Consider the following 126,522-nt stretch of genomic DNA (forward strand, 5'->3'; position numbering starts at 1 on the left):
GACAAAATGCGATAGCAGCTGGGCCTGGTCTGCCAATTTATAAAGAGTAATAGTAATGGCGTTTTTTTGTAGGCACTAACTCCGCTATGGCTCGTTGGCCAAAGCCTATATGGGGAAATTGAGTTTTTGTATGGTTTTGGGATAAATGCCGAAAATAAGGTCTGTGGAACATCCAGGCTTAGGAGATCTTATGATTTGTTCTATGAGATCATCTTCGTCAGCTAACGTCATTTAAAAAAATATTTTAAGCATGTATGTTATAAAAAAGAGCACATAAAGGCTTCAGAATTGATAAAGGTCATGTTTCAGGGATTGCGATTGAAAATTAGCCGGCTGGCTAAAACTGGCACTTTTACTGAAACGTTGATTAATGTACACTGTCCCTGTAAAAATAAACTCAACTGACTGATATTATCTCATAGAACAACACGTAGGCTAAGCCTGTGTTAACATCAGACCGTATTCTCTGTGGTTATCCCAAAACGCTATTCTTTCCCCATAGGAATGGCTGAACAAACTAATTTCCGGTTTTTAGTACTATATGCTGGCGAACTCTATTTGACTGTATATGAACCAGAAAAAATGAGGGAGTGGGATGTCCCGCTTCCTCTTGCGTCTCTGTTCTAAAATCGTTTTTTACTAGTGTTATACAGCTACGACCGGAAGTTACTTTTTCGTGGCAGGTTAGGAAAATTTACGCAGCATGTTAGGATAATTAACGTTGCAGGTTAGGAGAATTAGGTTAAAGTTAGGAAAAGGGTTAGGGTTAGTTAAAATGTTCTCCTAACCTGCTAGCAAAAGTCACTTACGGTCGTAGCAGTACTCTATCTAGTCACAACCAAAGATTAGCTCTTATATTGACAAGACAGTTGAGTGACGCTCGAACAATGGAAATAAATGTCCTCAACGAGGGAAGGCAGACGAGATCAGGTGGGACCATTCTAGCCAATGAGAGGGCAGATACGCATGCGAACGATAGGCACAACTAGATAGTTTTTCTCAAAGTTGCCGGTGTGGTGATACTGATGGTTTGTCGAGATTGATTTTAGCTAAGCCTAACCCAGCTATGGACAGAAGTGACTTTATGTAGCAGGTTAGACCTAACACACCAGGCTAGGATAATTAACAAACAGGTTAGGAGAATGAGGTTAAGGTTAGGAAAAGGGTTCCGCTTCGATCATACCGACAGCGTCATTGCATTTTGGTACACCAAAATGACACTCATTTCCAGTGAAGCGCTGCGTTTGCCTTGCAGCATTGCTTGCAGATGCAGTTGCACTGCGTTCGGTGTGGTGCATATGTTGGATTTATCGAACGTATGCCTCAAACTGTATACATAGCCCGCTTGACAGAAATGGTAGCAGAAGGTGAATGTTGAATTTTTGTTGCATACATATCCAGATGATGCTGCATACTATTTTGCGCAATGACACTGTCGGTGGGATCGAAGTGTTACGGTTAGGTTTAGCTAAAACGCTACAGTTGTCAATAACTGTTATCCAAATCAAATACAATTTTATTGGTCACACACACATGGTTAGCAGATGTTATTGCGAGTGTAGCGAAATGCTTGTGCTTCTAGTTACGACAGTGCAGCAATATCAACAAGTAATCTAAGAATTCCACAACAACTACCTAATACACACAAATCTAAGTAAAGGGATGGAATAAGAATATGTACATATAAATATATGGATGAGCAATGACCGAGTGGCATAGGCAAGATGCAAAAGATAGTATAAAATACAGTATATACATATGGGATGAGTAATGCAAGATATGTAAACAACATTAATAAAGTGACTAGTGATATAGAGTGGCCTATAATGTGAATAAAGAGTTACTTGTCTAACAGAACACAGAGGGTGTTCTTTAATGGAAGTCTATCAAATATAATCCAGTTAGAATCAGGAATTCCCCAGAGTAGCTGTTTAGGTTGAAAAAATTGCTTTTTTAAATTTTTACTAACGACATGCCGATAACTGAGTAAAGCCAGAGTTTCTATGTATGCGGATGACTCAACACTATACACGTCAGCTACTACAGCGACTGAAATGACTGCAACACTCAACAAAGAGCTGCAGTTAGTTTCAGAGTGGGTGGAAAGGAATAAGTTAGCCCTAAATATTTCTAAAACTAAAACCATTGCATTTGGAACAAAACACTCACTAAATCCTAAACTTCAACTAAATCTTTAAAAAAATAATGTGGAAATTGAGCAAGTTGAGATGACTAAACTGCTTGGAGTAACACTAGATTGTAAACTGTCATGGTCAAAACATATTGATGCAGTAGTAGCTAAGTTGGGGAGAAGACTGTCTATAATAAAGCGATGCTCTGCCTTCTTAACAATACTATCAACAAGGCAGGTCCTACAGGCCCTAGTTTTGACTCACCTTGACTACTGTTCAGTCGTGTGGTCAGGTGTCACAAAAAAGGACTTAGGAAAATTGCAATTGGCTCAGAACAGGGCAGCCCGGCTGGCCCTTGGAACTCTATTCCACATCAAGTAACTGACGTAAAATTTGATTTAAAAAACAGATTAAAAAACACCTTATGGACAGCGGGGACTGTGAAGCAACACAAACATTGACACACACACACACACACACACACACACACACACACACACACACACACACACACACACAAACACGATAACATACGCACTATACATACACATAGATTTAGTATTGTAGATATGTGGTGGAGTAGGGGCCTGAGGGCACACAGTGTGTTGTGAAATCTGTGAATGTATTGTAATGTTTTAAAATTGTATAAACTGCCTTAATTTTGCTGGACCCCAGGAAGAGTAGCTGCTGCATTAGCAGCAGCTAATGGGGATCCATAATAAATATAAATACAAATGATTTCAAGTCTGTATGTAGGTAGCAGCCTCTCTGTGTTAGTGATGGCTGTTTAACAGTCTGATAGCCTTGAGATAGAAGCTATTTTTCAGTCTCTCGGTCACAGCTTTGATGCACCTGTACTGACCTTGCCTTCTGGATGGTAGCGGGGTGAACAGGCAGTGGCTCAGGTGGTTGTTGTCCTTGATGATCTTTGTGGCCTTCCTGTAACATCAGGTGCTGTAGGTGTCCTGGAGGGCAGGTAGTATGCCCCCAGTGATGCATTGTGCAGACCGCACCACCCTCTGGGAGGGCCCTGCGGTTGTGGGTGGTGCAGTTGCCGTACCATGCGGTGATACAGCCTGATAGGATGCTCTCGATTGTGCATCTGTAAAAGTTTGTTAGGGTTTTAGGTGACAAGCCTCCTGAGGTTGAAGAGGCGCTGTTGCTCCTTCTTCACCACGCTGTCTGTGTGGGTTGACCATTTCAGTTGGTCTATGATGTGCACGCAGATGAACTTAAAACTTTCCACCTTGTCCACTGCTGTCCCGATGTGGATGGGGGGGTGCTCCCTCTGCTGTTTCCTGAAGTCCATGATCATCTCTTTTGTTTTGTTGACGTTGAGTGAGAGATTGTTTTCCTGACACCACACTCCGAGTGCCCTCACCTCCTCCCTATAGGCTGTCTCGTCGTTGTTGGTGATCAAGCCTACTACTGTTGTGTCGTCTGCAAACTTGATGATCGAGTTGGAGGCGTGCATGGCCATGCCATGCTTGATCAACAACGACGAGACAGCCTATAGGGAGGAGGTGAGGGCACCCGGAGTGTGGTGTCAGGAAAACAATCTCTCACTCAACGTCAACAAAACAAAAGAGATGATCATGGACTTCAGGAAACAGCAGAGGGAGCACCCCCCCATCCACATCGGGACAGGGCAGACGAGTGCAGACGAAAATTCCAAAAAGTATCCGTAATGTTCGTAGAAACATGTCAAACGTTTTTTATAATCAATCCTCAGGTTGTTTTTAACATACATAATCGATAATATTTCAACCGGACGGTAAACTATTCAATACTATAGAGAAAGAAAATGTCGAGCTACAACTCTCGGGCGCATGAACTAATCTAAGGACACCTGACGCGTTTTGATAAATCTCGCTCATATTTCAAAATAAAAGCTTGAAACTATGTCTAAAGCCTGGTCACAGCCTGAGGAAGCCATTGGGAAATGAATCTGGTTGATACCCCTTTAAATGGAGGATGGGCAGCCAATGGAACAGGGATTTCTCCAAATAAAAGGCATTCCCGGGTTGGATTTCCTCAGGTTTTCGCCTGCAAAATCAGTTCTGTTATACTCACAGACAATATTTTGACAGTTTTTTTAAACTTTAGAGTGTTTTCTATCCTAATCTGTCAATTATATGCATATTCTAGCATCTGGGCCTGAGAAATAGTCTGTTTACCTTGGGAACGTTATTTTTCCAAACATAAAAATAGTGCCCCCTAGCTGAAAGAGGTTAAAGAAAAACGAACAGGTCTGTGAGAGACGGAATTCTTACTTGTTGGTAGGTGATCAAATACTTATGTCATGCAATAAAATGCTAATTAATTACTTAAAAATCATACAATGTGATTTTCTGGATTTTTGTTTTAGATTCCGTCTCTCACAGTTGAAGTGTACCTATGATAAAAAATTACAGACCTCTACATGCTTTGTAAGTAGGAAAACCTGCAAAATCGGCAGTGTATCAAATACTTGTTCTCCCCACTGATGATTTTGTATTTTGAGTAGTGATGAGCAGAGTTTTGGGACATGCCTACTGGTGAATACACATTTCGCATTACTACACAATTCCAGCTTAATGACTGTGTTTTTATTGTGCTTCAGTGCAGGATGCAGCATTGTGTCTTTCCCCCTTCATGTGTCTTTTCACCCATGCTCGCAATGTCAAAGTGTGACGCATTATTTGCACCTTTCATGGTGTGGGTTGGATGCATTGGTCCAGTGATGTCGTGGTAAAAAAAGATGGATAAACTATATTGAACAAAAATATAATACACAACAAGTAAAATGTTTCATGAGAGATCCCAGAAGGCCGGATTGAATCTACATTTGCCCGGTATTTTAGCTATCAGCAGACGCTGAGTTGCGTCTGCTGCCAACTCTGTGTAACGCAGTTTCTTACACTCGTAGGCCTCTTCAACAGAGTTTTCCCACGGGACTGTGAGCTCTATGATGTACACAGCCTTTCGTGAAGGGGACCAGAGTACCATGTCTGGCCTAAGGTTGGTAGAAGCAATCTCAGGTGGAAAAATGAGTTGCTGGCCAATATCGACAAGCATCTTCCAGTCCCGGGCCATGGCTAGAAGTTTCTGGCTTCGTAGGAGGATGCTTGGGCCTTTTCTGTCCCTCCCGGATGAATGTTGTTGTTTTGACGGGATTGCTTGTTTTTGGAGGTAATGAATTGGTTGCACTCCTCTTGGTCTCAAGTGCTGTAGCCAGGCTCTTGAGGACCTGATTGTGCCTCCAGGTGTAGCGGCCTTGTGAGAGGCTGGTCTTGCAACCTGTCATTATATGCCTGAGAGTCGCTGGAGCTGGGCAGAGGGGGCAGGTCGGGTCCTCGCCATACCATTGATGTAGGTTTTTTGGTGATGGAAGCACATCATAAACAGCTCTTATGATGAAGCTGATGTTGCTTGCCTCCATTTGCCAAAGCTCACTCCAGTTGATCTTTCTCCTCTCCAGGCCTTCCCACCGTGTCCATTGCCCTTGTTTAGCAAGAGAGACAGCCTTTGCACTTCTTGCAGTCTCCTCCTGTCTGCGCACCTCCTCGATCACCAGCTTCCTGCGTTCAGATGTTGTTGCCTTATGGAACGTTGGTTTGCTTGCTGCCAGGCCAAAGCCTCCTCTTCCATGCTGGATATTCCCCACAATGTCTTGGTGTCTCAGGGCTGATGTTGCTTGCTGCACGGCCTTGGATGATGTCCATTTCCATCCAGTTTGTAGGGGAGGTGCAGCCTTGCTAATGGTCTGGTCTTTGGAGTCCTTCAATGTCATCTGAAGTCTTACTTTAGAGCACTTGTACTCCTCCGTTAGACTTGTAAGAGGTAGTTCAAGGACCCCTTTGCCATAGAGACCGATGTTACTCAGGCATCGTGGGACACCCAGCCATTTCTTCACGTATGAGGTAATGGTTCGCTCCATCTTCTCCACTGTTGTTATTGGGACCTCATAGACGGTGAGTGGCCACATTACCCGGGGGAGAAGTCCAAACTGTGCTCGGATAGGTGGGAGACGGAGCCCTTCCTTAGTTCTCTCACCGCCGACCACCCATCTCGATGTCCTGATGATGACTTCCATTGCCATAGTGAAGGCCAGAGGTGAAATTGTACAGCCTGCCTAATCAAAATTACAGATTGTCAGTGTCTAATCAAAATAATAGATTTTTGTCTAATCAAAATTACAGATTGCCTCTTACCTGCTCATCGTCCCATTATGCCATAGTTTGTACGTTTCAATTGTCAGTAGAAACCACATTTGTTTCAGCAAGTCAGCCATATCAGCTAAGTTTTTTTAAAAGGCAGTAAATGAGGGTGAATGAACTGTTTCGCTGACAGACAAGGCTCCGCTGATTGCCAGGTGTAGCGGTGGTAAGAATTCCCTCCTTGGTGCTGAAAAGAAAGCTCTGCTGTTGGGACAGCTTTATGTAGACCCTAACAGTTTGTGGGCACCGTTTGTCACCGTTATAGTGCAATACATGTATTGTTTAGTATTGTGGCTTTGCTGGCATGCACCTAAACATTTTTGAGGGAGTTTGCCCCAAGATTTACATGCTAAAACTGCCACTGAGCCTACTTGAATTTCAGAGTGCCAAGTTCAAGTACTTAAGCACCTCAGTATGGCCGACCAGTAGCTTCAAAGCCTCTGACTAGCATGAGCAATCCAGGGTTTATATATACACACACATACACACATCATTGTTCACAACCCCAAAAGTCTTTCGGTGTTAAGATTACTTCCGGGAGGTTTTGAGTCATTCATAACTTTAATCGAATGACATTTTCCAGCGCTGAATGATTGAACAACATAGGGTGCACTAGAGACAGAATAGATTTTTCATTACTCTCCATGGTCCTGATCCTCCGAATCTGCTGCGGGATCAGTTTTAGGGATGTGAAGGAAAAACATAGAGATCCTATTAAATTACATATGAAGTATTCTAATTCCTAATTCTGTGAAGGAAACAATGGAAATCACTCAACAAAAAATATTGTACCAGCCTAGATAACCCAGGAGCAGTACCAGTAGTAGACTATTTCTTCATCAACAAAAGACAGCTAATTGTCAGAATGGTATAGCCTATATTTCATTACATCTGTACAGGAATGCATTGTAAATACATTTTACATCTAGCTCATTGTTTGCATGGTAAGACGACAAAATCGTTCAAAAAAAGAAATGAAGACAACATATCATGTGCAGACTACAAGTCTATCTTTTTAATATTTAGCATAAATGCACTATAGTATAAGGATTCAACTTATCCTGTAGCATATATGCAATTGGATTATAAGAAAATAATGTATAGTAAACAATGTATTACATACAGTATCATATTACAAATTCAATTAAAAATTCAGACCCGTTCAGTTTTCCGTGGCATTATTTTTGCATCTGAGCTAACATTCACTCCTTTGCACTCTTCAGCTGCTGTAGATGCTGAATCAGTTCCTGGGGCAGACCCAGTTCAGACACCATGTCCATGCAACACTGTAGAAGTTGCTCAAGACTTTCCCCTGTAATGGTAAAGGGGTCTGTGAGCAGTGTGAAGCTCAAACGGGGCTTTTGTGGCAAGATGGGACCAATGTCCATATCACTGTCTTTCCTACAGCAGTCTGAGCCCTTGCTGCATCCCCCGCCTCCACAGCAGCTCGACTCAACCTCTCCAACCCCCAGATCCTCCATGTTCTCCGAGACGTCACTGACGCTGGGTACGGGGTTCTCCAAAGCCGTCTTCATTGCCTCCATGAGAGAGTCCTCATGCTTTACAACCCGCTGTAGGAGGTCAGTCACTGAGGCAGGGGTGGGGGTGTCTGGTCTCTGGAGCTGGCACCAGCACTGTATAGCACTGTGTAGAGAGATACAAAGGGCCAACAGAATCAGAGACAATGGGAGAGAGAACAGAGTGGGACAGGCATGGGTCATGCACAACAAAGAGGACAGCAATAACGTAGCCAGCACAAATAGTCATATGGTCACATCACGGAAAGAAAGCTACCTTAATATTCCTTTTAGCTGCCCAATGGCCATGGTGCTTGCAGCTCCTTCCCTGTATCCCATGTTGAAACCAAGCTGGAGTGATGCTTCTTTTCCATGGTCGATGCCATCCACATAGCCGTCCTGACAGAGAACCACAGAACAGCATAACGTTCGTTACATTGTTTCTAGAGAGGGTGCTGTGGGTTACAATGCAGCCAGTTTGTATTTACATTAGCTGCCTACAATGCCCACATTGTGTGCTGGGTGAAGCTAGAAGCAGAGCGAAACACGCATTCTCCTGGTTTCCCATGTCTGAATTACCCTTATTAGAAGGAGAGGACCATGAAAACGAGAAATGTTTCGCCCCTAGAGGTCTGACATTGAACAGCCCTGTGCTACAGAGAAGTGAACATTCTAGCTATAACTGGCTGATTAACCAAATAATTGCGAACAAGTCCAATAAACCAACGCAATATGTAAAATATTAGGAAAAAAATACGAAAAATGAACATGTAGCTAGCTATGACAGCAGGCTAGGTGGAAACATGATTGCTAAACATTATCCATGCATTTACCTTCACACGTTTCTTCATATTGTACTTCCATTCTTTGTCCTGTAAATTAATATCATCCGCATCCTCGTCAAATACATCCTCTCCACTGTACTGTACAGACTTAACCCAAGACATCGTGGACTTTAAAAATGAATGTTAGCTTCTTCAAGCTTGAACGTTTAATAACATAGTTTGACTGCAAGTCACGTGGGCCAGAAAAGTTAACGACGTCATCACAATGCGCGTTGAGGTTTTTTCTTCTTTGGATGGCAATGTATACCTAAAGAGACTAGTGCTTACATTCTGCCATCTACTGCGGTGAAGTAAAATTACACACTCGTCTCCAGATCAGGTTTTATTTAGACTGTAGATGGCGCTAAACCCATACAGGTCTACAGAGCTGCTAAAAAATATGAAGGCCTACTGTACCACTGTTTGTCATCTACATTTGTTTACTCTATCCCACATTTTTTAACAAGTAAAACTAATTATATGAAAACATTAATGAGGATGTAGTTCATAAATATCCAAGGTGTAGGTCTATTTCAAAGGCAAGATAGCCTACACAGAAATGCAAATGAGCCTTTACTGTAGCCTACATCAAAATTATTTGCATCATAGATAGTATTTTATGCATTTTAATGATTGGTATTATCAATAACCTTTCCATCTACTACCCATCCCAAATAAAATGCGCACTATTCATATCTGGGAAATAAATATCTGATGACCTTGTTCTAGTCACTAGTGAAAATAGAAATACAGAGTATTCTCTTTAAAGCCTCTGTGGACACTGACAGTCTCTTATTCTTTCCTCTAGCACTTCAGCCCATCTCTTTGGGATCTTTGCCTGACTGCGGACAGTCCTAATTCATTAAAGCTCCTTGAAACTGAGAGAGGGATGTTAATATTTAATCATTAAATTACTGGCACAATGGAAGAACGCCAGAACAAAAAGAATGGCAATACCAGACTATTTTGTGTGCAAGAAATGTTTCTGTCTATTTACAGAGTTTTGGTGCCCAGATATTTATCCATTAAGAGAGTTGCAAAATGTCCTTTGGGAGCTGGTGTACACGCAGAGTAAACATCTTTTGAAAATGGACTACTCTCTCCCATAGCATTTCATTCATGATGCCGGAAATGTTAATACTTTTACTTTGGCAGCTACAGTACCTAACCCACATCCTTGATCATTCTAGTAAAATTTGTTTTAGGAATTATGATTGATTGCTTTGTGTAATTGAGTAGTGACCAAATGAATGTTTATTTTCAATAAGTCTTCACATTTTGTTCAAGTAAATGTCACAGGGCTGAGATTGAATATCAAATGTAGACCGTCTTGTTGTGGTATTAGAGGTCTGTACCGTATGATCTATTTACACAATACATCCTCAAACATCTTTTGTCCAGCTTGACTGCATCTGTCGTTGATGTCACTGCTCAGACGCTCTTTGCTATCTCCTGTTAAAGTTTCAAAGAGGAAAATATGTTATTTGTGATGACAAACACATTACTTGCTCATCAATATTGCATTTCCCCCTTCTTGCTGTTGAGAGAAGAAAAAAGTCCCTGCTTTATTTTAAGATTTCTCATTCTTCGTGCCATGCTTTATGGAAAACACAGGAGAGATAGAATGTGGTGGACAAATGCATTTCACCTAGGTAAGAATGCATTTGCAGGAGCTGGACAACAATGGCCTTGAGAATACTCAGAGGCCACGGTGGGTTTGTCTTTACTTTGGAAATGGAGTCAGTCCGTGGGCCTCATTCACAGCAGCAGCCACACCTTCAGTCCCTCTGCACAGAAAGCAGAACAACCAGCCAGGGCAATCGCCTGACACATTTCCATCCAATTTCCACTGCAGAATGTGTTCATTTTCGGCCTAATGGCATGTCATTTTGCTGGAGCCTTTGGTCAAGAATTAATCCTGGAATCAAAACAGATTTTCCGGAGAGCAATCTTCCATCAAGTATTGATTTTTTTACACTCACGGAGCCTGTACTCCCTAATTTAACCTGACAGCCGGCAGCACAATGGACTGGGAGCACCTTGGCATCTCACAGAGGGAACTCTCCACCTCCTCTCTCTCGTTCTCGCTCTCTTTCTCTCTCCCCCCTCCTTCTTTATCTCCGTCTCCCTCTTTCAAAAAGTGAAAGAAAGGTTGGGAAAAAAGAATCAGGGGATGTAAAGCTTCCTTCTCCATGTTTTTACCTCTAATTATGTTTTCAAGTATAGTGCAACTCTGCAAGGTATAAGGCTGAGAGAGAAAAGGGGAGAGAGTCTTCTGGGGCCATCAGGTATCATTATGGGCCTGTTGACATCTCTCTGTTTTTGAGTGATTCTCATCTGTGATTTCCCCCGGCCATTTTCCTGAGATGTGCGTGGAGGGTCTCATCATGGCCCCATAAAGAAGGCCAAAGTGTCCTCACTGGGCCCCCACTAATAAGACAGCAAAGATGCAGCCAACCATACCACTCACTCCTCTATCCATATCTCCTCTCTCACTCACTGCCTTTTGCTTTGTGTTCTCTGTCTCTTTGTCTCAAAGTACACTATAGGTGGTTCAGGGAGAGAGTGAGAGGCGGATGAAGAGGTGGATGTTGTCCATACAAACATCTCATCAGAGGAACAGTTATCTTCCAGACTACCAAACATCCGAAAGAAGGGATCTCTGACCCTTCAAGACTCCTGTGATCCATGTACAAAAATATATAGCACTCTCTCAGATGGTACCACTCCACTTAGAATAAAACCCAGTCGTCTTGTTTTGACCTTTTTTGGATTATATAAATCTGAAAGAAATGGACAGCACAACGATTTTCCACAATGATCAGGATAGCTATGCTGTGTGTATAATTAAATATAGCAGTGACTATGGCTAGAGATCCGGTTTGGGTCCATTCATTTCAACTCATTAATTGAAAGTCAATCCATGGGAAATCCTCCTATTTATAAAGCCAATTCCTTATTGAGTTAACTTGAGGTGGAATTGACCCTGGAAGAGATAATCAGACCTATAGATTTTCACCCTGACAACAATAATTAGGTAAAGCGGATGGTGTTTGCCCTTTGATTTTTACATAATGTTCTGAACATTACAGTAATGTAAATATCTCTGTTGAATTCATTCAAAATGATTGCATTTATCATTTCCACAACACCAAGAATGGTAGAGAAAAAACTGAAGTCAAATCAACTCCCTTGGAGAAGTGGGACACATGAAACACTGGGCGTAACCCTGAGTCCTGATGGAAAACTGAAGGCATCATAAAGTGAGAAGATGCATTCACACAGTCAGTGTAGACAAGACAGTGTGGAAAGTGTAATGGGCTGTGGGCAATGCAATCTGCTGCTCCAGTCAGGGTGCCAGCCATCTCCATAAAAACCTCGGCTATTAAGTCTTCAACCTTCAAATGCCTCAAATTGTGTCATGGCTAATAATGGTGGAAAAACCTCCAGAACAACACCAAAAGCAACAAGGGATCATATGCATGGACAACTTGGATTGCATGAGGATTGGTAATTGTACCCCCAGAGGCATCCTGGTGTGCAGAGCAGAGCAGCATAGTGGGAGACTCCTCAGCGGCTTGTGGGATGAGCAGTGAGAGGAGCAACATCTCAACCTTGAGGAGGAAGTGAAAACAAGGAAGCGGAGAGCTGCCGGTAGTGAGGGATACACCGACAGTTCGTTTACTGAGAACATCAGCCCAGTGCACATTGTCGGAAAGATAAGGAAAGTGAATGCCTCATGCCTGATGGAAAACAAAGGGGGCAATTTAAAACCATCTGCATCCAACACATGCACCCTCCTCCTCCACCTTTATCTTTCTGTGTCCTGACTGATATTGAAACATAATCCATTTGGACTGCCGACATGTCATAATATTTTCTTCTAACCCTCTTTCCCTTCCAGGACAATTTCAGTTGGTGTCTAGTTGAACAGGAATGTGCTATAAGTCAGTCGGTTGACTTTTGCAGAGAGATTATTATTTTTTTCTATTCAGACTGTCATAGATCAACCCAGAGAGATGTATTTCTCTCTTGTTTGAAAGACTATATATAAGTTCTGTAGCCAAAATCCAAATAGAATTTTCTAATTTGCCAACATCACATAAAGAAGTGATAAATGTACCCCTCTGATTTAATTGAGATAGGGCACTTGTTCTTGTCTATAACTGTTCTGTACTTTGTCATGCATTTGTACGTTTTCTATGGAACCCAGGAAGAGTATCTGCTGCATGTGCAGAAGCTAATGGTGATCCTAATAAACTAAACTAAACTGCAAAGAACACTGACGTGTTTCTGATTATTATTAGGGGTCATGGATATTGTTTAAAATCCAGGGTCAAACAGCTTCAGTATTGACAGTATTGATTAAAGATACTTTACCAGCAACCTTATCCCACCCATATAAATACAATTAATAGAACAGAATATTCTATACTGAACAAAAATATAAATGCGAAATTGAAAGTGTTGGTCCCATGTTTCATGAGCTGAAATAAAAGATCCCAGAAATGTTCCATAGGCACAAAAAAGCGTATTTCTCTCTTGTGTACACAAATTTGTTTACATCCCTGTTAGTGAGCATTTCTCCTTTGCCAAGATAATTCATCCACCTGACAGGTGTTGCATGTCAAGAAGCTGATTAAACAGCATGACCATTACAAAGGTGGTGGGGACAATAAAAGGCCACTCTAAAATGTGCAGTTTTGTGACACAGCACAATGCCACAGATGTCTCAAGTTTTGAGGGAACGGGCAATTGCATGCTGACTGCAGGAATGTCCAACAGAGCTTTCTCTACAATAAGCCGAGGCTTTAGAGAATTTGGCAGTACGTCCAACCAGCCTCACACCCGCAGACCATGTGTAACCTGGCCAGGTCAGGATCTCCACATCCGGCTTTACCTGTGGGATCGTCTGAGGAGAGGGGTGCTGCTGAGGAGTATTTCTGTCTGTAATAAAGCACTTTTGTCTGGAAAAACTCATTGGCTGGGCCTGGCTCCCCATTGGCTGGGCTTGGCTCCCCATTGGCTGGGCCTGGCTCCCCATTGGCTGGGCCAGGCTCCCCATTGGCTGAGCCTGGCTCCCATATGCCTAATGAATTTATTTCAATTAACTGATTTCCTTCTATGAACTTTAACTCAGTCAAATCTTTTAAGTTGTTGCATGTTTACGTCTATATTTTTGTTGATTATAATTCTAAACAATGTTCCATGATATGTGGACCAAAATATCAGCATATCAACTGTACCATTTTGAACATTTGAGTGTGATTCTGCATCAGTATGGCATTGTCCAGAGGCAAATGGGTGAACTGAAAAATCATGTGGACTTTAAGAATGTTTGTCTACTCTATTCAATTTCTATGATTCCCCCTCACATATCGGGTTTACACCTCTCCTTACAAGAGTAGTGTGTTGTTTATATGTTGAGAGTGAGATCTGTTGTTTTTGTGCACTGGTCACTCACTTATTGACACTAACTTTTCAAGTTGAAGTTTACTTTTCCATCAACAAACTATAAACATTTTAAGATATTGAAAAAATATGAGTCGGAATAGCTGTCTCTGCACAATGATATTATACATAGAAAAATAAAGAAACTGGAATAAATACAAAACAAAAGACTATCACATAGCCCAAGTTATACCTCAACCATCGCCACTTAAAAATACATCTAGTATTTCGAAACGAAGAGGGGAAAAAACTGAAAGGATGACAAAAAACATCTTCAACATCAGTTTTCAGCCTAATGTAAATAATTTATGTTGTCTGTGATTTTTTTATTATTATTATTTATTTACTACTTTCTATTCACCAGACAGTCAGTTTTCAAAGGCTTCATGGACAAGAAAGCTATTTCAAACTTTGGAGTTTAGTTTCAAAAGGCTTTCACCCAAGAATGTGTTTTCCCCCTCATACACTTGTCTCGGTATTGTTTTCTGCTAAGGCAAAGAAATGAAACATTGATGTGAAATAACCCTGACATGTATTCCTTTCTATTGACCCTATGGAAATCTAAATGAATTGCTACTGACCCCAGAGGTTTGCAGCCTGTCCGTTTGCTTTTAGGTGCAAACTCTCTGTATTGAAAGGTGGTTCATTGGTGGAAAAGCCTTTGTGGACAGATCTCTCTCAATCATGGCACAGTGGAAGTGCAAGAAAGAAAAAAAAACTCTAAACTGATAGCCAAGGGGGTGGGGTGGGGGGATACGGAGCAGCACACAGAAGTCTGAGTTAACTTTATGCTCCAACTATACATGTACGTGTACACTGTGTCTGGGTTTTAATGGAATTGAGATGCACTTGCGTTGACAGCAAAGTACGCATTGGTAAAATAGGATAGGAAAATATGTCAAAATCTTGTGAGACTGGAGAACAGTGAATTCAAAAAGCAGATTTTCCGCAATCCATCCCTTATTACTCCAACTGCAGTGTTTACAATGTCTGTTGGTACACTCTTAGAACCCCGACGAACACTTTTTTCCTAAGAGTCTATATTGTTAGGAATGTGGTGCATTATTGCTTTCTTCATCATAATATGCAGCTCTTAGCAGAGAACTTCTCTGAAATGTCCCTAAACATAGATTTTAGATTCGGATGATTTTTTCTACATTTCATAAGAAACAAGACAGTCCATTCATGTCAAACAATTGTTTATTATTAATTATGGTACAAATAAATGTGACAGACTTGAAGAATTTTTAGAGATACACAAAGTGCTGCATAACTGACCAAACAGATATTGCTCTATAGATTAAGTTCAGTCTATAAAATTTGAAGCAACCCTTGCAGATTCATTAGCTTTGGTTTCAAGGTTGTTCTTGAGTTCTAACAATATTTCAAAACCAGTTGGTGTGTGAGTCTGTGTGGATATCGTTTGAAAACATTTACTTAAATTATGAATCTTTTTATTTTATTTTTATTTTTTACATAATTGGGTGCGATTATAAAGCCTTCTTTGCCCCTTATGAAACAGGGCACACCTTGAAGACTGTAACTGAGCAGTGCATGTAACAAAGTCACAGAGAGAGAGGAAAAAACAAAAAACAAGTAACAACAAAGTTTAGAAAGTCCTGTACATGTGACCCTGGAAACCACTTGACAAAAATAAAACACATGTCATACAGAATCTCAGTTCAGACACCCCCCCCCCCCCATGAGAAGTGAACACTACTTACAAACATTTTACAGGAGCCATTTTTCTGTATTTTCTTCTGTCGTGGCGTTTGCATGGCATTGCTCAGTGTACGAGGACAGTGCTGAGGTAAAATGTCAATGAACTACAACTTATCTAATCATCGACTCTCTTCGTATTTCAAGATTGTCAGCGACATGAACCCATTTCTCTGTACAATGTGCATATAACTATAGAGCTTTGGTGCAGCATCGAAAGGTTGAGCGAAGGTATAAATTCGTTCGCTGTCTTTGTTTTTGGTTACAGCTTCATTGTTAAGCCTCAGTACTACATGCCCATACTATACATCAGCCGCAGCATCATCACTTCTCTTACGTGTTGGGACGAGGTGGGGTGAGACAGGGAGGGAACACACAAAAATCTTTGGATTGATTTAAATCACATATGACTTAAAGTATATTATGATTGACCACTATTTAGTAATACTGACTTTAAATATCTAAAAAGGTGTAGTATGACACTGTTTAACACTACTTCCTGTAAAGGTATATAATAAATAATACATGTAATGAACTCGTCAGGGAGCTTGTATGTATAGTACCTCTTAAACCTCAGCCTACTGGAACATACAGTCCAGACTACAATATCAATGAATGTCTATTTCCTTATGCGTTTGTAAGTGTTATCAAGTGCACTTTACGTTGCTAGGCAACAACAGTGCACAGGGGGACTAACAGACATTGAACAAAACACACCAATACGAAAACATCGCAGAAAATCTAAGTTCACTCAGCCTGTCATGTAACACTCGCCATTCTCCCTTCACCTTATTTAAGTGTTTTATATGAGTCAAATAAGAACATTTCACATCAATGTGAAATCTTAAGAGTTCTGAGAAGTGGTTTTACACATATGTACTAGTTTGCAATATTCAGTGGAGAAGTTCAACACATTGGCAGTATAGGTTATTGACACATCAACGGTGTAACAATATTGATTCCTTGAATCCTCCATGTGGGTCCTGGTAATATTGAAGTACACCTATGGGGGGTGAGCTCGACGTTATGATGAGACTCTGTTTAGATCTGTATAGTAACAGCTACACAGCGACAACACCCTATGATTTGTTAGTTGAAGTGAATATGGATTATGTCTGGCGGACGGCCTATTGGGTTGTTTTGCATTTCACACAACTTTTTCCAATACATTTTTTTTTTTTTTTAATTAGGCTACACTGTCTGTTAAGGCTTCGCTGTAGAATCACTCAAAGCAAAAGACAATGGAAACAAACACAAAACAACAGCGTGACATTTTGCCAACAGTATTTGACCTCTGAAGACAACGATTCAGAGATGAGAAAACCTTCCGATTTGATTCGATTAGAATGAGTTGCTGAATGCTTAAAGGAAGTAATCCATATTTTGCTCTAAGGGCAGAAAAATGTGAGATAATTGCTAAATCCTTTACATGTGTAATTTGTTCTCTGTGACAGTGTACTCTGAAGAATGTACTTAATGATTTGAAGCTTGGGCTACCTTTTGTGTTTTGTTGTCTTGTTTTCAGATTCCTGTAACCCAAACCTTGTTATCGGAAGCATGCGGGAGCAATTCTGTTATGCTATGCTACAGCAAATAGAACAAACTAGACACACACTTCAGAAAGGGATGGGCCGAAAGGTCCTCACAGTCCAACACATTTTCTATATTGCAATATAAGAGGGTTGTCAATTAACAAAGAGTTCTCTTTTGAAAGTAAACATTTTATTTGGCATTCCGTTGGCCTTTGTGTAAAGTAGTTGAACTCAGTGTATGAAAGAAACCCCACAGAAAAAAAGAACGAAAGGGAACTTACAAGCACATCAAAATAACTAAAACATGTAATCGGCCAAGGTAAAAATCTCCCCAAGTCCTTGAGCTGAAGTAATGTGTTCTTTGGCTATCAGGCTTTGGCAACAGAATGACTTACAGCAGCACTTGACACAGTATAACATTGAGGGAAGTTCTCCCTGACACAACACTAGGCCTGAAATAACAGAATTGACGGCATGATTCTGTATGTATAAAAAAAAGTCACAGTTGTCACAAAAGGAAAATAAGGTTGAAAAGACGTTGTCTTCCGTAGTGGATGACATATATATTTTGGTGAACAGAGACAGAACCTTTATGGTTAGGTACTGAGTATACCCACACTGTTTGGACAGCCTTGAGTTTATTGTCCTTCATCAACAAAACATAGACAATCTCATAAAATCATTGATAAATACCTGTAAAAGTTGTTACCTGTAAAAACACTGTGACTTAAAATAGCTGCAGATGAGAAGGAATCTGAGACAAACAACATAATGTCATTGTTTCACAGCAAAAATGCATTTACACGACAAATCTTTCAAAGAGAACTTTGACATTGTGATTTCAATCTGAAGACGGTATTTAGTAGATATTTACATATAAGCCCAGGAAATAAAATTAAGTGAAATAAAGATATAATGTACACCCAACCTCACACATATATCGTAGATTTTTTGCCAGTACAAATGTAAAAATTTAGAACACATTTACACTTAAAAAATTATTCTTAGTATTCTGATGCAACAGACTTTGGTAAGTAGTTAGTGTTTTTGTCTTTGATTTTGGTATGATCTCTTTACTAAAATCTCCCTAATGGGAACCCAAATTTGGACAATGTTCTGGTCTATGAGGCCAGAATTCGATTGCTTTGAAACAGCACACTGTAGGTTTGTAATTTTCTCTCTCAAATGTGAACATATTTTTTCTTATATTTGGTTTTTGCCAAAATATTTAAATAACTGTGGTAATCACACTGACAACACTTATTTTTGTTTGCAAACTTTCATAACTGTCCTTTCAGTTGCCTTTATAAAGGGAGAGGAATGTTCTTTCAGTCTTCATCCTACTTTGGGTCATGATCCACCATGTTGTTAAGACTTTCCTCTTTACCTCTAGTTTGGTCGTTCATTTTGGGAGCTCTTCCAGAGAATCAGAGAGAGGGTCCATGGGCGCGGTCGGGCCGAGGTCCAGGTCCAGGTCCAGGTCACCGGGCTGTTTCAACCGCTTTATTGTGTTTTTCAACGCTTGCCTCTTGTTGCAGAACCAGACGCGGACCACCTCACGGTCATAGTTCAGTTTCTCAGCTATCTCGGTCATTTCCTGTCCAGAGGGGTGCGTGTTCTTCTCAAAGTGGCTGTTGAGGATCTCCAGCGCTTGTGGGGTGAAAGAGGTCCTCCGCTTGCGTTTTTTGGAGGGCTCACTGCCGATAAACTCGGTCAGGTTCTGCATGCCGGACCGGTGGCGGGCCTCGGCCTCGGCCATCCAGCGTTCCAGAACCGGCTTAATCTTCTGGGCGCTTTTTGGGGTGATGTCCAACTTCTCAAACCTGGCAGGATATAAAAGGCCAGGGTTCAGTTTGCCTGTCAGACTGCTACCTATAGGGTTCTCTTGGGCTTCCTGTGGTAGGAAAAAGTGGCTTCTCAGGATGGTGTGTCTGGGGAGAATTGAGAGAGAAGAATCTTACTTAGGTGCCCTGCTGGGCCAAGGGATAACCTGCCTGCCTCAGTGAACTGGGCCTCCTCTCCCAAGCAGCTGCCACTGGGACAGAGACACCCACCAGCCTTGGTTACATCCATGACAGTTTGTAGCCAAAGTTATAGCAGTTGAAAGTGAACGTTACATGTGGTGCCATTTTGTTTTCGCTTTGTTCGCTTGTCTTTTGTTTGGTTGGCTGTGGCTGTAGTTCTCTGACCCAGATAGGCAGTGTTGAGGTGAGGAGACCCTGCCAATGGCTAAAAAAATACTTCAGATGGACCAATAAAACTGCCCGAGCACCTGACTATAATGATCAAACACTGAGCTTTAGCTATGGAGACTACACTAGTATCCATTGATACACAATACCATCTACCTATCATATCATCAATCAGAAAAAGGTAAAAAGGGGTTAACCAAACAATGCAATTCTTCCCATACCTTCCCTTCAAGTGATAAAAGTCAAGGTTTTTCAATCATATGGTCAAACAGGCAGCAGTGCAAGCACTTAAGCACAGAACTATCATTTATAAAAGCAGTTTGAATTATTCATCAAAATGCACATTTTTAATACATTTTTCGAACTTTTCTCCCTCCTCAAGTGCTCATTGTATATTTAAAAAGAATACATTTCCACTTTTCAGTCTTGAATATACTTGCAAGTTTATGAATGCACGAAGCATAAGTAAATATTCGAATTTAGTGTATTGTGTACTTTAGTGCCTTTGAAATGAACCCTCAATAGCTCAAAACTAAAGTTCAAAAGTTTTGAAAAAGTTCCTAAGTCATGAACAGTAGCTAAATTATGGCTTGCTGATCAGTATGATCTCACCAAATAGTGGATATATACTATTGTACTATTAGAACATTGTAAGGGGTATCTGTACTGTAACTCAGTGTATTTTGACCCTGTCAGCTGCAGTGTTCTGTGAGACAAGCACAGAGATGGCGTTTGGCTTGGACGTGCTGAAGGATGATGGACCTAGGCTAAAGTTGCTGGGTTTCTCACATGCCGTGTAATAATGGAATCAGTGTCAGAGTGTGGTTTAAGCTGCCTGCCCTCTATTGAGAGTCCAGACATCTGTCTAGGTGTTCAGGGGCGAGCGGCTGAGAGAAAAAAGTAATACGCCTTTAAAACAAAAGCGGAACACGTCTAGGCCTCTTCTATGACCTCGACCTATCATGGATGCCTTTGATATAATCTTCCTGGAAGGCAGGTGAGGAGATGCCTCAGAGCTGGGAGAAAGGAACCCCTCTCACAGGACCAAAATGAAAGACATTTCTTAGTGGAGAGTCGACTTGTTATACAGAACGATAGCGAATAATGCCCTGTCTGTTTCTCCGCTTTCCAACTCTGTTTTTACATTTCTGCTTGTCGACGGGCAGTATTATTTATAAGCCACTCTTAAACAGTGGAAAGAGGACGGTTCCACCCTGCAAGGAATACATTAGCCAGTAAATATAAGGAGTGGGTAGAAACAGGACATTTCATGGATCAACAGGGACCAAATGCACTCAAATGAGTGGAAAGCTGCTCGGCTACTCCTCAGTGAGGAGCCACTCCTACGAGTTGAGAACCACCAGTGGGAAATGAATACATTCTGTATATCTACCTTTTTTACCCCCCTTCCTCCCTCTCTCTCTCAACGGTCTTAAAAGTACCTTTTTCAGGCCATGCATAAACATCTGCTAAGTGCTAATGCTTACAGTGCTGTTTGTGTTTAACCCTTTAACAATATCGTGAGGCCATGTGTAAGAATGGGTATTTGACTAAGTGGAAGGTCCATTACTTACAGAATACAGGGGACATATCCGATGTATTAAATCAGTATTCCGAGCTTGCAGATATGAATCCAACATGCCAGGTATAGGTGGAGAAAGAAGTGGATGCGATGCAATATAAGTAGGGTGGATGTGAAGGCACATTTCTGCTTAATTTGATGTGTAAGTTTGAGTGTAAATGAATGTTGTAAATGCATGCAGCTTAAACATGGAAACATAATTCCCCTTCAGGAATTACACCAGAAACGAGTAGTTAAGACAACATTGTGCACCGATGCATTCTGAGCGGTATTCACATTAACAGCACTGTGAATCTTTGGACGTGTAGTTGCATTGAGGAGGCGGTGGATTTAAACTTAATGCATATTTTTCCGCAAGAAAAATGTGTCATCCATTTGTGAAAGCATGCCATCAATCATAATTTCCAACGTTATCCAAAAAGCATTTGGGCAATATCATTATTTTAGTTTAACCCTACATGACAGATTGTATTTGCTGCTTGTACAAAGCACTCTATGATAAGACAATATTCAAACCCATCGGTCTGATGATGTCCTTATGGGATGTTTGTGGCCCTGTGATAAGCTAATAAAGCTTTTTAACAAAGTGAGCAATGGAATCCGACAAGACGGAACTCTGTGTCACTGTCTGTTCCAGTGATATATGACAACAGCAAGCCCCTAAGCTAGCATGCGGTCCCCTCGTCTCCTCCAACTTCCATGTCTCTGTTGATGTTAACTAAACTAAAGCATGTGAAGACTATCTACTTAAAACGTCATACCAACAAAAAAACGACGGTCTTACCGACATACATAAACCCACAAGGACACATTACCTGTTTTTTTTTTTTTTTTGTTTTTTTAAGCTAATGGCTTTTAATGTACCTTCTAAATGTCTGAATTATGCATGCTTGTAAATATTTCATGGGCAATTTTTTTTAAGACTTGAAACATTAGTTTGAAATGGCTGTTGCTCATAAGAACCCTGCTCCCCCAGTTTCAGATTATACCGGCCATTTGATGTTGATGTGATGAACATTTTAAGAGCGCATGGTAGCAGTGTGTCACATACTGTAGGCAGGACAGGTCATCAGCAGAGCGCATGCAGTTCAGAAGCGCATTACAAATGAATACAGGAATAAGAAGGGGCACAGTGATGATAACTGTTGACAGTGATGCATGCTACTACAGTAAAGCACAATACTATGGGTGGGTAGAGTACAAAGAAAAGGCAAAATGACATTAGCCACAGGTCACTGCCAAATGTCAGAACTTAATTAGATGTGATTACGATATTTAAACTATTGATTTCATAAATTTGGTGAGAAAAATAAAATAGAACAGAAATAATTGTACTTTTAGATCATGTGAAACTTAAGAATGAAGGAGTTTGAATGCTGTGATGTAATATAATGGTTATAGATGTGCACTTCTAAGGGGTTTAGTTAATTTGGTGCTGAAGTTAAAGGAGGAAAGGCTTAAAAAGGACGAGACATTACCTGGTAACACTAAATGTCTGATTATCTAATGAATAGATAATGCGGCGTTTAAAGCGCACGTCCTTACGGGACTGTAGAACATGACAATCTTATTAACAGACGGGTTCTTGTCAGGTTCTCTTAAGCCCAATGTAGAGTGAACAGCAATAGGCCTAAGTAATTATTAAATGCTTTAAGTGCTTCGTGTAATACTCTAGGTAATGTATTTTGCATAAGTAAGTCATGTCAGAGGAGAGAGAAAAAAAGAGAGGAGGACAAAGAATTGACACGAGACCTTCATTTGACTGGATGGTCTTCAATTATGTATTCATTTTAATATCTTAATGATGTCTGCTTAAATATGAGATGAAATATGGATGTGAGTCGTCATGGACACCAGAAAACGATGTGCAGTCTCAAAGACAGCGCTCCTGAGCACCTTTGTCTACTGTGGCGACTACTACACCGACAGGAGAGCGCAGCACGAGGAACAGTTGATCTACGGAGAAGTGACCGTACATCATTCAGATATAAAACGGTTTCAGATCTTCCTACACGAGGTTCTACATATTTATTTGAATAAAACATATTTATTTGAATAAAACATCCATTTGCCCTTTTAGTACCACAACGAGTAAGTCAACTTAACTTCTGCACTGCAGTCAAGAAAAAAACTTTTATCACTTGATGGGAAGGATGGGAATATTCCAGGAGACACCATAATCAACAGATCTATGCCAGAAAATACCATGCTTTGCTGTGAATCATTCGGCACCCCAAGTCCTCCTTACCTGCAGATGGCAGACTGACTATAGGCCGGGCCCTCGGCCGCGCTGAGTGCCTGACCCACCTGCGTCTGGGTCAGGCCCAGGGACAAGCGGCGGATTTTGAACGCTTTGGCGAACTCCCGAATCTCCTCCAGGTTGACCCCGTCCACTTCGCTGGCGGCCGTCTGGGGGTCTACGATACAACACAGATAGAGGGGGGTCAAAAAACAAGAAGGACCAAGGCACTCTTCGTATAGTTAAAATGCCTTTAAAAAACGATTTGTCAGGGAGTACAGATGGAGGCAGAGGGAGGGGGGTTAGCACCATTAAACACACCGAAATCAAAGAATATAGCTAATTCACATACATTCCACTATAATGTGACATTTCTGGTCTCTGTTGACGAACAACAGGAGTAGCTTTAGAAATACATTATGAATTGATTTAGCAGTGATTGCCATTCTGGTGCTTCTCTGCCCTCTAGTTGATAATAGCGGTCTCTGTACAATATGTACTGTAATGGTATCGAGAGTGAAAGGCGGGCTTTGTGTTTAACGCTACATTGAAAATGTTCCTCATTTAATCTTCAACATAAAAGCTCATAGACACATAATGGACACAGCAGCATAGAGACATGTCCATTCAATAGGTTAGTCCACCGTGGTGCATTTGCCGTTCTCGGCATTCCTCCTGCTTCATTATGAACAACACGCAGACTGAAAGCCAACAGTTTTAGAGCCCAAACTCTGTGCTTTTATCATGAAAAAGAAGCCTGTGGAATGTTTATTAGAGGATCGTTCCAATCATCTGTCCCTCCTTTGGGGAAGTCAATTGACACCTCCGCAGAAAGACTGTGCTGCTGTGTGTGCTGCACTACTCAATTGTTCAAAGGTGACATCCAACTCTACTCTAAAGAAGACATTGTATTGTATAAATGTTGTTTGTAAATTGCTGCTTTGCGGACCCACATTTAAGTGACTTTGGGGACCTATTTTCCCTGAAGCATTTTGAAGAGTTTCATAGCTAATAAAAAGTGATTTCACATTGTACATCAATGTCAGGTGCCCTGGCATCCTGCTTACTAAAGCAAAGTTTGTGCCAGTGAATTATTCATCTTGGTCATTATCAATGAATTATTAAAAGGAATCTTCCAAGCGTATTTAAGAAAAAAAATATATCGGGCTGCCATCTTGCCGTGAGGCCTCATAAGAGACGCAGCGATTCTGAGCTTCTACGGCGGCAGAGCTCTAGACGTGCGGACATTTGGAGGCATGGGACCAAGTCGTCCCAAATGGCACCCTATTCCTAATGTAGTGCACTACTTTGACCAGGTCCTATATATATATATATTTTTGGACTGAATGGAGGGTTCGTCTAGTCAAATGTAGGGCACTATATACGGAATAAGCTGCCATTTGGGATGCAGGCCCTGTATATCTTAAAAGGATGGGAGGATGGGCACTAGCTGCATCCTCAGTCCTCATCAGTTCCACCTTGATGAGCATCTGATTATCCCCAATGGCGAGCCATTGAAGTGTGTTTCTATATGACATGATTAGTCCTCTCTGTAAGTGGTGCCCACACTGTCTGTCCACTGTGATCCATCACCGGTCTCCTTCCTACATGACTGTCTTCAAGGCTTTACAAATAATACACATTCCATATGATGGCGTTGGATTTCATTTACATTGGGTTTCAAATTCCTATGTACCCTGTGTAGGGATTTGTGATCTAAAAAGAAAAATACCATCCACTCGTTTAGACTAAAAATGCTGGTCATACTTTATTATAGTATGGATACTATCAACAAACTATCTGTTGATAAGCAACTGCTTGCTAAGGTTACGGTTAGGGTTAGGTTTAGAATAAGGGTAAGGGTTCAGGTTAGGGTTAAGTTTAGGGTTAGGATAAGGGTTAGGATAAGGGTTAAGGTTAGTAGATAGTTAGGTTAAATGTTAATGATGGTTTGTGGATGTTAAATGTTAATGATGGTTTGTGGATGTTAAATGTTAATGATGGTTTGTGGATAGTCTGTAGAGCATCTACAGATGGACTGTCCACATAAAGTGTTACCCTTGGACCTTGCAAATACAATGAGCTGGACCAGGGCAGTATATTGGCAAGAGGAATGTAGAATAAAAAACTGTATTACGTATGATTCGACACAGAAATAATGCTCCATGACCACGTACGGGATATTCACCGAGGGGCTATGCATTCTTGAATGACGTGGAAGGTGTGCTCCACGATGCATTGACGGAGAACCCCGACTTGACTATCCCTTTCATACCATGGCGATCATTTCTATGTGTTCATTTGACAGTAGAAATGTGTTCAACATCCACTGAAGTAGCTAGAACGTTTACTAGGTAGCTACGGTAGTTGCCTTGGTAACCAAACAAACAGACTTGCTAGTTTAGCTAACCAAACCATCAGTCCTAGCGTGCTGTTATGAACATTGAATTCAACAATGACAATAATGTTTTCAATTCGACTGTTGCTTTCAAAAGCAGCTGAAACATAGAACATGTAAGAATGAACTATAGCCATTGAATTTTACCGTGCCGATATACCATGCGTTACAGGGAAATAATGCACGCTCTAGAATGGCCTTCAAGCCAATCAGAAACAAGTATTATCAACAATGCCATGGTGTAATTAAGCAATACGGCCAGAGGAGGTGTGGTATATGGCCAATATACCACGGCTAAGGGCTGTTCTTAGGCACAGCCCTTAGCCGAGGAGTCTTATTGCTATTATAAACTGGTTACCAATTTAGTAAAACGAAATGTTTTGTCATACCCGTGGTGTATGGTCTGATATACCATGGCTTTCAGTCAATCAGAATTCAGGGCTCAAACCACCCAGTACATAAAACAAGTTGATCAATGGCAACTTCTTTATATTGAATGCAGAACTCAGCCGCAGATGCCTTCAAAATGAGGGAATTTAGGTGAATAGCCTGTGACAAATTAAATGTATTTATATTTATCTGACTAAAACTGACTTTTTAAGGCAACGGGTTGCATGCTGACAGCCTTAGGCTCTATGATTTATTAAGGGTCCACAGAGGGCTAAGCATTTGGAAACTGAGGCCGGTGTTCATTACACACAGTGTTTTTGATAGTCTAATAAACAGAATATTAAATAAATCCTTCAAAAAGAGGAAGGAGAAAAATCTAAAGTTTCTGGACAAACAGAAATCCAGTGCTCTTGAAATAGAAGGTTCACCATACCAAAGACTGCGGTCAATTACAAAATTCTGTAGACTCGTATGTTCTCTTAATATGTGTGTGTGTGTGTGTGCGCGCGCGTGCGCGCGCGTGTGCGCGCGTGTGTGAGTGTGTCACCGGGTACTCACTGCTGACCAGCTGACCCACGCTGAGGGCGGAGGAGGAAGATGAGGACGAGGAGGAGGAAGAGGCCTGGCGGAGAGGACTCTGGCTGTGGGGCATGTGGAGCAGGTTGGGCTGAGACGACACTGGGCCTGTCTGAACATGCTGAGCCTGAGGCAGCTGAGGACACACAGAAATGAAATATTGACTTAAAACAACAATACAACCCCTATAACGTTGCACCAATAGCACTACAAGCGATCTTCATAACCAACCACAGCAGTTATGGTGACTCTCCGGCACCTGTACATTGCTGTGACACTGCAGCAATTATATTTGACATTAACAGCTGAACATAATATGATTAGGTTTGTGTAAAGAGGTTATATGATCATTACAGTGTATGCTAACAACTATTCAGAATGATAACACACAATGCAGTATCAATAGTCGGGTCAATAGAGTAAACTAGTCAGGGCTAGATTTCTATTGAAACAGACAGTGTTACATTTGTATAGAAACAGACAGTGGGGTTTGATAGGAGATGACTGGTGTCTCTGCTGTTTGTATCTCTCTCTCTCTCTCTCGCTCTCTCTCTCTCTCTCGCTCTCGCTCTCTCTCTCGCTCTCTCTTCCACTCTCTCTTCCGCTCTCTCTCCCACTCTCTCTTCCGCTCTCTCTCCCACTCTCTCTTCCACTCTCTCTCTCTCTCTCTCTCTCTCTCTCTCTCTCTGCCATACAGGAGTGTAGAGAACACGATGACAATAGTGTTTTTCTCCAGTCGTCAGACACAAGGGAATTGCTAATGAAGGCAGGTCTGTGCAGGAAAAGACACGTGGACACCGCCGCTCCCGTATCAAACATAATTTAGGATTTACAGGCAATGTGCTTCGGCTCTATGAAAACGATGTATTTTCATGTTTGTGAGCAAATGAATTGCTCTTACAAGATCAAGCTGCTATGTCTTCACTCTAAAGTGAAGGCCGTCTCCTCCGTAAACTAGGTTGGCTTTCCCACTCCTCTCTCTTGCTGTTAATTATTTTCCCCTCTGTATGTGTTTGTTTGGAAAGTGTGGTGGATGTCAACAGAGATGCACATACTGTCAAGACAGTTGACAGGCAGAGAGAATTATCTAGCTTCACTGGAAATATTCCGCACTGCCGGCGCTGACAGCCGTAAATTACACCTGTGGAACTGTCGGTGTCGTGTGTCTTTGAAGTGAGGACAAAAACCATAAACATTATTACAAATGCATTCATTCGATCACGAGCGTGATCCGGTGAAGTCACATTTAAGGCCATCGTCTGAGTTAGTCCACCCTATCAGATTGAACTATTGTCCTTGCCATTTACATATCATGTTTCACTTTTTTAACCTGCTTTTTTTATGGCTGAAAGCCTGGTCGATATTAGGTAGACTTAAAGCTGTGTAATTTATTTGGTTTCTTTAGTAGGTGTGCGTCTGACACCTACCATGTATGTACAAGTCCAAAAGAAGGAAGCTATTTACTTTGTACATAACTTTTGCACTAGGTGGGATTTAAGCTCACTCCTACAAATAGCACTAAAGAACTCATGTTCTTCTGAGTACAAGAGAGCCTTCTGTCCCTTTTAGAGGTTCAGTCTGGTCTTGTATTGTTTTGCTAGCTAGAGACACATGATTATCCCTTTAAATGTTTGATTATTAAGGAGAATTACAACATGCTCCGGTCACAGAGGTCAAATAGGTGTAGGGGGGAGTATTTTAGTTTTAAGTGGGATGATGAAAAGCATTGCTTTTTGTTTGGCTCTGCAGGGGCTCTGCATACTTCTTGAGATGGAGTCTAAGAGGATGCCTGACAGGTGCTTTACACACACGCACACGCACACACACTACCGCTTGACAGAATTTTTTTCTGTCTGTAGCATTTCTATAATCTTTACTGCCCTAGTCAAAAGAGTCAATTTGAATGGTTTTATCGAAAGCAACTTCTTCCAAACACTGGGACCAATGAAATGTTACAGTTGGGAGTTATGTTTTTGTGAAGGAAAACCTTTTCAAGTTGTGTTTAGACAGAAGATGAGACGACTTGATAGCTGAAAAAAACATCAGACTTGACTCGTTTTGTAAGGGTTACTTTTCTCAAGAGTAAACAGAAAAAAAGTTCAATCCACACAGATAAAGATTTTTCTCCTCATCCATTTTTATAGTGTGTATCTATGTGTTCCTATAACCAGGTTTCCATCCAACCTTTTTATGCCTAAAAAATGTCACGACAGGCCTGACGGAAAGAGCAAATGTGTCAGCAAACTTTCCAAATGTCGACAAAAAACATACGCTAGACAAGGTGGGATCTTTTTGTGATGGTAAAGTTAATTATGCGATAATTGGTGGTGGAAAAGCTTTTATGCGCAAATATTGATACTTTTTTTTCTTTTACTTTTATTTAACTAGGCAGGTCAGTTAAGAAATAAATATTATTTACAATGACAGCCTAGGAACAGTGGGTTAACTGCCTTGTTCAGGGGCAGAACGACAGATTTTTACCTTGTCACCTCGGGGATTCGGCCAATGCTCTAACCACTAGGCTACCTGCCGCTCTAACCATCATGCGATGACATGTTGTGTGGTCCTCCCACTACGACTCGGGAAAGCATGCAGTTGATTAGGCTACAGATTAAATAAGTTATGGTGAACTTCACAGGGTGGTGAAATTGCACGGTGATGAGTTTGATGCTCCTTTCCTATAAATATAGAGGGTCTTATTCTGGTGACATGATGTTGGTTGACGTTTGACAAATTTAAATAATCTTGCTCTTTTGTCCATAATAATCTCATCATGTAGGCTATACCCGCACTGTATCTGCAAGCTGTTGGCTAGCGCGCACGTACCAATACCAGAGTGGACACATTCGCTATATAATTGTTTTTGTGACCAAACCATCAGTAGAGTTGAACATGCTTTTTTATTCGTACATGGGAATTTAACCACAAAAGTAATTTTTCTAAGCACTACATCATCACGCACAGCCTTTTATCCGCAACGAGTCAATTTGATGGAAACATCTCTGGTGGGAAAATGAGCATCATTTGCTTATGTGGAATTTAGAATAGTCGCATGAAAATCTGTCGCCAATTGGATGGAAAATGTTTTTGGTCTGCAAATGTACTGTCATTAGAAACACATCTTCATGTGTCTGCTGTGTGTGTGTGTGTGTGTGTGTGTGTGTGTGTGTGTGTGTGTGTGCGCACACATGTTTGTATCTGTGCATGTGTGTGTGTGCACTGTACGTCTGTGTGTGTGGTTACCTGCTGTCCGGGCTTGATTGGTGACAGTGTGATTCCCTGGGTGTTGATGACAGGCAGGATTTGATTGCCGATCACCGTGGCGATGATCTGGCCCTGGGCGTTGGTCAGAAGCTGGGGTGTAATTGGCTGGACCTGCAGTGCTGGGTTTACGCCCCCTGATTGGCTCGAGGGCCCCCCAGAGTTGGGCATAAGTGGGATCGTTCCAATTATCTACGAAGGAGGGGTGAGAGGAGAAGGGAAGAAATCAGATGGGTCGTTCCAGTGATCTACAGTACACGGATAAGTGTAGGAGGGTGAAAGTCATCAGAACATATTGTTCGTATGATCTACTGGACAGAAGTATGGAGCGATGTTCATGTTCTGTATGAAATCCCACAGCAAGTAAAACATAAAGTACTGTGCACGTCAATTCATGTATATCAGTGAGCGCACAAACCATTAGAATGACAGTATCAAGCCCGAGCGCAGAGCACTTGATGGTTGAGTAAGTGTATGAGGGAACGCACAGACAGATTCTCTGATCATCTGTCACAGAGGAGCTTTTATAGGCCAAGGCAAGCAAAGGCAGAGCACCCAGCTGGGAGCACACTGCAAAGGTCAGCTCTGAGTACCTGTGTGTGTGCTGGTGCAGACCACTGACTGTGTTATCCATCACCAGGCCGGGAGAGGGGCGTGTGTGTGTGAGTCATGTGTGTATATGCGTCTTTGTCTGTTTCTGTCAAGGGGGGTTGGTAATGTGGCTGTGCTGAGAGATCTCCCTCCCTTCCCCTTCCCTCAACGCACACACACACGACCAAACAGCTCCCAGGGTCCCTGGGGTACTTCATCCCCTACTCCCCTCTTCCACCCCCCCCCCCCCCCCCTCCAGCTCTCCTCTGCTCTCCTCCATGCCTGTAATCAGGAAGTGCAGATCAAAAGGGGCGGCAGAGTGTCACCGCAGCGTTTTAGCTCTCAGAGCTGCCAGAGTGCGGCCAAGAGTAGCGCTTTAGGGGGGGACTTAGCGCCTCTTCCCGATGATGAAGGTTAGTGTCATCTGGGGACTGGTCCTGGACAGACAACTTCAGTCTCTCTGCCTGCTCTCTCCACTGACAGAACAACAGCACCCAGACTCATTATGCCAGAGGAGAGTGAACATGGTTGGGGTTGCCATTATTTTAAAAAACCTTGTCGTTTGGACCAGGCTGGAAGATTTGGGCTGGCACGTTCGTATTTTTTATAGATATGTAAACAGTCACAGGCAAAATTCAAAGCAAAATAAATGGACACGAGGACAATGAATGTTTTGGTAGCTCATGCTGCTCAGGGTTTCGACCTACTTCAAGCATCGTGTATAAACGAGACGCCAACATAATTGAATCTAGGCAGGGATTCAATTATTACACATGCACCTGTCACTTTATATGATTTCACAGCGAGATGCAAACAGATCCCTTCATACTGTAGTCCAGCATCTCACCACTGCTCCCGGTGCTAATCTAATTCTTCCTGCCATGCCTCCCTCTGCCTGGTCCCCCTCCCCTCTCTCCCCATTCTCTGTTTGATATAATGTGGAGGGATCAGTGGTAGAATTGTAGGCCGGCAATCTGTAATTCATCCCCTCCACGGCTCATTTGCTTACGTTGCTTCGCATTAAGCGACAGATAATTTATCTCACTCTCCGCGCCCCGCGTCCCCTGCTCTGATTCCACCCTGTAATGCTCTCCTCTCCTGCCACTTAGCATATTTTATTGCGCCGCTTGACGCTCATGCCTCCCGACGCCTGGCTTCGCGTGCCTCCGTGGCGGTTGACTTGTTCCGCTCAATTATTCATCCTTATTGGACTAAGTGGTTGTTCTATAAACGTAATAACACAGGCAGGGAACTGACAGCTTAGCTCTCGTCCCCGGATGCACCTCTACATCTCTCCCTCAGACTTCCTGGGTGTTGCATAGTAGTGCTCAAATGGCGTTTCTCAAGGCAGTCGATTGTGACACTGATTATGTAAAACATAATACATTTAGAGGGAAGACCTGGTGGACGGCAGGTAGCCTCGAGTTTAGAGCGTTGGGCCAGTGACCGAAAGGTTGCTGGCTTGAATACCGGAGCCGACAAGGTGAAAAATCTGCCGCTGTACCCTTGAGCAAGGCACTACACCCTAATTGCTGGCCAATGGCAACCTTTACTGTGACCCCACTCCCTGTGTGTGTCTCAGGGGGAGTTGGGATATGCAAGAAACACATTTCCATCACGCATTTGTGTATAACAGAACAAATATAAGCACCCACAAATTGATTATTATTTTACCTGTAGATTCACAGAGAGGTCCATGGAGAAGACATGCTTTGGTCTCAGACTACAGCCAGTTATGGCATTTTTTAACAACATACGCTGTGGCACCTTCTCAGCTTTGTCCAACCAGCATTCTTAATGTTTCTCTTTCCTTTTTGTCTTTTTCCTCCTCTTGTATTTTTGTTTCCAATCGTGAGGCGTGTCAGGAATGGTCAGGACCTGGGTCCTCTGTCTCTCTCTCTCAGCAGAACTCATTAAGATTATGCTGCTCTTCTCTCGTTTCCACAGAAATGTCATGTCATCTCCTCAGCCAGGCCAATCGGTGGTGTTAGCCATGGTGGCCAGACAATATCTTTAGCCATTTTCCCCTCCTTCTCTCTCCGTGAAGGAAATAGAGGCCCATGTTGGGAAATCCCGACTTTCTTCATTTGAGCTCCAAGACACCAAGCATATCAATTTTATAAGGGACGTGGTATGTCAATTGCTTTATACAGCTCCCGAATCCTCTTGATTGTCTGGCTCTAAAATGGAATACTGGTGTAGGTAATGTTGGGTACAGTACAATCTTCCACAAACATGCAAACCTGCACAGCAGCTAGCATTCACCTGGCTTAATTTGTCCTGCTGTTATCGTTAAAGCAGGTGTTCAAAAGTTAAAATGGCAATGCCAGAATGTTTTTTCTACCTCTGAGGACTTCCACGAGCGGGAGTGATTTGTATTCCAATGGAGCTCCTCCCTGGTTGTGTGCATGCAGGTTAAAACAGTGCATGTGTGTGTTCCTACCTGGTGTAGTGTGCATTAGTAACAGCAGTGTCTGCCCTGTGGGCTGTAGCCTTCATCAAAGCCCATTGAAGGGGATGGATGGCTCATGGGGGTTTCACCAGGAAACACAAAGACCAGCCACCAGGGTTAACAGGGCTGGGAGTTCCCCCATCACAGACCGTTTTGGGGCTAGCTACTTTTCAGGTCATATATCTTCCCATTGCTCTCTTTGTCAAAATATTATAGGTTTCTCTATGGAGCCATGGAAGGTATGGCACAGAATGTGTGGTAAAATTGTGCATAGTACAAGGGAATACGTAGTCCTATGACAGAAACATTTGTGAGGAAATGTTTCCTCTAGTATGGGCCTCAATCTTCTCATTCACATTTTGATACTGAGGAACTACGGTAAAATGGTGCAGTGCTTTCCTTAGGCAGACTGTTTACTGATTTGAAATTCACTATTGAATGAACTCTTTCTTTCACTACAGCCTCAATCACAAAGACGGGACTGAAGAATGGCTTCGTTGATTACTGGACACATATACTCCATAATCAGGTTGACACATGTTAAAGCCACATTATTAAATCCAACGCTTTTCAAGGCCCCTATCGGGAACCTACTCTAACAAGAAATCCAGGGTGTAACTTTCACTGGGGACGGGGGACATGTCCCCCCCCCCCCCACATTCTGAAATTGCATTTTCATCATTGGAATGTGATACAAACAACGGGGTGCGGGGTGCTTTAGGACCATGCGGATGCCTATGAGCAGTCGGGTAGGCTGTTTGGAGTGTTTATCTGACAAAAAATTTAATATATATATTATGTCCCCCCCACGTATAAAACCAAAGTTGCGCCCCTGAAGAAATCCAATGGGCATTAGTGATAGGGTGAATGACTGTAACCCCTACTGTACTGTGTTCCGCTCTCTTCAAAATACCAAAATTGTTCATTTAGATTAAAAGACCTCTCTTAGGGGAAGAAAGGACTCAAAATCAATGCAGGGCATTGGGATGGGATTTTCACACAGATACCTTTTATCAAAGTACTTGTGCTTTAGTACAGTTACAACGCTGTCACAATGTTGTCTTACCTAGCTAGAGAATTCATATTCAAGAAGTGTACATGTATTCGAGCTATTCTCGTTCCTCTATCATTCTCCCAGCAAAATAAACACCAAAGTCTGATAAAAGCTATTCTTTTGTTTCCTGTTTGAGAATCTACATACCGACACCATTTCTGCTTTTACGGTGGGCAGCTTCTGAGGCAGTGTTTGTCGGTCTCCCAGTCAAGATCCAAGCATGCATTTAGTCTCTGTAATGTTCCCTTCCCAGTATAAGAGGGGTGGTGGTGTGTACGTGCGCGCGTGTGCGTGTGCGGTGGGGGGACCCTGGCTACGTTAGTAGTGTGGTGCACGTTTCAGAGTGCTCAGACTGAATAATGCTCTGAAATAATGAGGTGGGGAGCAAAGGACTGTAGCCCAGGGCTTTGACCGTCTCAGTGACCTGATTATGTCAGCCAATGTCAGTCGCCGATACACTACAAAAGCACAGAGCATCCCATCAAATCCATCTCCATGGCAATCTGTCCCTGCGGCCCCGGCACCTTTTCCCAGACCAGGGAAACCCATACTGTCTCATTAGCCGCATTTAGCATCAAGGGCTAACACAGACTCACACAAGCCGTTTACAGTTGAAGTCGGAAGTTAACATACACCTTAGCCAAATACATTTAAACTCAGTTTTTCACAATTCCTGACATTTACTCCTAGTAAAAATTCCCTGTCTTCGGTCAGTTAGGATCACCACTTTATTTTAAGAATGTGAAATGTCAGAATAATAGTAGAGAGAATGATTTATTTCAGCTTTTATTTCTTTCATCGCGTTCCCAGTGGGTCAGAAGTTTACATACACTCAATTAGTATTTGGTAGCATTGCCTTTAAATTGTTTATCTTGGGTCAAACGTTTTGGGGAGCCTTCCACAAGCTTCCCACAATAAGTTGGGTGAATTTTGGCCCATTCCTCCTGACAGAGCTGGTGTAACTGAGTCAGGTTTGTAGGCCTCCTTGCTCACACAGGCTTTTTCAGTTCTGCCCACAAATTGTCTATAGGATTGAGGTCAGGGCTTTGTGATGGCCACCCCAATACCTTGACTTTGTTGTCCTTAAGCCATTTTGCCACAACATTGGAAGTATGCTTGGGGTCATTGTCCATTTGGTAGACCCATTTGCAACCAAGCTTTAACTTCCTGACTGATGTCTTGAGATGTTGCTTCAATATATCCACATATCCAATATTTCCTACCTCATGATGCCATCTATTTTGTGAAGTGCACCAGTCCCTCCTGCAGCAAAGCACCCCCACAACATGATGCAGCCACCCCCGTGCTTCACGGTTGGGATGGTGTTCTTTGGCTTGCAAGCCTCCCCCTTTTTCCTCCAAACATAACGATGGTCATTATGGCCAAACAGTAAAAAAATTGTTTCATCAGACCAGAGGACATTTCTCCAAAAAGTACAATCTTTGTCCCTATGTGTAGTTGCAAACCATAGTCTGGCTTTTTTAGAGCAGTGGCTTCTTTTTGGAGCAGTGGCTTCTTCCTTGCTGAGCGGCCTTTCAGATTATGTCGATATAGCACTCGTTTTACTGTGGATATAGATACTTTTGTACCTGTTTCCTCCAGCATCTTAACAAGGTCCATTGCCGTTGTTCTGGGATTGATTTGCACTTTTCGCACCAAAGTACGTTCATCTCAAGGAGACAGAACGCGTCTCCTTCCTGAGCGGTGTGACGGCTGCGTGGTCCCATGGTGTTTATACTTGCGTACTATTGTTTGTACAGATGAACGTGGTACCTTCAGGCATTTGGAAATTGCTCCCAAGGATGAACCAGACTTGTGGAGGTCTACAACTTTTTTTCTGAGGTCTTGGCTGATTTCTTTTGATTGTCCCATGATGTCAAGCAAAGAGGCACTGAGTTTGAAGGTAGGCCTTGAAATACATCCACAGGTACCCCTCCAATTGACTCAAATGATGTCAATTAGCCTATCAGAGGCTTCTAAAGCCATGCCATAATTTTCTGGAATTTTCCTAGCTGTTTAAAGGCACAGTCAACTTAGTGTATGTAAACCTCTGACCCACTGGAATTGCGATACAGTGAATTATAAGTGAAATAATCTGTCTGTAAACAATTGTTGGAAAAATTACTTGTGTCATGCACACAGTAGATGTCCTAACCGACTTGCCAAAACTATAGTTTGTTAACAAGAAATTTGTGGAGTGGTTGAAAAACTAATTGTAATGACTCCAACCTAAGTGTAGGTAAACTTCCGACTTCAACTGTATGTGCATTGCTCTGTCATGAGCATGTTGACAAAATCTTCCATGTACAGCAATTCTTACTCCTTACAGACTTCCTACACAAACAAGCATGGAATTAGGTCCGTCTTATCATAAAGCCACAAAAGATATTCGTCGGGCCGTAGTTTTAATTGAGTGATAAACAGGATAGCGGGAGGAGGGCGGAGAGCGAGGGATGAAATAGGGGTTAAGGTAAATAACTGGCTGGCGTGAAAGGGCACATTGTCCATGCGATCTTCCTTTAATATGCGCCGTGTGCACCTGCGATAAGATGATTCATTAGATAGGGCCCCACTCTGACAAGCGTCATCGTTCAAGCCTCTGGCTACTGATGGAACAATTCTGCAGCCACCCTGTAAATATGACAAGGTCAGCGTTTTACTGCGACGGGCGCATGCGGATAAGAGGAGGAAGGGCTTTGTTTATTCCCAAATAGCTTAACATATGGCAGGATGGCTGCCGCGGAGCAACGCCACATAACACACAGCTAAAAAAGAAAGAAATAAACCCCCAAACAAGATTACTACATAGGAAAATGAAATATTGAGACCATCCAGTCTTTGGAATTGTGTTTGTGTGTATTTAGTTAGTGGAAAGTGTTTTCTAAGACTGGTATAGTGTAACATTGACTGAAGAACATGGAAAATATAGTGAAACCATCATTATGTGATGTGTTCTTCCCCCACTATAACTTTTGCATTTCATTTACAAGTAGTTCTAGTCAGGTCTAATGAACACTGTGAAACCTATAGGATACCTCTATTGATATTACGACTGGTAAAGATCACTAACCTGTCCTTGTGCATTAGTGACCAGTTGCCCCGTGACTCCAGCTTGCAGGTTGGAGAGGGTGTTGCCAAAGACCTGGGATCCGGCCATAGAGCCCATAGCTGCTGCTGCTGCTGCCGCCACCGCAGCCTGGCTGGCCAGAGGGTTCAACTACAGGGACAGAATCATACAGGTAATGACTGTTACTGTTTGATTATAAATTACAACGGTGATCAGTGTTCTCCAAGTGTTACTGTAAGTAAACAAACATGGGAGACAGTGGAGGATGAGGAAAGTGAAGTAGCTTGACAGAATATAGTGCTGATGCTTTGTTACTAAAGACAGTAGTACTGTGAGGTGTATGACCAGTAGTCCATCATCCAGCCCTTAGAAGTGTGTTCCCAGAAGAGAGCCGGGGTGGGGTCCGGGAGGGCAGGGGGAGGGGGAGGGGTCCGGGAGGGCAGGGACAGGGGGTGGGGTCCGGGAGGGCAAAAAGAGGGGGTGGGCCGGTGAATAAGTGCCCATTCTACCAGTCTAAGGGGTTCCTGTGGCCCTCGGGGCTCCCCCAGGGCCCTGCAGCATCTCTGCAGAGGCCGGACAGCCCCAGACCATGTCGGTTTAACAACAGAAGGAGCCATGGTATTTATGCATCATTGTATCCTCAACACACTCCCACTCTGAATCAACCTGCCACCATACCGCGCCACCACACTGCTCCTTTCCAGGGTTAAAAAAAAATGACAGCGTTTACCCTGGCTGTAATGGACTCATCTGGAACTGGTGGACAGGCCAAGTGATTGTAAAGGACGTCTCCCGTGTGGGCAGAGCCTGTGGAGCTCCAGCCTCGTAGGAGCATGAGATCACCCAGATAAATCAAGCTAACCACTTATTAGAGGGTGAAAATGCACTGCTGATTTGGTTGTAGTGCAGCAGAGCAGAGCCTTATTAGGTTGAGTAAGTGGAAAAAAATAGCAGGCCGGCAGAGGAGACCGTCCAATGACTCGAGAATAGAGAAATAATATAAATATTGTTTAGGCTGTGAATAACTATTCCTGGTTGGCAATAATGTTGTGCAGAGGGCTAATACATATTCAAAGATGGTTGGAGAAAATATTGAACAGCCTAATAACACCTTAAAGGGAAAATCTGGAATTCAAACAAAAACAAAGCCATCACCACACCACTTTTTGGTAAACAGCTGAGGGATGGGGGCGGGAGAAATGTAATCACTCAAATTCATATATAGCCTTTATATATCACGCCGAGTAGACAATATTACAGTCATGTGAAAACAATATTGATACGTAGATAGATAACTTAGAGAGTAATGGAAATATATTATCATTCAGATAGTTCTGGACAATATCAAAAACTACTCCAGCAAAGGCATAAATCCCACTAATTTTTCTCTCCACACAATCGCTCTATGGGGATTTGATCTTTGTTAAACTGAGACCATTCAGTTGCCATTCATCTTTTATTGTTCCCCATCACCATGTGTTATTACGCTTTCTGAAATCAAATGATGAAAAAAAATGCCACAGAACAATCAATACTTTTTCATTGACAGTAAAGGTTAAGCACATTAAGAATGACACTGCATTTGTCTCATGAAATCATATTTCATGTTGGTGGCCTCAAATTGGCCATGATTGATATTGCGTCCCCTAGTCTGAAAGTCATCCATTGTTTTTTCTCTTCAGATAATCACAGGATTTTCTTTCTTATGTGCCCATGCCACGTTCGTCCTTCGGAGCAACCTCAGTAGAAAACGTTAAGAAGAAATGTCTTTCCACATTAGTTGTTTACCTTTCACAGCGCATTTGAGAGTTCATTCAAGCTTTTACTCGTCATTGGCTACTTGACATCTATCATCATCTCCAAATGAAAAAACATTTGCACATAATTTCCATATATCTTTGGAGGGTTATAACCTTTGACAATTTGATTTGTTCTTCCATGATCTTGTTCCAATCAGAGGCTCATAATTTACAATTAATTTCCTCTACTGAGGGTAGTAAAGGCCAGAGGAACAAAACAGAGGAGGAAGCATGTATTTCATTACTTGACATTCAGTAATCGTTTTGAAAACATGTCACTCTACAGTGAAATGGATGCCCTGAAGGACTCGTGTCATTTTGGATCTCCATTTTTGCGATGATATCTACCGACTTCTAACCTTCTAAACTTATCTCATTCATTTTTGATCATATTGAAGCTCATGTCAATGGAGATAGCAATAGTTTGTTGATTTTTACATCTCATGGAATCAGCGGGAGTTCAAGATAAACAGGATCAAAATAACCTGGCTACCCCATGGAGTGGCAAGATGCCTTCGTGCCAAAACGTCTTTGGAGTGGGATTGGTACCTAGACAGACTGATAGTGTGTCTAGATTCCTTTTTTATGATAAAGTATGCAGTGTCACTTAGCCTTTTTAGTATGACATTGTCAAATCAAATCAAAGTTTATTTGTCACGTGCGCCAAATACAACAGGTGTAGTAAGCATTTCACCTCACAGTGAAATGCTTACTTACAGGCTCTAACCAATAGTGCAAAAAAGGTATTAGGTGAATAGTAATAGTGAGAGTGAGATATACAGTAGATATAAGGGTTGTCTTCCTTGCAATTCACATGCAAGTTCACACAATGACCTGTATTTTTGGCATATTTTCATAGTATCAGAAAAACTGAAACAGTTCCAGGAGAGTGTGACCAGACCCCCATACTGCGTCCCAAATGGCACCCTATTCCCTAGTGCACTTCTTTTGACCAGGGCCCATAGGGAATCCCTTGGATGAAATCCAGATATGTAGTGGGGGAATGGAGAGAGTCAGCCAGAACCCTATATCCTGCTTCCTGCTGGAGGAACAGAGCTGGATTTGAGGAGGGCTTATCTGGGCCAAATCTTCAAATGACTACATGTATCGGTGAGAAAGTGGTGGGAAAGGGTCGCCTGGGGATATCAGTTAGTCAGTCAGGGATTGCATTAAGAGATAATCCTCCCTTCATTTCTGAGTGGAGCCGCTCTCTCTCCTCTGCTGAGGGGGGAGTGAGAGGTGATACAATGGCCAAGCCCAGGTGAGACAGAGAGGATTTGGTTATGTGATCGTTGTGATCGTTTAAATATCAGGCCCTTAGGCGTTTTGGTTATGCTGGTCTGATAAAGAGGATTTCCTCATGTAACTGGGTTGATGATGTGTATTTGGTAATCCCATGGGGTGATGTGCTAGCCTGATAGAGGCACAGTGGAGAGGAGGATATAGAGAGGGGTGTCTACACAACAGCAGAGCAGAGCCAGGCTCCATGTGGAGGCGGAGAGGTCTAGATCAGTAAACAGACAACGGTATCAGCTCTGACAGAGTCACTTGACTTCCTGATGTAGTTGGCGTCCAATCAAAATCAAATCAAATCAATAATGTATTGGTCACGTTGTAACGTTTTTCTTCCATAGTTGAAGGAGAGGACCAAAGTGCAGCGCGGCTAGTGTTCAACATGTTTAATAAAGAACAAGTGAAACACTACAAACAACATACAAAATAACAAATGTGAAAAAACCGAGACAGACCTATCTGGTGCAGACAAACACAGAGACAGGAAACAAACACCCACAAAATCCCAACACAAAACAAGCCTCCTATATATGATTCTCAATCAGGGACAACGATTACCATCTGCCTCTGATTGAGAACCATATTAGGCTGGACATAGAAACAGACAAACTAGACACACAACATAGAATTCCCACCCAGCTCACGTCCTGACCAACACTAAACAAGCAAAACACATAATAACTCTGGTCAGGACGTTACACACGTACACATACAGTGGGGAGAACAAGTATTTGATACACTGCCGATTTTGCCGATTTTCCTACTTACAAAGCATGTAGAGGTCTGTAATTTTTATCATAGGTACACTTCAACTGTGAGAGACGGAATCTAAAACAAAAATCCAGAAAATCACATTGTATGATTTTTAAGTAATTCATTTGCATTTTATTGCATGACATAAGTATTTGATCACCTACCAACCAGTAAGAATTCCGGCTCTCACAGATCTGTTAGTTTTTCTTTAAGAAGCCCTGCTGTTCTCCACTCATTACCTGTATTAACTGCACCTGTTTGAACTCGTTACCTGTATAAAAGACACCTGTCCACACACTCAATCAAACAGACTCCAACCTCTCCACAATGGCCAAGACCAGAGAGCTGTGTAAGGACATCAGGGATAAAATTGTAGACCTGCACAAGGCTGGGATGGGCTACAGGACAATAGGCAAGCAGCTTGGTGAGAAGGCAACAACTGTTGGCGCAATTATTAGAAAATAGAAGAAAATAGAAGAAGTTCAAGATGATGGTCAATCACCCTCGGTCTGGGGCTCCATGCAAGATCTCACCTCGTGGGGCATCAATGATCATGAGGAAGGTGAGGGATCAGCCCAGAACTACACGGCAGGACCTGGTCAATGACCTGAAGAGAGCTGGGACCACAGTCTCAAAGAAAACCATTAGTAACACACTACGCCGTCATGGATTAAAATCCTGCAGCGCACACAAGGTCCCCCTGCTCAAGCAGGCGCATGTCCAGGCCCGTCTGAAGTTTGCCAATGACCATCTGGATGATCCAGAGGAGGAATGGGAGAAGGTCATGTGGTCTGATGATTCAAAAATAGAGCTTTTTGGTCTAAACTCCACTCGCCGTGTTTGGAGGAAGAAGAAGGATGAGTACAACCCCAAGAACACCATCCCAACCGTGAAGCATGGAGGTGGAAACATCATTCTTTGGGGATGCTTTTCTGCAAAGGGGACAGGACGACTGCACCGTATTAAGGGGAGGATGGATGGGGCCATGTATTGCGAGATCTTAGCCAACAACCTCCTTCCCTCAGTAAGAGCATTGATGATGGGTCGTGGCTGGGTCTTCCAGCATGACAACGACCCGAAACACACAGCCAGGGCAACTAAGGAGTGGCTCCGTAAGAAGTATCTCAAGGTCCTGGAGTGGCCTAGCCAGTCTCCAGACCTGAACCCAATAGAAAATCTTTGGAGGGAGCTGAAAGTCCGTATTGCCCAGCGACAGCCCCGAAACCTGAAGGATCTGGAGAAGGTCTGTATGGAGGAGTGGGCCAAAATCCCTGCTGCAGTGTGTGCAAACCTGGTCAAGAACTACAGGAAACGTATGATCTCTGTAATTGCAAACAAAGGATTCTGTACCAAATATTAAGTTCTGCTTTTCTGATGTATCAAATACTTATGTCATGCAATAAAATGCTAATTAATTACTTAAAAATCATACAATGTGATTTTCGGGATTTTTGTTTTAGATTCCGTCTCTCACAGTTGAAGTGTACCTATGATAAAAATTACAGACCTCTACATGCTTTGTAAGTAGGAAAATCTGCAAAATCGGCAGTGTATCAAATACTTGTTCTCCCCACTGTATTTTGCAGATACTGTCGCGGGTGCAGCGAAATGCTTATGCTCCTAGCTCCAGCAGTGCAGTGCAACTTAACAATACAAAACAATACACGCAAATCCCCCCCCAAAATAAAAAGAAAGGAATGAACAAATATAGAAATATTAGAACCAGCAATGTCAGAATCCGGAATATAATATGATGGTGTGTACAGACAGTATGGACAGTATACGAATAGAAAAGGTGTGTACAGAAGTAGTTATATAGGATGAGCCTTGACTTGAATACAGTGTATACATATAAAGTGTGTAAAACAGTATGTAAACATTATTAAAGTGACCAGTGCTCAATGACAATGTAGATAGGACATCAGTCTCTAAGGTGCAAGGTAGAGTACCAGGTGGTAGCCGGCTAGAACAGTAACTAAGGTTCAGGGCAGGGTACTGAGTGTAGGTGATAGAAGCTGTTTTTCAGTCTCTCGGTCCCAGCTTTGATGCACCTGTACTGTCTCCGCCTTCTAGATGGTAGCGGGTGAACTGGCCTTGGCTCGGGTGGCTGAGGTTCTTGAGAATTGTCTTGGCCTTCCTGTGATACTGGGTGCTGTAGATGTCATGGAGGGCAGGCAGTGTGCACCCGTTGATGCGTTGGGCTGACCGCACCACCCTCTGGGGAGCCCTGCGGTTGTGGACGGTGCAGTTGCCGTACCAGGTGGTGATACAGCCCGACAGGATGCTCTCAATGTTGCATTTGTAGAAATTCGTGACGGTCTTAGGGGCCAAGCGAAGGTTCTTCAGCCTCCTGAGGTTGAAGAGGCACTATTTGGCTTTGTTTAACACACTGTCTGCGTGGATGTACCATTTCAGCTCATCAGTGATGTGCACGCTGAGGAACTTGAAGCTTTTCACCCTCTCCACTGCAGCCCCGTCGATGTGGATGGGGGCGTGCTCCCTGTGCTGTCTCCTGTAATCCACGATCAGCTACTTCATTTTGCTGATGTTGAGGGAGAGATTATTTTCCTGGCACCACTCCGTCAGGGCCCTCACCTCCTCCCTGTAGGCTGTCTCGTCGTTTTTGGTAACCAGTCCTACCACTGCTGTATTCGTCTGCAAACTTGATGATTAAGTTGGAGACGTGCGTGGCCATGCAGTCATTCATGAACAGGGAGTACAGGAGGGGGCTGAGCACGCACCCTTGTGGGGCCCCAGTGTTGAGGATCAGTGTTGTTTCCTACCTTCACCACCTGGGGTCAGCCCGTCAGGAAGTCCAGAACCCAGTTGCACAGGCTGAGGCTGAGGGCCCCGAGCCGTGTCGTTGTCAGTGTGTGTTGTGTGAGTAAATTTCCCACCCGGTGTGTGTGTGTTTGTGTGTGTGTGTGTGTGTGTGTGATACTATTGTGCTTTGAAACTATGCTGCTATGTCCTGTGTAGCTACAGTGTATAAGTGGGCAGCTGAACAACTGTTTGTGGTGGTATTATTGTGTTTGATATCCCTCTGCTATTCAGAGGCTGTTATTCTAGTAAATCCAGGTAAAACGAGAGCGCCGACTGGGCTGTAGCCTAGGATCTTGTATTGGGTAATATGGCTAGCAGTTTGAGGGAGAGCCAGGCATAAGGAGGGGGGATAGCGGTGTTTGACACCTAAACAGGTGATTTTCCGCCACAGTGCTTCCTCTCAACAGCACAACAGGAGGCAGAAAATGACAGACCTGGCCCAGCATTTGTGTTGATTGCGTGTGTTGCAGGAGATAAATAGTGATCTTCCTGTTTGCAGTGCCGCCATGTAAACCATTGTGTTCCAGACTTTTCATTCTCCCGTCAATAGGTTGGTGAATCGTGTGGTTATGGAGTCTCAGTGTTATGGATCTCACTAGTCGCTCACCGTGGCTGAATCGGGCCAATAACACACCAACAGGAGCCCCAGGAGCCTGATAATGACACTAAATAATTGCATAAATACATATTCTGGGGTCACCAGGGAGTATTGCGTCTTCTGATGCTGTATAATGTAAAGTCAGGTTCACTGTAGGACCAAACACCAGTTTGAGACACACAGCAGGTTATCATCACTGGACCACCAGCCACAGATGTTTCCAGTCACTACTACTTGCCATCAGTCTCTATAAGCCTTATTCATCACCCTAACGGTATACATACTGTACAGTACATGGAGTATGGGTCAATATATACCTTGATTCAAGGTAGGTCATTCTTTGATAAAACAGTCACGTTGTTAAAAATACATGTTTTTCACCATGGGCAAAAGTTGAGGAGTATTACTATTATGCTCTATTATGCTCACTGTTGCCTGTGCTGTTGCCATTTGACCATGAGGGTCACCCGGGGGCAGTAACCCGTGTAATCTCTGGAATAGGAGAGAAAATAGGCTCTCTGTGAGCGTGGAGAAACCCCCTGGAAACTAAAGTGTCTGACACAAACTAACTGGAGTTTACTCTGGTCTGGCTCTTCTTATGTGCCTGTTTTTTCCGGGGGACACAACGGAACAGAACACAGCAGAAGTAATGGGTATCAACCGGGGCCAGACAACAAAAAGGAAGCAACTCATGGGACTTTAGTTTTGATAGGCTTGATGCATGCACCGCTCAAACCTTTTGACGTTTAGCTCCCCCAAAAAACTCACAATAATTTGGCAAAACTTATCTGTTTGTTTTGCAGCGATAAGTATTGGAAAAGGAAAACAGAGTGTTCTAGAATTACCAATGAGCTTGGAACAACATCCCTTATAGTCCTCAGTTCTCTCAGCTCCTTAAAGGTCATTATCAGAGAGCATTTAGCTGGACCAAACTGGACCAAACCACCTAAGAGTGGACAATTACGGTAGGATGGAAATACTTCCTCTAGTGGAACTGCATACACAGCATGTGTAATGGACAAACAAACCTGTACATGAGAGCACAGTATATCTATATATGAGCACAGTATTGAATATAATGTACTTGTCTGAGAGGGTCCTCATGTAGTAATGGGGATGATAGCACTAGAAGGAAGCCTGGCAAAGTAATGCTATTGAATGCAGCCAGATACACATAGCCCATCTGTCAAAGTAGCACATCCATCTTAAGTCCTTCTGTCATACTCGTCATCACTCAGCCAAAAGTATGGCAAAGTGAACCAAACAGGGAAAATGAACAATCAATAGCGTTATCGCTTCTGGATGAGAGGAACGGGCGTCTATCTCAGGAGGAAAAACAAAGAAGTTTCCCATCCCTCGCTCCATTTTTCCCGGCCCCACCTCGCACATCCCTCCATCCCTCTCTTCTTTCCCCACTCCTGAGTGAATGTAATCAGCTGTGACATGAGAAAGCACGCTCTCCGTCTGCCAGTCCTCTGCTGGGCCTATCTTCCCCAAACAGCTCCCCTCCTTGCCCCAACCTCCTTCCCCTCGCATCCGCCACTAGGCTCATGTACATCGAAATGCCATTAGGCCCTCCCAAACACCTCTAGTCCCTGTGTTGGCTGGGGTGACTGAGGCTCACACACTGCTCCTCCACTCTAGGTCCTCAGAGCTCCTTCTGGGCCACCGATGGGCCTCTGTTACCACTCTACCTATGGGCCATTGTCACAAATCAACATTGGAAAGGACATTGAACATTGACGATGAGGGAAGAGAAAGCCAGAAAGGCTTATAGAACGCCAGGGACAGTAAACGCCATGACAATACAACACCACGACAACAGTAACCATACGGACCATTCTATTGGCAGTGGACCAGAGACGGGTGAGACTAGTTAACAGAGGGTGGTCGGGCTGATCAAATAAGATGTATTAACTCCAGGAAATAGACATGCTTAGTTGGCGTGGAGAATGGCCATATTTAATGAACTTAATGAGGCAGAATGCAAATGAAGGAAGAGCAGAGTGGTGAAAAGGTTGGGGCTAACTATGAAGGGATGATTGAGTGCAGGAGAGTAGCCGCCAATCTCCTCTCTCGCTAGCTTCATGTGAAATGAACAGCGGCTTGAATCATTACGTAAAACCTGTTTTCGCCCATGTGTTGATAATTGTGGGGCTTGAGACTTCACAACGGGGACTATAATGTTCAATTTCCTCTGGTCAGAGGGGCCACAGACTGTGTGGCTACAACATGTACCATATAACATATAACTTTCATTCTAATTTCTCCCAACGCTTGAGGAATGGTCCGTAATATTAGTATTTTTTTTCAGGTGTGTTACATTTACAGCCACTGGCTATGTGATGAAGTACTATTCGTGGGAATTCGCTGACCATTCCGGTTTTATGAAGTGACATATTTGGTGCAGTTATTTCCGTATGGTTGTAAAGTTGAGACACATGAGGTTTTTGCAGATGTAAAACAGCAGAGAGAGTATTACTCTGGCTGAGAGTGTGAAGTGGATGCATTGCGTTCCTGCTCTGTGCTACTTCTCAGTTTACTACATAAGTAAGTGAAAAATGAAACAGCCGGTCAAAAATGCACTGAATAACAAAACCAGATAATCACATGGTAAATCACTAGGGGCTGGTTTCTCAGACACAGACTAGCAGTCCTAGACTTAAAAGCATTCTCAATGGAGATTCTTTCATATTAGGAAGTGCTTTTAAGTTTATGACCAGGCTTAATCTGTCCGGGAAACAACCCCTGAAGATGAATGAAATTATGTTGGGTGTGCATTCAACCATTTCTGTCAAAAAAGTTAAGGAACAGCAATCACCTAACAAGATTAAACAAAATATATTGCTTAACTTTGGCAATTTTTTATGACATGATCACGGTAACCTCCATTATTTTTCATTTGGCATAGAAATGCCATCTCTTTTCACGTTGCTGTTGTTTGACATATAAATATAGCATTTGAATGACTTTAATATCCTCCTAATCAATGACCGGTGATCTTTCCATGTCCTCAATTCAATATAGAAAGGGTCATCCATGATCCGGCTTTATAAACACAATAAAGGTAAATGATTACTCTCCTCTGTGGTGTCCAACAATACAGCCTATAATGAAGAGAAATGAGGGAGATTGAGGGGGAGGCCTGTCACGTGTCATTGGTCGACTCTGAGTCCAGAGATTAATCACAAGAGAGGCGCTCCATGGCCGAGACGTGGTCACCCCAGATCGATAAACCCCACCGCTCACACACACACACACACACACACACACACACACACACACACACACACACACACACACACACACACACACACACACACACACACACACACACACACACACACGTTTCAGTTTTTCTCAAACGCGCACAAGTATTTTTTGGAACAATGTTGTTGATTTTCAAAACAGAGTCGGCAAGACACAGAACTCTGTGGCCTTTTGCAAAACAGTAAATTCGTTTTTTAAAGTATTTATGTTTTGAGAAGTTGCCTTCTCAAAACATGAATACATTCATCAAAACTATATTATACCGTCAAAATTGCAAATAGATTCATCAAAAGAACACGACTGCCTGCAAAAAGATTAACACAGCCACATTTACTCTATGTCTTGAGTCCAAGCAGACAAAACAGAAAGTTAGTATTTTAAAAATCCCAGTAGATGAATACATTTTCTTTGCTGTTAGTAAAGTACAACTATCCAAAGTTTGCAGAATTATGGGAAATTACTCTCCTTTTATGAATATTTCACCAAACAATTTTATACACATCAAATCAAATATTATCCCTGATAAAAAATGTAGTAAAACATAAGTACATTGTGTGCAGGATTCATTCATCAGTATCATCACAATCCAATTCCCTGTATTCTGTCACACTATCCACAATAGAAAGACGGAAAGGTGAATACAATGGAGGAACACAACTGATATGAATGTATAGGCCTCAATCCACTCCAAAGCAAAGCTATATAATGGAAGGCCACAATGTCGAAGAAAAACTAACCCACCCAACTTCCTTCTCTACATGTCTGCAATATTGTAAAAAATCCTAACAATTAGACGGTCCCCATTGCCTAGATCCTTCCATATATTCTATTTGCATGGTATGACACTGATGGGGTGATTTATGTTGTGCAGTAGTATTTACTGATTGCCAGAAACAGTGAACACAATTGCACACATTTCTCTTCTGATGAAAACAATGCGTTATATTCTGTGAACAGAACCCTTAACAGTGAATTTTGAATTCACCGATGACATTTGGATTGAAAGTTTCGCAACAGGTGGTCTAAGATATGCAAGTCAGGTGCTAAGGCAAGAAAACGATCAGACGTTCTGTAAACGCATTTGAGCATTTCTGTTCTGCCATAGATCGTTTCAACACAGATCTCAAAAATTGCTTGAGGAAAAACGAAGTAAAACTATTGACTTTGATTTCTGGTTCATTCACAGAATCTTCCATATCAGTTTCACTCTGCTAATCAAATGGGGCAGAAGATCACCCACCTGGACGAATACATGATGGAGCTTCCCTTTCCTTTATTCCAATGGTGTATCAGCAGTTTAGAGTACAGCTATTGAGTGCCCCCATTAAGCCTGAATTAGATCATCTAATTCCAACATAACATGCAAATAAAAAATTTTCAGGTCATATTTAGCTCTGACTTTTGACTTGGTCTTAGCATGATGCCATAATGTAATAACATTCAATTAAAATAGGAGGCACTTTGCGATGCTGCTGCTGTGCGATGCGGCTGTTTTCCTTGTGTGAGCCCGATGCTCTGTTTGCGGTCACTAATGGGCATCAGAAATTACAGGCGGCAGAATCGCGCCCTGCGGGAGGATTGGCCTCCTCAGTGGAGCCGAGCACTTAGAACGTAGCCTGTGTCTGGGAGCCCACTGGAGGAGGGGGGGGGGGGACTCAATGTCACGGCTTACCCTCATAATTAAAGAAACCCTATTCTGTATCCACTGTTAAGTGAGCCTTGGCTCAGCTCCCCATCTCCAAGGCTCAACTGTGGGCGTCTAATGTGTGTTGCACCCAATGTGAGCGTGGGCTGATCTGGGCACCAAGTCTGTCTACTGGCCATCTGCTCTGGGCTGGTAGCCTCCTCTCTTCAGCCTCTCTTCAGCCTCCTCTCTTCAGCCTTCTCTCCTCTGCCTAGTGGGAGAGGAAGGCTGGCTGGGGAAGAGGAACAAGCACCAAAACACAGATGGGAAGCAGCAAATAGGTGAGTATGTCGCTGTACAGCTACTGTACATAGTAACAGAGTGCTGTGTAAAGAAAACCTGCTTGCAGTGGTGGAAAAAGTCCCTAATTGTCATATTTGAGTAAAAATAATATGAAAGTCACCCAGTAAAATACCACTTGAGTAAAAGTCTAAAAGTAAATATAATTGCTAAAATATACTTAAGTATCAAAAGTAAAAGTATAAATCATTTCAAATTCCTTATTTTGAACCAGACAGCAACATTTTCTTGTTTTTTTTAATTTACAGATCGCCAGGGGCAAAGCATGTACACTACATGACCAAACGTATGTGGACACCTGCTCGTCAAACATCTCATTCCAAAATCTGGACATTAATATGGAATATGTCCCCCTTTTGCTGCTATAACAGCCTCTACTCTTCTGGGAAGGCTTTCTCGCTAGATGTTGGAACATTGCTGCGGGACTTGCTTCCATTCAGCAACAAGAGCATTAGTGAGGTTGGGCACTGATGTTGGGCGATTAGGCCTGGCTCGCAATCGACGTTCCAATTCATCCCAAAGGTCTTCAATCGAGTTGAGGTCAGGGCTCTGTGCAGGGCAGTCAAGTTCTTCCACACCGATCTTGACAAACCATTTCTGTATGGACCTCGCTTTGTGCATGGGGGAATTGTCATGCTGAAACAGGAAAGGGCCTTCCCCAAACTGTTGCTACAAAGTTGGAAGCACAGGATTGTCTAGAATGTCATTGTATGCTGTAGCGTTAAGATTTCCCTTCAATGGAATTAAGAGGCCTAGCCCGAACCATGAAAAACAGCCCCAGACCATTATTCCTCCTCCACCAAACTTTACAGTTGGCACTATGCATTCGAGCAGGTAGCGTTCTCCTGACATCTGCCAAACCCAGATTAGTCGGTCGGACTGCCAGATGGTGAAGCGTGATTCATCACTCTAGAGAACACGTTTCCATGGCTTCGGAGTCCAATGGAGGCAAACTTTACACCACTCCAGTTGACTCTTGGCATTGCGCATGGTGATCTTAGGCTTGTGTGCGGCTGCTCTGCCATGGAAACCAATTTCATGGAGCTCCCGACGAACAGTTATTGTGCTGACGTGCTTCCAGAGGGAGTTTGGAACTCAGTAGTGAGTTTTGCAACCGAGGACAGACAATTTCTACTCGCTACGCGCTTCAGCACTCCGCAGTCCCATTCTGTGAGCTTGTGTGGCCTACTACTTCATGGCTGAGCTGTTGTTGCTCCTAGACGTTTCCACTTCACAATAACAGCATTACAGTTGACCGGGGCAGCTCTAGCATCCTATGATAGTGCCACGTTGAAAGTCACTGAGCTCTTCAGTACAGGCCATTCTACTGCCAATGTTTGTCTATGGAGATTGCATGTCTGTGTGCTCGATTTTATACACATGTCCCCATACATGTAGTTAGTATACATATATATATATACAGTCGTATGAACAGGTTTGGGCACCCCTCTGAAGCTGCATAATCATTTACTCTGTCGTCACAGAAAATGATCACAGTGGCATGCCATTCATTTTCTAATAAAAGCTGAGTAACGGGGTATTGTCCAGACAAAGATTTTTAGTTGTATGAAAGTTGTATGAAATTAAATCAGATGTGAAAAATAGGCTATGCAGAAATGTGGGCACCCTTGTCATTCTGTTGATTTGAATACCTGTAACTACTTAGCACTGAATAATTGGAACACACAATTGGTTTGGTGAGCTCATTAAGCCTTGGACTTCATAGACAAGTGCATCCAATCATGAGAAAAGGTATTTAAGGTGGCCAATTGCAAGTTGTTGTTCTCTTTGACTCTCCTCTGAAGAGTGGCAACATGGGGGCCTCAAAACAACTATCAAATGACCTGAAAACAAAGATTGTTCAACATTATGGTTTAGAGGAAGGCTACAAAAAGCTATCGCAGAGATTTAAGCTGTCAGTGTCCACTGTGAGGAACATAGTAAGGAAATGGAAGACCACAGGTAAGATATCGGAGAGGCAAAGGCGAAGGATGGTGAGAACGGTCAAAAACAGCCCACAGACCACCTCCAAAGACCTACAACATCATCTTGCTGCAGATGGTGTCACTGTGCATCGTTCAACAATTCAGCGCACTTTGCACAAGGAGAAGCTATATGGGAGAGTGATGCGGAAGAACCACAAACAGAGTCGCTTGAGGTATGCAAACGCACATTTGGACAAGCCAGCTTCATTTTGGAATAAGGTGCTGTGGATGAAACAAAGATTGAGTTATTTGGTCATAACAAGGGACGTTATGCATGGCGGCAAAAGAACACAGCGTTCCAAGAAAAACACTTGCTACCCACAGTCAAATTTGGTGGGGGTTCCATCATGCTGTGGGTCTGTGTGGCCAGTGCCGGTACTGGGAAGTTGAGGGTCGCATGGATTCCACTCAATATCAGCAGATTCTTGGGAATAATGTTGAAGAATCAGTCACAAAGTTGAAGTTACGCCGGCGCTGGATATTTCAACAAGACAACGACCCAAAACACTGCTCAAAATCTACCCGGGCATTTATGCAGAGGAACAAGTACAATGTTCTGGAATGGCCATCCCTGTCCCCAGACCTGAATATCATTGAGAATCTGTGGGATGATTTGAAGCGGGCTCTCCATGCTCGACAACCATCAAACCTAACTGAACTGGAGATGTTTTGTAAGGAGGAATGGTCCAAAATACCTTCATCCAGAATCCAGACACTCATTAGAGGCTATGGGAAGCGTCTAGAGGCTGTTATTTTAGCAAAAGGAGGCTCTACTAAATATTGATGTGATTTTTCTATTGGGGTGCCCAAATTTATGCACCTGTCTAATTTTGTTTTGATGCATATTGCACATTTTCTGTTAATCCAATAAACCTCATTTCACTACTGAAATATTACTGTGTCCATCAGTTATTTGATAGATCAAAATGAAATTGCTGATCCAAACACCCAATTATTTATAAATGGAAATCATGGAAATTGTCAGGGGTGCCCAAACTTTTTCATACGACTGTATATAATTTGAGTCAATTGGAGGTGTACCTGTGGATGTATTTCAAGGCCTACCTTCAAACTCAGTGCCTCTTTGCTTGACATCATGGGACAATCAAAAAAATCAGCCAAGACCTCAGAAAAAAATTGTAGACCTCCACAAGTCTGGTTCATCCTTGGGAGCAATTTCCAAACGCCTGAAGGTACCACGTTCATCTGTACAAACAATAGTACGCAAGTATAAACACCATGGGACCACGCAGCTGTTATACTGCTAAGGAAGGAGACACGTTCTGTCTCCTAGAGATGAACGTACTTTGGTGCGAAAAGTGCCAATCAATCCCAGAACAACGGCAAAGGACATTGTGAAGATGCTGGAGGAAACAGGTACAAAAGTATCTATATCCACAGTAAAACAAGTCCTATATCGACATAACCTGAAAGGCTGCTCAGCAAGGAAGAAGATCGTACTTTTTGGAGAAATGTGAAACAAAAATAGAACTGGAGGAAAAAGGGGGAGGCTTGCAAGCCGAAGAACACCATCCCAACCGTTGAAGCACAGGGGTGCCAGCATCATGTTGTGGTGGTGCTTTGCTGCAGGAGGGACTGGTGCACTTCACAAAATAGATGTGAACATGAGGAAGGAAAATGTGGTCGATATATTGAAGCAACATCTCAAGACATCAGTCAGGAATTTAAAGCTTGGTCGCAAATGGATCTACCAAATGGACAATGACCCCAAGCATACTTCCAAAGTTGTGGCAAAATGGCTTAAGGACCACAAAGTCAAGGTATTGGAGTGGTCATCACAAAGCCCTGACCTCAATCCTATAAAAAACGTGTGGGCAGAACTGAAAAAGCGTGTACGAGCAAGGAGGCCTACAAGCTGACTCAGTTACACCAGCTCTGTCAGGAGGAATGGGCCAAAATTCACCCAACTTATTGTGGGAAGCTTGTGGAAGGCTACACAAAATGTTTGACCCAAGTTAAACAATTTAAAGGCAATACTATCAAATTCTAATTGAGTGTATGTAAACTTCTGACCCACTGGGAGTGTGATGAAAGAAATAAAAGCTGAAATAAATAATTATCTCTACTATTATTCTGACATTTCACATTCTTAAAATAAAGTGGTGATCCTAACTGACCTAAGACAGGGAATTTATACTTAAATGTCAGGAATTGTGAAAAACTGAGTTTAAATGTATTTGGCTAAGGTGTATGTAAACTTCCCGACTTCAACTGTTTAATGCAGAATTCCCTAATTTGAAAGGGTTTCCACATACTTTTGTGTATATAGAGTATGTTTAGTGAGTCGGCCAGATCAGAGGCAGTAGGGATGACCATGGATGTTCTCTTTATGCGTGCGAATTTGACCATTGTCCTGTTCTGCTAAGCATTCAAAATGTAACAAGTACTTTTGGGTGTCAGGGAAAATGTATGGAGTAAAAAGTGCATTATTTTCTTTAGGAATGTAGTGAAGTAAAAGTAAAAGTAGTCAAAATATGAATAGTAAACTAAAGTACAGATACCCCAAAATAACTACTTAAGTATTTTACACCACTGCCTGCTTGTTACATCCCTAATTCAAGAATGGCAGTAATTGCAAAATCCCGGGAACTTTCAATAAATTCACAGGTTTTCCATAAATCCTGGTTGGAGGATTCCGAATTTCCTGCTTTTTCTCTCCTGATTCCAAGTATAATTGTTTTTTAGAAAATATAGTAAACATGAACATGCTTATTTTTGAGACTTATTCCAAATGTCTTTGGCCTGAGTCTGAATATTTCCTTGGCCCTAATCCCTCTCATTTGAAGTAAAAAGTAGCAGTGCTGTCATGGCCAGGCTGTTTCCCTCATCTGGCTCCCCTTATGCAGTATAATTATTCATATGGAAAATGTGGCGCTGTCTGTTGATGGGCAACAGTCTTATTTTCTGCTTCAGTCAACAGTGCACATTTGTATTTCTAAATTGTGGTGGTGGTGCGCAGGTCGTTACGTAAGGCAATTTTCTGCCTTGTTAAGAGCCGGATCTCCTGTGCATTAATGAGACTACCTCCCTCCACCCCCTCCCAACCTGAGCAGCTAAGGATCCCGACTACTCACAAGGCCCTACTTCTAGCACTAGACGGCAGTGACGCCACTACAAATGAGCCTTCTTCCTTCGACAGACCCCAGCAGCACAATTACACATAAGTTTATAAAAAATAATAATATTTGTAAACAACAAATTCATTTGATGTGGTGCTTTATGAAATTTGATATCAATTCTGACGTATTTAATTCATGAGTAGTTAATTGCGATATGACCACATGACAGCGGTGTGTGTATTAAGCCTATGACTTCTAACACTGTATTTTTGTTCACTAAAGAATATTCTATTTTCTCATGAGATTTCTGAGACGTAAATGGACAATTTCATAGACTTAAGTCAGTCCGGAAAATGGAAATCATGGGTACATTTAAGCATGCTAGGGGCATGTCATTTTAATTTAGATTTAATACACGGTGGAATTATCAGGGGCTGCAGGCGCGTACCTGATCTGGAAAATCAATGAATCGACGTGCAAGAGCCCTTTAATACACATGTTAATATAATGGGAATAACAGCCCCCACCCCCCCCAGAAAGAGAGGAAAGGGGCAGATTGGAGGATTCTGATTCTAACAGCGGTTGACAAAGGAAAAAGTGCGCTGCAGCGGAAGACAGTGACACGGGTGTTTGAAGGAGCCTCAGCTGGAGACAAAAGCAGTTGAGATGGGCTGGAGACCGACCGAGGGGAAGGAGGGAGGGATGGATGGAGGGAGGGAGTGAGAGAGAGAGATGGAGAGAGTGCAGACAGCCAGGCCCCTGAAAGCCTGTTGTGGTTGGCAGGTGCTGACCTTGGTGACGATGGGTTTTCACGAGAGGGCTCTAATGAAGCCTGATTGCCAGGGACTGCTGACGGGGAGTCAGGAGCGGAGGGGAGAGAAGAGGGGAGAAGGAAGAAGGAGCGAGAAAAGGATAGGGAGAGAGAGGGCTCAGGTAATTGCAGCACTTGTGGGTCTGAGGCCCCGCGGCCCTGTGATGTCGGGGTCCACTGAGGAAGAGAGAGAGAGAGAGAGATTTTGATGGTAAATTGTGGAGAGCTGGGACAAGAGGGAGGCAGGGAGAGAGCAGGGCTCTGGGGTGTAATTACCCCAGTGAGTTTGTGGGATGGCAGGAAAGAGAAGAGTGGACAGGCCCAGTGTGGAGCTCTGACAGGGACGGAGGAGAGGAAAGCAGAGGACTGCAGGGGGGAGGCCAGACACACGGCAGGAAGCTGACGAAGGGATAGAGGATGGAGGATAGAGACAGGACATACTGTAAGCCCTGAAACCACAGAGCTAGACACCGCTAGACACTGCGCCAAGGTCAAGGGCTATTAGTGAACACACAACACATAGTGTGTGACAGGACAGCCCAGACCAAGACAAAAGATAGTGTTAGGCTGGAAAATACAAGATACTGTACATGAGCCTCTGGAAGTTGTTGCTCAACAAGAAACAGCAGATAATGTTCAGGCAGACTGCGTATTGTAGCTAACCAACCAGACAGTTTGTGCAAAGAGATATTCTTGTTTCTATTGAAAAGCAGGAACGGGGAGGAAGGACAAATGAAAACTCAGAAAAAGAAACAAATAAAACAAGAATGGAAGAGAATGATAACATGTGGAAGAATGTATGTATGTACTTCATAACCCTGCACATCGCCTCTGTACTGGTACCCCTCGTATATAGACAAGCTATCATTATTCATTGTGTATCTATTATTACTATTGTTATTACGTGTTTTACCTTTCTATTATTTCTCTATTTTCTTCCTCTCTGCATTGTTGGGAAGGTCCCATACCTAAGCATTTCACTGTGAGTCCACACCTGTTGTTTACGAAGCATGCGATGAATAAAACTCGATTTGACGCGTGTGTTTGTGTGCATGCCTGTGTACAGTATGCGTGCGTCTGCGCGTGCACACCTGTGTATGTCTGTGCGTGCGCGCGCGTGTGTGTGTATGTGTACATGCAAACAACATCTGTGTGTATACATGTGTGTGTGTAAGTGCTAGCTCCAGTGGATGGCACACAGGGGTCACGAGGGCCCGGGCTCAGCGAATTGAATAAGAGAGAGTTGATGGGCTGGCCTAAGCCCCCCGCTGCCGCCGGATCAGTATGTAGCAGCCTCTCTCTCCCTCTTCTGCCTCTCCCTGCCGGGCCGATGTAACTCAGTGGACTGGCAAATTACACCAGACCTACAGCTGTAGCCCGACATTATGATTAATTTGATCAGTAATTTCTCCTGTTTTTCATTTTAATCGCCGTGACTATTCTGCTGTGGCAGGTCTTTCAGATCTAATTAAGATCAATTCCGCTGTAACAGACTTGGCGAGCGCCGCGCACCCCGTCAAATCCCTGAGCTCTGCTGGGCGTGGAGAAAACCTACGCCTCTAATCAATCAACTTCCAGCAAATTCAGCCCGGCTGCAGCAATCAGCCTATTAACACACTTAAGCAAATTTCATAATCTCCCTCCCTGTCTATTTGTCATCACTGTGGAGGGAGGCTGAGGCCATTGCCTGTGACTTCCTGGAACTCAGCATGCTGGAGAGGGATGGGAGAGGTAGCAGCGTAGTAGAGGCTTCTGTGGTGGAGACACACTGAGGAGTGGGAGAGTGAAACTCACATTAAACTGTGGAGAGTCCACCAATAACCTTAAGGCTGCTAGGCTACTCTACTGAAACAAAAACAAGGAGCATTGTCTCAAAGCAACAGTTGTTTTTCTTCATCCACTGTAATGTTGATATTGGTAAGCCAGTGGATATTTGTGCGGCCCTCTCCATACAAAGACCGTTTTCACATTGACGATAGCAAAGGGTTATTTTCGAGAGGTTCTCGAGAGGTATTGATTCTCGAGAGAGAGTAAACTTGCGAAATTATCACGTCTAGAGCGCTACCTCCGGAGATCGCGCACAACACTCGCAGTTGACCCTCGAGCAGGGCAGTGTGAACACAATATGTCGTTGAGCTCAACACTACAGTAGGATATAAATGGTCAGTGGCAACCCGTAATTCAGGGCAGGTGGGACAGTGCCACACCTGTTTTGAGCCACACCTGTGTAGCTATAAATAAAATAAATAAAAAATATATATATACACTGTATATATTTTTGTGTTGTTGTTGCCTGATTTGGCATTAATACGTGTCACATATCAGTTTGCAAACAATGTAAAATGTAGTTAATAAAGCCGCATACAAACATGGTCTCTTTTTTGCTTTCTTGAGTAAGGCAGCTCCAAAATGCAGGTGTTTCAGCCTAGCTCAGTGCATTCTGGGGCGGTGGGGCAGCCAGCGGGAAAATACGGAGCATAGGGGTTGGTAATATTCTCTAGTTGCGCCGTGATTGGCTCAGGGTTCTGTCACTTATGGGGAGACCACGTCACCGCAAAATCTACAGGGAGAGCTCGGAAATTCAAGCCCCTTGGGTGCTGCCATAGATTTACATTAGAAGTGCCCATCCAAGCAGGCTCAAGGTCATTGGTCATTACAGATAAAAGGACGTCAAATCACGTTACATCTACAGGAGCTTTGACTGGACTGATCATGTCAACATTATACTTTCAAAATCTTACCAGCAAGCTAGACAAGCAGTCGTCATCATGAACCAAGTCAACAATCTACTGGCAAATCCTTTCCAATCCTTGTCATATGAAGAGAAATTATAGATAAAAGGTATCGGTGCTCATAGACCATTGGACATAAACATTACACAACAAGTTGGAAATCGCAAATTTAAGAATGAGTTTGGAAAGAATCAGTGGCCAACTGCAAGCGTTGCAGAGCAATCACTAGCCTGCTATTCAGTGGAGTGGGTGTGTGGTCCAAGTCTGGGTTTAAGAGTCTCTTTTCCAAGCTTAAAAGGATAAACATTCATATGCAACACCATACGCCAGAAAAGTTTGAATACATTGGCCATGCTGTCAATCCAGCATGACTTCTGCCGTGTTCAAAACAACTGGAAACTCTGAACTGGGAACTCTCAGACTTCAGTAGGTTCAAGAAAACTGGGAACTCTGGAAAAAACTGGAAAAAAACGAGCTCCGACTGGGAAAATATGTTTTGAATGGTCTTCCAACTTGGAATTCCAAGTCGGGAACTCTGGCCTCTTTCTAGAGCTCCGACCTGAAGATCACTGACGTCATGATTCGACCTTGTTTTTTTCCGAGTTCCCAGTTGTCATGAAAGCACCATAAATCCAGAGAATGCCAGACTTTGATGACAAAGTTAGATGACAAAATTTGCTGACAAGAAGGACCGCCGCACCACCTTCCTGTTCAAATGAGCACAACAAGGTGAGTGCAAAAAACTCTTGTATGCTGCTGCATAAATGATGTAATATGCCAGGGAGATATGTACAGTATACTGTAGCTAAGAAAGTAATACTAAGTGTATGTTGTGTAGTAAGCTGTTAGTAGCCCATGTGCCTCACCCTAATAATTTGGTCCCTTTCCCCCTCATAACTTAGCCTACTGTTCTGACTTGGTGGTGCACATGTAGCCTATAGTCTGTTTTAGAGAAATGTAATCAATCATTGAGTATTGTAAGAGCTTTCATTATCTGCTTATATGCCCCTTTTATTTATCCTACAGTTGGGGTACAGGGAGAATACTGTAAGAGCGGTCCATGTTCCGAATTCTGTCGCTGTACATTTCGAACAAATAATTATATTGACTACGTCCGTCCTAGCTCGCTCATTAATGTCTTCATCGAAATGACTGATTGCCTCTCGTCCGTGCGCTGTTCCCTTATGCCAAAGTTTGTACATCTCAGTTGTCAGTAGAAACCACATGTGTTTAAGCAAGTCAGCCATATCAGCTATGTTTTTTAAAAAGACAGTAAACGAGGCTGAATGAATTGTTTCCCTGCCAGACAAGGCTCCGCTGATAGCCAGGTGTAGCAGTGGTAAGGATTCACTCCTTGGTGCTGAAAAGAAAGCTCTGCTGTTGGGACAGCTTTATGTAGACCCTAACAGTTTGTGGGCACCGTTTGTCACTGTTATAGTGCAATTCATGTATTGTTTAGTGTTGTGGATTTGCTGGCATGCATCAACAACAACAAAAAATGGGGAGTTTGCCCCACCAAGATTTACATGCTACAATCACCACTGTAAATGGTAATAGCGGAGCCATTGCTTTGAAACAGCTGAAATGTATAGATATTTGAGACTTGTTTTATTGAGTTTTTACCTGAAACTGCAGTAACAACCTGTTACTGTAGCTAAGAAAGTTTAGCTAGAAGTAACTCTTTGCGTTTGTCTTGAAGCTAAAATAATGAGTGTACAGACCTTTAATTGTCTGCACATGATTGTGTTTCTTTGCATTATTCAAGTGTACTATGTTGCAATAATTACAGCCAGGTCAGTATTTGACGTCCATCCATGTCTGAGGACGTTGGGAGTTTTGCTGCGGTGTTGTGGAAGGGGATGGTGGATGGGAGTAAGCATCTGCCTTTGGTGCCATTAACTCCACATTTTTTAAGGTTAGGGTTAAGTTTAAGGTTAGGGGTAAGTTTAAGGTTGGGGTTAAGTTTAAGGTTAGGATTAAGTTTAAGGTTAGGGGAAAGTTTAAGGTTAGGGGTAAGCATCTGCGTTCGGTGCCAAAGGTTGCATGTTTGAATCCAGCAATAGAAAGTTGTTTTGAGATTTTGGTTTTAACCCTTACCTTAATCATGCTGAGTTAATGCCTAACCTTAACATTTCGGAGTTAATGCCTAAACTTAAGCCTAACCTTAAAAATGTGGAGTTAATGCCTAAACTTAAGCCTAACCTTAAAAATGTGGAGTTAATCCCAAACTTGACATTTGAGAAAAATGGATGAATGTCTGCATGAAGAGTTGCTTGCTTAATGTTAGCTAGTAGATAGCTAGCTAGTGGAATAGTATGCAATAGTTAGCCTCCTGGCTAGTGGCTACTGTGACATTTACGGTACTTTTGAGCTGCGAAGCAAGAACGCTAACCAAACCCTTTTTCGGCTTGTGACATTCCTGTTGCTAATGTGAATTGAAAAGTGTTTGTACATACACTATACATACAAAAGTATGTGGACAGTAGAGGTCGACCGATTAATCGGAATGGCCGATTAATTAGGGACGATTTCAAGTTTTCATAACAATCTGTAATCAGTATTTTTGGACACCGATTTGCCTATATATATATATATATATTTTTTTTTACACCTTTATTTAACTAGGCAAGTCAGTTAAGAACACATTCTTATTTTCAATGACGGCCTAGGAACGGTGGGTTAACTGCCTTGTTCAAGGGCAGAACGACAGATTTGTACCTTGTCAGCTCAGGGGTTTCGTTTTTGCAACCTTCCGGTTACTAGTCCAATGCTCTAACCACCTGCCTTACATTGCACTCCACGAGGAGCCTGGGTGGCAGGCTGACTACCTGTTACGCGAGGGCAGTAAGAAGCCAAGGTAAGTTGCTAGCTAGCTGTCACGACTTCCACCGAAGGTGGCTCCTCTCCCTGTTCGGGCGGTGCTCGGCAGTCGTCGTCGCCGGCCTACTAGCTGCCACCGATCCATTTGTCTTTTTTGTTTGTGTCTGTCTGTTTTGTTTACACCTGTGTCCTATTAGTTAATTTCGGTGGGTTTATTAACCTCCGTTGACTGCTATGCTTTGTGCGGGATTATTTGCTGCTGTTTGCGCTGTTAGTGGTTCGTGTTTGCGCCACAGGTTTTTTTTCTCATGGTCGTTGTACCGTTTGGACTGTAATTAGGAGTAGAGGTTTCTCCTCCGTGTGTTACGTATATTTCCCTGTGTGTGGCGACTTCGTTGGGAGTGTTTCCCCACCTGTTGTTGTGTTGGGACTTTTCTAATAAACATTATGCTACTGGGACTTCCTTGCTCTCCTGACTCCTGCACCTACCTCTTCTTAGGAGGCACTTAACACTAGCATTACACTTATCTTATAAAAAACAATCAATCTTAACATAATCACTAGTTAACTACACATGGTTGATGATATTACTAGTTTATCTAGCGTGTCCTGCGTTGCATATAATCGATGCGGTGCCTGTTAATTTCTCATCGAATCACAGCCTACTTCGACAAACGGGTGATGATTTAACAAGCGCATTTGCGAAAAAAGCACTGTCGTTGCACCAATGTGTACCTAACCATAAACATCAATGCCTTTCTTTAAAATCAATACACAAGTATATATTTTTAAACCTGCATATTTAGTTAATATTGCCTGCTAACATGAATTTCTTATAACTAGGGAAATTGTGTCACTTCTCTTGCGTTCCGTGCAAGCAGTCAGGGTATATGCAGCAGTTTGGGCCACCTGGCTCATTGCGAACTGTGTGAAGTCCATTTATTCCTAACAAAGGCCGTAATTAATTTGCCAGAATTGTACATAACTATGACATAACATCGAAGGTTGTGCAATGTAACAGCAATATTTAGACTTAGGGATGCCACCTGTTAGATAAAATACGGAACGGTTCCGTATTTCACTGAAAGAATAAACATTTTGTTTTAGAAATTATAGTTTCCGTATTCGACCATATTAATGACCAAAGGCTCGTATTTCTGTGTGTTATTATGTTTTAATATAGTCAATGATTTGATATTTGATAGAGCAGTCTGACTGAGCGATGGTAGGCAGCAGCAGGCTCGTAAGCATTCATTCAAACAGCACTTTCGTGCGTTTAGCCAGCAGCTCTTCGCAATTCTTCAAGCATTGCGCTGTTTATGACTTCAATCCTATCAACTCCCGAGATTAGGCTGGTGTAACCGATGTGAAATGGCTAGCTAGTTAGCGCGCGCTAATAACGTTTCAAAAGACACTCGCTCTGAGACTTGGAGTGGTTGTTCCCCTTGCTCTGCATGGGTAACGCTGCTTCGAGGGTGGCTGTTGTCAATGTGTTCCTGGTTCGAGCCCAGGTAGGAGCGAGGAGAGGGACGGAAGCTATACTGTTACACTGGCAATACTAAAGTGCCTATAAGAACGTCCAATAGTCAAAGGTATATGAAATACAAATCGTATAGAGAGAAATAGTCCTATAATTCCTATAATAACTACAACCTAAAACCCCTTCAAATTAGTGGATTTCAGCCACACCCATTGCTGACAGGTGTATAAAACCAAGCACACAACCATGCAATCTCCATATACAATTGGCAATAGAATATTACATTGGCAATAGAATGGCCTGTACTGAAGAGCTCAGTGACTTTCAGCATGGTACCGTCATAAGATGCCACCTTTCCAACAAGTAAGTTTGTTCACATTTCTGCCCTGCTAGAGCTGCCCCGGCCAACTGTATGTGCTGTTATTGTGAAGTGGAAACATCTAGGAGCAACAATGGCTCAGCCGTGAAGTGGTAGGCCACACAAGCTCACAGCACGGGACCGCGGAGTGCTGAAGCGCATAAAAATCGCCTGTTCTCGGTTGCAACACTCACTACCGAGTTCCAAACTGCCTCTGGAAGCAACGTCAGCACAATAACTGTTTGTCGGGAGCTTCATGAAATGGGTTTCCATGGTCGAGCAGCCACACGCAATGCCAACCGTTGGCTGGAGTGGTATAAAGCTCACCGATATTGGACTCTGGAGCACACTTCAGGGAAAAGGGGATAACTAGTCAGCTGTACAACTGAAATGTGTCTTCTGCATTTAACCCAACCCCTCTGAATCAGAGAGGTGCGGGGTGCTGCCTTAATCAACATCCACATCTTCAGCACCCGGGGAACAGTGGGTTAACTGCCTTGCTCAGGGGCAGAACAACAGATTTTTACCTTGTCAGCTCAGGTTTTCAATCCATTAACTTTTTGTTCACTGGCCCAACTCTCTAACCACTAGGCTACCTCACCATCTGAAAATCTGACGGACGAATCTGGGTTTGGTGGATGCCAGGAGAACGTTACCTGCCCGAATGCATTGTGCCAACTGTAAAGTTTGGTGGAGGAGGAATAATGGTCTGGTGCTGTTTTTCATGGTTCGAGCTAGGCCCCTTAGTTCCAGTGAAGGGAAATCTTACAGCATACAGTTAAATTCTAGACGATTCTGTGCTTCCAACTTTGTGGCAACAGTTTGAAGAAGGCCCTTTCCTGTTTCAGCATGACAATGCCCCTGTGCACAAAGCGAGGTCCATACAGAAATGGTTTGTCTAGATCGGTGTCGAAGAACTTGACTGGCCTGCACAGAGCCCTGACCTCAACCCCATCGAACATCTTTGGGATGAATTGGAACGCCGACTGCGAGCCAGGCCTAATCGTCCAACATCAGTCCCCGACCTCACTAATGCTTTGTAGCTGAATGGAAGCAAGTCCCCTCATCTAGCGGGAAAGCCTTCCCAGAAGAGTGGAGGCTGTAATAGCAGCGAAGGGGAGACCAACTCCATATTAATTCCCATGAGTTTGGAATGAGATATTTTGGTCATGTAGTGTATTATGTCAATTGAGATTTTCGTCCTGATAACTCTATTCAGTGAGAATCAGCTCACAGACATCTAGTGCTGTTGATTCTATTCACCTCCCAGTGGTGGACAATTAGGAGAGTAATAGTTTTCTAATGAATGTTTGTCTATCTGACACTCCCTCTGCTTATTAAAACTAATGGCTGTGGTTATTAAAACAAATGGTTGAATGGCTGAGTGGTCATGTGTGTGTGAATAATAGGAGATGAAATGAGAGCTGTTATCTTTGCTAGAGTGCATCTCAAATGGCACCCTATTCCCTATTTAGTGAACTACTTTAAAACCAGAGCCTTATGAAAAAGTAGTGAAAAGTAGTGCAGTAAATAGGGAGCCATTTGGGACGCAGCCCTAGCACGCACGCACGCACACACACACACACACACACACACACACACACACACACACACACACACACACACACACACACACACACACACACACACACACACACAAGATGGAGGGTGCAGATCTGTCTGTCTGTCTGTCTGTCTGTCTGTCTGTCTGTCTGTCTGTCTGTCTGTCTGTCTGTCTGTCTGTCTGTCTGTCTGTCTGTCTGTCTGTCTGTCTGTCTGTCTGTCTGTCTGTCTGTCTGTCTGTGTCTGTCTGTCTGTCTGTGTTTCTATGTATCTATCCCTGGATGAGAGCGTCTGCTAAATGACTAAAATGTAAATGTATCCCCAGTCATCATAATCAGGATCTCAGCTTCTTAATCCAATAGTAAGGATGAGGTCTGGTGGTGAAACTAGTGAAGGATTTCATTATAGTACAAATAGATTATGATTGCTCATTAATTGTGCTAGTAAACAGAGGAGCATTATATTTAATTGTGAGTACGTCAGGCACTGCGGTACGTCAGGCAGGGACTGCTCTCTGTAGCTATGCTTTCTAGACCTGAAATTATATTTTTTTAATGAAAAAATATTCAAAGAAGACGTAGGGGGGCTTTGATTGATTGTAATGCACATCAGAACATGTATGTACTCCAGAAAAGAAGATTATTACTGCTAGGTTTTGGCCCTTATGCTGGCTGTGGACCAGTACTGTGTGTTCGTCCCAAATAGCACCCTATTGCCTATATACTTTTGACCAGAGCCCTATGGGGGGAATGGATGGAATAGGGTGCCATTTGGGATGCACAGCCTTTGACTGTGCTGGACTGTGGTTATAGTATATGGTTGGTGTCTAGGTCTGGGAGGCAGGTAGCAGCTAGCCAGCTTTTGGAGGCCATTAAATGCGGGCTGTTTTTCCTGCTGAGTCTCACTAGGCCGTGACAGGGCCGGAGAGGGGTGCAAGGGGGAAACAAATGGCCGTACTCATCCCGGCCATAAAGAAGGGTGCAGCGCCACAACCCAATAAAGGCCTGACGCTGATGAATGTGGCCAGGGAGAAGGAGGCGACCCTGGCCGAGCTCCACCAGAAATGAAACCACAGGGATATAAAATAGGTTATTATCGTCACACACTGACAGCCAGACGGACAGAAGGGGGCCGAGATGGATGGACAGACAAACTGACGAAAAAAGGAGGTTGGATGAGGGAAGGGCAGCTAAGATAAAAAAGGACTGATAAACGTTGATGAGAACCTGATGTATCCAAGAAGAGTTCAAAAACGATGGATGATGGCTCGCATCTCAGTTTAGTGTGCTTTGAATAACCCTCTCGCTGAACGATGACCTTGTCAATTACAGTAGATGCACATTTTAATGTCCCCACACTGACATCAGGTGTCAAACACTAGCTCTGGAATCATATCAAGTATAAAACAGTACCTAGACAAACAGGGTCTAATGAGTAGTCATCCTCTTTGTGTTATGTCAAAATTGGCCTTCGTCTCTCCACAATACACCCCACAACACCATATCATCACAATACCACCACTAGTAAGACTATTCGAGAGGTTTTTGTATGAGGGCGTCAAAGACGCAGCAGCAATAGGAAGTAGGCCTATGTAAGCTACAGCTCTTGCAACTTGGATAACACAAGTTAAAGATCATTTTGGGACTAACACAGTGGCATACAGTAACAGGGTAGAGTGAGCTCACCTGCAGTGGCATGGGCGGTGTGACGGGCGAGGGCAGGCTGCGGGCCGGTGATTGGTTCTGCCTGAGCGGCGGAGACTGTGGCGGTTGGCCCGAGCCGGTCATGGAGGTGGTGGAGGAGGCAGAGCCAGGGGAGGGGACCGAGACGGAGGACGGCTGTAGGCTGGGCGAGGTCATGTGACCCCGCGATGACAGCTGGTTGTGGACGTGGCTGTGGGAGTGTTGATGCTGCTGATGGTGTTGCTGTTGTTGGTGATGGTGCTGTTGTTGCTGCTGGTGGTGCTGTTGTATCTGTTGAAGCTGCTGCAGGTGCTGAAGCTGGGAGTTCAGGGATGAGGTAGCTGGTGAAGGAAGAGGAGCAGAACATCAAACTGATATCATCACTACTGTATCTTAAACCATTCATTCAAAAATGTTTGTAACACATTCATGTGTAATCATGAAAACCAGCAGTCGGGGTATCATACCGAAAAAGAATGTTCACACCTAACAATAGATAGACAATAGGTCGAGGTGTGGGGGTATAAATGTAAATTGTCCAGTCCCACAACAAAGTCTCGTAACATTGTAACCTCTACCACGGAGTTCCAGAAGAACCTGACTTCAGTGGTGAGAGGACAAAGCTATCCACATGAACTGATATAATTGGCGTCTCTGGAGAGGAGCGCTTCATTTTCACTCGGAGGATGTCACAATCTCGCGTTTAATTGCGGGGAAATCTCCGAAGGAGAGTCATTGTCTTGAATGGGCAAGTCTGAAGAAATCATACCGTTATCCTCGTCTCTGGATTTAAACGCTATTGAAACCCGATGCACTTCTCTCACCGTTTCGGTGACACACAGCCAGAGATGGACAGACAGACGGACGGGCCGGATGGACAGACAGACACATTCGTGTGTACGTCAACAGGGACGCAGCCACGAGGTTCTTAGAATATGCCATACGTATACGTATCCAGCTCTTCATATATAATACAGTGCGTGGTGGTGCATTTCACAAATTCTCAACCATTGACTCAGAAAATCATTGGTTCTTATTTTTTTTATTTTTTTTACAAAACCCTAAGTGACTATATGAGTGACTGTTTTGACCTAAGGCATACAGCATTTCACCCTTATAATCACTCAGCGGGCAGTATAAAGAGAGTGACAAAAAACCAAGTCATTTCTAATGGCAAAACCAAATATTTGATCAAGATGTCAAATTTCTCCCTGACCTTTACCGGTTCTCTAGTAAAAAGACTGTAGGTTCTGAGACCAGTATTTGACTCTGAATCTACTTGACTTTTTTCCTTGAGAAGAGGGTACTGGCGGTGCGGTGAACGACAGGCACCATGCAAAGATCTGATAGACATTCAGAGGGCTTGTCACGTCCTGACCATAGTTCTTGTGTGTTTTGCTTGTTTAGTGTTGGTCAGGACGTGAGCTGGGTGGGAATTCTATGTTGTGTGTCTAGTTTGTCTGTTTCTATGTTCAGCCTAATATGGTTCTCAATCAGAGGCAGCTGTCTATCGTTGTCCCTGATTGAGAATCATATATAGGTGGCTTGTTTGTGTTGGGGATTGGTGGGTAATTGTCTATGTCTAACGTTAGTAGCGTATGTGTGCACTTTCGTTTGTAGCTTCATGTTCGTGGTTTATTGTTTTTGTATTAGTTTGTATAGTGTTTGTTTCGTCTTCGTCTTTAATAAAAGAAGATGTATTCATATCACTCTGCGTTTTGGTCCGATCCATGCTCCTCCTCAGACGAGGAGGAGAACGAACGTGACAGGGCTCATGTTACCATTGGTCTGCCCCCAGCCTAATACTTGGTGGTATTTTTGCCAGTTCTGGGACTGCATGTGAGTGTACTACAGTATCTTGCAAAAGTACTATTACCTACTTCCTGTTATGTTAAGAATGCTATTTTAAGGCGTATAACATCAATATAACTTACAGTGACCAGGCTACCGCAACGGAGTCCTCTTTCAGCCTTTAAAACAATGAGAGGTCTCGAGAAACGGAGAGAATAACAATAGATCAATGGCAGAAAAGAGAGTGTTGGCTGGCGTTTGATAACACAACAGAGCATTTGTGAATAGAGGGGTAGACCAGCTTGTATACATACTGAATCAATGCGCTTCAATAATTAAACCAACGGCTGTTTCATAGCGAGATGAATTAATAAAACATGAGGGCAGACATTTCTTTGATTAGTCCGGTCGCTCTGGGTTCTGGAGAGGCGCATGCGAGTATTTGATCAAGACCTCCCTCTTTTCCTCGGCTCTAAGTAGCAGAAGAAGAATCCCAGTGAAGAAAGCAAGTGGTTGTGTCCCAAATGGCACCCTATTCCCTATACCGTGCACTAGTTTTGACCGGAGCCCTGTCGGGCCCTGCTCAAAAGCAGTGCACTATAAAGGGAATAGTGTGTCATTTGGGATGTGGGCCAGTGTCTCTGTGCCAGTAAATAGCGGCAACACTTTTACATTTCTTCTACCTCCTGACACATTGACACCTCTCCCACACCCACCATGAATTATATATCATCTTTGGCTCGCTAAAGCCAAGAGTCCAATTCTCATTTGAAATGTTGGGCCAAGTTGTCCAGCAAGCTATGACAGGACTGGGCACCTCTCTTCCTGCTTGCAAGTGTACCGCAAGGAAATGTGGAGTGCGCCAGTTAAAAAGATGGAAAAGGGGAGGAATGAAAGACAGAAAGAACGAAAAGGAGAGCGAGAGAGATAAAAAGAGATTTCTGTCAAAAAATGTATCTAAACCAGGGGAAGATCAAAGAGGAGTCAGAGAATTTCCTCCAGCGTCGACCGTGAGGCCGAGGAGGAAAGAGAGGCAAAACAAAAGAATATGAAAAAGGAAAACAAATACTGAGGGAATATGGTAGAAGCCCCATGTGGCCTTATTATAACGGCTACACCGCAGGTAACTATATTCTTTAACAGCGATGCTTTATAAATTCTGTCATCTTGTTTAGACCGTCAGGCCCACTGACCCTTCTTCCCCCTGTTGCCGGGCACCCGGCTTAAGGAAGAGCATTTTTCTAACAGCGGCTGTCTGATTGCTTTGGCTGACCTCATAATCTAGCACCCCTGTATCCACTAATTGTTCGTGCTACCTCCTCAAGCAGACAGTGGATGGAGGAGGAGGAGAAATGGAGGTTCGGAGAAGATGGAGACAAGGGCAAAAGGCTGCCTGGATCCTATGGAGCCCATTATGTGTTCTTCACTCCCATGGCTGCACGTCCACCAATCCTGGCACTGTGTTCAAGTGGCCCTCTCACTTACAGGCACCATGCTAAGGGGTACAGGATAAAGTCAGCCCAATCTGACTGTTGAACCAGCAAGCCTCTGATAATCATGATATTAAGAATAAGCCACAACATGGACAAAATACTGAAAATACATGCCAGCTGAAGAAATTAAGTCAAATGTTCATTAGATGTGTATTATTGTAAGTTGTAATCTACTGTATACTGTAGCACTTTTGGACCATTAGAGGTCCCAGTAGGTGGAAGATGAAATACCTCAAACAGGTTACAGTGATTCTCTCTCTACACAGAGGAGTGGGAGTCATATGACCCAGGATACTGTAGGCCAGGGGTGTCAAACCCCTTTTGACCCGGGGGGGGGCGCATTTGTCCTTCAACGAGATCCGGAGGGCCGCACTGAAAATTGGTTATACTTCCTCTCCGTCCAAATTTGCTAACCAATACTCCCTATCTAGCTTTCATTTCGGTGATTATTAGCGAGCTGTACACAGGCAAGAAACTGTATGGACCATTATTTCAAATCAAATGTATTTGTCACATTCGCCGATGACAACAGGTGTAGACCTTACAGTGAAATGCTTACTTACAAGCCCTTAACCAACAACGCCGTTTTAAGAAAATCCCCCCCAAAAAGTAAGAGATAAGAATAACAAATAATTAAAGAGCAGCAGTAAATAACAATAGCGGGGCTATATACAGGGGGTATCGAAGGTAAGAGGTAATTATGTGCATGTAGGTAGAGTTATTATAGTGGCTATGCATAGATAATAACAGAGAGTAGCAGCAGCGTGTGGTGTGGTGGGGGGGGGGGGGGGGGGGGCAATGCAAATAGTCTGGGTAGCCATTTGATTAGCTGTTCAGGAGTCTTATGGCTTGGGGGGTATGCCGTTTTGATTTGGTTTCAATCAATACAAAGTATATTGAGTTCGTTTTTAGGTCGTTTTTTCAAAATCAAACCACCCGTGAGCCGGATCCCATTTGTTTGACACCCCTACTGTGGGTTCTTGTCTACTTTGTTTCAGCGTGGACGGTACCACTGTAGAAATGAACTGTCGTCTTTGACTGCTGTGTGAAGTACAAAGCGAGACTGATTGTCAAAGGTCGCAAGGCTAGGTCAAAACCGGCTCGTACGTCAAACAAAATGCTATTTTTGTTTCCTGTGTCGCTCAGGAGAGGATGAGAGAGAGAAGCAGCCACCTCTCTCATTACAACAGACCCCTCTCTGGTCCCTGCACCATTACTGCAGTTCTCTCTCTGGGCTTGATTTGGCCTCTGTCCTTTTCTCCTCTGTGTTAACAACAGCTCACCCCTGTGTTTGTGTGTGTGTGAGTGGGTAATGTACACTTGTCCATATCTGTCTATAGGATGCATATGTGCAGTAACTATTTTGAAAGTCAGGATATTAAATAATTCCATACATATAAGGAACAATAAAGACAAAAAATAAAGATTTACAAAGAAATTACTTTTAAGGAGAAGCAAGTTAACTTACTTTTATAGCACTGCACACTATGTGTGTGTGTGTGGATGTGTGTGTGTGTGTGTAGTTAGGACACATGCATACGAGGTACAATAAAAAATACTGTATAGAAATAATGAAAAAGGCCAAGTATTTGTTATATACAGTATTGAAAGAAAGTCACCAATGGCAAAAGGTCATGTTATAATTGAAAGGAGAAGCATTCAATGTGTCTACATCCATGCTCATCACACTCAGCTCCCAGCAAAGGCCAGGTCAAAGCCCACATGAACGAGACAGTTAAGAAATAAACAGATAAAAGGACATTGACTGGTCTGGTTTCAACCCACAAAGTTAAGTCCATTGGTTAACTCTTTACTAAATCTCTTTCTTACATTGTATTGTGTGTATCGCACAGACATAACGATGAGGAGTCCAGTCAATTTAATGTTGTGTAAAGAGTTAGTTCTTCAAGTACAAAAATAAGAATATTGTAGGCTACAACATTCAATGAAAAATGGTACAATATGTGTTCAACTGTTCGGAGGCATAAAACATCAAAAGGTCAAAACCGAATTTAAAGCGACCACGCTCTATCTTCACCCCTCTCCTCCCAGCATCATTAGCAGACTGCAGTAAAACAGGAGCCAGGCGGGGGTCTGAAGAGATGCCTTCATGAAGTAAATGAAAATATATGTTCTGACTCATCCAGTATTTTAGGGGGTCGTCTTAACATCGCTGTGGTTCTTGAACAAGCAAAGGGAGAGGAGAGGAGGAGGAGGAGGAGGAGAGGAGGAGGAGGAGGAGAGGAGGAGAGGAGATAATGAGAGGAAACAACAGACCTATTATGTCTCTGCCTCACGTCCCACTGTGGGAGTACATAAAGCACTGTCTCGAATGGTTGCTCAATGAGCCACACGGATAATTACTCCACTGGAGAGAGATGGACTAGTCGGCGAGGCACTTGGCAATTATGAACATGGACGGAGGAAGGTCATTTCTACCCCGAGGATTAAGAGGAAGCACACTCAGACTAATAAACTGGATGAAAACATGTTATTTCTTGCAGAAACTTCTTTTGCACATGCAGCTGTTTCCATGCAACTTTATCAAGGTGGTAAATTAGGAGGAGCACTGACTCCAGAGAAATAGTCAATGTTATTGGTATTAGCAATATGGCGGCTCAATTTAGCATGCAGCATTAGATTTCAATGACATGTTTCCCGTCACCCTTTTTTTAATAGACATCGAAGTAAAACCGAACATATTTTATTTTGTGTAGTGGAGGATTTAAAATTTCAGCACCGGACATTGTGGTGTTACACCCTATAAACACCGAAACGACAGATAACGCTCACACATTGAACTAAAGGTCACACAACACATTTCAATGTCATAGGTTTCCCTAGACATCTGGGAACACAAATGTGTTTCTCAGTTTTTCCATTCGGTAGCTGTGGTATACGAATCACGTTGAGAGCATGAAAAATTGATTCCTGCTCCTTGGCCATGGTTAGAATAAACACAGGGCAAATAAAACCAGATAAAAGATCCAACTGTGTAAAAATATTACCTGCAGTCACTGTAGACAATATCAATGTTTCAGTGTCGCTTTGGAGGGGTTTAGACACTACAAAAAATGGAAGCAGTAGAGACTTGAGTCGAACGGGCCGTGGGGTTTTACAGAGTAAAACGCACCGCTTGTAGGGATCCACAGATAACGCTTTCACTTTGTGATGCAAGGCAATATGAAGCTGTGTTGTGGAATTCTCACCCCAGGGGAAGGATTTGAAAGTATTGACTATTGAGTCCTCTCCGTGGAGATATTAGAATACAAATAAGTAAAAAGATACAGTATAATAGCGGACCTACTTTATCTGTGATTCACCGTAGTAGATATTTAATTGCTATAATTGATTTGAATAGCATTTCTTTTTATAGCCTGTATCTGTCCACCTGAAAGGTCAATATCTTACATCAAAACGGTAGTACAGTCAATCAAGATGGCCGAACATCCCAACTGGCTCTTTAACTACAGCTGAGGAGTGACACGGCTGATCACAGTTGTCCGCTGAGGTGTTCTCTGTAACACCCAATCGGACATAATACTAGACATGGCTGCTTAACCCACTCATTCCCTACAGTAGGAAAACTCCCTATGAACAGAGCAGGCTTCTCTCGCTCTTCAAAAGTCCGTCCCGAAGGGAGGCTCAGACAGAGGTGGAGGTGATACAGAACGTGCCACTTGAACACAACAGACGTAAATCGTCCATCTAACAGTATCTCTGCCTTTTGCCATTCTGTGGTAGATAACAGAGGAGAGTCTGGAGCCCCTGTGAAAGCCTGTCGGCCCTGGCAGGCCAGGCCGGGTTATTACAGCCCGTTCACGGTCCCATCATCTGTCGTCAGACCGAGGCGGAGGACGTGAGTAAAAGCCTCATGCAAAATTTATGTTCATGCGGCTCTTTCAGTGGGTGGAAAAATCAATATTGCGGGCCCGATGCACGGAGATGACTGAGTGCTCTCTGACTGACAGTAAAAGCTGGGAGAGATTGAGGGGCAACATTTACTGCTCCCGGAATGGAGTGTAGTCGAGCTCCTCTAATAGTCTACTCAACTTAAATTAGAATTTCATTGGGGATTATTTTGATAACAGTTGTGATTGTGGGAGGTTTAAAGAAATGATGCCGTTAGAAAAGAGAGAGGAGAGGAGGGAGGGAGGGAGAAATAAGAGCACACGGCTTGTTTTCAAGTCCTTCAAAAAGCATTTCTCCTTCTCAGCTTCCCGGCAGCTACATTATGGGGTTATTAAGCATTGCTTCGTTCGCCTACTCACTCCCCCACTTCCCCACTCCCCCACTCCCCCAGATATGAAATGATTCTAAAATAATGAAAAGACAATGTGGGGATGAGTAGGACATCATAGGCCCTTTGTTGTACGCTGCCTCGCTTACATAAGCTTTTGAAAGTGTGCCATATTACCCACAGTGCATTTGGAGAGAGGAATGCGAGAATAGAAGGAGAGAGAGAGAGGAGAGAATTCAGTGGGATGAAATAACCCCAAAACAATGGGATTTGCTCTCCATTCTTCTGCCTCCATATTCTGTCTTTAATTATTCCCTTTGGTTGTCTGTGGGAGAGTGTAAGCACTTTCGCACAGCACAACATGCCCACCAGCACAACATTGTCAGCCCCAGTGATGTGGAAACTTCTGAGTGACACAGAGCCTCTTGTGATTAGTGATGCTCTTTAATACAACACAACACAGCAGCGATATGATTGGGGGTGGGGGGGGCAGATTTCAAAATGCAAAGGCAAAGATGATATATGAGAGCTTTATGATGTAAATCACAAGCACCACCACTTGTGATACATCTCATAGCACATAAACCGAAATGAAGGCAAATACGCTGCAAAATGCAAGCATCAGAAATGTATATTTCATTTCACATGCAAATAATCCAATATATTTCTTACGCAGCGTTTAACATAACCTCAGCTGTTTCCTAGAGGGATTATTTGTGCCGGTTTAGTAGTTTCCTCCTGAATCGCATATGAGATATTTGAGGGCCCAGAACGATGTATGATGAATGAAGTAGTGCACTACTTATACGCTTATCATGCTCACTGACTAGCAACAGGTTTAGCAAAGGGCAGCAGCAGTAAATGAAATTCACCACCGGGACAATATATCATCAGAAGAAAAAAATGCATGCACCCGAAACTTACAAGCCTTTGCCAGGTGCTTGATGGGGGAAGAGGAAGGGGTAGTGGAGAGGGGAAGGTGGGGTTGGGGTGAGGAGCAGGCAGAGGGGAAAGCAGAAGATTTGTTGAATCATTTCTATTTTCTTATGGGCTGATCTGTGTCTTGTAACCATTTCACTGCAACCGGAAAAAAAAGAGAGTACCAGGGCTAATTTCACAGTGAGAGCTCACTGAACAAAACCTCCATTGTCGGTGGGAAAAGGTGCTAAATCTACTTTGTCCCTCTGAATTACAGCTACATAATTCAGGAACCGGAGAGGAAGGGGGAGGAGGGGAGGAGAGTACAGGAGGGGTGAGCGATGTGAACAGAGACAGAAACCATTGCTTTTCTCTCTACCCTGAGACGTACTAAGTAATGCTCTCTTATGATCAGAGAGTAATGGATCTCTCCGGTCTAAACATGCCATCCTGCTCAAACACTATATAATCCATCTGTGATGTATCTGTGGTTAATCCAGAGATGGGCCCCCAGGGACCCCACCACCCCCCAGACCTCCTGGGCTTTTGAGCTCCTCTGACACTGATACAAGCTCCCCTGTCTTAGCCCTGAGACACCAAACCTATTAATTAAGGCAATTAGGCCCCGGCCAGCAATTAGTAACCACAGATAGCTTTTAGCAGCCTGGCGGACCAGCCTTCTCCCAATGGCCATGGGGTTTGTTTCAACACTATCTGCTGTCACCACAGGCTCTCTGGTTTCACAGACATGGAACTGGCGAGCCGTGGTTAATAATGACCTTAGAGTGATCTGGACTGGATCCTTGTGACCCCCTGAGCCTTATGCTCTTTACGGAGTCACACTTTGTTCTGCTAAATTGTTTCTATTACTTTTCAAACACGCCGGACTGTTCCCCTTTGAAATCCCTGTGTTATGCCTGTCTGGTCACTGTAGGGAATGGAAAGGTTGAGTGCACCGGCTATTGATTAAAATGAGTAAATGTGGGGTGAGTGTAAGCAGTATTCATTAGTAGATAAGTCTTTATTGATTTCCTGTTATTATTAAGTTGATGGTAGATTTGTATTGAAAAAGTGTTGGGTTGTATTGATAATTTGATATTTTTGTATTGACAAAATTATGTATTCTGGTAACGCTTGAGCTGCTTGTCCATTATGAAAGAAATATCTATTACTTTTGAAAAGTATTCAGTGCGGTAAGAAATCAAAACTATATATTTCTGAACAAGTCTCAGGATTTCTGACAAAAACATACTGAATGTTACCAATTTCAGTAACCATTTTTTTGTAAGTATCCCCAGAGGAAAATTCAGATTGAATAGCTTCTTTAAAATCCTCACTTGGCAGAAGGAAAAGAAGCCTTTCAGTACTTTTTCCTCCACACTTCTAAAACCTCTAACCCATGAAGATGAATTTTCAAACAACCCAGTGGTAAAATACACTACAGTCTCGCAGTAAAGCCTTTGCTTCAGTAAAGGTGTGTGTTTGTAATGACGTTTGGAGTTGAACTGCCTGATAAAAAAAGAAAATGGGCTGAACGCATACATTCAACAACAGAGGACAGATCATTCAATAAGTCACCTCACTGAAAAATAGGAAATAAAGGACACAGCTGTGCTACTTTACACAATTCTACATTGGAGGCCATCTGTGATAACACCATGTTCATTCCAGTTCTGTCCCATAAAATGACCATTAACATTACAAGTCATGCGGAACACAGATAAATGTAAAATGTCACCCAATTCTGCCAGGCGGGAATTTCAGTTCCACAAGATTAGCATGTCTGTCTGCTCTCTACCACAGCACCTTGTCTAATATTTCATTTACAATATTTCGTAAGGTAATTTTCCTATCAGTGACCATGTAAATCACAAATCAATTTTCATTTAAAATGCTCGACTACAGATTGTTCCTGAACGCGTAGGAATCGTGCCGTGGCAATCTCTGGCAGACCTTTAATGTGTGAGGGGTGCTAATCCTCTGTTAACCTTCTGGAGGGAAAACAACCAGAGTGAGAGGTAATTCTGTATATGCTAACAACCATCTGTCCGACTGTCTAGGTTCTGAGGTAATTTGCTAGAAATATTGGATATATGGAAATGTCAAAATGTTTGAAAAACAAAATCTCTTGATGATTATAATAATAATTGTATTACCTAAAATACAAGATCAGTATCGAAGAAGTAAAAAAACATATATATTTAACACCGTCCCATTTTTCATTCCATATTTGACTGAGCATGGGGCGACAGAAGGAGTCAGGCTGGTAATGTAATGTATTGTTATAGTCCAGTTGATCGAATCAGAGCTGGCTAGGGTAAAGGGAATGTGTTCCAACTTCGTAATTTAATTTAATACCAGTTGGAAAATCGCAAGTCATTTCAGGCCTCCCTGCACCACCTCTCTGTCAGAATAGAGCATTTTACTCTTCCACACAGACCTCTACTGTCAGCCAAAATAGCTAGGCGACAAACACTGTTACTATCGTGCAAAGCATATGTAGAACTACACATCACACCCTATACAGTACAGGTACCTCATGTGTAGTTCTTGGGTCTATGTTTATGACATGATGTTAGCAGAATGTCTCCCTCAGTGCTCTCTCTGCCGCAGTAAGGGCACATGTCAGGGCTTGCTGTAGTGAAGCAGCCACAGCCATGTCTGATTAGCATTGTTATTACTACACTGACATCAAGAGTGCTCTCTCTCTTTGTCTCTCTCTCCCTCTCTCTCTCTTTCTCTCTCTCTCCCCCTCTCTCCCTTTCCCTCTCTCTCTCCCCCTCTCTCCCTTTCCCTCTCTCTCTCTTTCTCTCTCTCCCCCTCTCTCCCTTTCCCTGTCTCTCTCTTTCTCTCTCTCCCCCTCTCTCCCTTTCCCCCTCTCTCCCTTTCCCTCTCTCTCCCTTTCTCTCTCTCCCCCTCTCTCTCTCCCCTTTCTCCCTTTCTCTCTCTCTCTCGCTCCCCCCTCTCTCTCTCCCCTTTCTCCCTTTCTCTCTCTCTCTCTCGCTCCCCCCTCTCTCTCACCCCCCCTCTCTCTCTCTCTCGCTCTCACCCTCTCCCTTTTTCTCTCTCCCTCTCTCTTTTAGGCTCCACCAGCAACTCGCTGTCCTGCAGCACAGCTGAAAACAAACAACGACATGTGGAGGAGCTGGGATTTAGCAGGTCAATGTTGTGACCAGCAAAGCTGGGAGAGTATGCCAGACAATGGCCATTTTTAAAGACATAAGCCGTAAATAAATTGTATACAGGGAGAAAGAATAAATAGTATTCCTCGTATTATTTGATCCTATGCATGATGTTGCAATACAACCGCAAATTGAGGACAAACGTTTTGAAATAATGTAACATTCGGAGGTGAAATTGAATTACACCTCTGCTTCAAAAACTAACATGTAGGTTTAAATAGTACGTCTCAAGGGATAGGTGTATGCGTGTGTGTACGAGTGTTTGCCTGCTTGAGTGGGAAAAAAAGGGTGTTTGATTCTAACCTTTTGAACACTGCTCTGGCTCATTCTGATTGGTGAGTTATTTTCTTTCCCTGAACTGTCACACAGGCAGTCGCCCCCCACGTTTCCCAAACAATAAACTAGTGGCAGCTGATATCAATGGCAGAGATGAGAACCCAGGCGTCATATCTGCTGGGATTGCCTGGGCGAACCTGCCTCAGTCTGCTCTTCATCTTCAACAGCACCTCTCACTCTCAATTATTTGGCTGCTGTCACAACAAATCAATCAAATTATCGCTCCAGGACAGTGTGTGCAGCTGCTCCTTATGGCGTCGCTAGTTGCATTACCTTTGAAATGTATGAGGTCTACATTTTATCACTGTTATTTATGTAAATGCCACTCCCTCCCCTGCGAGTCACCTTACAACCGCAGCAAAGTTGAATCATTAAAGGAACGACGTGGAATACATACTGGTGGAGGACGCTTCCGAATTAAACAGGAGACGGGCTGGGATAGTTTCTATTGTGATGAGATAGGGAGAGGGGTGTTGATCTAGGGGACGTATGAGAGGACTTGGAGGTAATAAAGTCTCACAATTCTGTCTGATATTATAATAATCCATCCTGATGCACTTTGAATTTGACAAACACGTACAAAGCTGCTATATGTAACTTTATGGGCGATCCGACCAAATCTACATTGCAATGTGAGTTATAAATATGTCATTCTCATTGAAAGCAAGACTAAGAAGTGGTGGATCTGTTCTATGTATGCTATTTCTATGCTTCCCTTCTTAAGTTTAGTTTTTGCTTCTTTTACTTTTAGTCAGTTTTGTACACCAGCTTCAAACAGCTGAAAATACAATATTTTTGGTTATTGAACATTTATTTCACAGCGGTTTAGATCGTATAATTAAGTGATAATGCCCTCGAAGCCGCTGTTTGGAGGATATATTGGCACGGGTGTTGTTCAGCCCTCGACTACGTCTCGGGCCGGCAAACTGTGGCAATATTTCCTCAAAACACCAGCTTTGAGGGCATGATTACTTTTATACAACGGTTTACCAATGTATTCCAATAATGATTGACATATTTTAATTAAAAACTTTATTTTGATTAATTTATTCATACTATTCCATCCTTCCACAAGATATAGTTGTCACGCCCTGACCATAGAGAGCTGTTTATTCTATGTTGGTTGAGGCGTGATAGGTACTAGGGTGGGTCATCTAGGTGATTAATGGTTTATGTTGGCCTGGTATGATTTCCAATCAGAGACAACTGTTTATCGTTGTCTCTGAATGGGGATCATATTTAGGCAGCCATTTCCCCTTTGTGTTTTTGTGGGATCTTGTCTACAGATAGTTGCCTGTGTGCCAGTACACCAGTAGCTTCACGTTTTGTTTGTTCTTGTGCTTTATTGTTTTGTTTGGTGAGTTAAAATTTATTCAAATATGTGGAACTCTACGCACGCTGCGCCTTGGTCTACTCATTATGACGATCGTGACAATAGTCCCGAAACAAATCTAGGGATGCTAGAGATGCGACCCAGTCATTTGATTTTTTTGTTCTGTATCTGCGGACGCGACCCAATCGTTCGTTCTAAATGTTCCATTCCCATACTGGCTGGCAACGTTCTTATCCCTTGCTTGCTAGCTAGCCAACTACGGCAAATTTACAGTCACGTCAAAAACTGCATCCAGAATAACAGCAAAGTAGCTGTGTTTGCATTTGTTTAAGCTGTTTTCAAGAGACATTTATTTAGATAAATCCATAACAATGAGCTAATGAGGAGCGATTTAGCCTGGCATAGAAAATGTGCTCACTCGTCAGGACACTGTTGTTCAGAGGAGCTAGCCAAAAACACAGCTAACACAATCACTTCAAACTGAAGCTAGAAAGACTGCAAACTAGCTGCACTTAATTTCGTTTGTTTCACGCCCTGATCTGTTTCACCTGTCTTTGTGCTAGTCTCCACCCCCCTCCAGGTGTCACCCATCTTCCCCATTATCCCCTGTGTATTTATACCTGTGTTCTCTGTTTGTCTGTTGCCAGTCGTTTTGTTTCGTCAAGCCTACCAGCGTTTTTACCTCTGTTCCTGTCTCTTGATTGTTCCTATTTTGACCTTTTCTGCCCACCCTAACCCTGAGCCTGCCTGCCGTCCTGTACCTTTGCCCCACTACTCTGGATTACCAACCTCTGCCTGACCTGACTCGGAGCCCGCCTGCCGTCCTGTACCTTTGCCCCTCTACTCTGGATTATGGATCCCTGCCTGACTTGACCTTTTGTTTACCTGCCCCTGTTGCTGTAAAAAACATTGTTCTTTCGACAGTCTGCATTTGGGTCTTACCTGAAACGTGATAGTTTGACCTTTTTTCAATTGACCAATGCCATCTCCTCCCAAGGAGCCGCCATTGGTAGGCGTGAGGAGTTGCTTCACAGTCTGATGGAAGGGTTCCAGGCTGTGGCCAAACGTCACGACCTAGCATTAGACACATTGCAGGAGCAATTCCGTGGGTTGTCCACTAGGCAGCCTACCATGACGGTAACCTCCCAGCCCCTCAGTAACTCGGTTTCCCGGGAACCCCGCTTACCTCCCCCGGAGCGCTTCGATGGAGACTCGGGCACCTGTCGGGCGTTTCTCGCTCAGTGTTCCCTCATCATGGAGCTGCAGCCTTCCTCCTTCCTCTCGGACAGCTCTAAGATAGTGTACCTCATCACGCGGATGTCCGGGAGGGCCCTCGCCTGGCTAATCTGTCTGTGGTAGATTATGTGGTGGATTTCCACACGCTAGCAGCGGAGGGTGCCTGGAACCCGGAAGTGCTGTTCGGCACGTTCCTGCACGGATTATCGGAGGAAGTAAAGCACGAGCTTGCAGCCCGGGAACTACTGGTGGATCTGGTCTCACTCATCGCCTTAACCATCCGGATTGATGGACGGGAACGGGAACGTAGGAGGGAGAAGAGGTCTGATTGTGGTCCTAATCGCTCACTCAAGGATCCCACCTTGCATCTGATGAACGCCGGAAGTTCCCGGCGTCTACGTCCCTGAGAGGAGCCAAGCTTACCCGAGTTCCTCCAAGAGTGCCGATTTACCTCTTCCCGAGCCAATGCAGCTCGGCAGGGCTAGGTTGTCTCCAGCTGAACGCAAACACAGACTTAACACCCAGAGTTGTCTGTATTGCGTTACTGCCGGTCATTAGGTGTCTACCTGTCCCTTTAAGAGACCTAGCTCATTTGTTAGAATGAGTACTCTTATGGGTCTTAAGGATAATTTTGCATCTCCCCCTACTCGCCCCCCTCTCCATGCCACCCTGCTGTGGGGCGACCAGTCCAAGTCTCTCCAGATACTCATCGACTCGGGGTCCAATATGAGTCTTATGGACGTTACCCTGGCGTCCGAGCTGGGCATCCCAACTCAACCCATCTTCATTCCCATGGATGTTAGAGCACTGGACGGGCGCTCTATAGGCCGGGTCACCCACCATACCACCCCCATCAACCTACAAGTGTCGGGGAACCACAGCGAGATGATCCAATTCCTGCTAATTGAGTCTCCGCAGGTTACCGTGGTATTGGGATTATCTTGGCTCCAACGACATAATCCCTCTATTAACTGGTCTACTGGTGCCATCATGTGCTGGAGCCCGTTCTGCCACACTCATTGACTTAAGTCAGCTCTGCCTGCCCCGGGACGTCTTCCTGGGGGTTTGGAAATTGACCCCGACTTCCCTGCCAGGACCTCCGGGAGGGCTTCAGTAAGGTCCGGTCCACTTCGCTTCACAACACCGACTGGTACCCAAGAATGTCAAGCCTGATGCGCTGGCATGCCGCTATAGCCCTGCGGCTACACCTCATGAAGCCGAGACCATTCTCCCCTGCTCCAAGATCATTAGCCCCTCTGCTGTTCGTCCTCTGTTGCCCAGTACCCTCCGTATACTTCCTATTTTTCATGTGGCTAGATGTAAACCCATGTCTCACAGCCCTTTGTCTCCTGTTTCCAGGCCCACCCCTCTCCCCCGTCTTATCAACGGCCAACAGGCCTACATGGTGAGGCGTCTCCTGAAGGTTCGACCTCAGGGCAGGGGATTCCAGTACCTGGTTGACTGGAAGGGTTATGGCCCAGAAGAGGTGCGGCAGGCATCTCCGCTTGGGACATCCTGGACCCAGGCCTCATCTCTGAGTTCCAACGCCGCCACCCCCGCTCAACCAGGTATGCGCCAAGGTAGGACACCAGGTGGCGTCCCTAGAGGGGGGTACTGTCACGCCCTGATCTGTTTCACCTGTCTTTGTGCTTGTCTCCACCCCCTTCAGGTGTTGCTCATCTTCCCCATTATCCCCTGTGTATTTATACCTGTGTTCTCTGTTTGTCTGTTGCCAGTTAATTTTGTTTCGTCAAGCCTACCAGTGTTTTTTTCCCTCTGTTCCTGTCTCTTGATTGTTCCTGTTTTGACCTTTTCTGCCCGCCCTGAGAATGCCTGCCGTCCTGTACCTTTGGTCCACTACTCTAGATTATTGACCCCTGCCTGCCTTGACCTGTCATTTGCCTGCCCCTGTTACTGTAATAAACATTGTTACTTCGACACAGTCTGCATTTGGGTCTTACCTGAAACGTGATAGTTTCACCTTTTTTCAATTGACCATTTTTTTGTATATATCCATAAAAATTATGCCAGCTGATTAAGGATTTCAACTGGCTGAGAAGCGCTGTCTCATCCTGTTCATTACTATGGGACAACAGGAGATTCAACATTGAAACAATGTTGCAAATGTCGGAGAGACAGACAGCAACATTTATACAAATCTCCGCTGTTGAAAACTAAATGTTAGTCTAAAAGAAATGTGAGATTATAGCTGAGATCAAGTTTATAAATCGCTTGGCTGGGCTGATCCCTTTTAATCCCATGTGCAGTCAGATGGAACAGAGTAAATAGGCATTTTAACGTCATAGATTATTTAAATGTAACCTTTATTTAACTAGGCAAGTCAGTTCAGAACAAATTCTTATTTACAATGACGGCCTACACTGGTCAAACCTGGGCCAATTCTGCACAACCCTATGGGACTCCCCAATCACGGCTGTTTGTGACACAGCCTAGATTTGAACCAGGGTTTCTGTAGTGACGGCTCTAGCACTGAGATGCAGTGCCTTAGACCGCTGCGCCATTCGGGAGTCCAATTTAGCCGGTGGCAACTTGTGGAATAGACACCGGCTGGAATGTTGTTTTAACCAATCAGCATTCAGGATTAGACCCTCGTTGTATTATGATTTTCTACATTGCTTGTTTTGTCACATAAACTGAAATTAGATGAACTATTATACGTTTTGCATAGCTCATCTTTACCACCATGACAGTCTGCTGTAATGTTAGTTATTCTTAGGATTCTCAAAATTCAAATGTTTATGTGACAGAGCTTTTTATTCGCTGCCAAGTACGCACACATGCAAATGTGCGCGCGCGCACACACACATTGTACGACAGTATAGTTCATAAAAAGTGGCATGTTTGAAATGCACCAATGGTGGAAAGGGGTAAGGAAAAGGGTATATACAGGGATTCACTTTAAATCCCATGGTTCCTGGGAGCTGTGGTGCTGTGGTGAGCTAATCTCTTAAAAGAGCGGTGGCATACCCCCACCTGCATTCAGCTGAGCGGGAGAGATGGAGTCTGACATGGACTAACTAGTGCACCCCTTTGGTGTTGTAATGAGCAGAGTGATTTCCATAATTTGTATCATGTTAACACCCACTCACAACATGAAAACGGTAGTGTTTGAACGTTTTCATCAAACCATGGAGGAGACATGTCTTTGATTGCTACTGACATGTCTTCTCATTAGGCGGCACCGCTAGGTGAGTGGGATGCACAGCATTTATCTACCTGGATCCCTGAGTGCCGTTTCAAGTGAGGGGAACAATACTCTCACCTCACCATTGGAACTGTGGTCTCTGATGTCATGTGCGCGGTGCCTGGTGCCTGGGCTGAGAACAAATAAGGACGGGATACGCTTATTAACAAGAAAAGGGTTTGTTTGGTTGAATTGAGTCTTGAATTAGTGTCGAGTCAGTCATAGAGAAAAGAAGCAGGCCAATGATGTTTCATTTATTTCCCTCCATTGAGCTTTTACAATTCTGTTTCTTTGATACTTTACAACTTACAATACAAGGAAGGCAATCTTGCATGGCCAATTACTGTAGGCTGTACGTGCAATAAAGCTGTGTTGAAAATCCAATAAATTGTTATCACACTCCTAGAAAAAAGGGTTCCAAAAGGGTTCTTCAGCTGTCCCCGTATGATAACTACTTTTGGTTCCAGGTAGAACCCTTTTTTAATTTCAGGTAGAACCCTTTGGGGTCCTTTGTAGGACCCTCTGTGGAAAGGGTTCTATGTGGAACCGAAAAGGGTTCAACCTCGAACCAAAAGCGTTTTTACCTGGAACCAAGACTAGTTCTTCAAAGGGGTTCTCCTATGGGGACAGCCGAAGAATCCTTTTAGGTTCTAGATAGCACCTTTTTTTCTAAGAGTGCAGGGTATTTATGTGAGTAATCTATACTTCCAAGAATGCTGTATCTAGTTAGCTACTTGTTGTGCAACTGTTTTTCGTTTCATTCACATATCTAATTATACAATATACAACAGTAATATAGTAATAATTACGTCAAATTAGGTTAATTACAGTTAATCAATATGCATCATCACAAAATTGGACAAACAGCATAACCCTAAACTAGTTTGCAGGTACAACAGTGCAAACTCTGTTACACAAGATACCTTTCTCCCTTGTTTAGTTTCAATGGGAATTTGTTTGTACAGAATGTTTCCTGGCATAAATCATTCTGACAAATAACAAGTTACACTGGGTGCTGCTGTGTTTACCGTGTCTGCGGCAAGATGCTGCTGCTGCTGCTCCGTTTTATTTAAGCAGCAGCTCCAACTTTACTGCACAACCTCATTACAATGACGGTTATTCATCACTCTGTCTCACTCTCACAACTCTCCAGCCTGCACACTCCTCTCTCTACCTCCCTATCTCCCGCTCTCTCTTTCTCTCTCTCTCCCCTCGCTCTCTCTCTCTCTCTCTCTTTATTCATTTTAAAGAAGGATCTTAGACGAGGCAAAATGCCAGGAGTGTTTAACGAGAGATAAGTGATCAAAGATGCTTAACGGGAATCCTCTTGGCTCTCACATTTCTCTGCTTATCTCAGTTGTAAGAATGTTTAGCACCTTAAAAAAGCTGATGGGGTGAACAATACGGATTAAAAAGCCAGTGAGCGCTGACAGAAAAGGTATACTTTTTAGCATCACATTTGGGCATTTGTTAAAGCGTGGAAAAAGTGGAATCCATCCTGGCTATAGTAGCTACTAAACTGTGCTATGTACTGTGAAGAATCCACCCCCCCAAGTCAAACAGACATATTTGCTGATCATTAGCTGGGTCATTAGATTTAAATAGAGTCAGAGATCCTCCTGCAGTCTCATTACTGTAGGCTAATAGTTGTCTGTGTCTGTTCTGATGCTAATTAACCAGCGTAGCAGCGTGTCACGGTGCGGTGTAGCAGGGCTGTAAACACACTTGCTCCCGAGGTCGTGAAATGAGCTGGCTGCTAGCTCTGGGCGCTGCAGGCGACAGTAGGGAGTAGGGACACTGACAACAGTAAACGTGTGATTAATCAGGGCTGAGGGGGACTGGGGTGAGTAGAGGGGGGGGAGAGGGCGAAGGGGCGAGGGCAGCGGCAAGGGGGCAGGCCGGGGCTGCCTGACAGAGGTGCTGTGCCAGCAGGCCTCATAGTCAGCAGGGCCCTGATGAGCTCTGACAGGGGAGACTGGAGGGGCGCCGCGTGGCCAGAGGCCCCTGGACACAGTCAAGACATTTAGCTTCACTCCTGACTTGTGTCACTTTCTCTCCACGGAGGTCCCTTCAATGCGTCCCTCTCAGATGGGATGGGAGGAGAACGTGTGAATGCGTCTGTGCGCTTAAAAAGAAACAGCAGAGAAGGCATTTCTTTCCTTAGCTTTGTACCCAACAAATGGTGAAGTACAGCAATGGATTGCGGACCGAACCGTCTGTTAAAAAAAGATGATTGAGAGGTGTTGGTTATGTTCCTTCAACATTATGACAATGTGTTTGTCAGTCGGTTATCACAGCCTCTGGCTTGTCCCACATACAATATGAGTTGTTGAAGTGTGAGACAGACAGACCTTCTGGTCCCATTATCCTCCATTGCTCCGGGATACATTGGAGGGGCTTCAATGGCTAGATAGATGTGGGGTTTATTAAAAGCTCACCCCATAGCGATGATGCACGTTGTTATTTATGCATGTTTGTGTCCATTAGGGCTTCTACCTTCCTTCCCATTTCCTCACTCATTCCATCTGTCCATCCATTTCTTCACATGAAGAGGGGGGGGGGGGGGGGGGCTCCTCTCTATGCACTTTGTGCTGCACTGGCATTATTGTAATCTCCACCCAAAAACACACTGCTTTACATGCAGCCTGGCATCTTTTTACATTAGCGACTCCAGGCCCCTCTCATCCAACATTCATGACTGAAGGTTTCCCCAGCCATCCCTCAATCTAATGGTATAAAAGAGACAATGTTTTAAACATTAAAATGAAAACCATTTACAACTATGATCAAAAGAGAACACTTGGGCATTAAAGTTTAAAAGGCGAGGATAAGTACAGCCACGTGGACGGACGGATGAGGATGGAAAGAGAGAAAAGAGAGTACAGTGCACTCTTACGCAGGGAAAACAGGCACAAAGTGCTTTTGCGCCGCGCGGCAAAACGCTGACCTGTAATTAATATGGCTCTTTCTCCAGGAAAGTTGAAGATGAGCAGCTATTTGGAACATAACCCCCCCCCCCCCCCATTTTTTACAGGTGAATCGTAACACATAACCTGTGTAGCATAAACTGTACATACTGGTACGTACAGTGTGTGAGGAGTAAATACTTTTGGTGAATGTTATAACATAAGATTACTGCTGTTATTACGTCAAATGCATGCATTTATACGCATTACTGTGGGAGGTTATCTGGTGGAGCAGCCCTCTTACCTTGCAGGTTCTGTAGGGGAAGGGTCATGATGCCCTGTGCGGCTGCTGCAGCCATCAGGCCCTGGATGTTGGCCGTGGGCAGCGAGAGCACCAGCCCCTGCTGGCCTCCCAGGTGGCCGCCTGTATTGAAGGGGATGAGGATGGGCTGGTTCAGGCCTGGAGACCCCCCGGCCAGCTGCTGGGCTAGTTGCTGAGCCACCAGCAGAGACTGAATAGAAAGACACTGGGTTACAAAAATGTATTGACATTAGTAAAAGGCATAGTGAAGGTGATGAATGTATTAGTATGCATAGTAGCGAGAGGTCACATTCACATTCCATTTCATCCATAGGTTTATGAGTGTCTTGTGTCGGGATATGGAACACGCCATTCATAAAGATACATTATGATATTCACATCAAATTCATCTGGGAGGGAATTAATGGGTTAACAAGGTAACCACACGTGTAACGCTCATTTCACTCAAGCGACTGAAGTGCTTTAATCAATGTGCTGCTCTGATGAATGCTGTTGTTTTTGTTGATGACATCTGCTTTGAAACATGCCACAGCCAGAGTGACAGTCGGAACGCAGTGCTGCTCATTGGCGTGTGGAAAAAGGAATACAACTCCAACCTTTGAATGAGAGCAGTGCATTTTCCTCTCAGATGGATGCAGAATGGTTTACATTTCATTACAATGAACACACAGGTTTTGCTCGCCTGAGGTAGAGTATGTCATGATAAGCTGTAGACCACACTATTTACCAAGAGAGTTTTCATCTATATTTTTCGTAGCTGTCTATTTACCAACAGAAACTGATGCTGGCACTAAGACCGTACTCAACGAGCTGTATACATGCTCCTCCAGGGGCGGCTCTCCTAGTGGCCAGGGACTTTAATGCAGGGAAACTTCAATCCGTTTTACCTCATTTCTACCAGCATGTTACAAAAAAAAAAAACAGACCACCTTTACTCCACACACAGAGACGTGTACAAAGCCCTCAACATCCATTGAGCAGATCTGACCACAGCTCAGCTCAGCGTTCAACACCATAGTGCCCTCAAAGCTCATCACTAAGATAAGGACCCTGTGACTAAACACCTCCCTTCGCACATGGATCCTGGACTTCCTGAAAGGCCGCCCCCAGGTGGTAAGGGTAGGCAACAACACATCTGCCACGCTAATCCTCAACACGGGTGGGCCCCTCAGGGGTGCATGCTTAGTCCCCTCCTGTACTCCCTGTTCACCCATGACTGCGTGGCTAAGCACGACTCCAAAACCATCATTAACAGACGACACAGCGGTGGTAGGCCTGATCTCCGACAACGATGAGACAACCTATAGGGAGGAGGTCAGAGACCTAGCAGTGTGGTGCCAGGGCAACAACCTCTCAAGACAAAGGAGATGATTGTGGACTACAGGAAAAGGAGGGCCAAGCACGCCCCCATTCTCATCGACGGGGCTGTAGTGGAACAGGTTGAGAGCTTCAAGTTCCTTGGTGTACACATCACCAACAAACTAACATGGTCCAAACACACCAAGACAGTTATGAAGAGGGCATGATAGTGCCTATTTCCCCTCAGGAGACTGAAAAGATTTGGCATGGGTCCTCAGATTCTCAAAAAGTTCTACAGCTGCACCATCAATAGCATCCTGACTGGTTGCATTACCGCCTGGTATGGCAACTGCTCGGCCTATGACCGCAAGGCACTACAGAGGGTAGTGCGTACGGCCCAATACATCACTGGGGCCAAGCTTCCTGCCATCCAGGACCTATATACTAGGTGGTGTCAGAGGAAGGCCCTAAAAATTGCCAAAGACTCCAGCCATCCTAGTCATAGACTGTTCTCTCTGCTACCGCACAGCAAACGGTACCAGAGCACCAAGTCTAGGTCCAAAAGGCTTCTTAACAGCTTCTACCCCCAAGCAATAAGACTGCTGAACAGCTCATCAAATGGCTACCCGGACTATTTGCATTGACCCTCTCCCCTTTTTTTCACGCTGCTGCTACTCGCTATTTATTATTTATTATCTATGCATAGTCACTTTACCCCTACCTATATGTACATATTACCCCAATTACCTTGACTAATCTGTACCCCCGCACATTGACTCGGTACCTGTACCACCTGTACATAGCCTCGTTATTGTTATTTTATTGTTGCTCTTTTATTTTTTACTTTAGTTTATTTTGTATATATTTTTCTTAACTCTTATTTTTCTTAAAACTGCATTGTTGGTTAAGGGCTTGCGAGTAAGCATTTCACTGTAAGGTGTACACCTGTTGTAGTCGGTGCATGTGACAAATAAAATTTGATTTGATTTGACCTCTGGTACCGTAGATTCAGTCATTTCTCCAAATATCAGCACTTTCCTCCTCATGTCCGCATTCACTAATATTAGTCAGAGTAGAATCTGTGCAGTCATAGACACAGACGCTAAGATGTACGCTAAGATATGTTATCTGGAGATCAGGAGATATTTGGCAGAGTAGAGGAGCAGTTCAAATGTATCTTCACAAGGAGTGGGTTTGCAAATATACAGACAACATTTCTATTGCCACAGTGCTTTGACCCCGAGTTTAACTCATGTTCTTTACACAAGGTGTGGAAAGGTTGTAGCACCACCGGAATTACAGAGCTGTGACATCCAGATATGCATTCAACTTGATATCATCGAGATTTTTCTTCCGTTTGCCAGATGCAGACTTCTCATAAAGTCATCAGAGGAAACAAGCCTTTTACATGGCGTAAAACGACATTCCTAAAACATCTGCTGGGTTGTGCCCCTCTAGACAGAAAGAATGCATGGTGTCTTTGTGTCCAAGCCCAGCCTAAAAAACATCCCTTAAACGTCTCAGCTCCTGTATGCCTGTAGTATACCTGCCTGCCCTGCGACCTCGGTGCTGCTCCTGCTCTGCATTACTCCTCTACACTGGCCTGAGCCCACGAAACTTTAACAGTACTAGGCAGCTATCTGCTTCTATTTTGAATGGGGCGTCTGTGGCGAGGGAGCGGCGGGGCCCGACTGGTGCCAACATGCCACCATACTTCCAGGCTTGGTGCTGCTGGGTGACAGCGGTGTCACTAAGATAACCCGGCGCGCTAAGGAAAGCAAGCACCAGTTCCGACACGATCACAGCTTAAGGAATGTGATGTTACACGGGTTTAAAGCCAAGAGGCTGGGAGAGATTGGAAGGTGAAACACTTGCATTCAAACAGACAACAGGGCAAGAGAAAACCTACATATGTTTCTAATTTCCTCATGTATTTCTTTCACCTACACCTTTGATCAAAAGGTGACCAGCGACGAAGCTTTGATAGTCAATGACATGGGGAGAGGTTTAGTGCTAGCAACTGTATCCTGTAAACAAAACTGATTAAATAACAATGATTATTATTTTTTAAGTTATTATAAACCGGGTGGTTCGGGCCCTGAATGCTGATGGGCTGACAGCCGTAGTATATCACACCGTATACCAGGGTATGACAAAACATTTATTTTCACTGCTCTAATTACATTGGTCAACAGTTTATAATAGCAATAAGGCTCCTCGGGCGTTTGTGGTATATGGCCAATATACTGTACCATGGCTAAGGGCTGTATCCAGGCACTCCGCGTTGCGTCGTGCTTAAGAACAGCCCTTAGCCGTGGTATATTGGCCATATACCACATCCCCTCATGCCTTATTGCTTAAATAGTCAATACTCATTAGGTTTAAAAAACATTCAGAACCATTTTAGTTTGCTTTGAAGTACTATAGAAAATCATAACACAAAGGAGTGCCACTGGTTGACTTTGAACGTATTCCAAATTACGTTTGTCATTAGCTATAAATAAGGAATTAGTCATTTGAGTGAGCAAAGACTAACCATCAAAGGACAATAACAAAGGGGGGAATTTTGTCAGCGCAAGTGACATATGTTTAATCTTGTTTTTTAAAGTAAATTTCATGTTGAATTGTAGTGGCAGATAATCAAAGACATCTTTGAACATTCATTTCAACTTCAAATTAAATGAGATCCTTTCGCCTGACACTGAAGACAGAGCTACATGGAAGGGAATGATATTAAAAAACAATTCTACATACATCAAATGTACTGCCAATGTACTATTTCAAGCACGTGTCTGCCAGCTTCAGAGCACCTCGAGTAAATAAGACCCCTTGTTATTTGTCTTTAGGCTGTGTTTGTTTGTTGCTGGGCGGCTCATGGCTTTTGTGAAGAGAAGAGGCGGGGGCAGTTTAGAAATTGATTGTCTACCCAACTTGCTTCGGTAAAACATGCAAAGCGTGAGTACTAATTCAACTGAAGATTACATCTGAAAAACTAGCCTCTGGCCGCCACCACTTTCCAGATCGTAAAAACTATATTGTCTTTTAAAATGCCAGAGCATTATAGTAAACAACCCACTCTGCTTCCTTTGGGTGTCTGTGTGTGAATAGTTCGGTATTATTTCCCATTCTTTGTTTGTCTTGCCTGTCTTTCCAACACAGGTCTAGTGGGGATGGTGTGGTACTGGCGTTGGCATGGCTGACAGCTGAGTGTGGAGGAGTGGGGCTCCAAGGGAGCAGGCAAGTGTTCTGGGTTGGAGTTTGGCTCTGGATGGGGTCTGGGTGGGAATCCAGACCTGGATAAGGTACCCTGCTTCTCTGCATGTGTTCTGGGTCGAGTTGGGCTCTGGATGGGGTCTGGATGGGGTCTAGGTGGGGCTGGATGGGGCTTTAGACCTAGATGAGGTACCCTGCCTCTCTGCATGTGTTCTGGGTCGAGTTGGGCTCTGGATGGGGTCTGGGTGGAGCTGGATGGGGCTTTAGACCTAGATGAGGTACCCTGCCTCTCTGCCCATTAGGGGCCAGCAGGCCCTTCCATCTGCAGCACAGGCAGGCTCTGAGAAATTGCCCGTAATCACAGAGATAGACAACTTTTGTCGGGGGGAGGAAGGCACATTCATGTTGGGTAAACTACCCTCGGATAATGGCTGTTCGCACAATATCCGGCTCCGGAGAGAGGATCTATCAAAACATATTGATCCCGAAACAGGAGAATTGGTTATGGCATGCGCAGCGCCTTTGTTTCTGAAAAGTGTTAGATTCACTGAGACTGTACTGACAGCATTAATATATTAGACTGAGACTGTTGGGGGAACAATCTCTTCTAGCTCATACAGTACGCTCTGGCACAACCAGCTGCACTAAAGCATTTCTATTTGGTCTAATACCCTTGTTTAGCATCCGTGTATTAAACAGCTATCATGTCTCTCATCAACAGTGTGGTTTTAATCAGTCTGGTTGTTGGCTGCTCATTCTGCTGAGCTGAGTGAGATAATTCAGCAGGGAACTCAGTGAGTTAGTCTCTCTTCCCCTCACATATCCTCTTTTGTTTACCCTGATGAGGATTGATTCAGTAGCGGATCCCTTAATTGAGTAACACTGAGTGCCGTGTCCCAAATGGCACCCTATTCCTTATTCCCTAGAGCACTACTTTTAACCAGGGCCCATGGAGCTCAGGTCAAAAGTAGTGCACTATAAAGGGAATAGGGTGTCATTTGGGATTCAAACCCCTGAGTGCCGGGAGAGTGTGCTCATTAAGGGAAGGGAGGGAGGGAAGCTCTGTGCCTGCTTGGTTGCCTGTCTGGCTGTTCACACTACTGTGTTTAGGGAGGTGACAGTGAGACACCACTAATGAGATAAATGTTCATTAAACGGGGCAGAGCCACCAGCCCAGTAAAACCAATCACATACACTGGCTGTCCTATTGAGCTGTTTAGTAGGGCTGCCTGCGGTTGGAGTGCGTTTTGTTGGCCTTGAAGGGGAGGGGTAGAGGAAATGTAAACAACTCTCTATATTCTATGTTGATGACAAAGTGATCACCAAAAAACTGCTTTATAGTATATGCTCATAAAGACATCTCAACTGATTATCTTTGGGGAGGATTTGATATAATTTGGAGATCATTTTCATGTTCTGCTGTATCTGGTGGGATACAGTAATATCTGGTGGGATGTGTTTAGGTGCAGCCAGTGGTGTAAAGTACTTAAGTACTACTTAGGTAGTACTTAAGTCGTTTTTGGGGGATATCTGTATGTTTTACTTGACTACTTATATTTGACAACTTTTACTTTTACTTCACTACGTTCCTAAAGAAAATAATGTACTTTTTACTCCATACATTTTCCCTGACACCCAAAATTACTCGTTACATTTTGAATGCTTAGCAGAACAGGACAATGGTCAAATTCACACACTTATCAAGATAACATCCCCGGTCATCTCCACTGCTTCTGATCTGGCAGACTCACTAAACATAAATGCTTTGTTTGTAAATTATGTCTGAGTGTTGGAGAGTGCCTCTGGAGTGTGCCCCTTAATATAAGGAATTTATTATTATTGGTACTTTTACATTTGATACTTAAGTATAATTTAGCAATTACATTTACTTTTGTTCCTTAAGTATATTTAAAACCAAATACTATTAGACTTTTACTCAAGGAGTATTTTACTGGGAGAATTTCAGTTTTACTTGAGTAATCTTCTATTAAAGTATCTTTACTTTTACTCAAGTATGACAATTGGGTCATTTTTCCACCACTGGGTGCAGGTCAATAGGAGACATGGAGAGACACCCACCTGTGGTCCCACCGGGTAGGCTGGGTGACACTGTCCCAGCTGACTCTGTTCTGACGGGCTGCTGCTGGCATCAGACTGGACAGAGCCATCACGGGCTCCTGAGGTAGAGAAAGATAGAGGGGGAGAGAGGGGGAGGGGGAGCGAGATGTTAATCCACTATAACGTTGAAACAATCATGCACAAAAAAACATCCAGACACAGACATAGCCAGCTGTGATCACACAGCCCCGAGTACGGAGGGGAGGGGAGGGGATTTTGTGTTAAAGTGCTATATCAATAACCGCTGCGGCACCGTTCACAATCAGCGCTGAATAAAAGACCCGCCAGTTGAGAGTCTCATTGACGTGAGGATGATGCTTACCAGGCAGCCGCTCCCCGACGGCCTCGATTACAGCTGAGGGATGAGAGATGGAGGTCCACATAAACTGTGGGGCCTGGCCCTGCATTATTCCCACATTTACATTGTTGAGTATCATCACCCATCTACCCCCCCCCCCCCCCCCCTCCTTGTACCAGAAGGCAGCCTGTGGCTCTGAGACACAATTAGACCTGTTTCCTACAGTATGAGGCCACGGCGGAGCAAGGAGGAGCACATCCGACAGGGACATGATAATAAGCCTGGCCTGCTGTGTGATGTGACGGCAGGAGAGAAAACAAAACCACTCAGGGTGGGTGGGCGGTGAGACACAGGTTTGTGTCCCAAATGGCACCCTATTCCCTACGTAGGGCACTACTTTTGACCAGAGCCCATAGGGCGCCATTTGGGACACAGGCACGGACTGTTAAAACATGGAGTCTCGCTCTCAGCATCTCTCTACAGCTCATGCGCATCTCAGACTTCAGTCATCATGTGTGATGACGTGTTCTGATAGAAAAGTCCCTTGCCACTATAGTACAGTTTTTATAGGTCCCTTCTGCCTAGCTGTTGAAACTTTTATACAGTAGATAAACCATGAAACTATTCATTAAAAGTATATTCCTTCAGATAGTTCAATGATAAACTATTTGCTTTTATACCGTATGGGCTAACTTGTATAACGTCCATCTTTGCCAAAAGTCAAGAACATTGATCACAAGTCAAAAGAAGTCATCAATATAGAGGTCTCGGCATATTGATATTTTCTCTAAATGCAGCCATACATCAATGGTAGGCTACTATACAACTCTTTCAATGTATTGTACAACAGATTAAAACTCACTTTCCACAAAAACTTGAATTCAAGTTGGTAAAAGAAGTAAACAAATCGAGGAAAGTAGGAAAGCGAGTGGGAGAGTTCTAGAGGAAGCGAAAGAACGTGAATACACTGGTGTATCCCTTTTCAATTTGAGCAAGTTACAAGAAGACAAATATATCTAAAAGAATCACTGCATCAAAGTTTGACCTTTGTATTACTGAAGGCTTTGCTGTCAAGATGTGGTTGCTGGTTGGTTGTGTGGGACTGGGACGGTACAAATTTGCGCATTACGTCCGAAACTCCACTCTGCCATCCAAAATCATCTCATCTTTACATAAACTCCAAATAATTGGTGAATGGCATGACCCATCAAATGAACCTTAAGCATTTGATGCTTGATTTAATTGCCCTGGGGGACAAGCCCGCATTTTGAGCTGGTTTCTACCTCTGGCTCACTGGGCCTGTGTCTTGATATTGGTCCACATAAACCCAAGCTTGTCAACCCTGCAGTCACTTAACATTAGACAGTGCAGTTTCTTACCAATTTTACCCATTATGGGTCAAACATAGCCCAACCCAATGCCTTTAATTACTGAAGAGAAGTAAAACCATTTTGAAGACAATGGCTTTGGATTTGGACAGCAGAAACCTAGTCTCATCCTAACACCGGGGCAAACATTCAAAAGACGTTATCATAATTGCGTGATGATGAGCTAAGTTTAGGGTTTCTCACTGATATGATACATGACATCAATTCAACCATTTCCTCTGACTTGATCTAATGTCTTTTGAAGACAGGTTTCTTCATATAATGACAACCGGAAATTCACAAGTCAATTGAGGATCTCGTTCATATTTGTGAATATATTAAGCATTACTCAATGACCCCACTGGTTTCCGATCAATTTCGACAACTACAAGCACGCATATCATCAAATGTCATATCAAAGAACGACGAAACACGACAGTGGAATTGAACATTGAACACTGGCAGCAGTTCATCTCATTAGCATATATCCATTCCGTCTCAATATCAGAGATGAAATAAACAGCGGCTTGACTATGGCATCCACCCCTAATCAGAGGGATCACTCTGCTCTATTATTGATGAGCGAATGAAAGTTTACAGCATGGCAATACCAATCAATAAGTAATGAACACAGTTGGTGTAGTGAATAATATATTCCATTTGATAAGCAGCGCAGAGGGCTATGGCTTATTAAATAACTGCTGTATGCCTTCATTGCGTCATCTCGCAATAATTTCAGCGGGATGTTAAGAGAAAGCTTGATCTGCCTGCAAATATCTGTGACGTAAAGACGTTTAGCTCTGGGAAAGGAATCGATAGTAAATAAATGCACATGCACATCTTTTCCCTAAGGTGCTGGTCGTGATTTCTTTAACAAAATTAAAACGCTGACGGGAGAAATATCTTGGGAGTCCATCTTCAATTATCTTTTATTACTAGGTTCTTTGTTATTTTAACCAGTTTATATATTGTGAAGGTTTCTTTAAGTGGATTCCCTTTTGGACAGTAACACTGGACTGATAACAGCTATAATGACACTTGGAATGATAAAATGTTTGCTGAAATAATGTTTTATACATATTTTCTACTTACACGTTAATACAATTTTATACTTAGACTGAAGTAATTCCTTCACTATTTTGTGCACAAAAATCGAGAAAACGTCAATGTGTTCCCATTTCATTTTGATTTGGTAAACTCTCTTTGGTACCCTTTTCCCAGCATTGCAGCACATAGACCTCGCATTGAACTTAAGAGCTTAATGCTTGCTATTATAAAATACAATTTCTCAACTCTGTTATTTGTGCTGATTTAACACAACTGAATAACCCCAAACTATCTCCCATATATCCTAACCACAGTCATCTCTTCTACACTACAACAATAATGATTCCTATATCAGTGATCGGTGGCTTATGGTGTGGAAATATTCCCCAATATCTGACACTAAATAAATGATCTTGCATTGATCACCTAAGTGGCGACTGGAGAGCCACGTCCAATGCCCACACAGGGCAGAGGGTTTGTATATGGGGTGCAAAGAGCTGCATTTAATTGACGTCATCCGCCTCTCGTCTCAATACAGAGTGCTGCCCCAAGCACAACACCACACAAAACAATTAGTCCGCATTTCATAAAGCAATCAGTTTGCCATCTACTCTAATGCAACAACTGCTTTATCCATTGACCATGTGAATGACATGGGTGTTATTGAAGGCTTTGTGTCCGAGTTAGCTTTCACCCCACTGCATTTATGAATCAATTTTTGTCCATAAAAGAAGCGTTAACACTTAAGCTATTTTAGTGGCGATGCATTATAAGCTGTCAAATATAGGAGAGAGCGCCGCGGTAACGATTCAGGCTTTTCAAAATCAACCAGCCCATAAACTCCCCAACCCCCCCTTTTTTTTAGTAATGGCTCTTTTCAAAAAGCTGGGCTGAGGGCATGTTGTTTCGTTATGTAGCTGTTCTCATTGAGATGTAATATGCAGGTTGACGTGTATTGGGATGAATCTTGTCCTGGAGGCAGAGCTGAGTGATTTCTAGATGGGCCAGCGGCAAAGTCAAACTTGGCTATACAAACTGTGCCTTTGGTCTTCATTTAAGGTTAGCACTTTGGTTAAGGTTAGGGTTAGGGTTAAGGTTAGGTTTAAAATCCGATTTTATGACTTTGTTGCTGTGCCATCTAGTGGCTACCCTGCAGAGCTGCCTCCAGTACATGAGTCATCCTAATAAATGACAACGTGCATTTAATATATTAACAACACCAATGACTAAACGTATCTCAACACAGTTTATTCCCCCTCCGTATTTATTATTCATGCTTTTTTTGTACTATTAAATATCAACACAATATCGACATTCAAAAGAAAACACATTTGTGCATTCTTATCATACAGTTTCTATTTGCTATGGAAATATGTGTTTTTGTTCCTTATTGTTGAGTGCTAAACAAATGAGAGTGAAAGCCCAGGCTGCAGGAATCAATAGAGATTCACTGATGATGGGGGTCAGGGCGTCATACTGGGCCAAAGAAATGACAAGTCACATCATACACAAGGTTTAATTCTATCAATACCAGAGCAATTGTGCTGGATTGTTTGGCCATTGATTCCACTAATGCTTCTGAAATGCCTGACACGGCATAGCTTTTATGGTATTGGCACAAACACAAGTTTTCTACGCGCGGGAGCGAAAGAGGGAGAGGAGGAGAGAGAGAGAGAGTTTCCTATTCCCCAGTAAGTCATACTGCATTATATCTGAAAATAAGAGAAGGGACAGTACTGTATAGTGACCTGGATTTACAGTGGTTTAAATGGACACATACAATTAGATTTTGGATTTGTCAATAACTCAGCCATCTTTCGACCAATCCCTTAGCTTTTCTCAAACTAGGTTAAGACATGCACCATTGGCCAAATACACTACACATTTGACATTTCCTGCGTGGCAGGAACGTTGTCCTGCAAAAAGGGTGATCAAATACGTCTGTAGCATTGTTCTGTCTTGCATTGAGCACACCAAATCCCTCAACAATAACCCAGAGGATAATGTTCCGCCAATAACCTCTGGGTCCTCTTTATTAGATGGCTCCCTGAGGATGAGCAGGAAAGTAATACTCTGTTTAGAGACCCTCAGAGGAGAGGCTGGCTGGTTATACGTCAATAGCGTTTTTGGAGTCGGAACACACCAGACATTGACTGTTGAGTGGCTGCCTGTAATACCATTAGCTGCATTATCGTACACTAGAGCCTGGAGAGCTGTCATTTCCTTAATTAAGGGCCCAGCGCAGGGGCTTGGTGGTCAGGGGCCGAGCCAGTCTCTCTGGGCCCCTTATATTAATGGTTGATTTCTGCTGGAGCAGCAAGGAGCTCCAGACCCTACAGGCAAAAATATCAAATTCATTCATTATTCCACCAATAAGTGGAATTATGGAGTCAAGGTATTACATGGGAAGAAAAGCAAAGCACATGGCAGTGTGGATTGGATTTTTCAGCCACTTCTGGCGTCAGTAATTACAGGATCACCAGAGAATATGGGATAGAGGGGGGGGGGGGGGGGGGTATAGAGACTGACTAAAGACTGTCTTCCCATTAAGAAATTATTACAGGGTAAAAACAATGTTTTTGAAGTATAGACCCCCCTGTTGCTGCTCAGTGTAGTTATTGGTCATCGTCAGTATGTAAATGCAACTGATAACAGGGAAGTAGCATCCTCCCATAGTTATCCTCTCTTACATGGCCATGGGTCTTCCTCCAACAGGAAGTACTCTTGGCCTGCTCTTACCTGCCTCTCCTTCTGCCTTGAAGTGGACCAGGAGCCAAGCAGACTGGAGAGCACAAATGGGACAGGATGAGGTCAATTGGAGAGAAGGGGTAATGCTCATCGCAAAGGTCAAGAAGGAGAGGGTGTGATGAAGAGTGAGAGAGACGGGGGGGTGGAGAGGAGGAAGAGGGGGAGAGTTGGAGAGAGAGAGAGAGAGAGCATTTGTGCAGGCAGCTCTCAGGGGAGCAAAACACTTTGCACATGAGTACATCTGTTGCGGTCCATTCTCCTCATTCCCCAAGCAATGTCAACCTGATTACCTCAGGGTTGAAAGAGACCAATAACAATCCCAAATTATTCCTCATCCTTTTATGGTCATCAGTGCAGCATGGACGGTGAAATCAGGGCCTGCCTGAGAGAGCTGTAAGCCTGTTAGGAGAGCTGGAGAATGCTGAGGTGCCTCCCTTCCTATTGATGGGAGCCTCTTCTGAAATTACTTAAATTATATTTGTGGTAAATAGGATTCAGCCTGATCTGGTGCCCCCTTCATCGTCACGCAAGAGGGTTTCTCTTTAACCATAGCTCTCTGTCTGGATCTCTATCCAATGTGTTTTCCTGTCACAAACAAAGTGATTTGTGGAGTAATACGGCTTCAAATGAAGAGCAAATAAGTGATTCATCATTATATGCAATTCATTTCAAAAGTACTCTACATGACTAAAACTATGTGGACACTAGGGCTGTTGCGGTGACCGTATTACCGCCACACCGGTGGTCACGAGTGGTGAAGGCAGTCAGATTCCACATGACCATTTAGTCACATGTGATTAGGCTTCTCCAAGCTCTGATGTGGCTGCTGGTCATTAGTAGTCTACCAAATGTGCTAACTGCCTGGTACTCAGCCCTCTATTGTCCCTCTAATCACTCTGACATCAATGCAAATTAAATCAAAAATCACATTAAACACTTCTTGAGAGCCCATGAGCTCATGTCTCATGTCAACATTTCTATAGGCTATGCAATTACTAAAAAGAGGAGGATCCCATCAATTTTCTATAGACTACGTCTACTATATTTATTTCTCAACTTTCCTAATATTAAGCACATTGCTTATATTTTAAACAGGAGTATTGCATACCTGACTGGCATGAAAACGAACCACGAGAAAAGCGTCCTCCATTCGCTATTTAAGTGAATAGATTAAATGTATTTTTCCCCCGCTGCCCCTGTTTCGAGACAGGTGCATGATAATGGTCCATTCTAAATCAAAACAAATATCACACATATATTATTTAGTATATGTAAAGACAAGATTAAATCAAGAATAGTCTGATGGGTGACAATATCAGCCTATTACTTCTGAATTATATATTATCACTTGTGAATGATGCCCAGCATAAGAAACAATGCCTTTTTGTTGTTGTTGACTTTTTCGATTCATAGTGGCACACCTCATGTAGCCTAGCCCATAGGTCTATATGTTTTGATAAGGTTTGTATCACAACTAAAGTGGCCAAATAAATTCCTAAAATTAAGCACATTAATGCGCTTTACAAGGGCTGTAGAGCCTAACTGGTATATATAAGCAGCGCGAGAGTTTCAAGTTTGGGGAAGATCATTTTCACCATAAAAATGCACCTTTATAATAAAAGCATTACATGCATAATTGTATTTGCGGTCACTTTTGATAATGGTGTTTTCCGCTAATGGAACATTCTCGCTTACAGGCTACTTCCATGTGTGCATTGCTGCGCTTATAATGTGAAGAAATAGCCACATAGTTTATCAACATTTTAAGCTAAACGTTCTGATCTGTTGCGTCAGCCACATTGCTTAACATTTTTTTGAGGGATGCTAGTGGTTGTATTAATTTGGGATCTATCGCATCCCATAACTGTCCCAGACTATATTTGGAATATTTATTTCTTGCACAGAATAGAATAGGTCGACTTTTGTACTATGGGGGACAGTAGAATGACATAGGCTAGTGCTTTTGCTGTTCGTTAGTCCTAATCATCTTGTTAGCAGACGAAAAGTAAACGTGGACAGTTCTTTCAATATCTTCTTTCAATATGCACGTCGGAATTGGATAAGGACTCTTGCAGTTGCATCCCCGATGTGTCTGTCTTCACTTGTAGCCTGTGAGAAAGAGCTGATCACATGATAGAGTCGCATCATGTGGCCTAACATTTGTAGAAGAACTAAAGTTACATTAATAACTCTAAATTAAGCATATAGGAATACATATTTATTTGGTAACCGCTCAACACAATAGCCGCATGTGCGCATTCCCTCAAATCTCCTTTCTATTTTATTCAGCTTTGTTAAATTGTATTCTTCATACTATAAAAGAATGCCACGGAATTCAAAGCAAATCTTGTCTGCTAAATGAACTAGTGTAGCCCACAGCCATTTGGAATAGCCAGATCAGGACCTAACATAAGGACAACTTAGAGTATGCTATTCTGTCCTTTTGAAATAGACTACATTTTCTTCATATCATGCTTCTTTAGACCTGTCTAAAATAAATATTGGATTTATGGTGAAGGTGTATGCTATATTACATGGATTTATTAGACTTTTTAAAATGTAGATGTTCCAAAGGTCTGCATCAGTGGCTTGTAGACTATGTGTGGAAGCCAGGAGATGCTAAATGTGTTTATGTTAATTAACAGGCAATTACCGTGAGACCGACAGTTATTTGCTAAAAAAATCACCGGCTGACAAAATTTTGTGACCGCCACAGCCCTAGTGGACACCTGCTCGTCGAACATCTCATTCCAAAATCATGGGCATTAATATGGAGTTGGTCCCCCTTTTGCTGGTATAACAGCCTCCACTCTTCTGTGAAGGCTTTCTACTAGATGTTGGAACATTGCTGCGGGGACTTGCTTCCATTCAGCCACAAGAGCATTAGGGAGTTGAGCACTGATGTTGTGCGATTAGGCCTGGCTCGCAGGGGTTGAGGTCAGGGCTCTCTTCCACACCGATCTCGACAAACCACTTCTGTATGGACCTCGTTTTGTGCACGGGGGCATTGTCATGTTGAAACAGGAAAGGGCCTTCCTCAAACTGTTGCCACAAAGTTGGAAGCACAGAATGGTCTAGAATGTCATTGTATGCTGTAGCGTTAAGATTTCCCTTCACTGGAACTAAGGGGCCTAGCCCGAACAGCCCCAAACTATTATTCCTCCTCCACCAAACTTTACAGTTGGCACTATGCATTGGGGCAGGTAGGGTTCTCCTGGCATCCGTCAAACCCAGTGATTCATCACTCCAGAGAACGTGTTTCCACTGCTCCAGAGTCCAATGGCGGTGAGCTTTACACCACTCCAGCTGACGCTTGGCATTGCACATGTTGATCTTAGCTGCTCGGCTGCTCGGCCATGGAAATGCATTTCATGAAGCTCCCGACAAACAGTTATTGTGCTGACATTGCTTCCAGAGCCAGTTTGCAACTCGGTAGTGAGTGTTGCAACCGAGGGCAGATTATTTGTTTTGCGCTACATGCGTCAGTACTCGGTGGTCCCGTTCTGTGAGCTTGTGTGGTCTACCACTCCGCAGCAGAGCCGTTGTTGCTCCTAGACGTTTCCACTTCACAATAACAGCACTTACAGTTGCCGGGGCAGCTCTAGCAGGGCAGAAATGTGACGAACTGACTTGTTGGAAATGTGGTATCCTATGACGGTGCCACGTTGAAAGTCACTGAGCTCTTCAGTAAGGCCATTCTACAGCCAATGTTTGTCTATGGAGATTGCGTGGCTGTGTGCTCTATTTTATACCCCTGTCAGCAACGGGTGTGGCTGAAATAGCCGAATCCACTCATTTGAATGGGTGTCCACATACATTTGTATATATAGTGTATCAAAGAAAGAAACAGTGATATCTATGTGAACTGTTCACAACCCTTACATTACTGTAGGCAGAAAATGTAGAATGTACGGTGAACTCACCGCGTCCAAAGAGCGGCCGCCTGTCAACCTGCGTTGCATCTGGCCAAACGAGAGCAGTGGCAGAACAATTAAGAGGCAGCCGGTGGCGTCTGTGGGTGGAGACTGGGCCGGGGATGGGGAAGGGGACAGGGGCCGGTGCGGGGGGCGACTAGACACCCACATATCACGCTTGACACATCAGCCTCGGGCCCTCAGGCTATCCTACACTAATGCTGTCCCACTTTCTGCCCCCTGTCCCACAAAGCTTCTGTTCCCCCCCAATACTCTGCCTCCACATCGTCCACTCTCATAACAGTATCATAATAATGGATTACACTGCTACTGTGCAGCATCTATCATCCCAGAATCACAGAAAGTGCTCCAGTCTGCATAGGAGTCTATCTCACCTCAATCCCCAGCAATGTGAAGCAGGGTGCTAACCTCCAAATAAGGATTTATACAACTCACTATTAGTCAGGGGGTGACACGGTGAAAATGCAAAGTTCTGCAATGTTTTAACTATATAGATTCTATGGGCATAACAACAAACATGGTGAAGGGGGGGGGGGGGGGGGGCAGAACCGACCCTCCATTCTCTCTAACAGAATTTCCACAGTACACAACATTCTCATAGTGCCGTCACGCTGTGGAGGGAGGGGAACGTACAGGATCGACTATTGCTTTGAAGCCCGTAACTCCATTTCCCAAGAAAAGAAGCATCACAATGTTATTTCACATCCTCAGATATGAAGGGGGGGGGGAAAAAACATAATAACTTCTCGATAGCCTGGATCTTGACTGCCCTATACCCCCCCCCCCCCCCCCCCCCCCCCCCCCGCACCCCCTCCCCTGCACCCCCGCCTCCTCCACACACCCTTTTCTCTTCCCTCAATCTTTGGTTTCAAAGGAAGCGAATCAGCCAGAAGGACAGAAGGTTATGCATTAGTACTGGTCATTGCTCAAAGAACGAGCGCTATAAATAATAAAGGGCTGTGAAGGACACATGGGCTTGGATGGATCTCTGGTTCACGCCACACAAGTCAAAGACAACATTGTAATTTCCATTCCCTGCTTCAATTATTTCCAAACATCAACGAACGTGTCAACGCCAAGGAGCTGTGACGTTTCTTTGTTAGTCCAACATGAAGAGCTTTTTGATATTGTTTATGGAAACTAGACTATGCAATACATATTTCTTTGAAAAGTATCATTTCCCCCAGAGTATGGTGAGAACAGAATAAAGTGTATTATAGTATTCATTACATTTCCTTTGCCACTGGCAAAGTGCCCTCAATATAATTTGCTTTACAATATTTGTTTGTTCAGCAACGCAAAGGTTAACAATTCATTTCTACTGTATCTGCACAATATATTCAACAGATCATAATATCAGTCACTTTGAAGTGCTCAGTGTCACTATGAATGTAATCTACATGACTGGGGTTTTTATGTGTAAAACGGATGACCTTCTCTCCGTGTCCATCTCCATCTTCCTTATTCTCTCCTTGTTCCTCAATGCTATCTGATCTGTGATGGTAAAGATAGCGAAGATAGCCCACGGGAACTCCGGGCGCATTAGAGAATGTATTACACCTGCTTTATAGGCATGCAGCTGAAATCCTCCTAATGAGATCAACCTCCTGGAGAGAAAGAGAGAGAGAGAGAGAGAGAGAGAGAGAGAGAGAGGGAGAGAGAGTCCTACTCCCTTTCTTCTTCTCCTTTATCCTAGTCTCTTTAACTTTACTGAGCTGGTCCCATTCACACACTGTGTCTCTACCACTTCATTACTTAACCCCAGCACAGCAGGACATTACAGGCCTCTTTGCATTAGCAAGCAGCCAAACCCCCCCCCCCCCCCTCCAGTCACTCGCCCTGCTCACTAAGCTGATTACACAAAAATAATAGGTGCGGGGGGCTGCCTCCAGCAGTGTTTGTCTTTGTGTTTATGCAGAAGAGTGAAAGGCAGGTTGAAGGAGACAAGGGGATGAGGAAGTGGGAGATAAGTGAGTGATGGTATGAAATGCAATACATGCTGATCCTAATAAAATAAAAAAGTTTCTTCCTGGTGATAACAATATTTTTATACTGGCGTATCAACTACCACTTCGGTAATCCAAATCATTTAAATTATTTCAGTGAGGTACTGTACAGTAGCTGCCAGAGTGCAAAAAAACAGAAATATATTTTCTTATTAAGATGAATGAGTAACTGCTCTTACGAAATACAACAAATGAAGAGATGTAGGGTATTATACAGTAGTCTGTCTAGACCTTTTCTTCGGAATGACCTCCAATCGCATACATCAATAGAAGATTCCTTTTTCTCTCCTCTTTTTAGTCTGTAGGTGACCTTTCTGAAAATGTTCCTCCATTTTGGCAGAATCGGTATAAGTGCAGGCCATTTCATGTAAACAGTAAGTGTATGAAATGAGTGGCCCTGTCGTTCCAGCCAGGCTCTATTTGACAGCATGATGATAGAAGCGTCACATCCTTGGGAGAGTAAATGCAAACTGACAAGAGATGAGCCTTTGGTTGCGGAATATAATACCCGAATTGTGCTCCGAGTGCCTTATTATCTTGTCTGCTGGTGTTTGAAAGGGGGAGATTTGCTTGAGAGGGGAAGACAGAAACTGTACACAGCCACGCCATCTCGCCCCCCACGGGGGGAAAATAGCGTGGCTTCCTAACCACAGCTTTCGCAACCTAATGTCCATTTTTCCTAGGCAATAAATACATGTCATCAGGATGTTGTGGTGCCTCATGGCTTCTGCTAGCTGGAGTGGAAGGCTATTTGCACAGCCGTGAGAAATGAGCTTTTAAAAAAAAAAAACGTGTGAAACCATTTCACCAGTGAAGGGAGCATGGCTGGGTGTGTGGTAGACAAACATTACTCCCAATGACATTGTCTATCAGTGCTTCCTGAGCACTCAACCGAACCCGAAAACACCCAGAACGTACGCACCTTCACTTCAATCAACTTTTTTTTTGCAGCAGCAGCAATCAGAAATTTGTACTTATCCACTTAACTGTCAAAAATTCTATTAAAGCCAAAAGCAGCACTCTACTCTATACAAAACAGTTCATCACAAAATAACCTGGCTGAACCTGAACTCGCTCACTGTGTTGACGCCGTCAGAAAGAGTCACTGAATGTCATTCTCACACTCTTTCTGCTATTTTCCTCTGCTGGCTCTCAACCCACTATAGCTCATAGCCACCTAGAAGAATATATGCGCTTTCAGCCATACAGTCTCCAAGGACATGCTTTTGTTGACCGCTGCATTGGATATTTTCAAGAGCATGGTGTGAAACCATATTGTGTAGGTTTCGACAAACGCCTCTATCATTGTGTACAGTGAGGCTGACCCAGTGGTACGATTTTAACAATGAGGACGCAACAATGCAAAACTGATTTTTCTTGCCCGGGAGGATTTTTATGTAAAAGTGGAGATAAAGAGCTGGCGAACTGTACAATATCTACAAAATCAAATAAACAGGATGATGAACCAAAGGGTCGAACTAAACCTAATTAAATAGAGCTCTTAAAAGAAAAACTCTGGCTTCCAAGTACACTTGTTAACCCGGCAGCATGACGACCTTTGACCTGTTCCTGTCTGTCAGGCAACCTATTCCTGTCTGTCAGACAAACAAAGAAATTAGTTTAAATAAGGGGAAAGGGGATACCTAGTCAGTTGTGCAACTGAATGCATTCAACTAAAATGTGTCTTCCGCATTTAACCCAACCCGTCTGAATCAGAGATGTGCGGGGGGGACTGCCTTAATCGACGCCCACGTAATCGGCACCGGGGAGCAGTTGTTGTTGACTGCCTTGCTCAAGGGCAGAACGGCAGATTTCTCCATCTTGCCGGCTCTGGGATTTGAACCAGTGACCTTTCGGTTACTGGCCCAACGCTCTTAACCACTATCCATCATGCATCTGACCAACGGGAACATTACATTTCACATCACGATCAATTAACGTTCAGAAGCATGAATTACAATCGAAATATCTTCCGATTATACACATACTCGAAGGTCCCCACAGGAAAATGCTACTTTCCGCATTCCCCGTAACTCTCAATACTCTATGCCCTCTTCAATCGCCACATTTGACAGTCGCAACTACAACCAGGAAATGGACCTCTTCAATAAACGAGGGTGAACAAGGCAATTGTTAAAAAAATATTTTAGCTTAACCTTAACGTTTTAATAGTTAAACGTGATCACATTTTAGTTGTACCATCTGATCGCTGCATTCCTGCATAGAAAGCAAAATGTTGGGCAACGCACCACAAAAGGTTTCGCACACTGAAACCAATCGCCATAGCCCTCTTTACAGGTGATCCACAATCAAATGGACATCACCTATCCACACATGATTACAATTAATACATGTGCTTTTCTGAACAAATGGTTGACTTAATCACTGTCTGGTTATTCATAAGGCCTGTCTTTAGCTTAGGTGACAGAGGGCATAGGACAATCGTCACATGTAGGCTACATTGACCCCACCCACCAAAGTAATGTTAAAAATGACACACAAAAATAAGAAACTTTCCTTTGCTGTTCTGGGTTAAATCATCCACGAACATTGTGAAGAGTTGCGTCACAAAGAGTTAGGAAGTCCATCAACAGCAAATAATATTGTGGATTTTGTCTAATATGTTAGGTTGGTGGCTTGGGACTTCTTAACCAAATCAAAAGTATCTGAAAGGACTCATATTAGTAGCTTAATAACCATTATCCAGAAGGGGTTTGTTCACGGAGTTGAACTTACTATGATTCAGTACATATGGAATCCTTTGTACAGTGCTGAGATACATGGACAATCATAGCTTGGCTAATAAACTGGGGTCAAAATGTAACACAATCTTAAGAGTCCGGATTTCTCTCAACATCCCCCCCAATTTCTTTACTTGGACACATAAAACTACACAACAACACATTGGAGAGGGAAACGCTGGAGCATTGGACATCCACATACATGATCAAACATTTAAACCTCAACTTGGAGACTTCATTATATATATTTTTTTCTGATGAAGAAATTCAAAGTATAATCAATCTCCTTAATAAAACCTGCACATTTATAAAAGTTTGCTTCGATCATCGTAAAGAGATACGTATCCATCCTTAACCTAGAGTACATGCCTCTGTAGTCTACGGCAAAGGGGACTAAAGGAGGCTGATAAGATAGCATGGAGTCTCCATACCTCGCACTCTCATATCCGCACTGAGGTAGCACTGCACTCTACACCCTCTAAAACTGAGCATAGTACTGTAACATAGTCTAAACATGCATAAACAAACGTGTGCACAAAGATACAGTACAACCTTGGCTTAACACTACACTTTTTCTTGTTTGTGAGCAGCAACCATCCTCCTGTCATCCACTTTGCCCTGTGGCCTACAGTTAGAGGAGCAGTGCTGCTTCGTGAGAGGAGTTGAGCTACCTATCTCTCTCTCTCGCGCGCTCGCTCTCGCTCTCTCTCCCCCTCTCTCTCTCTTTCTCTCTCGTTCATCTCCTGACTGTAGCGTTTGGCTGGAGCAAGGAGGCTGGGTAGCCTGGCAACCACATGTCCTGACTGCCTCTATGCTGTGCCAAGTCTCCGGGGAGGAGCAGTGGTTCTGAGGGCACACCCCAGGCACAGCCTACGGGCAGAGTCATGCCTTCCTCCATCAGCCCCACAAGAGACACCAACTCTGGCCAGTCAGTCACATATCAGGACATCCTCTACCAAAACACACCACTCTATTTATAACAGGTGACAGCAGGTGAATTTACATGAATTACAAAATGATAACAGAGTTATGTTAAATACACTATTATAAGAATAACAACTGCCGTTTAAGAAAAGTGCATTGCAGTATGAAGGATGTAATTTCTCATTTAGAATTTTTTTTTAAAACCATTGTAGTCTGTTCAGCAGAAATGGTCTATAATTTAATGTGTGTGTGTGAGAGAGAGATACAGAAATAAAGGGAGGGAGATAGAGAGAGAACAAACAAACATGGACTAATGGGCTTCAGCTGTTATCAGGAGTCTGAAGGTGAAGTGAAAGCAGGCTTGATGCTTATTACAGAGAATTGTAACAGTGTTGAGATGAATGAGTTACCTGTTACCCTAGTCTCTGTGTTGGAGAGCCTAGCCCTGGGATATCCTAAAAAATTCATTTGAATGACAGCTGGAGCCGTACACTGATCAGGACGTGAGGCTGTTTGGAGAACCTTCCCCCAAAATATTTCTCAGAAGTTCAGCCAAGTGGTGCTTTGTGGCAACAACAGAACACAACACTGCCAGGCTACACACTATCGTCCCCTTGCACCACTCACTTGTCTAGTCCCAAAACACACAACCTGTACAGACACACAAACACACACCATACAGTACCTGGCTACTGTATGCTTTATCATAACGGGATAGCTGTCGTCTGATGTATTATTCATTTAGCAATAACCAATGCCTCCCTCGTCTTTTTATGGCCAATGTAACACTGCCTTGTTTATGATTCGTGTTACAGGTAGACTGTTAGAGCATTGCTCCTCTTGGGCACTAATGGCGTTGGAGGACGTCACCAGCAATGGGTCATTCCAGATGTTATTTGTACTAATGAGTGTAAGTGATTTCATGTACTTGATCATTAGAATTCATCCAAAAGGAGATTAGCCCTGATTATACAGTGATAATTAGAAACTCAACTTGTTTTAACGTGATATATTTGTGTTTTTGGCAGCAGGTAGCACACATAAATTAGAAAAGATAGCATCTCTTTTTGCATTATCATAATGCCTCCAAGTCTTAGCACTGAGTGCAGTACATCTATGTAGGGGGTTGTAACACACCTGCTCAATGTTTTCTCTCAGGAAGCGCACCCCCTTCCCTTAACTAACACGTGTGGGGGAGAAAGTCACAATATTGCCAAATAAAAAACATCATGACATGTAAAAGTAAATGAGATGTAAAAATGGTATGTATTGTTGTGCTGACAGTGTTTCAATAGAAAAGGAGTTAAGGTATTGTAGCTAAGTGCAGGCCAAATGCAGAATCCAAATGTTTTTTTTATATGTTTTGTGTGTATGTATGGTGAGTATAATAGATCAATATTTTTCTGTTTTTCTGGTATAATCTGAGCTCGAGGTAGCCTATGCTCTGTTGCCACCTATAAACCCACATCAAACCTTACACATACATTACTGTAAGGCCAAATAGAATCATCTACAATTATGCCATATGGTGACTGCACTCTTCTCGTCAGAATCTGTGTGTACATATTTGGTATTTGTTATTTTGGTACAACATTTTCATAGGATGTTTATGTTACAGAACAATATGTCTTTTTTTGTATTACTATAATACTATCATTATTATGTTTATAATGTAGTATGTTAATATGAGTATGCATTTTCCTACCAGTATAATCACGTATAAGTAGTACTGTAGTAGTTTGTATCAATATTATCTGTAAGACACAATTCAGTTTGTTTTCTTTCATGAAAACATATTAAATCCATTATCTTGTAATTTTACAAGTTCGCCTATCTCTTCAGACCACTAAAAGCCTCTCTGCACACGCATACATTTACTGTAATTTGAAGGGGGTTTATGGAATTTTAGTCAATAATCTTTTACACTGATGTCCATGGGCATTTTCAGAAATAGACGTATTACATCCTTAATGGCTGAGTACTGACTCATAACCTTAAAAGCATGTTCAGATGTGTACTAAGTCTAAAAGTACTGTACCATGAAATAGCCTTTGATGAAAGCACAGATTAAAATGATGTCTTAAATAGACCACATCATAGCCCATCCCATTACCCACACCTGCAGCACAGGATAACAAACAAGTCAACTTTAGCCTCACCATGACATACAATAATGGTTCTATTAGCTCATTTAATTAAAACATTCAAATTGCAATGCCTGAGAGAATTAGTAGAAGAAATAAAGTATGCCTCTGTGGTGCCTTTTTGAAAAGCAGAAATGCATATCTTAGATCCATATTACCATATCAATGTTGGAATCGCTACATGTTTTTTTTTTTAAATGAACCATAAATTTGATGGCACCAAACATTTATTGAGTGATCATTTGGCGTAAGTAAGGATTAGTGAGTGACTGAATGCATCTGAATGATTTTTGTGACCGCACTGACTAAAAACTGAGTGCCAATACTCCCATCAAAAAGGATCTGAGCAAAATCCAAACAAACAAGTTGAAATAATTGAGGTAGTGTATACGCTTTACTTTGAGGCTGAATCTACATGTTACAGCAGTCAATATTAGACATAGTGTTATGACCTTTATAGTTTCATTATAAAACGTGTTTTCATCTCATTAGACCTATTGATTCCTTGTTATGACCTGGGATTAAATTGGACTGCCTGGATAAGTAAATTAGTTGAACTAAAAGCATATTAATTAACTTGGTCACAACTGTAATTGAACCTGAACATGAAATGAATAAGAGAGATAGATAAATACACATTTTCTATCTGTTAAAATGACATCCATTTCTTACTAATTAGTATCTCTTAATATTCTAATTGTGGGATTTGAATGTAATTCCCTATAAGAGCTATAGGCCATTTTCCAACAATTATTAATTTGACCATCATTTCAATGTCTAAATTGCAAATTTTATATTAAGTGATTTAAATGTGTTTACTGTATATACTTTTAATAAATATCAATTCATCTTCATACCGTTATTTGCCATTGGACTACAAAAAAACATTTGTTAGTTGCTTACATAATAATACATTGTGATGATCCACCACTGCAGAGATAATCAAGCACAAGCACATTTCACAAACCAAAACCAAAGCCAGAGATTCTCACCACTTGCTCAATTCATAGGCATTTTTTTTCCTGATACAATATAGCCTAACATTCTCTCTAATTTGGCATATTTTGTCACAACGTTCACACTTTTCACTTTCACACAAGCAACAAAATATAAAACGTCACGTTCCAAGACGTAGGCTGCGTTTACACAGGCAGCCCAATTCTATTTTTCTCTCTCACTAATTGGTCTTTTGACCTGTCAGATCAGCTCTGAGAAAGATCTGATGTAAAAAGATCTGATGTGATTGGTCAAAAGACCAATTAGTGGAAAAATGAAAGAATCGGGCTGCCTGTGTAAACGCAGCCATAGATGCTTATTTTCAAAGTTATGAAAGGAAGGGTCACTTGTCACAAATATTTTCGTCTGTCCTACCAATCTAATCTATGTAAACTATACAAACACTAATTCCTAAATGTGTATGCCTATGCCTAAAGGCACATTGCAACTCCAAGTGTGATATTTGAACAACTCCAAGTGTGATATTTGAATAATCACCTGATGGGGACTCTCACACATTCTATTTGAAAATGTTACCACACCTAAACTTCTCAAGATAAACTTCTAAAGATAAATCAATTAATCAATTAACGCAAGACTCATAACAAAATACCAAATCGTTTATAGGATATGACTTCACTTATATTTCCAGTGAAAAAAAGTCATGAAGACATAATGAACATGTAAAACACCACATCACCTGAAAACTCACCCAAATAACTTTTCTTCTACAATACTACAACTCAGGCAACCAACCCTATTGCATTCACCTCTTCCCTGAATCCCTACACCTCAACTTAGTTAGGTCTATCACCGTCTTCTAGCACCTGCTCCAGCAGCACCTGGTCTCAGACAGCCCTATCCAACACACACAGAAGCAGAGCATTTCCCTGTCCTCTCGTGCCACGACCAGTCCCCGAAGGGAGAGGAGAGACTGAGAGCTGTCCTGTCCATGGACTCACCATAGAGCTTGTTGGGAATGTCCTCTCTGTCCCTGGCCTCTGAGGACAGGAGCAGGGACTCGTCGTTGAGCTCGCTATCTGGGGTGGCCGCTTTGTCCTCGGCCCGGAGTTCCGCCACGCTCATCTCGCTGCGCAGGGAGAGCAGCGGCTTGCTCAGCTGCCCTGTAATCATCGGATCGTGGAGGGAGCTGGGGAGCCCAGGTGGGGAAAACAACAGAACAACGGGGTTAGATTTGCCTCGCAGCACACTACTCTACACCGGCTTGTTCTCTCTGTCTACCCCCCTTCACTCTCCCCTTCTCTCTATCCCGGTGTCTCCCCTCTATCGCTCACTCATCACTCTCTCTCTCCCGCCTTTCCCCTCCCTCTCTCTCTCTAGCGCTCTCTCTTGTATCTGAGACTGGTGCTTCTCCCGCTGATATTGCTGGCTGCAGCCTGCCCAGTGAAGAGCGGTTAAGGTTCGTATGGCTTTGCCATTATACCTTTCAGCCTTAAAGGTTCTCCACACCTCCCCAGGCTCGATAATACCAACAGAACACACGTGTCACATTTTCATCATTACACTCATCCTGTACACGCATACCGTACCTAGAAATTAAATTGCTAAAGATGTATTTGCTATTACAAAAAAAATATCTATGTAGACAGTTTATTCATTTCTCAAAGGTAAAGCCTGCACGATACTTTCAGTAAGAGCAAGAAGTCAAATGTGTCATTATTGTTATGCATTAGTCAGAGGCAACCAGTGAACGATCAAGGCCTCTTCCAATCAAGAGCAGGAATAGATCACGGCATATCATAGGTCCTCCCCAAATTACGTTTAGAAATTCCAATGTCTCACATTTTACAAAACAAAAACCACCATAAACTGGAGGGAATTAGAATGACTGTCAATGAATTATTAACAACGTAATGTATAGTGTAATGAAGTAACCTGGCTAATTACTGATGTGCAACTATCTAAAAGTGCACAAAATAAATAAACCAACAAAAAGCATACATACCTAAATGAAGCTCCACTAAATGACAAAAAAAAGCGTAAACGATTATCTTCTGAATGTCCAAAAAATCTGACAGAAACCAATTAAAACATGCTCGCCACCACAGAGCAGAGACCAGCTAGTGCATGATGCTTGCTACAAAAACAGAAACAGCCTCCTCGACCTTGTTGCATCTGAATAGCCACTGCGGGTTCAAGCCTGAGGTTGCTTCCAAGACAAGCACTGGAGACGTCAACTCTACTTTCTCTCCTCTCTCTCTCTCTCTCTCTCTCTCTGCCTCTCCTGTGTCTCCTCTCCCTCGTGTCACCTCAGACTGTTCCCCCTCCCTCCTGCTCTGAGACACACAAAGAACCGCAGCAACACAGTGGGGTAAAACTCTGTCCCACTCATGCTGCCTTATTTATGGACAAGAACATTCAGTCTAAATGGGTTGGAGATGGGGACAGGTGACCAGCATGTATGGCGAGAGGGAAAGGGGGGGTCAACCTTGCCCCTGCGCCAGTACACCACCACCCCCACTCCTGCCAGGGTGGTCGATGTTTTCCTGCCCAGAGGGGCTCTTTTAATGCGCTCATCAGAGGAATCGGGGGGGCTTTGATATGACATGATAATCTATGAAAATGTTCATCAATGGAAATAGTAGCTGTCATCCAAAGGCGAGCTGGCTGGTCAATACTCATATCCCTGGTAACAATGTCGCTTGTCATCTGGGCTTCATTGGTGGAGCACTTAAATATGGAACTCTGAGCATAAATGCACCTCTCTGCCTGGCGAGGTAAACACATTTCCCCCTCTGTCTGAGGCTGGTCTGTCTGAGGCTGGTCTGCATCCATTTGGGCCCACCCCCACCTCCCATCTCCTATCCTTTGAGTCGCTTGATAGGTCCACTGGAGGGCAAAATTAATACCTAATTGAATCTTGCAGTCATCAAAATAATCAATAGTTTTGTATTATTCATTCTTCACAGTCTGTCGGCTGTTTGAAAGCTCAGAGGGACAGCAGCAGGGAACACGGGCGGTGCTGAAATTTCTCTCGTCATTTCACAATGTAATTTTCACCGGGGCATGAGAGTTCGCAAGACAAAATATAAAATATAATAAAAATGAAGGTAGTGCCTTTTGTTGGAATGTGGGACAAATGAAGAGAAAGGGGAATCTTTTCCCCACCAGTTATGATGAGAAATAGAATAATAATCAAATGACACTTAGAATCAAGGCAGGGTCCAGATCTGTCCATCATTCCATTTCTTTCCTTTTTCCCCTTTTCATCATATAAGGAGTGTTGGTAATGCTGGCATTTCTCTTCCTGATAGACTCTAAACAAGTGGTGGGAATGAGATCACAGCTCTAATCTTCAGTTCCACTGGCCTCTAAGTCTGCTGGAGGATAGGCGCAGCATCCCTCTCTTCCTCCTTCATCCAGGGCTGTTAATTACATGATTAAAAAAGGGCTCTGGGTGCAGCTCTTTAGCCGAAGTGGGAATGGGTGTGTTTGGCGTGGGGGCTTAGGGGTGGAGTGGGGTGAGTATGGGGGGAGTGGGGTGAGTAGGGGGGAGTTGGGTTGCCTTAGTCTCCATGGCCTCAGTGCAGGAACAGGGAAAAGCACTTGGCTTTCACCCCTCGGTCCCTCCCACTCCTCCGTCCCTACCATCAGTGTCCATGAAAGAGGTGGTCAGTACAGAGCCCTCAGCGCTCATCAGATATCCATGCTAATAGCTAATGGCCTTAATGCCGTTGTCCCCCCTGAGCAAGGGACTTCTGCCTCGGTCGACCACGCTCAGCTCAACCGAAATTCAAGGCTTTAGACGCTGGAAGAGAATGATAATGAAGTAATGTTAATAATAATAAAAAGAATAAGAGTAAATGGTAATAACAAGGATAAAAATGGTGGTAATAATAATAATAATAATATTTGCACCCTGTTCTGTGTCAAACATATAGCCTGTCCTTCAGAATCGAGTAAGTTCTAATATAATATTATGACAATCATTATTTTACAATTATAAGTTAATAATCCTGATTTATAACACATTACACAATTGAAATGAATAATCTAGAATGTTCTAAACGCAAAAGGAAATGGTGGATTTACAGTGGCTATTTGTTTTCTGCAAGTTGCCTATTTCTACTCTGTTCCAAAGCTATCATATCCAGGTATTTGACAGTAAATCTATAAACTGATTCAGTATGACAACTATTGTCTTCTTTTATTAAGGCGTCATTGACATACTCACAGTCACTTGTCATAAATTAAGAATAGATCATTCTTTGTGGCAGAATATGTGTTGCTTAAATTTAGATCACAATTGATGTCCCTGAGGAGATAGCAGAGTTGTTACACTTGTGTACAGTGTTTGCGTACAAGATGCAGGGTAAATAAGCCCTTTTTTTCACCTGAAGAAAGTTAGTCTCCAAATAATAATAAAAAGCACACGGAGAAGTTATCTGTGAGAAGTTACAGTGAGAAGTTCTCTGAGATTTAGAAAAACAAATGCCTATAAGTAGGAGCGTTAAAGAGAATATGCTTCAACAAAAATGAGTGATGTCATTGTCACCAATGCTGGTGGGTGGAAGGATAATTCTGGTGAAATGGAAGGATAATGCACCCTACACCCCAGAGATATTGTATAATGTCCCACCCAGCACCTCTATGGCATGCTGCATGTGCTATGAGAGATGATGATTTGTCTCCCCCTTAGGGTAGGGAAACATACTGTTTATCTACCCATTCCCCCACTATGACACGTCTGTTGTGCACTGGGCGGCTTTTACAGTAGTGTCCAGCTATTCCCATGTTAAGACAAAACTATATAAATAAATACATGAAAAAAGGTCAAGTGCAATCTCAAATATACAGTATTTTCAATAAATATGCTCTGATGCTTTCTTATCCTTTATAGACATGTGACCCCAGTGCAATTCATTCAGATTTCTTCATCAAGTGATACCGGTATCATACAGTAAACTGATGGCTAACTTGAAATTTAATGTAAGGCATCTCTCCCATAAGCACATTATTCTCTGAATAGAATAGGACGACTTTTCCCAGAATGACCGTTTAAACCATCCAACAGGAAAATATAAGTTTCTCTTTCATATTTCTCATTAATAATCAATGATTAAGGCTCCCTACCTCCACTAAAATAGAAAATGCTCCAAAATGCCATGCCATAATGGATCAGCGCAGGCCGAAGACTATCAAAGACTGTATATTAAAAAGAGCTCTTTGAAGCCTGTAAACCAGGAGACACAGCAGATCCACAACAAATAAAATAACCTGATTGGTCAGGAGTGTGTTTTTTGTACATCAATCCACAGTGCTGACATTCTGGAGCATCAAAGCCTTTGCTGTGTTTAATCTGACTCCTCCTATAAGGGCAGGTGAAGCTTTCCCTGTGGAAAATGCAACAAGCTTTCGGTCGTGTTCCTCTGCTCAGACGTTGCTGACCAGATCTTACGATACCTGGATAGGTATTTTATGTATCAGCTAACCATATCATATGATATAGCAATCTGGTGCCGTGCAACATCTGAGCAGGGGAAAGCTACCTTTACCTTTACCTTTACCAGTGCGACATATGACTGGTCATTTCGGAACGCATCTCCCTCAGCATTCTACAGAACAGGTCTAACCTACACTACATACTGTAGATCTGCTCAAAACCGTCTTAGTGAAACAGCAATGTATCAACTTTAAGAAGGTCACTTCATCTTCATGTTAATTCCAATACCTCTTGTAGTCAGCATTTACCAAAATCTGCAATTAGATTTCATTTAAAAAACAAAACATTACAAACTCAGACAGCTGTGCAGAGGGGAAAAAAGAGAGGGAAACAGAGAGTGTTATCACTGGGCCAACGTTACATTTGCCACTATCACGACTGAAAGGCACAGAGAGCCACACAGCACCATGGGAGTTTAAAGTCAACTTCCCCCAGCCATCCCCCACCCACCCCTGGGACCTGCACCATAACCACATTCTCATGAAAGGTGTGAAAATCTGATTTCCCAAAAAGGATTGGTAATTTTCTATGAGGGAAGAGGCAGCGATCGATAAATCATTGCTAAATAGATTGTAAAGAAAAAAATGATTCCCCACTGGTGTCAGTGCATTAGAATTCTCCTGAGGATGGATAAGCGAAGGTGGGGGTGGAACTCAATCTCAATAAAGCAGAGACAAATCATGCCTATAGCACCCATCTGGACCCAAGCCACACCACTACCACAGCAGAGTAAAGCCTTATAAATATCATTCTAGTTTGAGAGGCAGGAGAATGAGCACAAATGTTTTTACTCTACTGGTTCCCACGTGTTTGTTTTGTCTGATGCCCCCCCCCCCCAACAACAAATAGAATAGGAGCCTATCATAGCCTGTAATGTTCTCTCAGGCCAATCCGGCTACGGCAGCCTCAGATGCCAGGAGTGACTTTTTGCAGTGAACGTCATTGAATGTATCACTTCATTGAGTTGTCATGTCAACAGGGAGTGTTAGTCATCCACTGTCTAATACAAACTAATTGCAGAAGGGGGCAGTGGGTCGGATCTACTGGTTGATCATAATTAGGGGAGAAGCAATACTCTGAATGTCAACTAGAGGAAGACATTGTTTTCCTGCTTAGATAGAAATTAATAGCTGATCCCAGCCCACATCTATCACATTTGCATGGAGATACTTTTTGTTGAAAAACATTACATTTATCTTGATACCTTATTTGACATTAATGACAAGTTGGACAATAACACATTCCATTCTATGAATGATAATTTGGACAATAACACATTGCATTCCATTAATGATAAGTTGGACAATAAAACATTACATTCCTCTTGATAACTTGACAATAACTATTCTTTCACTGGCTCAACGCTTCTAGGCAAGCAACACTGAACCACGTGTGAGAGCACCAGCTGTTCATGTTCTCCCTAGCTGATGTAAGAAAGACCTTTAAACAAGGCCGCAGGGCCAGACGGATTATCAAGAGGCGTACTCAGAGCATATGCTGACCAGCTGGCAAGTGTCTTTACTGACATTTTCAACCTCTCCCTGACCCAGTCTGTAATATGTACATGTTTCAAGCCAACCACCATAGTCCCTGTGCCAAAGAGCGCCAAGGTAACATGTCTCAATGACTACCGCCCTGTAGCACTCACATTTTTAGCCATGAAATGCTTTGAAAGGCTGGTTATGGATCACATCAACACCATCATTCCAGAAACCCTGGACACACTTCAATTCACATACTGCCCCAACAAATCCACAGATGACGCAATCTCTATTGCACTCCACACTGCCTATTCCCACCTGGACAAAAGGAACACCAACGTCAGAATGCTGTTCATTGACTACAGCTCAGCGTTCAGCACCACAGTGCCATCACCAAGCTAAGAACCCTAGCACTGATGACCTCCCTCTGCAACTGTATCCTGGACTTCCTGACGGGCCGCCCAAGGTGGTGAGGGTAGGTAACAACACATCTGTCACTCTGACCCTCAACACAGGGTCCCCTCAGGGGTGCATGCTTAGTCCCCTCCTGTTCTCCCTGTTCACCCACGACTGCGTGGCCGCGCACGACTCCAACACCATTATTAAGTTTGCCAACAACACGACGGTGGTAGGCCTGATCACCGGCGACGATGAGACAGCCTATAGGGAGGAGGTCAGACACAGTGTGGTGCCAGGACAACAACCTCTCCCTCAACGTGGGCAAGACAAAGGAGCTTATCGTGGACTACAGGAAACAGAGTGCCGAACAAGCTCTCATTCACATCGACAGGGCTGTAGTGGAGCGGGTTGAGAGCTTCAAGTTCCTCAGTTCCTCTGTGTCCACACCCCGAAGGACCTATCATGGTGCAAACCGTCGGCAGTTGGTGACGTTTTTTTTCATGAGCATGTCCTTACTTCTATTGCAGCATGTTGGACGACTGTCATTCATATTCCATTCACCCAGTTCAATGTAACAGCCATAGGTTTAGGCTACTACATGATACTCACATTTTCCCTATACCCATTATGAGTTTGCTTCAACCTAGCCTATGAATTAAAGTCTACAACGTAGGTGCACACAGGTCAAGAGAAAAAATTGAGGTGACAGACAGTAACACATGGACAGACAGCGATACATTCAATACCTCCTTGCACACTCCTTCCTGCATCTAGCTGATCTAGGGTATAATCATTAGTCCAATAGTTGCAAACAAGAATTTCAATTGGAAAATCCATGTATTTTTATCCCCGTTTTGGTTCGTTTGCTTCCGTTTAAGAAACGTTTTTCAACAGAATCGGCGGAATGAATACACCCCTGTACATCACTGAGGCCGAATTCCCTGTCATTCAGGACCTCTATACCAGATGGTGTCAGAGGAAAGCCATAAAAATTGTCAAAGACTCCAGCCATCCAAGTCCTAAACTGTTCTCTCTGCTGCCGCACGGCAAGCAGTACCGGAGCGCCAAGTCTGGGACCAAAAGGTTCCTGAACAACTTCTACCCCCAAGCCAATAGACTCCTGAACAGTTAATCAAATGGCTACCCGGACTATTTACGTTTGTATATTTTTTTGCACTGATTCTATTGCACCGGCTCTATGCACACTCACTAGACTTCACCCACTCACATATACTACACTGACACTCCAACACACACATACACAAACACGCACACATGCATATTGTTGCCAAACACACACACACACACACACACACACAGTCACACAGACACACTTTCAAACTCTTTACACACGCTGCCTGCACTCTGTTTATTATCTATCCTGATTCCCTAGTCACTTTTACCCCTACCTACATGTACCTACAACTACCTCGTACCGCTAAACATTGACTCGGTACAGGTGCTCCTTGTATATAGCCTCATTATTGTTATGTTATTGTGTTACTATTTCCTTAATTTTATTTTTTAGCATTTGTCTTACTTTTTTAACTCTGCATTGCTGTGAATGGGCTTGTAAAGTAAGCATATCATGATAAAGTCTACACCTGTTGTATTCCGCTCATGTGACCAATACAATTTGATTTCATTTTGACTAATATAGTTAACTTAACTGTGTGTGTTGGCTACCTTATTTAATATATTATACAAGATGCATAATGCTCTCAAAGCTCTACCTTGCAGGGAATGGCTTTAACAGGCGTTTCTAAAGGCAGTACATTATTATAATACCCTACTCAGTTATTTATTATCAAAACAATTGGGCATCTATACTGAACAAAAATGTTAATATGTAAAGTGTTGGTCTCATGTTTCATGAGCTGAAATAAATGTGTTTACAACCCTGCTGGGGAGCGTTTCTCCTTTGCCAAGATAATCCACCCCCTTGACAGGTGTGGCATATCAAGAAGCTGACTAAACAGCATGATCATTACACAGGTGCACCTTGTGCTGGAGACAATAAATGGCCACAACACAATGCCACAGATGTCTCAAGTTTTAAGGGAGCATGCAATTGGCATGGAATGCCTACCAGAGCTTTTGCCAGAGAATGTTATATTAATTTCTCTACCACAAGCCATCGTTTTAGAGAATTTGGCAGTACATCCAAACAGCCTCACAACCACAGACCACGTGTAACCACGCCATCCCAGGACCTCCACATCCAGCTTTTTCACCTGCGGGATCGTCTGAGACCAGCCAGCCGGACAGCTGATGAAACCAAGGAGTATTTCTGTCTGTAATAAAGCCTTTTTGTGGGGAAAAACTCATTCTGATTGGCTGGGCCTGGCTCCCCTGTGGGTGGACCGCTGCCCTTCCAGGCCCACCCATGGTTGCGCCCTTGCCCAGTCATGTGAAATCCATAGATTAGGGCCTAATTTATTTATTTCAATTGACTGATTTCCTTATGAACTGTAACTCAGCAAAATTGTTGAAGTGGTTGCATATTGCGTTTATATTTTTTGATCAGTATATTATGTCCCGGGGCCGCCCGAGTAGTGCAGCGGCCTAAGGTGTCACTACTGAGGTGTCACTACAGACCCGGGTTCGATTCCAGGCTGTGTCACAACTGGCCGTGATCGGGAGTCCCATAGGGCGGTGCACAGTTGGCCCAGCGTCGTCCTGTTTATTAAAGGGTTTGGCCGGGGGGGCTTTACTTTGCTCATCGCGCTGTAGTGACTCCTTGTGGTGGACCGGGCGCCTGCAGGCTGACTTTGGTCGTCAGTTGAACGGTGTTTCCTCCGACACAAGGAGGCTTCCGGCTTCCGGGTTAAGCAGGCAGGTGTTAAAGGAGCGCAGTTTGGCGGGTCATGTTCCGGAGGACGCATGACTCGACCTTCGCCTCTCCCGAGCTCCTTCGGGAGTTGCAGCGATGAGACAAGAACATAATTGAAATTTGGAGAAAAAGGGGGTAAACTACAACAACACCAAAAATTATAGTATATTATGTTCCACTACTCTGGAGAATTGGCCCACAAATGTAGGCCTAGGTCATGGCCAAATATTCCTAGCCTATGTGCTGATGTCATTATATGCACCAAATAAAATTCATAGACCTTCCTCAAATGTTTGTTTAATTAATTTGAGATTATAGAGATTACAATGTATCTTATTGTTATTGACACAAAAGGCAGGTGTATCATAATATTTTAACAAGATGATTTCATCTGGCAATGTTGACCACCAAAACATTTAAGAGTAGGAAGTCCCACATGACAAACATTTTCTGGTAAACAGCTGAGCAAGGTTCTAAAATGTGGCATAACAACTACGTATATAACCATTCACAAATGACATTGAAAGACTTGAACCTATATTAATGGATACAACTTATACTAGGCTACTTATTGCAAAGGTTACTATGGACTACCTTCCGTTTCAACAAAGATAATGATTGATTTCAAGCCAGAACATTGTGAGAATTTAATTTTTTTTAACATATTTTTTTGGTGTGGAGTGGACAGGTCAGTTTTCATGACGTCATGTGCTGACAGAAATTGCAAATTGCATTGTTTACAAGAGTGAATATGCTTGCATATTATAGTCTGTACATGTATATACTTTTTAATTTTATTTCCTTCGTTTTTTGTCCTTTTTTTTCTATTATTCAAGTAAGTTTAATCTGTTATCCTGAATATTGCCCTGTATTTGTGAAAAAATGCATAGAATCAACACAAAGGCAACACTGATAGGCTTACCCTTGGAGAACCCAGATTTGGTAGCCTACAAATGTTCAGAACTGGATAGAAATATAAAAGGGAAATGTGTACTTATGAGGTGCTTTTAAGGCAAGGTGACAACAAATGTTCCTTATCTGATACCTGCCGGGCCAAAGTCTCTCATGTGTTCACAGTAGACCAGCATGGAGTATTGATTTGTCCAGAATCACTCAGATCTGAGAGAAATGTGTTGATTGTTTCCCAGTAGTTCCCTCTTCTAGTGATGCGGTGGGATAGAAGAAGTAAGAGGTAAAGCCATCTGTAACCAAGATGCAGCTCTCTGTTTGCATCAATTTGGGGAGTTAAAGCCCTACTATAGTAAGACTGAGGATTGAAATGCATACAGCGCATTTGGAATGTATTCAGACCCCTTGACTTTTCCACATGTTGTTACATTACAGCCTTAATATAACATTTATTAAATAAATAAAAAAATAAAAAATAGTCATCTACACACAATACTCCATAATGACAAAGCAAAAACTGGTTTTTAGAAATGTTTGTGAAATTATTAAAAATAAAAAACAGAAATATCTTATTAACATAAGTATTCAGAGTATTTCCTATTAGACTTGAAATTGAGCTCAGGTGCATCCTGCTTCCACTGATGGTCCTTGAGATGTTTTTACAACTGGATTGCAGTCCACCTGTGGTAAATTCAATTGATTGGACATGATTTGGAAAGGCACACACCTGTCTATATAAGTCCCACAGTTGACAATGCATGTCAGAGCAAAAACCTAGCCATGAGGTCAAAAGAATTGTCCGTAGAGGTCCGAGACAAGATTGTGTTGAGGCACAGATCTAGGGTAGGGTACCAAAATAATTCTGCAGTATTGAAGATCCCTCAAGAACACAGTGGCCTCCATCATTCTTAAATGGAAGATCTTTTGAACCACCAAGACTCTTCCTATAGCTGGCCGCCCTGCCACACAGCAATCGGGAGAGAAGGGCCTTGGTCAGGGAGGTGACCAAGAACCCAATGGTCAATCTAACAGAGCTCTAGAGTTCCTCTGTGGAGATTGGAGAACCTTCCAGTAGGACAATCATATCTGCAGCACTCCACCAATCAGGCCTTTATGGTAGCGGCCAGACGGAAGCCACTCCTCAGTAAAAGGCACATGACAGCCTGCTTGGATTTTACCAAACGGCACCTAAAGACTCTCGGCATTCAGGCCAAACAGCTCAATCTTGGTTTCATCAGTCCAGAGAATCTTGTTTCTCATGGTCTGAGAGTCCTTTATGTGCCTTTTGGCAAACTCCAAGCGGACTGTCGTGTATTTTACTGAGGAGTGGCTTCTGTCTGGCCACTCTACCATAAAGGCCTGATTGCTGTAGTGCTGCAGAGATGGTTGTCCTTCTGGAAGGTTCTCCCATCTCTATAGAGGAACTCTGGACCTCTGTCAGAGTGACCATTGGGTTTTAATAAATACCATTGGCGCATTAATTAATTAGCGACCGCCTTTATGCCCTTCCACTAATCTGTTTCATGTCTCAGGTAGCTCGTGAAAGCAAGCATGGTTAGAATGCAATAATTGACTAATATTTTACATATTCAAATAATTCCCATGTGCCAACGTATCGTCACAGTCGGTGCCATGGTGAAACCTGCACTCCTGTAGATCTGTTCTGCAAAGAAACATTATTTTTATAGTAAAGAAAAAGGCAATTTTGCTAGCTGTAGGCATTTAGAATTAAATGTGGAGTGGAGTTTTAAAGTTACGGGGTGACATCACGTGCCCTGCGTACCTTCAAAAATGATTCAGCAATCATAATTTATTAAAAATATATATTTATATCATCATTTGTTGCTATAAAGAAAGCTCAACAAATGAAAAATCCACCCCTGTCGAATGTATAAAAATGTTGTCGATCTTTAGAACATTTCTGCTATATCTGCCATTGCCATTACACATATCGAAATGATTTTTTTGCGACATTGCTTTTGTCTAATAAAAATGGGTCAATGGAAACAAGGTTATCTAAACTATCTAAACAGTTATCTAAACTAATCATGGCCGAATACTGACCGGGCACGCAGGGCATGTGCCCAGGGGCTCTGACCTCCAGGGGGCCCCCATTACTTTTGTTAGTCACCCTCACTCATATATCATTAACATGACATACGTCATGGCAAAATGTGTTGAATTAAATTAAATTAGCTTTAAACCTGCAAAAATGTATCTCTGCCCCATGGCAAAATAAGTAGAATTGCATGAAATATGTTATAAAAGGGCAACATGTTCTCTCCGCCCGATGGCAAAATGTGTCATTCTGCAGAAAGCTTGCTTTAAAAGTGATTTTTAAATATTTTTATAAGTAAAATTATTAGAATTGCATGAAATTTGTTATAAAATTGCAACAAAAAAATCCGCCCCTTGGCAAAATGTGTAAAACGTACATTTTTATTTTATGGTAAACACTTTTGTCATGATCATGCTGTTTAATTAGCTTCTTGATATGCCACACCTGTCAGGTAGATACTGTAGATTATCTTGGCAAAGGAGAAATGCTCACTAAGAGAGATGTAAACACATTTCTGCACATAATTTGAGAGAAATTAGCTTTTTGTGCATATGGAAAAGTACTGGGATCTTTTATTTGAGCTCATAAATCATGGGAACAACACTTTACATGTTGTGTTTATATTTTTGTTCAGTATTCATAGACTCAACACACAGACATTGATAGGTCTATCCTTGGAGAACCCAGATTTGGTAGCCTACAAATGTCCAGAACTGGATAGAAATATAAAAGGGAAATGTGTACTTATGAGGTGCTTTTAAGACAAGGTGACAACAAATGTTCCTTCTCTGATACCTGCAGGGCCAAAGCCTCTCGTGTTCACAGTAGACCAGCATGGAGTATTGATTTGTCCAGAATCACTCAGATCTGAGAGAAATGTGTTGATTGTTTCCCAGCAGGTCCCTCTTCTAGTGATGCGGTGGGATAGAAGAGGTAAGAGGCAAAGCCATCTCTAGCCAAGATGCAGCTCGATTGGAGGAGTTGGGCCCTAGTGATATAGAGGTTAAAAAGGCATACCACAGCCACAGCATACAGGGGTAAAGTTTTCACTTCCTCACCTTGAAAGATGGAAGACCAATGATAGTCTGATAGTCTTGATATCACACAAGTGTTTTCATTTAATACATTGGTGGAATTAAGTCCTATATATGAGTATTTTTATTAGCCTATTTTCAGTATTATAGAATTAAAGGAAAGGGGGATACCTAGTCAGTTGTACAACTGAATGCATTCAACTGAAATGTCTGTTCCGCATTTAACCCAACCCCTCTGAATCAGAGAGGTGGGGGGCTGCCATAATCGACATCCACGTCTCGGCTGCCGGGGAACAGTGGGTTAACTGCCTTGCTCAGGGGAAGAACGACATTTTTTT

At 43.1% G+C, this 126,522-nt stretch overlaps 2 protein-coding genes across 3 annotated transcripts; both read right to left on the minus strand.

The window, feature by feature from the left end:
- Nucleotides 1–7,319: 7,319 nt before the first annotated feature.
- On the minus strand, nucleotides 7,320–8,931 carry otulina (OTU deubiquitinase with linear linkage specificity a). Its single transcript, XM_071328947.1, has 3 exons — nucleotides 8,682–8,931; nucleotides 8,126–8,247; nucleotides 7,320–7,975 (listed from the first exon to the last, which is right to left on the minus strand). The coding sequence occupies exons 1-3, from the start codon at nucleotides 8,793–8,795 to the stop codon at nucleotides 7,534–7,536; spliced, it is 678 nt and encodes a 225-aa protein (XP_071185048.1). The 5' UTR covers nucleotides 8,796–8,931; the 3' UTR covers nucleotides 7,320–7,533.
- Nucleotides 8,932–15,305: 6,374 nt separating this feature from the next.
- On the minus strand, nucleotides 15,306–114,364 carry LOC139531934 (POU domain, class 6, transcription factor 2-like). 2 transcript variants are annotated; one of them, XM_071328949.1, is made up of 10 exons: nucleotides 113,972–114,364; nucleotides 112,968–113,155; nucleotides 93,761–93,858; nucleotides 87,152–87,359; nucleotides 66,211–66,548; nucleotides 37,180–37,326; nucleotides 29,995–30,204; nucleotides 26,734–26,887; nucleotides 23,397–23,565; nucleotides 15,306–19,305 (listed from the first exon to the last, which is right to left on the minus strand). In XM_071328949.1, exons 2-10 carry the CDS (start codon nucleotides 113,137–113,139, stop codon nucleotides 18,777–18,779), a joined length of 2,025 nt encoding a protein of 674 aa, XP_071185050.1. In that variant the 5' UTR covers nucleotides 113,140–113,155; nucleotides 113,972–114,364; the 3' UTR covers nucleotides 15,306–18,776. The 2 variants fall into 2 exon arrangements, with proteins under 2 accessions (XP_071185050.1, XP_071185049.1); XM_071328948.1 differs by having other exon boundaries at nucleotides 87,152–87,374.
- Nucleotides 114,365–126,522: the final 12,158 nt, after the last annotated feature.

This window comes from Salvelinus alpinus, chromosome 10, assembly GCF_045679555.1.
Source record: "Salvelinus alpinus chromosome 10, SLU_Salpinus.1, whole genome shotgun sequence".
In the NCBI taxonomy this organism is placed as follows: Eukaryota; Metazoa; Chordata; class Actinopteri; order Salmoniformes; family Salmonidae; genus Salvelinus; species Salvelinus alpinus.

Coding starts and splice junctions, on each gene's coding strand:
- LOC139531934 (XM_071328948.1), bottom strand. CDS start 113,139: ATGATTACAGGGCAGCTGAGCAAGCCGCTGCTCTCCCTGCGCAGCGAG. Junction 93,859..112,967: donor CATTCCCAACAAGCTCTATG/GTGAGTCCATGG, acceptor TCTCTACCTCAG/GAGCCCGTGATGGCTCTGTC. Junction 87,375..93,760: donor CCTACCCGGTGGGACCACAG/GTGGGTGTCTCT, acceptor TTTGTAACCCAG/TGTCTTTCTATTCAGTCTCT.
- otulina (XM_071328947.1), bottom strand. CDS start 8,795: ATGTCTTGGGTTAAGTCTGTACAGTACAGTGGAGAGGATGTATTTGAC. Junction 8,248..8,681: donor ATATGAAGAAACGTGTGAAG/GTAAATGCATGG, acceptor GTTCTCTGTCAG/GACGGCTATGTGGATGGCAT. Junction 7,976..8,125: donor CAGCTAAAAGGAATATTAAG/GTAGCTTTCTTT, acceptor CTCTCTACACAG/TGCTATACAGTGCTGGTGCC.